At 39.9% G+C, this 144179-nt stretch overlaps 1 non-coding gene and 1 pseudogene across 1 annotated transcript; one reads left to right on the top strand and one right to left on the bottom strand.

Annotated features, from left to right (window-relative positions):
• Positions 1 to 28981: 28981 nt before the first annotated feature.
• Positions 28982 to 125513, top strand: LOC131897307 (COP9 signalosome complex subunit 5-like; annotated as a pseudogene).
• Positions 125514 to 125645: 132 nt separating this feature from the next.
• On the bottom strand, positions 125646 to 125752 carry LOC131897762 (U6 spliceosomal RNA). Its single transcript, XR_009375783.1, has one exon. It is a non-coding gene; the product is annotated as a U6 spliceosomal RNA (small nuclear RNA).
• Positions 125753 to 144179: the final 18427 nt, after the last annotated feature.

Below are 144179 nucleotides of genomic sequence, written 5' to 3'. Positions count from 1 at the left end.
GAAACCCACAGGATGGGAGATAATCTTTGCCATCCATACATCTAACACATCATTAATTAATACCCAGAATATACAAAGAACTCGAAAGAGTCAAGGAATTAAATCACCCAACTAAAAAAAATGGGCTAGGGACCTAAACAAGGAGTTCTCAATAGAAGAAATAAAAATATCTAAGAAATTCCTCAAAACAAGTTCATCATCCTTAACAATTAGATAAATGCAAATTAAAACAACTTTGAGAATTCATGTTACCCTCGTCAGAATGGCTAAGATCAATAAAATGACTGACAACAAATGTTGAGGTTGTAAAAAAAAAAAAAAAAAAAAAAAGAGGAACTCACATTCACTGTTTGTGGGATTGCAAACAGGTGCAGGTCCTGTGGAAATCAGCATGAAGAATCCTCAAACAGCTCAAACTAAATTAGCATATTATCTATCTATACCATTCCTTGGCATTGGAATAAAGGACTCACCATCCTTCTCCACAGATATTTGCTTAGCCGTGTTCATTGACACTCTACTCACAGTAGCCAGGGAAGGGAAACAACATATATGTCCTTCAACAGATGAATGGATAATGGAAATGTGGTGTGTATACACAATGGAATACTATTCAGCTGCAAAGAAAAAAAAATGAAATCATGAAAGTGTTCTATTGAATGAGGTACCCTACATCCAGAAAGACAAACACTGCATGTTCTCTCTCATCTGTGGTATCCAGCTCCAACTGTTCAGATCTAAATGTAGTTTCCACTCCTCATCAAAGAAGTTTCTCTTTCTAGAAAATGGAGACCGTCACAGAAAACCACACTGGACACAATGCAAAGATCAATGGGCCACGAGGAGCCCAGTCCCAATAGATCATTCTACATCACAGCGCCTGTATCTATGGCTCAGTGAAACTGTGGAAGAGGAGGCAGGAAGATTATAAGAGCCAGAATACCAAGAAGTTGGCTGTGAAGTCTCTCCTAGAATGGCTGCATAAACAAGATGGGAATGACAGCAGTACCAACTGACATGCTAACGTGGAAGAGGGAAACTTTCATGGAATCTCATCCCTAGACAGAAATCTGCAGGCAATTCATGACTGTTAGGAATGGGAGAATTGGCCTCACTCAGGGATGAGACCCCTTGTTGGTTATCCAATACAGAGTGGCCAGCCCTGAAATCATAGACACAAACAACAAAAAATGGACTCAGAAAGTTGTATTTATACATGTGGGCATACACATCCATGCAAATATGTGTGTAACAATTACAATAGATGAAAAGGAAGCTAACAATATGAGAGGGGTAGGTGGGACAGAGAGGAAAGGGGATGTGATATAATTTGATTTTATTTTAAAATGTATTAAAATGGTACTATTTTTACTAAATATTCAATTAAAGCAGCCATTTTGTCCTCAGTTGGCAATAATGAAAGCAAGCTGGCCTCAGATTAGCATTTAGTTGTTTCTGAGAGAAAAAGACTACCTGGCTTAGTGAAATAAATAAAGGAAAGAAGAAAGTAACAGGGTATAAAGCAATGTGTCTGAACAGGATAATGTTACTCAGTGTTTGGGAGACAGAGGGAAGTCTGTGTATTTACCAAGATGTTGGTGATTACCACTGGACAATTAGATTCCAAAGACTTTTTAATTTTCCTTTTACTACTTACACTGAAATCTCCATTTTTAATGCATGACTACCATCACTGTCGTAAACAACTGGATGTAACACTTCTTAAAAGCTATCATGGTATTGAGGATGCTGACTTCCTCCTGCACAGGAGGATAAGCCGGGCTTTTCTGGACTTAGGGTTCTGTCCATTTACTAGCTCTCCATGGGAAGCCTCTGACACCACTTTCTTAAAGCTACCAAGCCCCTCACTGTAATATTGCAACCTGTTTGTGCACCCCCCATGCAACCCCAGTATTAACTCTTCTTCTGCTCGGAAACACAGTGACAGTGGAGTCCTGCAGGCACATCATCTCAGGTGAAACTTAAATGTGCATCGTTAGCCAGTTACCAGCAAAACGTCAACATCCACATATTCCATTCCTGGTCAAAATAGAAATCTATACACACACACACACACACACACACACACACACACACACACACACAATGGAGACCTCTCCAAAATAAAATGTTCCCTCTCACTAACAATCAGATAAATGCAAATAAAAGCTACTTCAAGACGCCATCTTACTTCACCCAGAATGGCAATCAACAAATGATAAATCTTAGCAGGGATAGGGACAAAAGGAGCCCTTAAGCATTGTTGTGTGTAATGCAGCCACTTTGAAAAATCAGTGTGGAGATTTAAAACAACAACCTAAAAACATATATACCATATGAACATCTACACCACTCCACAATGTTTACTCGAAAGACTCCTGGTCAACATATCACAGAGATACTTACACATTAATCTTTATTATAGAACTATTCACAATGGTTAAGTTGTGGAAACAACCTAGGTGTCCACCAACAAAGGTGTGATTAAAGAAACTGCGAGATTATCTCTGTGTGTGTGTGTGTATACACACACATAGATGTAATACACACACACACACACACACACACACACACACATATATATATACTAGTTTTTCAGCTGTAAAGAAAAATGAAGTTATGTCATTTGCCAGAAGATGGATACAAATGGTACTGATTAGAATAAGTGAATTAAGTGTGTCTCAGAAAGATAAATATCATGTTTTCTCTCATTTGTTGGTCCTGGATATTGTAGGTATATAAAGTCATCTAGGTGCAGATGGTATCAAAGTAGAAGCCAAGCATTCTGGGAAACAAAGGCAATAATAAGAATTGGGAGGGGTAGGAGAAGGAGTAGGAGAAGGAGTGGAAATGTTCTCAAAGTGCATGATTTTTTAAAAAATAAATATCATATCTAGGATTTTTTTTCAGTTTATTCTGGAGAAGGCCAGGTTGGGTTCAGGACAAATCTACCTAGCAAGTTACTCAGCATGCCTTCTGCTGTATATACGAATAGCATCTCAAAACTAAATGTGTAGAGGCGTATTCATTTTCACCCACCACACAACCACATTCAGTTACCTTATCTTAGCACTGCAGATTGTCTGTGCTCTATTATCAAGACAATTTCTCTTCATATTGCTTAAAATTTAGAGATAGATAGATAGGTAGATAGATGATAGATAGATAGATAGATAGATAGATAGATAGATAGATAGATAAAGATTCCTTTTTTCTCATACTTTTAAATTTATCCCAATGAAAACATACCTTTTTCAGGTTTTGTACATTTGTTTACATAGTTCCAACCACTTAAAATTTCCTACTCCATAAGATTATATCCACTGACCACATTTTATGTCTTGCTTTTCCATGCATCTACATCATACCTTAATCTAATTTCTGCTTTTGCTGAAGTATAGACCATGGAAGACAATATGCTACTTCAATTCTTTCTAAACTCCAGGCTTTAAAACTTGTCTTCCCACTGGCTAGAAAAGCGATGCCTACATAATAATGCTGATACAATCATAACAAAACTCGAACTTGGGCATGTAAATTATCCTATTCAGTCAACGAGATTTCAAGTCAGAAAATGAGACTTAAGAAGGAAGAATGGGGCCAAGTGGTGGTGATGCACGCCTTTAATCCCAGCACTTGTGAGGCAGAGGCAAGCAGATCTCTGTGAGTTCGAAGCCAGCCTGGTCTACAGAGCGAGATTCAGGACAGGTACCAAAACTACACAGAGAAAAAAATCTTGAAAAAAAAAAGAATGTGCAAGTGAATTCTTCTATCTGCTTAACTACAGCACACTGGTAACATTTCCAGTGGCTGACTCCATCAATACAGCAATGACTTGCATGCCGCTTTGACAGGACAATTTTTTCCTATTTGGCAAAACAAAAGGAAAAAGCAGAGCATCATCAATCCCTTTGATTTGATTCTTTTCTCCTTTACTTTTTAGCTTATTAGATTGCATGCCTTTCTAAAAGCCATTGACATATAACTGGATTAAAAACACGGAAACATTGAAGATGAAAGCAGGTTGGGGACGGGTGACATGTGACTTTTATGTCAGGCTATTAAATTTGACGTTGCTCGTGCAGACAGAGGACTTTCCTCACAGGTATTGCAGGTAGGAGACTAATGTTATTAGATTTGTTTCCCAGATAGTAGTAACCTGGTTCAAAATGGGAAGGTGGACCACTATTGATAAAGCAGTGAGTTGCATGGCACTATGGCAACAATAAAATGATCCATGAATGAAGATATTAGTCCTGGGCAGAAGAGATTTGAAATGAAGGTGAGACATTCAATTTTGTTTTTCATAGAAAGCATGTTGCTCCCTTGACTGTAAGGAAATGCTGTCTTTATGTATTGTACAAAACTGGCTTTTAAAAGAACCTTTTTCAAAACAAACACTTATTGAGGTTTTTGGAGCTGTGTGTTTTGCATGGAGAAGCTGATGAAAACTACAGCTACACTCTAGTGCCAAAATGGGCCGTGAACACTGCAGACTGCTCGCTCCCCTGGCTCTAATCTTCCCATCTGTGAATTTGACATGACTGACAAAGGGGAGCAGAAAAGTCTGATTTAAAAAAAATGATTTTTCTGACAAAAGCAATACTGACAAAAGCACCAAAAGGATGCTCTCGAGAACAGAGGGCCAGATTCCCAGGTACGGCCAAACTGAATGCTGAGTTGCTAACAGGCCAGTGTTCCTGGGGTTTTTCTAAAATGAAGTGTTTAGAGTGCTTGTTGCTTCCTCCAAAAGCAGCTGATCACAACACAGGCTGACAAAGCACACTGTATTTTAATATTAACGTATCAGCAGTCCCATACTCAGATGCTACAAAAGGTTCAAAGTATGTACATGTTCAGAACAGGTTAGCTACCCAAATTTTCCAGCCTGGAGACTGGAAACTCCCAGGCCCTTGACTCATTCTTGTGGTGTGTGGAGGAGGTGGCTGTTGGTTTCTTGGTAATCCCCTTTCTGTACAAGTAAGAAAGACAATAAAAGCTGGGGCTGGACAGATGGCTAGGCAGTTAAGAGGCCTGGATGTTTTTCCAATGGACCCTAGTTTGATTCCCAGTGCCCACATGGGAGCTCACAACCCACCATAAATCCAGTTCCAGGAAAACCATTACCTACTTCTGGTCTCTGCCAGCACCAGGCACATAAGTGGTACATAGACACACATGTAGGCAAAATATGTGTGTGTGTGTGTGTGTGTGTGTGTGTGTGTGTGCGTTTATGTAGATACATAGATAGATAGATAGATAGATAGATAGATAGATAGATAGATAGATAGATAGATTAAAATTATTTTAAAAAATCAGAAGCTGGGCAATTGGGCATTTTAGATTTCTACCACCTATAATCATATACAAGTTGTGTTAGATAAAGTGTGATCCTTAACAGTCTCTACAAATCCTCAAACAGAAAGGGGCTGAGATTCTGTCTCCATCTGCCTTATACTCCTGCCTCCACCTCCCCATTGTGCTGGGATTAAAGGTGTGAGCCACCACTGTCTGACCTCTATGGTTAACTAGTGGCTAGCTCTGCCCTCTGACCTCCAGGTAAGCTTTATTTGTTGGAACACAAACAAAATATCACACAACAGTTAGAAACAAAAATCCAAGATCCCAGGGCTTCTGGTAGGCCATGCCTTGTGCCATGCTTTTGGATTATGGCTCTGGAGAGAATAAGATTCTTAGAACAGAGTACTCAGCTATATGATGCCCCTTGTAAAACCCTCTCTTAAATAAGAGGGCCTCATTACAAATCAAGCATGTAACATGGATAGAAGCACAGATTCTAAGGAAGACCCACACTGCTTTGTGTAAACTGTGGCACAGTGAACAAGGAGACCAAAATGACAACCATCTTGGAATGCTGGCTGAAAGTCGAGACCTACTCGGGCAAACCTATGGCTTCTACCAGATATACTCAGGACAGTCATAACCAGTACCTGAGAATGCCCAATGAAACAAAATACTTAAAGCTATTCGTTTAAAATACACTTTCAAAAAAATGTCTTAAAACTTGTGAAATTCCTGTAGGAAGATAAGTCAGTGGATCTAGAAATACATAAAGTCCAAGTTTGTATATGTCAAGAAAATTAGGGAAGACACAGTCCTACTTAACTGTTTACTAACGAGTGAAGCTGGCACATTGAATCAGTAATTTTAATAAATTACATAAATGGACTTAAAAAATCACATGATAATCTCAATATATACAGAAAAAGCCTTTGACAAAAATCTGACATGTTTTCATGATATAAGTCCTAAAGAGACTAGGGATGAAGAAAGCATACCTCAACATAATAAAAGATGTACATACATGCATACATACATACATTAAAAAAAAAACAGATAAGAGCTATTCTGGGCCTGAGCTGGGACTGTAAAAGTACTTGCCTTGGTGACATAGTTATTTAAAGAAGATGTTTGAGGCCCCTTCTGCTCAGTGGAAGAGCAAATGTTTACAGTGGTGTACATACAACCTTACAAGGAAGCAATGACTCAGATCATACCACATCCAGGCTGTAGCAACGGGACTTTGCCACTTGCAATCTTTTGTCTAAACTCTATAGGCCTCATTGACTAGAGTCAAGACAACAGTTGAAAGATAACCCAGAATAATTCATGCTACTATCACCTTTCCTCTTCATTTTCCTCCTCAAGTCAAGGCTCAATGAGTCTCCAAAGGGAACAATTAAGGCAGTGGTTGGTCCTGAAGAAGTCCGTGTTGGGAGGCATCCTACATGGTTTCCTCCTGTTCACTGCACTCAGGCCGCTTTAATTTGAGCTTCCTTCTGGTTTCAGACCATAGAGATGAACTTATGCCTGTGCCTGGAATCCAAATTACTAAAGCTGTACTTAGGTCCAGTGCTGACAGCTACGTTTTATGGATAAGTGGGTTGTACTCAAGCAGTCGCAAAGAAAATAAACTCCTTGGATTGACTTAACTTTACCATTTTGGAAAATTTATTGTAAAGATTATCTACTCGACTATCTTTTTAAAGTTGATAAAAGAAACAAACTTCTTGCTAGTCCCAATACTTCATATGAGTAAAGAAAACATCTAAATGAATTTCATGAAGATGCCATCTCATTAAAAAGTGCCAGACAGAGAGGAAAATATCACAGATAGACTTGGCAAAACAGAACCTTTGTACTCTGTAGTTTTTACTCCAATACTATGCTAAAGTGTTGTGTCTGTTTTTAAAAAATGCAACTCATGTAGGAGAATTCATGCCCACCTCCTCTTCCAATAAATTCTTGACCCTTAGGGGCCAAGGAAGGTCAGATAGAGTCAGACTTTTCTTAGATCTACTATTCCCTGGGGCACCATCAGTGTTTGGACTTCCATGTGTGTGGGAGGGAGAACACAGAGTGAAGCCTTTAGCACAATCTCAGTCACAAAATGTATTAACAGCCCGGTGGTGGTGGTGGTGGTGGTGGTGGTGGTGGTGGTGGTGGCGCACGCCTTTAATCCCAGCACTCGGGAGGCAGAGGCAGGCGGATCTTTGTGAGTTCGAGGCCAGCCTGGTCTACAGAGTGAGTTCCAGGAAAGGCGCAAAGCTGCACAGAGAAACCCTGTCTCAAAAAACTAAAAAAATAAATAAATAAATAAATAAAAAATGTATTAACAAAGAAACAGAACAATTGGTTAATCAGTTCTTAGATACAATGCCTGAGATGAAGCATCATTAAATAAACATAATGAGTGTGTTTGTCCTTTGCTCCACCATGACTTCACCTCTTAGATTTTAAACCCATCAGGATGGAATAAGAGCTTACATTCATGATTTGTTCCCATAGTTCTGATAAAAAGAAACCAGGAAAATATATGCCCATAATATTTTAAAGGTTGTTGGTTTGTGTGTGTGTGTGTGTGTGTGTGTGTGTGTGTGTGTGTGTGTGTGTGTTTGAGATGAACTCACATAGTCCCGCTTGGTCTGTACCTTTCTATGTGTTTGAAGATAGTCTTGAATTTCTGATTCTCTACCCTCCACCTCCCAAGTGCTGAAATTATAGGCATCCACCACCATACTCAGTTTATACAGTGCCAGGGATGAAACCCAGGGCTTTGCATATGCTTAGGAAAGCATTCTACCAACTGAGCTACATCTCAAGCCCCTCAAAATTTAAGACAAACGTATTCTTCCTGGACAGTCAAGAAATAAAGCTGAGGGGAAGACAGAAGGAAATAGAACTTTCTGGTACATAAATGTTCAACAAATGTTAGCTATTCTGTTGCCTCCTTGGTCTGTCATAAATACCATGGATAAATATTAGATAAGTTGGTACACAGTGGTAAAAACAAAATAAATAAAGAAGAGAAACAAATTTCCTTCACAAATGTGAAGGAAAACTTTAGAAAAATACAAGGATGAAGAAGAAAACAGAGGACAGAAATAGTCTATAATTAGGAATGTTTCATGACTTTTTCACCTACATAAATATAAATCAGTGTCACCCATTGTCCTCTGAATGATCCCAGAAAGACAGTCACCATATAAATGAGGGGATTTTTCCTTAAGGGACAGTACACAGAATTTTATAAAGTGTGTAAAGATCCATTCCGTCACTGTGAATGGACCTCTCCCTAGGTCTGTTTCTCATTTCATTCTGGGTTGTGTAGATCACATTTAAGTGCAAGACTCCCAGCACGTTGTCTCTTTACAGAGAAGGATTTCTGCGGGGACTGTGGGTGATGAGAAACAGGACCTGAGCACTTTTGATTTCTCAACACAACTCCCTTCATTTATTGTCATGAACACACAGTGCCCATTTTTCCTATGCTATTTTCACATCCATATCCACTAGCACGAACAACAGAATAAAACACTTCAAGGAAGCTCTCCTCTAAGGCTTTGGGGAAACTCAAAGCATAACGTTTTTCAAGATCAACTTGGCCTTCTCAGAGTTCATCTACAGTACTTAATATTTTTGTACATTTGTTTCTTAGATTTTTAAGCTTTTATTTAGAGGTTTTCATATATGCAGATAATGTAATATGATCACACCCACCTTTATTTCCCTCCGCCAACACTGCCCATAATCCTTCAATATGCCCCTCACTATTGGTGAAATTATTAAGGATACTCCACGTAGTTAAAAGGGAGGTTTATTTTGTGGGGTAACTTACAAGTGAAGGGATAGGCTACAGGGTCTGGGAAAGGTGTGGCTCAGACCGGCGGTGTTCTCTGGAGAACTCTGCTCGGTCTACCTCCAGCATCCAGGGTCCAGGAACCAAGAATGCCGGCACATCCAGATCTCGGGTCTTCAGCGTCTTCTCTCAGCCCCGCCTTGTAGGCGTGACCGTTACCGAAACCTCAATGGGGGTTGGAACTTCCAGGTCAAAGCTGGAATGGCTACCCACTACACCTCACCACTTCATTTTTTCTTTATTGTTTTTAATAACGCACTATATCCAGTTAGAGTTACACACACACACACACACACACACACACACACACACATACACATACATGCGTGTGGAGCCACCCACTGGAACATGGGTAACTTACCAGTGACCACGGTATCAATAAAGAAAGATTTTCCCTCCACCAGCAACTGTCCACTGCCAATAGCTCCTCAGTAACACATGGGACCTAGAGATCATCTCCTCCGTCTATACTAAGATTTTGGCTAGCTTGATCTTGTGTGTGTTACCATGGCTACTGTAAGTTCATGAGTTCAATGGTCAAGTCATGTCCAGGAGACATGTCACATCATTGTTCCCATCCTCTGACTCTTACATTCTTTCCATCTCACCTAACACAATGTTCCCTGAACCTTGGTAGTAATGTACTTAATACAGCTGTCCTCAACACTATGATCAGCTATTCATCTCTCCAGTGACTGCTGTCCACTGCAAAAATAAGTTTCTCTGACCAAGGTTGGTAACAGAATGCAATTTGACAGAATGAGCCATTAGCAGATTAAGTATCTTAGATTGAGTTTTGTTGCTGTGAGTAAACATCATGATCAAAAGTAACTTGTTGGGGAAAAAAAAAGTTTATTTGATCTTACAATTCCCTGGTCATAATCCATTATTGGGAGAAGTCAGGGAAGGAACTCAAGGCAGGAACTGTAACTAGAGTTTTCCTACCTTGCCCACAGTCAGGACAAATCTCTGTCACTCGCCAGTCCCACAGCCGCTCAGACCCAATCAAGTAAACACAGAGACTTATATTGCTTACAAACTGTATGGCCATGGCAGGCTTCTTGCTAACTGTTCTTATAGCTTAAATTAATCCATTTCCATAAATCTATACCTTGCCACGTGGCTCGTGGCTTACCGGCATCTTCACATGCTGCTTGTCCTGGTGGCGGCTGGCAGTGACTCCTTCTGCCTTCCTGTTCTTTCTTTTCTCCTCTCTGTCAGTCCCGCCTATACTTCCTGCCTGGCCACTGGCCAATCAGTGTTTTATTTATTAACCAATCAGAGCAATTTAACATACAGACCATCCCACAGCAAGGAACTGCTTACTAACTGGCTTACTAACTGGCTTCCTTTCTGGTTTGCTTAGCTAGGTTTTCTTACGTAGTTCAGAGCCACGTGCCTATTGGTAGGACCACACATAGTGGGTTGAGCCCTCTTACATCAAATAGCAATTAAGATGCCTCACAGACATGGCCACGGGCCAGTTCGATCTATATAATGGTACAGGTGAGGTTCCCTCTTCCCAGTTTTGTGCCAATTCGACAGCTGAAGCTAACCATGGCGATAACAATATCGGGTCCTATCCTAGGGCCTGTGACTTTCTCAGCCATGAGCTTTTGCCCAGGAGTAACAGGCATCCAGTGCCCTCTTGGAGAGCAGACCTCAAATCCAACCAGAAAGCAATTAGTTGCCCATAACAGCTGTGCCGTTACTACACCGGTGGGTACATATTTCCTGGTAGATTGGTATTGTAGTAAGTAGGGCCCAGTACTGGGTAAGAAAATCGATACCTTTTCTCTCCCACTGGCTGGTGCAACACCTTCCCTGGGCACCGTGAAAGCTGACCAGCAGAGAGGAAGTGTCCTTGTTTTTAAGGTTGATTTTTCTAAACTCTACAAAGTCTGAGGTGTCTTCATCAGTAGGATCTTACCTCATACTTATGATGAGTAACCAAGGGCAGAGGCAATATCCCTAGTTGTTTTAAAGACCTCCAGAACGTCCTTGACAAATTTGATTTGAGATGTATCCCACACCTTGCACTGTGTTTTTTATTTAATAACCTACATACTCTAGAAGAGTCATTGTCCACCCACGTGAGGGAACTCCCTGTGGAAATTTTAAGGTATATTTTGGAAACAGTTTACTAACTAGTGGGCTCCATAAAGCTTCTTCATACATCCTTAGTTTTAGTTAACCCACCTACTACCTCCTTCTCCTCTAGCCCCTGCCTCCAGCCTCACTTCATCCTTAAACCCCCAGTATACCCTCTCTGCTTTCACATCCAGTGTATTCTATTTTCCACCTTATTTTATTTGGGATGTGTGATAGTAGACTTCAGTATGGCTTTTCATAGCTCTTTCTTCAAGGTTAGCTCTCTCCTTTACCTCAATTTCTCCCATACTCCAGTGTATCTCCCTACTTAAGCCTTTCCATTCCCTGTATCTCTATCTTTGTTTTATCTGTAGTCTACTATTCTCCCTCTTTTAATATGCCCCCATTAATTGAAATGGCTCCTTTCAATGTCCTAGATTTCACTTGCATCTTAATATAAACATGAAAAACAAAAGACTTGAAACATTTATCAGAGAAAACATACTTCTAGGCCTGAGTTACCTCACTTCACATGTTTTTCCAGCTCAATCCATTTATCTGCAAATTCCACATTTCTTTTCAGCTGAGTAATATTGAACTGTATATATAAACTAAGCTTTTCTTATCCATTTTCTTATCCATTCATCTATTGATCTTATTCATTCATCTATGTTGATTTCATTCACTCTAATATTATCAAAAATGTATTTGTACATGTGGTTTTTGAAATCATTGAATCATTGGTTTCTTCATGTGTACAAGTATCAGACTGGCCCTCTGTTTTCCTCCATCACATGCATTTGCATGTAACAGTAAGAGTTGAACTCCTAGAGACCATAACTGCAATATACATTATGTGGGTAAATTACCATGTGCAGTATAAGCTTGTTCAAGATGGATTCTGGGAGTGAGGAAGCCCTTGCTTGACTCCTCCACAACTACGTGCCCTGGAAGGGAACCTGCAGCCATAGCCACACCAATAGCTAGCCCTTTTAGCAGAGATGAACAATCTACTCCCCATAAGTTTCATGATTGGAAAATTATAAATAAAAGTAGTGTTTATTTCAAGTCCAGCATTTGGGGGTAATTTGCTACAGAGGAAAGAACTAAAATACACACCCACACGTGATTATAATTTCATATGAAAATGCACGTCATTGACTGGAAGCAAAATTAAAAATTGGAAGTCTTATAAAAATGGGATTTTAACTAAAAATCAAGATAATTGAGGAACATATATTTGCTATAATTATCTGGGAAGATTCCTAAGTTACCATTCTCAACTATCTAAAATGTGTAGATATAGCCTTATAAATCTGACTCTGTGACCAAAATTGCTTATTATATTTAAAATTCTCACATATAGTTTATAGACTGTGGTTCTTGAATCCTTTCACTTAATTGTATCTTTTCCCTTATCTCTAGAGAAACTCAAAATAGTGCGGAAGCAACGTGATGTGAGACAGAAAGATCCCTTTCTTGTGCCTGATTCATCTGTTCCGAGATAAAAGTCAGTCTGGGTTATTAAAAGGATTTGTGTGTGCTTTACCTCTAGAGAGCTGCATTGGGACATAAAGACTTCATTATCATAAGCCCCCAGATGAACACAAATGCAGAGTGAAATTTAGCAAACTTTTAACTCTCATGAGCAATTCTTAGATTTTTCAGTATTAATGTATGTCTGCACTGGAGAAACAATGGCATTCTATCCTTTTAACCCCATGCCTTGATACTCTGCAAGAAAAACCCTGCTTTGATCATTAAAATAAATGCACATACCAAATCATTGAGTATCTAAGTGTACTTATTCTCATCTGCTGGGGAGGCATGGTGCCACACAGGGGTACCTAGCCAGGACATTTGAGGCCTAGCAATCAACAGAAGATGGGATCTGACATAAACCATGCTGATTGCAACAACTGTTCTGCCCTGTTAGACTTTCTGTTTAGCTCTGGGCAATGGAAAACATTATGGTTGTCATGTGTGGCCATAATCAATTACAAAGGCTTAGTGTTTGGGTCAGCACAATGGAAGCTGTATCTGAAGTTTGCACATCTTCTGCCATGCAATGTCAACTTCCTTATTTATCATCAGTCCTACCTTGACATAGACAATTGGACTATAAAAGGCTTTTTTCCCCATAACTAAACTGAAACCCTGCCTTATACTAGCCCACAAATGTTCCTCTTTATGTTCTTGAGTTTATTTCTAACTGAATTTTCTGCAGAATCTACGCCAACGTGTTTCACTCTGTTTTTTGTGCCTCTCCCTCCTCTAGTCCCTTGGGTTAGCTAGTTTATAACCAATCATTTTCCTCCATCAACCCAGACTCGTAGGCCCAGACATTTGAGGGTTCCCTCAGTGTGAATGCATCCCAAAATGAATTCACGATCTTCAATTCACCGTTTCCCATTTCAGTGACTGGAGATATGATCCACTGAAAGCCCATAAATCTAGTCCCTCACTTTGCACCTCAATGAGCCCTCAAATCCCGTCATGTTTGAGTTTCTCAGAAGTCCTAAAATTAGCCCTTCCTTAAAAATCTCTTTACCACAACTGTGATTCCAATGCTCATCACATCTCCTGTCAACTATTGAAAAAAGAAGCTCTTTGGACATTAAGTCATCTAAAATAATAACTGTCAACAATTATTCTGTGTCATATTTTGGACCCTTCCCAGATTTATATAGTTTAGTACATGTAATAGTTCAAAAGGGGACTTCATAATCTCCCATCTTAGAGATGCAGACATAATAGGAAGAAGACTGCATTAAGTTGCACAATGTTTCAACTAAATATGGCAGAATCAAAGTGAGAATGCAGGGAGTCTGACCTTCACTCCATGCTCCAAAGCAGCCCACTCTGACCTCTGATGGTGGTTTCCACCCATGTAAGGTGACTGCCAATCACTGACATAAAACCACACTCTCAGGAAAAGGTTGTGAGCCCTACTGCTGACGTCACTTCCTTTGTGCAGAACTACTGAGGATCCTTCCATTCTTTAACAACAACAACAACAAAGAAAACCACCACCATTCCGTAGTCTATATTCACATCTTTCGCTTGCACATTCTCCTTCTGTCCTTCTGTCCATCATTGCTCTTCCCATCTGTCATCAGCTTCCCATAGTCTTTGTTTTTTTAATTTGCTTTCTCAGAATCACTACAACTGCTCTAGTGAATACCAAACCAGACATATGGAGTAAAATTAAATCCCATGACCACTAGTTCAACCAGTTCTAACTCTGTGAACCTCAGAAGTTATTCAGCTCCTCAGTGGTAGTGAGAACCCCTGTCTATTCCCTTTTGAAGCTTGTCTACCATGGCTACCCCTTTGTTAAACACATCACAATCCCACACACTTTTGTTCTTTTTTTTTTTTTCTGAGTCAGGTGCTCATGTAGCCCAGGCTGACTTCAAACTCAATGTGTAGCTGAGGATGACACTGAACTTTGCCCATCAATTTCTGATGGATATTTTGAATATCTTACTTGATTTGGTGGTAGTTTGGTGTGTGTGTGTGTGTGTGTGTGTGTGTGTGTGTGTGTGTGTGTGTGTGTGTAATCTATCTATATATCTGTCATCCATTGATCACTTTGCTACTGGTGGTTTGGGTCTGGGAAGTGTGTTCTGAGGTTATTTGCTTCTAATTCAAAAAACTGAAAATAAGTGCTCATGCAGGTATGTAAAAGATGCAAAATAACCATATTGGATCAAAGTGATGGTACAGATGATAGAAAGAGATACTTTCAAGATTGACAGCAGTTCACATGAGTGAGAGTGCTCAAGGGCCTCAAGCTTCAGTCTGGGGTCTCTTTTTACTGAGGCTAAAGTAAGAAAGGGCCAATTATCTAGAAATGGAGTTTAGGTGGATTTTGTTGGTTTTGTTTTGTTTTGGTTTGGTTTGGTTTGGTTTGGTTTTGATTAATAGATTAGGCTATATATTCCTTTCTTCTACTGCCCCTGTTGCTTCCCACAATGCATCTTGTTTTAATCACATGCTAACCCAATTATTTGTAGACATAATATGGTAAATAAGTTACTCTCTATAAAGGGCTAGTAAGAGATAGCTTTTCCTTCCTACACACATACCCAAAATCAGTTTAGGCCATATTTTTCACACTAGGGTATGTTAGAAATACACTTAAATAGACACTACCTAAATCTGATTGCTCACAGAAGTAAGGAAATTGTATATTATTTGTCAGGGCTGTAGCATGTACTGTGTGATGCAGATAGAGGGTGAGAGGATTCTGAAGTTTCTAGATGAATTGTGTGGAGATGGGTAAGCATAGCCTATACAAGTCAAGAATCAAGGCTTCCCAAGTGCATTGTTGCAAGAGCTTGTGTGTATAACCTAAAACAAATTGAGGTCCCAGGCTACTAAATTGCTTCCTACGTTTGCCTGACTCAACTTGATATATACTCTTTCACTCAGACATGCCATATACCTAATAAACTTTCTCATTACAAACAAAAGCATGGTTATCATTCTCCAGGCTGTGCATAATAAGAGTGGTATATTCCTTTGAGATGACTGCAGACTCAGTGAATTGTTTAAGGATGGCACAAAGAACATTTGCTCCATTTAGGAACATGATGTCAAGTTTCTGCTCTAATTACCTCCTAATACTTTAGTATATGTTTTCTACAAACAAAAACATTGTCCAACATAACATCAGGACCAGCCAAATCTGAGAATTAACATGGATATATTGCTAATATACAATCCTGAGGTCCTCTAAGAATTTCCAGATGTCTCCAGAATGTGTCTTATTTAGTTGTCATGTCTCTTTAAACTCTCCTTATTCCAGGACAGTACCTCAGCTTTTCCTCGACTTATATGACACTGACATTTGAAGATTAAAGGACAGGCCTTTTATGAGGAGCCCATAAATTTCTCTCTGTTGATTCCCATAATTAGATTTCAGCTATGAGTCTTGGCAGAAATTAGACAGATGAGATGTTGGATTCTTCTCTTATGTGGTCCATGATGGGCTTGTCATTACCCATGATGCGGACTTTGATACCTGGTGAAGGTGGTGTCTGCCACCAGGCTTTTCAACTTTGAACTTAATGTATCAACCATTAATATGTATTTTGTTGGAAAAATTCTTTATTCAAAAAGCGTTTTGAAAGTAGAAATATTCTCTTTCTCACAAATGTTTCAAACTATTCATTTATATACTTCTATATGTCCTCATCATTTCTTTTGTTCCGTGGCTCATTTTTTTAAGATTCAAGTAGATCAAGATTTGGCCAATAAAAGCCAAATTGTCATTTTAATAAGCCTTGTCTTCTTTCATACTTCATTATGATACAAAAGCTGTTCCAAGCTCATGTGACTTTGTCTTGTCCCAGCTCTAGGATCAGCCATTTCTCCACAGAGACTTTGCTCCTTTTAAGTTTTTACGTGCAGAATGATATTGGAAGCTATAACTATGGGCTTTGGAAGTAGTCTTTGCTAACACAGAGTACTTATTTCAAGATCTTGTTACTATAGAGAGCTAAGAGACATATGCATATACACATAAATATGGATAGCTTTCAAAACAGTATTAGGAGTGAACCGAACAAGAAATAAGATCAACAAGTATAATAAAACTACATCATTTTCTTCTTTCTGAATAACTTAATGCTAAACCACCCAATGGGGCAAACCAAGAGCCACCCTCATGAGAACCAATTCTCTATATGAACTGAAGATTCAACATTCATGGAAAGTGCATCAATGCATGTGGAAAGTATGGTATAGGATCATAGTATGGGCTTATCCAGGATAGTGTCATACTGAGAAGTGGTTTTTTGCAGGTGTCTGAGCCCTCACAGAATGAGTAGTGTCCATTTGGAGATATTCAGCATGAGGCATAGGGACTTAGGGTGAAAAGAGAGTCACTGTGGGGCATATCAGAGCTTGAGCACAGCCAACATGGGGTATCAGAATCTGAGATGAGTAAGATGGGTAACTGTATGGTGAAGTATCCTAGAGTGGGATATGGTCATGGCATCTTCAGTGAGGAGGGGAAAGTAGTGGTAAGGGGTAATTGGCAACAAGCAGGAGGACTGGCAAAATGTGTATCAGACATATCCTTCACTGTGCTTGGGCTCCAATGTCATATGCCATCCAGTCCCTCATTTAGACGTTTCTCTAGTCCCATCCCCTGACTTTAGGACTGAATCATTCAGAGAGGTACAAAAGAAAAGAAAAAAAGCGACTCTGTTCTTCATGTTTATCTTACTCATTTTTTTCTTCCATCTACCCTAGTATTTCCTCTAAGTAAGTTATATGTCTACAAATGCCGTTTCCATTGTCTCAAACATTATTGTGTACATAACCCCTCCCATTTGCCCAAAGCTCTCATGACTCCAAAATCTCCAGCACGTTTATGACTTCCTCATTCCCAATACATAAAAAGAAAACACCACTTCAATCCTTATACTTCATCTGATTGAGATAGTTGGCAGCTTGGCCTCTGAAAATAAACTATCCCTTGGCTTCCATGGGACAACAATTATTATGTTACTCCTCCCACATCCTAGGCTGTATCTTCTCTGTCTTGTACAGCCTCCTCTTTCTCTGCCCATTTTTTGAACACAGGCACTGCCCAATGACCAGTCATGAGTTTTCTGCTTTACTCACTCTTCAAACACCCCCATCTTAACTCCAATTCCCAATTGCCTAGGCTCAGGTCCTCAACTGTTTACTACAATTTTCAAAACAATCTATCTGCATCTCTGGAAGCCTGCCTTTGAATGTCTATCCTACATTCATGCAACTCATCAATATTTACCAAGGACCTACTGTGCATTAGGCACTGTTCCATGCTCTTAGCAATTTAACGTGCTTGGGAGGCACCAAAAGCTCAGCCTACATAAGATAATATTATCATCACCCTTCCTCCACACCTCTGCATAACTCCGGCCTTCTCCATCTCAGTGAATGCCGGGTCCCTCTTCCCCACTAAAAGGGATGGGGATGTCTTTCAACTGCTCATCTTCACCGGCAACTAGTCAATATATCCCACCGATCAAGCTGCTTAAATATTTCTTAAACCTGTCCATTTGTGTGTGTTTCCACTCACAGTCTTGACCTGGCCACCACCACCTCAGCCTCCTAAATGGTCTCCCCACCTCCAGACTTCTCTTTTCAAGACATAAACTTCCAGCCTAATCTTTGCATCACAGTCAAAATATTCTTTGTAAAATGCAAACCTAGTCATGTCACTGCCCAGCTTTAAAGAAACCGTGTAGATTCTTTTTGCCCTTTGGATACAGGAGGAATCTCAATCCCTTCCATAACTCTAGCTGTCTATAATCAGTCTGCTTTGCTCTTTAGCTCATTCCTGCGATTTCTGCGCATTTAGCCCAAATCATTGAGGTATGCATTATCCTCTCCACTACCTGCCCACCTCTTGCTACCTGTACCTTAAAACTCCTCTCCTTGCTGGGCGGTGGTGGTGCACACCTTTGATCCCAGCACTTGGGAGGCAGAGCCAGGCGGATCTCTGTGAGTTCGAGGCCAGCCTGGGCTACCAAGTGAGTTCCAGGAGAGGCGCAAAGCTACACAGAGAAACCCTGTCTCGAAAAAACCAAAAAAAAAAAAAAAAGATTCCTCTCCTCATCCTCTTTACATAAGAGACTTCCCCTCATCCTTGATGCTTCCATGGGATGTTACTCCAAAAAGCCCTTCCTTATTATACATAGACATGGTTATACTAGTCGGATAGTCTGTGCTCATCATGCCATAAGTTGTGTGTACTCCCCTGAAATTATTCATCTGTAGACCTGTATTCCAAACAGACTGAGTTGTCTATAAAATCGGGGACTCTATTTTATACTATCTATGCTTCACACGGTGACAAGCACACATCAGGAACTCCATAAAAAAAAGGGGGGGGCTAAATGGTTGAATGAATTACTGCTGTTGAAATAATAAACCAGATCCTATTAAGTTTATTCTTTTTACAATCAGAAACACCATGAGCTGACTTTAATGCATTCAGTTGGTACTAATAGGTTCATACGTGATGTTACGTATGAATGTAATCACTGAGAGCTGATTTCAGAGAAAGCTCATACTTTCAAAGCCAGCCTCTCTTTGCTCACTAGGTTGGGCACTCGTAACTTTCTCTTTATCTCTTTTCCCCTATTTGCATAGGCTATGTTGGGTATTAAATAGAATACCCTGTGTAAATCACCAAGCATTGTAATATAAGCACAATATGAGAGTTATTGCTATTATTACAATATCCTCATCGAAAAAGAACTTTGCTAAGACAATCTCTCCTAGGTCACTAGGAATAGATTTGAAACATAACACATTTCTGAAAGGTGGAAAAATGGGTAACAATCCTGTAATGGTTGAACTTCACACCTATTTCACTGGATTTGGAATTCCCTAGGAAACACAACTCTGAGTGTCTTTGAGGGAGTTCCTAGAGCAGTTTAACAAAGCAAGGATTACCCACCCTAAATGTGGGTGACACTAACCCCTGTGCTGGGATTCTAGACTGAATAAAAAATGGGAAAGGAAGAAAGCCAGATCCATGCTAGCATTACATTTCTCTGTTTTCTGATCCACCAAGAGGTGAAGAGTCTCAGCCTTAGTCTCCTACAAACAGGAATTCTCCCCTGGCTCCCCTGACATGATTGAAATCTTCTCCTTCAGTTATGAGGAAAAAGAATCCCTCTTCCCAAAAGTTGTGTTTGATTGCTGCAGCCCTCATCACTTCGCAAATTGGTCACAGAAATGAGAAAATTAGCCAATACAAGATCATTTGGGGCCAAGACTCCATGACTACTAGCCTGAACTTGCAGCTGGGCATGTTACAAGCAGTGATTCCATGTGATCCCAATAGGGACTCCATAGTGTCGATCTCAAACTTACCCACCACAGAGGATAATTTATATTAATCAATCTACGAAGGGGCAACTCCAAGGCCTCTTCATGTTACATGTATGTGATTTCTACTTCATCCGTGAAACCAGAAACAGAATCAAGACTATTTGTTTTTAGTGATTAAAATAAAATGAAGGCAGGTGATGGTGGCACATGCCTTTAATCTCAGCACTCAGGAGGCAAAGGCAGGTGGATCTCTGAGTTCGAGGCCAGCCTGCTCTATAGAGAAAGTTCTAGAATGGCCTGGGCTACACAGAGAAACCCTGTCTCAAATAGATAGATACATAGATAGATAGAGAGAAGATAGAGATAGATAGATAGATAGATAGATAGATAGATAGATAGATAGATAGACAGATAGATAAAGTGTACTTTATAAACTAAAAGTAAACATTATATTTGACCCCACAGTGTGACTACACTAAATTAACAGTCAACTAGAGTTGCAAACATTCTCCCTTACTTCCGGAAGACATGAGGTTGATAAGCCTGGATGATAAATCAGACAGCAAGCCCTCTAGACCAGATCGACACAAAGTTTGTACAAGAGTATCCAAAGTGAGGCGCAAAATCAGAACCAGGCAAGATAAGCAGCAAGGAGATAATGGCTAGGAAAAGTATCACAACATGCTCCTGGGGAGAAAAGAATGCCTTCAGCCACAAACACAGATTTGACTGCCCTAAAGGTGAAGTGTGGTAACCAACTTAATGTTTTACATCTTAGTTTTCTTATCTGTAATTTGAGTTTAAAATTTTTATGCCAACGGTCTTTTGAATGTATTAGTCGGTATTTGTAAAATGCTTCCTGATGTGTAGCACACGCTAAGCCCTCGATAAATGTTAAACTATTACCACATTTCCAATTTCCACTAGACCTTAACTTACTTTCCTATGTGTGGTGGAGATGTAAGCTTGCTTGCCTTTGCATTGTGAGGGGGTAGAGTTAACAAAGCCCATAACGTGGTCCATCTTCTTCATCTACAGAGAGTAGAGCCTTCAGTGGGCAGTTTAACTCTTGATTTTTGTTTTCTTCTCTTTAACATGACATAGACCTACATTTCTGGAGTTGTTAAAAAAGAAAATAAAAGTAAATGGTTAACTGAAATAATCTGTGTGATGTGCCAAATGCACCCACACACAAAGTGACAAACACCAACAAAATTATAGGAACTAAAACAAGAGATCAGTGTTCCATGGCACTTCATTGCAACACATTAAAATAGAAATTTGAACAGAGAAATAATATTTCAATTTTATTCCAGTTCATCACACAGATGAAAATCCCCAGTGAACTGATTTTATGTTCCTATTACCAATGAATGAGAGAGTCTGGTGTGAATTATAAAATATTTTAATATTTAATAAAAAGTTTGCATTTCAGTAGCATAGAAGAGAAGCCAGGCTTGGTGTGATTTGCCATGAAACATATTTGGCAGAAGCAGTTTATTCTGTGTTAGACAATGCTTTTTGAGGTCATTAACCTGCAGAAATGATAGAAAAGTAATGCAAAAGCATCCAGGTGGTGAGAGGCACACAGAGCTTTCCTTTGCTCCTGGAAGCTACATTGATGAACGTGGCAGACAATGGTCCTCTGGGGTCCAGAAAATAAGTAATTACAGAGTGCTTGAAACAAATTCAAAAGTGTGTTAAAAGTTAAAAGCTAGGATTGGTTACACTGACCACATTGACAACGACTCCCAAAAGACCCTGAGTAACTAATACTGAGATTTGTCTACAAAAACATAAAATCTGCAGATCTTTAAGTTTGTGATGTCATAAATCATGCTTGCCTTGTTCCTAGTTGACTCTGGAGAAAATAGTTTGAGATTAAAAGAAAGAGTACTAGATGTGCATTTTAGACTCTCGGGTTCAAAATTCATCTCTTAAATTTACCACAATAGAGAAGCTGACAATTATGAACCTGTGTTCTTCCTCAGAAGATGACAATACATTGACCTTCCCATGCTGTGGTAAATGTTGAATAAGCATCTTCATCAATGATGCCTCAAGTATATTAATTTCACAGATTATTGAGTCAAACATCAGTTTTAGCAGCAAATGAATAATAACTACAGCAGCTAATGCTTATTATTTATTTACTATATACCAGATGGTAGATTACATTATTTATCTTAGTTTTTCCTTACCAAAAAAAAAATCTCTAAGGTAAGTCTATTATCTCATTTACTATTTTGAAGGGAAGTAGCCTGAAAGAGATTAAATTAATCAGCCCATGGTTCTATAAAGAATAGAAATATTCCAACTGAGAGAACACATTTTTTTATCACACCAAAACCTACATCTTTCCAAATTTTTGTTTTTTAAGTGACTTAAGAATATGACATTTTCTTTGGACAAAGTCTTTTGTGGGACCTAAATGCATAACATAGATACAGAGGAAGTGACCTGCATCCCACTGGGGATGGGCCTCACTGTCAGAATGCCCTCAGAGGACCCCTGGGGCTCAATAGAGCACAGTGCTCAGCAGAACTGAGTACTTCTAAGATGGTCACTTCTTCACATTTCCACTGTTGACAGTGTGTGACCCACTGGGAAGGTCTGGGACAAGGAATCATTCGTCAGGTTTCTTAGCCATCACCTTGAACCATGCATTACAAAACTGTGAGACATAGAATATCACGAGATGCCCCTTAAAATTTGTGGAAATAATTATAAGATGGCTTCCTTCACATAATCATCATGTTTTCTCATTATCAAGCCCTCTTTCTATTGCTGAAATATATTGCTAGATTGTACATAAATATATAAACAAAATGTATTTAAGAAAATATTGGAAGTCAGTCACTTAATTGAGGAGTCTTTGAAAAGTATAAAAATATGCACAGGTCACCCAGAATCCACACCCGGGATTTGGAAAGGATGAGGGGCTCTCCAAGAGGACACACTGGTACATATCTGAAGAATTCAGTATGTGTCATTGACACATTCCACACACGTGATTTGGAATGGATCGGAGAGGGCTCTCCAAGAGGACAAACTGGTACATATCTAAACAATTCAGTATGTGTTATTGACACATGTTTAAACCCAAAAACACATGGTTACTGAAAACTAACAGAACATGCTTTTCAATGTCTGGTAATGAGTAAGAATGATGTCAGATTATTTCATACAGGGATTCAACATTTCCAAGAGTTCCCAGATTTAGCAAATAAAAACATAAGGCAATCAGCTAAATTTGAATTTCAAATAAGCAATATTTTCTTTGTATAATGTCTACAATATTGCAAGGGGTGTGTCTATAATAAAGAAGTCTTTTCTTTATTTGTTTTAATTTATTTAAAATATTTTAGGTTTCACATGCTAGCTTAGTTAAATGGCTAATAGCAAGTAGGGAATAGTGACTACCTCAATACTACCTTCATACACAGACTTATGGAATAAATAAGTTCATAAAAATTTCAAAACACACAAGTCACAAATATCCTAACTGAATTATTAAAGATAATGACTAAATTTTTTTTAAAAATGTGGAAAGAGAAAAGAACTTGTGGGCCAGACGATACATACTGAGAAATTAGCCTTGCACAAAGAGATAGAAAATATGAAATTTTAAAACACAAAATATAGATGATAAGGTACTATGATTCATTTAATTTTAGTTCTAAATGGAGCAAATATAAATAATATAAAATTAACGTGTGAAGAGACAATAATTGGCAAGTCTTCATTTGATAAATGAAAGCTTAACTTAGAGAATCATAAAAGGGGAAGCCAAAAGAACTCACAAAATTTTATTCTAAGCATATAACATAGAAACCTAAGAACTCTTGGGATACTATAACTCATTTTTAGTAAAGAAAATATGAAGGTAGTATGCATGCTGCTAATGAAGGGAAGCAATTAATAATCATACCAAGCTATGATACGAGCAATGACCAGCATGGCAAGATATCCCTAATGATGCAATAGAGACATTTATATCTTGGGAGTAACTGATAGCTGTCAACTCAGACTGATTGCAGGCCTGCTTAACAGGAGGGAAATCATGCCTGGTACTATAACCTAGTCAACTACATGTGGCTTGCAATACCGTGGATCTTAGAGGAGAACCCAATATGGCAACCTTCTTGAACCAGTACAATTCCTAACTGCATTCTAAATTTCATCTTAATACTCACAGGTGTATAGTTCCAGTCTTCGCATGGGTTTCACCCCTTATCTTACTTATGATTTCTATTGCTCTGATAAAACACTAAGACCAAAAACAATCTGGGGAAAGAAGAGTTTACTTCACTTTACAGCCTTAAATGGAAGGAAACCAGGACAGAAACCTGGAGGCAGGAACTGGATCAGAAACCATAAAGGGATTCAGTTTACTGACTTGCTCACCATGGCTCCCTCAGCCTGCTTTCTTACATCACCCGGGATCACCTGCCCAGGGGATGGCACTGTCCTCCGTGAGCTAGGCCCTGCCATGTCAATCATTAATCAAGAAAATGCTCTACAGACAGGTAATTTGATGGAGACATTTTCCCAGTTGAGATTCCTCATCCCAGATAACTCTGGCTTTTATCAGTTTGATGGACACTAGCCAGGATACCCCTCACCAGAGCTTTTTCTTGCAGAATTCCCTGATAGTAACTGATTTCCCTGACTACTTAGAACTCTAAACAATGTGTTCAAAATTATGGTTTGCTATAAGTCAGTAGCGCAAGAGTAAAACAATTTCTACTTATCTACATACTCAACTTGTAAACATTGCAAATGTTTATTTTTCTTTTGGTTCTGAAAAGAGAGGTGAGAAGGCCTTGTTTGTTGAAAAATATTACTTTCTCTACTACCAATAAACTTTGATTCTTTGTGGCCCATAGCTTTCATTTTCCTTTCTTCCTAATAACACAGGGGCATTGATGTGTTCCCTTCATTGAATGTGAACATGGTTTCTTATCGCCATATAACTGGCATCAAAGCTTTGAAACTCATTCTGAGAGTTGGATTTTCCTCCATAGTGAAACAGACACATGCTGGAACACTGAGGAAGGTGAACACTTGTAACCACCGACATGTATTTGCTGGGCTTTGGTTATGCATACGGTTCAATGTCAAGCCCTGAAAGGCACACAGACAAAAATAACATCTGTCCTACAGTAGCAGAGCATCGGTAAATTCATGGCAATGATTTACATTGTTGGGTTCAACCTGTACCTCATAGGGATGGCGAATATTTCACTTACGGCTTCCTTTCCTCTTCACTTTACTGTTCTGGTTTTCATTTTCAGAATAACATCTTTTCCATTGTTTTATTCCACACAAGCAAATGCCTGAAAGATTTATTTCTGTTTGCTTTTTTTTTTTTTCAGCTTTGTGTGTTCATGTTTCTGTGGAGCAAAGGCCCGTGTGTTGCACAGTCCCTATGTGGAGGTCAAAGGACAACCAGATGTTCATCTTCACCTCCACTTTGTTTGAGATGGGGTCTCTTGTTCATCACTGTGTATGCCAGAGTTGGCCATGGGCTTTTAGGAACTCTGCTGTCCCTGACTCCTATCTCTATAGGGGTACTGGGATTACATATGTAGATGACCATGTCCAGCTTTGTGGGTTCTAGGAATCCAAATTCAGTTCTTCATGCTTGCACAGCAGGCTGTTTACCCACAGAGCTATCTCCTCTATCCTTGAAACAGTATACTTCCATCATTGCAATGAAAGAACATCAGGCCTGTGTTCATTCACTTATTTTCAGGACGGAGATGCAATTAACAACAGTGCTACCTGGGACTGCTCCCTTCAACAGACTAAAATAATGCTTGCTCCTAGTTCCTGACCAGCACAATAATGATACTTTTTTTTCCTAAATGGTTTGCCTTGCAGCTTTCTCAATCTCCTATTTCGGTATTCTCGATGCTAGTCAGCTGTTTGGGGAGTTAGTGATCGGCAATATCTGCCATGTCATTTGTTTTGGTCAGAGGAATAACTCTCTAATTAGTTTGAGTTGAAAATAGATTTCTTGTAGGGAAGAAAAAAGAAAAACATTACGCAGCTGCGGAACACTTCTAAACACCCCTATGTAAGATGTAATTGAATGGATGGCGACCCCATAGCCGCATACAGATGGCTTTTTATAGCAATGATGCTGCTGTTCTTCTAATGAAGCAAGCCCGTGGAAATCAGGTCAGGTCCTCAGCCACCCTTAGGCGACTAGGTAGGACTTCAAAAATGCATCATTCTGGCGCAATCATTTATGTTGTTAGTAGTGATGGGTTTTTTTGACTTGTTTTGTTTTTGTTGTTTTGTTTTGTTTTGCTTTTCCGTGGTGAAATGCTAAGAAAAACAGGTTTTAGTTAAAACTTCTACAATCGTGTTTTTTTTAAGCCCAGAGGCAGGTGATAGCCAAACACTGGTGAGTTCTGAAATCAATTTTTATCACCCACGTTTTCTTTGTAGGTTTAATGCGATGGAGGAGAAGAAAGGAGAATCGGGAAAGGATGGAAATGAATGTGTGAGGTAGATGCGGCTTCGTGAAGATTTAGACTCAATTACAGAGAACAGCCACATGCTTCATTCTTTCATTCAGTTTGTTAAATAACATTATAGACAGTTTAATGCACACACAGAGAGACAGAAACAACTAACGTCAGAGTCCTTTCTGCTTCTCCATTCCTCAAAATACCTCTCCTGTTTCAAAACCCTGCAAGATCTTATTATATCATGCAATTGGAGCCAAACTCAAGGTCAAGTTATCCAAGGGAGTTAAATCACGGGACATTTGTCCAGCTCAGTGTGGGAAGCTTATGGAACAAGGGTAGTACAGGCGTTGCTTAAAAAGAGATGGTAACGACTTATAATATCACACTATGAAAATGATTTTCCACTTATTTTGAAAAACATCTTGGCTCCTCCTTTAAACCAGGACATGGAACTGGAGAGCGGGGCACAGCGCTGGGGTGGGGGTGGGGGTACGCAGGAAGTGAGGAAATGGGGGAGGAAGAAGGAAAGAGAGGAGCAAAAGTGGGGAGAGGAGGAGGTATGGGACAAGATGGGAAGGTAGTGAGAGAAAGAGAGGAAAAGGAAGAGAAGGGAAAGGGGGAGACATAAAGGACAATAAGGGGTGGACCCGGAAGAGGAAGGGGAGCAGAGGGCTATGGGAGAGGGAGGAGAAGGGGAAGGGGAAGGAAACAGAGGAAGATGGAGACAGACAAGGTAAGGAGGATAAAGAGGAATAGGAGGGAAGGGGGAAAGATGGGGGATGGGAAAATGAGGAGAGAGCCAAGAGGGATGCACAGAAGCAACCGTTGTACAAATCTGCCACAGAGAAGTGTCAGGACTGCCAAGAAACGACATTTGAAGAAGGATGAGAGAGAGACAATTCTGGAAACAGCAAAGATGTGATTAGAGTTCTAAAACAGAATATAAAAAAAGAAAAAATCAAAGAGGCAGCCTAAAGAAAAGAACAAAGCAACTTTTAACTTTCACCCTGACTCCTTGGCTGGCAGCAGAGTCCAAATCTATTAACATGAGGTAAAGGGAAATGGCCAGGCACCCCAACACAAGAACAGAGCATCAATGCTAACTGTAGCGGGAACCCTCGGTACTTACAAGCTTGAAATCCAGTTCAGGGTGCTGAATGGTCTAAAGTGACCCTTCTACTCCAAAGAAAGTACTCACTTTGGACCTCCATGACACCAAAGCACATATGCCATCTTAGGAGCTGGCAGTTCAATGCTTGTCCCTTCCAAAAGTCCTAGATCTACTGGTGTCTTTTAGACAGCAGAAAACTCACACTTCTGCAGCTTCAGGACCAGGGGCTGCAGTGGCTACTCTTGATTCCCACCTGTCTTACCCCATGGAAAGTAGACAATGCCTCCTCCTCAGACCATGACTTTCAGATGGTAAATATTATCCTAATATTCTATTTTCTTGTGCCTGTCACTCTAAATGTGGGAAATGTCCTATCAGAACCCACAGGTCCAGAAATAGCTCCCGTAGCCAGAGGCCAAGTCATTACCTATATTTCACTGGCATAATCTAGGGATGATCCCTTGGGACTTCCTTGACATTATAGATGTTACTATACATTCCTTGTTTACCTGTTCTTTATATACCTCTGAGAGGTTGGACAGCTCTTGGCAGAGAACATGGTAACAGTGGCCACAACCCAAGCAAACATGTGCACTTGACTGGCAGTCTATGGAAGGTCCCTAAAACTTTGGAACTGCATCTACTGGCGCAAAAACCTTCACCGCCATCCAAGTTTGTTCATAGAGACCAGGAGAAGGGCGCTTTCATGTTAGTTGGCGCTAGATTATCAACAACACAATCCGTTTCCTCAACAGAGATCTGTAGGAACTTAGGGCATTTCCACCTGTGACCTGAATCTCCAGAGCCACAGCCCATAAGCCTTACCATCCCCTTTTAACCTTCGAAGTGAAGATCTAGTAGACGTCTTCTCCATATCCTGTACCTCAAAAAGCATGAATATCAATATCACTAACTCCAATGTTACCTCTACATGCCCCAGGCAGGCAAGAGAATATTTTCTACATAGCCCACTTTGGGCCACAGACGCTAGAGTCAAAAGTACTAACACTGTGCTTGTCTCTGATGAAGGTGTCATATCAGTTCTGCCAGTCTACAAAAGCAGCTAGTTGTTGCATGAGCTTCAGAGCCAACTGTCATAACTCCACAGGATGGCTGTAAAATCCTATGATTATTAGTGTCACAGACATCAGTACATATTGTCTAAGTGGGGCATAGAAAACACCTTGACCTATTCTGTGGCTCCAGAACTATGTCTGATGATGCCATAGCTTGGGAACCCCTTCAGCCACCCCAGAAGTCCTAGTTAAGATCTCTTTCACATTAGGTGAAACCATGGCTTCTGCTGACACAACCCTGAATATCACCTGTGCTTTGCATGACAGAGCTGGAAGTAGTCCTGTCAGTATTACACATCAGGGAGACGGGAAGTCACTATCATGAGTCCCAGTGGTGTGACGGTTTAACTAGTTCTGGGAAATTTGAAGACATTTTTCCCTGGAAGTCTCTGCTTACCGGAAGTCACACAACTACTTTCATGAACTGCTACTGTCTAAACTGCTGAGGTACTCATAGACACTGTTGACATTAAAGAGAAACAAATCACTTTTCTTTGAAATTCCCTCTAACAAAACCCAGAACTCCCCATCCAACTGACACCATACATCTCATGTAATGAAAAAAATAGTTTCCTCCGAAAGCTACTTCTTATAATTAGAAAGGTAAACACTATACTAGATGCACAGATATCAAAATAAGGATATAAGAAATACAAAAGGAAACATATCTCCAAAGGAGAAAAATAATTCTCCAGAAATAGATTGAAGAATACCTGACAAATAATTTGGAATAGTGAATCTCAGTTATATACAAAAGAGCATAGATAAGGGTCTGGTGATCTATCTGAGCAGTAGAGCACTTGCCAATGAACACAAGGCCCTGAGTTCATTCCTTGGTATGAATATGCATTGAACTCTGGGTCTCAACTAGGCTTCCCCCTTCATTACAGGTATACCTTAACTTAACTTCATTTTGTTCACCCATGAAATAAGCATTGTGGTTAGGTTTGCATGAAATAATGAGCATAAACCCCTCAGAGCAGTGCCTGGCACACAGGCGTTCGATTTGCGTTCATTGTTTTATCTTTGTGTCTCTTCCTGGATGCCTGTGAAGTGGCACCTGGTTCTCCTAAACTCGACCATCCCCCTGCCCATCCCCTCCACCTGTCTTTGAGGAGTAACTGGGACCTGAGAACTGAAGTCTCCTCCTCGTGTTCTTCCCTTTTATTATGTTGACTAGTTAAAGCAAAATTCAAGAAGCCAATTTACCAAGTTACTAGAAACTAGTACAAGAAATACATGGATTTCTGAATTTCATCTATCACAATCTTTTTTGCTTTTTTCTTCTCATTTTGCTTCAATACATATTGGCCACAGTTTCTCCTCCCTCCATTCTCATTCTTTCCTACCCCACATCCCCTCTCCCCTAGATCCACTCTACCTCCATTTCCTTTCAGAAAAGAACAGACCTCCCAGGAACATCCACTAGACACAGCATAACAAGATACAATAAGACTAGGCACAAACCCTCATATCAAGGCTGGGTGAGGCAACCCAGTAGGAGGAAAAGGGTCGCAAGAGCAGGCAAAAATAAGAGAGATGCCCCCACTCCCTCTGTTAGGAGTCCCACAGAAACACCAAACTAACAACCATAACATATATGCAGAGGACTTAGTGTAGACCAATGCAGGCTCCATGACTGTCCCTTCAGTCTCTGTGAGCCCCTATGAGCCCTGCTTAGTTGATTCTGTAGGCTGTATTCTTGAGGTGTCCTTGAACCCTCTGGCTCCTACAATTCTTCCTCCCCTTCTTTCACAGGGTTCCCCAAGCTCCAAGGGGAGGGATCCAATGAGATCTCCAATTTGGATTCTCTCTCTGCCTAATGTTTGGCTGTGAGTCTCTGCATCTGTTCCCATCAGCTGCCAGCACTAGACTTTTTGATGATGATTGGGCTGGGCACCAGTCTATGGGTATATAAGGGTATCATTAGGAATCATTTTAATGTCACCAACATCTTAACTGAGTCCCTTCATCAATTTGTCAATACCCTGACTAGAAGCTGTTGTATTCATGGAAATTTGTACTGCTTGTCAGCCCACTGGCTAATTGTCATGGATTTAAACCTTCATCATTTATCTTCTTGTGACCCCATGACATGCTATGTAGTATTCTGTCTTGAGAACATACTCCAGAGTCAGGGGCAAAGACCCACAAGGCCCTAAATTCAATTCCAGAACCACAAAAGAAAAAAGAGAAAGAGAAAGTACAAATGAAAAATTTTTTTTGAAACTCAGATCTTGATTTTAGTTCCCAGTTTGTCACATAGCAGCTAATGACTGAGCAAATCCCCTAACATCTGTCCACCTCAGTTTCTTCATCAATGAAATGGGGATTAACTAGATCTGCTCCATGTTCCACAGCAGCAAGATGTTCTCTGATTCTATAAGCCTGGGATTAGGAAATGTTTCTGCCTGTAGGAAACAGATGGCATCCCCAAAGAGACTAATGGATGAGAATTTAATACAAAGAATATGTGCAGGAAACCACAAGGATAGTGCAGAACCTTTTTGCTGATAATAGGGAACCTCATCTACCCATTAAGTTTCCACATCCCAGAGAGACATATGTGAAACTGGTCACCTAACAAAAGTAGCTAGACTTAGCCAGCCTGAGGAGATAGATGCTGCAGGGTGGGATCTGAGGGGCTGTTCCCCACCACCCTCCATCTCATACTCGTAACTCCTCAGTACCGAATAGTAGGAATACGCAGGACCAAAAGAGCTCACTACCACAACCTGTACAGGTCAATGCTATGGGGAATAATATAAATGGAGAAGAAGCGGGGGAGGGATTCAGAGAGGAAGTTGCAATATAACTGATGCACAGGGATGCTGACTACAGTTATGCAGAATCTGGGCTTGGAGCCTTTTTGTATTATACATGACGAGGTGTGGTGATGCAGATAAAAACATTTTCAGTGTCTTTCAGAGCTTGGTTAGTCCCCTGACATTCTGGCTAAGTGTAAATCATCGGTAGTCCCTTAAAGAAATGACACTGTTACCACCAGCTATATCAAATAAGCCACAGGTTAACAAAATACAAAAACTGTTTATGCTACTAGGGAGTCTTTTTGGAAAATAACTTATGGCAACATAAAATGTTTAATGTCACCTAATAACCTTTGCATCTTATTTTAAAAATTCTTTCTATTAGATGATCTGCACAGCATTCTTTTGAGAGCAGTCTAAATTATTATTATCCAATTCTTATGTAGATTTATAATTAATCTAACAACTATGATTTGACCATGAATATGCCTTTGCCATCTGTTATCTTTACCCTGAATTTGATCATGAATAATACATAACCATCTGACAGTTGAATCCAATCCATAACATAGCCATACAGAATGTAAAGCCATGCATAGAGTGTTCATTTGCATTCTCCATGGTTTGCGCCTAATTCCTACCCAGAGCTTTTTCATTGAGTTTGAAGCACCAGGAGAACAATCCACCTACAGACTTGGCCATATGGGATGCAGTGCATATTCTCCGGTGTCCTAGGTCTAATCCTAATTGTCACCAGCAAAGCCAAAATGTGTCACTCCAAACATGGGCAGGGAAGCTCTTGGGCATTCATAAAATGCTTAATGGCGCATTCGGGATGCTGTTGCTGACAGCATGTGTTTTAATTAGACTTCTAAGTGCACATCTCTTTTTCCCACTAGACCAGCCCTACATGTGGGTGAAAGAGACAGCATCCCCACCCCCGGCTATAGGTGTCAAACAGGAGCTAGGAAGCATGACCATCTCAACAGATGCGCAGGGTAAGTAGTTAAAAGCATAAACCAAAGAAAATTGCCCACCTGACCTTGACCTCATCACTCTGTCCTTTTCCACTGATACCCCTATACCTTTCCTCTTAGGAATTAGAACCCATCTTTTTCTTCAATTAGGCCCTTCTGATTGGTGGAGTGTTGGTATCGCTATCTGGTATGTTCCATCTCTATATATACTGTAATTCAAATGTTTATGAAATACAAAGCTTGCCAAAACGAAAAGCATTTCTGGGCCCAATTTGGCTGGCAGACTAGCAGGCTATAAACTTTGTCTTGTATGGATTATTGATATATTTCTTTCCATCAAACAAGACCCTAGGACATTATAAAAAGTGAAGCCATTCACAGCCATGATGCCCTTACTTAGCAATTGATTCCCAGAAAGGTTCTTACTATAAATTAAGACAGAGGAGGGTGGAGGGTGCTTCAGAGTGGGGAGAAATCTGAATTAAGTTTTGTAGTTATTGAATTGGAAGTGAGAGTAAAGCCACTGAACTTTATATTTGAAAATAATGCTCTCCGACATTAACAGTGAGCACAAGCATGAGTATAAATGTGAGAGAGTTTTAAATGGATAGCAATCTCTTCCTCAAGTGTGAGCAACAAAACTGGCTTCACATTTTCCCCTAATTGTGGTTCTATGAAGCATATCTTAAAATTCCACTCCAATTAAATCTCCTTATTTTAGTCTAGATCAGTGGTTCTCAACCTTCCTAATGCTGTGACTCTTTAATACAGTTCCTCATGCTGTGGTGACCCCTAACCACAGAATTATTTTCATTGCTACTTCATAACTGTAATTTTGCGACCGTTATGAATTGTAAGGTAAATATTTTTGGAGATAGAGTTTTGCCAAAGAGATCAAGACCCATAGGTTGAGAATTGCTTTCATTTTTAAACAGCTACTGCTTTGGTTGGTTCTGTAGCCCAGTTTTGCCTGTTGGGTTGGGTTTTTTGTTCATTTGTTTGTTTGTTTGCTTTTCATTTGCATAATTTCACCTACTCTGTGCTTTGGCTACATCATTTTATCCACATCTAACTGATATAGGGACAAACTAATTCAAGGTCCCGGGCAAACAACCTACAAGTCATCCAGGAGCCCACAAATCTTACTGCTTTGGACAGGGTGCCCATAAGCCAAACTGGCCAGATTCACAGTTCTAGGCACTCTGAATGTGAGATGTTGATTTTCAGCAGTTAGAGATAAGGGAAGAAGCTGAGATGCTCAGAGAAGGAACCAAATGGAAGCTAAGAGCTGACAGAGCTGTGGATCCAGTACAAAGACTAGTGGAAGCAGCTGAGACCAACAAAGGTTGAGTCACCCTATCTTAGTTAGGGTTTTATTGCTTTGAGTAGACATCGTGATCATGAAAAATCTTATAAAGAAAAACATTTAATTGGGGCTGGCTTACAGTTCAGGGGTGTAGTCCATCATTGTCATGGCAGGAAACATGGCATGGTGTCAGGCATGCAGGCAGACATGGTGCTAAAAAAGTAGCTTAGAGTTCTCCATCCAGATCCTCCAGCAGCAGGAACAGAGAGTGACATTGGTCCTGGTTTGAGCTTCTGAAACCTCAAAGCCCAGCCCCTATAACACACTTCCTCCAATAAGGCCACACCTACTCCAACAAGGCCACACCTTCAATAATGCCACTCCCTATGAATCTATGGGGTCTATTTTCATTCAAACCACCACACACCCCAAAGTGACTGGTCAGAAGGACAGCAGATAAATTCTGCTCAGTGAGACAACAAGATGGCCATGCCTAAGTTAACCCATGCCTGGATTGACTGGAACCTTGAGCTCTGGTTAAATTGCAACTTGTATACTTATATTCTATGTCTGACCCTTAACAGTATTTAAGACTGTAGTTCTGTACAAAACAACTACTTCATAATGTAATTTCGGGGGAAAAGAGTGTTAATAAGTCTTTATAAGGAATGAAGTCAATTTTTTCATTAAATTAAATGTTGTTATTGACTAAGAATTATATAGCTGTGGTTCTTGTAATTGTTTTGTTCTCACTGTCTGGAATCTACTCTTTATCCTCTGCTTGTCTACTTAGGGCTTCATATTTGGAGCACTTTTAGACTTTTGAAAAAGACAATTCTTCATGAAGGAGCTCCTGTGCTTTGCAAGGCATTTAGCATCCTTGTCCAAATGATGCCTAAAGCAACCCTCTTCCTCCTCTCCACTGTGGTATTTAAAGTTAAATCCAGTTCCTTCTATTTTCTGGCAAAAGATGCAATTTCATTTTTCTCTGTAGCTGACTAAAACTCTATTTATCTGTTGATGACACCTAGACTGATTTTATAACTTGACTATTGTGAATAGCATTGCAATAGACATGGGTGTACAGGTATATTGTGATATATTGACTTACAGTCCTTTGGCTATGTGCTCAGAATGCAGGTGTCTTAATTAGGGTTTCTATTGCTGCAACAAAACACCATGACCAAAAGGCAATTTGGAGAGGAAAGGGTTTATTTGTCTTACACTTCCACAGTACTGTTGATCTTAGAAAAAAAAAATCTAAGAACAGGAACTCAAACAAGGCACAAACCTGGAGGCAGAAGCTGATATAGAGGCCATGGAGGGTGCTGCTTACTGGCTTGCTTTTATGGTTTGCTCAGTTTACTTTCTTATAGGAGCCAGGACAGGCAGCCCAGGAATGGTACCACCCACAAGGGGCTGGGCCTCCCCCATCTATCATTAATTACGAAAATGCCTTATGGCCAGATCTTATGGAGACATCTTCTCAATTAAGGTCTCCTCCTTTCAGATAATTCTAGTTAGTATGTCAAGTTAGCATAAGACTAGCCAGCATAGTAGGTATCTGGGTCTAATGAAAATTCTAATTTTAATGTCTTAAAGAACCTCCATATTGATTTACATAGTGTCTGAAACAATAAGTCAGATGCAGAAAGACAAATCTGCCATATTTTCTCTCATTTGTGTGTCCTATATTTTATAGATGCATAAGACCATTTATTTATATATATGATAGATAGGTAGATAGGTAGGTAGATAGATAGATAGATAGATAGATAGATAGATAGATAGATAGATAGATAGGCAGACAGACAGACAGACAGACAGACAGACAGACAGACAGACAGATAGATAGATAGATAGATAGATAGATAGATAGATAGATAGATAGATAGATAGATGGTACAACATAAGAGCAGAAAGACTAGAGGAAAAAGGAGACCAGTGGGAGGATGGAAAAGTGAGAAAAAATAAAAAGAGGACCTAGGGGGTCATTAGTATGATCTAATGACATGTTGTAGCTGAAATAAGCTGTCTATATACAACACAGTACTATATACAATGAATATATACTAATTTTTTAAAAGGACACATACACAAAGATAGCCATCATCTCTATATGACCACTAGGGGGTAGTACTCATCCCAGCTAAGGACTACCCATTGTTCAAGGACCAGCTCTACTCCTGTTTAACTCTGATTATTCCAGATTACATTGATTTTTGTACCTTATTTGAGTTCAAACTGCACTTCAAGCCAATAATATACCACTGACTACATAACCACATGTTAATTTCCTCTTCTGTATTGGTTTGCCTTCTCAGCTTCAGTTTGCTCATAAATGTTTAAGAGTAGCAACATGAAGTCTATGAACTCTGTGAAGTCTCTTGTTTCACACCTCACATCTAACATAATGCTGAAGACTTAATGCATTCTAATGGGCTCTTGTCAGTCTACTGTTCATTTCATTCTTTGGCAATGCTTCCTACTACTTCTCCATCATCATTCCTGACAGGTGTCCCTCCAGCAACTAGTAAAAGCTCCCTAGAGCTCTCTAAACATACATTATTACTCCATTATTATACCTAAAATGATCCTGTATAGTTTGTATACATAACGCACTTCAGTTGACTTTCTTGTAAATAACATCCTATTTGTTCTTCAAAGTCCACCCTCACTGGTGAATTACTTCCATCTTTCTAGTATGCTTATACTTTTATTGGTGCAACTTTACTATTTACCTAATTCTTGCTTCTAAAAGAGCAAGAACTGTGTCTATGATATTTCTTTAAATTCTAGCATGGGGATCAGGTCTCAGGATACACTGAACATATACTATTTGATTACACTAATAATTTTGAAACTCAAAATTGTGAACTACACTAAGGAAAATGGAGAAAATGTCCATTATAGAGGGACAGACATTTCCTCTTCCTTCATGATATTTTCTCATTGTTGTTAAAAAAATAATCTAGGAAATATGATATACGTGGCTCACTACAAATCAGTTTGATTCTAACTTACATATTTTACAGTCTCATTAAAGAGAATGAAACCATAAAGTTTGTTTTCCTTTGTTATTTTTGTTCCACTTTGTTATTTTTGTTCCCTCTTATAGTCATGCCTATGAAATATTTGATCAGTTGTTATCAGCAAGATATTAACTCAAGCTACACACTCAGATTGGAGGCAAAAGAAAATTATAGTCTATATGCTATTAGAAGAGATTGTTTTCATTTCTATCTAGCACATCTATTAAATCCTGTGGTCCAAAGCATTGATATCCATAATAATGATGAAATAATAATTTAAAATAATAATTAAAAACATGTACGTTCCAGGCACAAGGGTGCACACTTTTATTCCTAGTACTTTTATTCCTAGTAGTTAGGCATATCTACATAACTAATTTCAGGCCAGCCAGGGCTAGACATGGAGACCCTGTCATTTAAAAACTGTATGTGGGAAAGCCTCTCAACTAATAAGAATACAAACTCTTACACATGAATTTACAGGACACTTATTTAGCAATACAGGGCTGGTAATACAGGAGCTTGGGAATCATCTGTGGCCTCTATTAGTTCCATGATGATTGATGGAGTCCTGGTTGGTAAAGGAAGTACCATATTGAATACAGATGGATCAAAGACCTAGTTCCAGCTAAGTGCTTCTGGAGATGCCAGGAAGTGAAAAGGAACTCCTTCCTCTTCAGTCAGGTCACAAGACCAAGGACTCTTGAGCTGGTGGGCATGAAGATAAACTCCTGGGTACGCTAAGAAACCAGGAAGTCACAGCCTTAGCCTAAAGAGGGACTGAATACAAAAGGAAAGGATAAAGCCACCTCCCAAGATGGACTGCTGTTCATGTCACTTCTACTGTTTCTGTATATTTCTATTTACAGAAATGAAGGTGGCATCAATCAAATCAGAGGTTGAGTGTGCCACTAACATCATAGCTGTTTCACTATATAATACCTACAAATGGCTACAAAAATGCACAGAATGGAGAAATCTACTAGAAAAGTCTACCTTTGACAACACTCTTTAGTAAAATTGTTGCCACCAGGCAGCAGTGGCACATACCTTTAATCCCAGCACAGAGAAACCCTGTCTCAAAAAACAATAAGTAAATAAACAAACAAATAATAAATAAATAAATAAATAAATAAATAAATAAATAAATAAATTGTTGCTTTTTTAAGTTAATTCTTCAAGAACTGATACAATGTATTTGATCATATTTATCCATCCTCCTAATTCTTCCCAGATCCACCTCCCCTTCCTGGCTGTCCACAATAATCCCATCATGTCTGATTTGTATTGTCCTTATACTCTTGGGTAAACATGTGACCACCCACTGGAGAGTGGTTGACCTACCAGGGACCACACTCTCAAGGAGAACTAACTCTCCCTCTCCCTGCTGCTATCAATAGCAGATAGCTCCTTAACTAAAGGGGTGGGGCTTTGTGCCCACTCGCCTTGCTATGCTGGAATTTTATCTGGTTTGAGCGTGCATAGCTCTTGTGTATACTGACCACTGTGAGTGCATAAGTGCAACTGCCCTGTTGTGTCTAGAAAACACTGTTTCGCTGTAGCCACCTACCGCCTCTGGCTCTCATCATCTTTCTGTCCCTTCTCCATGCTTCTGAGCCTTGGAAAGAAGGGGTATGACATAGATGTCCCATTCAGAGCTCCGCAGTCTGCAGTCCAGTTGTGGGTCCTCTGTGTTAACTGTCATCTACTGAAGAAAGAACCTTTTCCAGTGGGAGTTGAGAGATGTATTAATCATCTGTCATATTTTAATCTTAGCTTCTTGTGTAAACTGTTTTATATATGTGATGTGGGAAATGGTTAGGTAAGGGTTATTTTCTATTTTGAAAAGTGAAAATTATATTCCAATCCAAAGTTGTGGTATGAAATAAAAATAATAAATTGATATATCACTCCATCACAAAGATGAAAATATTTTTTAAATGGTCAGTATTATTATGTGCATCGAGAGTTAAAGGGGAGACTATCACAGCCATTTGAATCCTTTCTCCAAGATAGCATAACTAAAATTATAGGCAACTGGTCCATTTTGCCTTGGGCTCTCTTCTGCACTTAGGATCTGCACCTTTTCAGAAATTTAAGGATATAACCTACAGTTCTGGCCCCAAGCGGTATTTTCAAATGAGCTATTGCCATCCACTCACCTGGCTATTTAAAATACTCCTCCCCAGGCTAGTGAAATGGTTCAGCAGGTAAAGGAACTTGCAAAACAGGAAGAACTGATGATCCCCAAGAATTAACCAGAAGGTTTTGTGTCTGTGTGTATGCGCGTGCGTGTGCGTGTGCGTGTGCATGTGCATGTGCGTGCGTGCGTGCGTGCATGCGTGTGTGTGTGTGTGTGTGTGTGTGTGTGTGTGTAAATACAGTACTCCTAGCATGTGGGACATACATAATGGCTTTTGCTTGCAACATCTACACCAGAATGGATTGAAGGTGATAAGTTATTCACTTTGTAGCAGGGACTATTCATTGCCTATGAAATCCTTAGATATTATGTCTGTCCAATCTTTGTTTTCTTCTTTTGCAAAACGAGTTGGCGAATTGGGATATTGTATAATATCTCTATTACCTTTGTGTCCCTGTCCAATTTGTTTCCCTCCCCTGGGCTAATCACCTCTTTTACACTTCCTATTTTTGTTTTGATTGGGACTATTAACACTGAAAGAAAATTAGCTATACAGACAAATTTTCAAACTTAGCCATTCCATACATTCTTCTCTGAGATGCCTCTCATGTTAACATGTTACACAGGTATAACACACTTATCAAAATAAATAAATTGGCATGGGTTCCTTGCTATTAACAAATCTACAGGTTTTATTCAATGTGATGGTTAATTTTGTGTGCAGACTTGGTTGGTGAAGAGATGCTGAGGTAGCTGGTAAAGCCTTGGACCAGGAGACTGAGGGAAGAAGAGTAGGCATCACCCAACATCACCCAACCTAGCAGTACAAGTAGGCATCACCCAACATCACCCAACCTAGCAGTACAAGTAGGCATCACCCAACATCACCCAACCTAGCAGTACAAGTAGGCATCACCCAACATCACCCAACCTAGCAGTACAAGTAGGCATCACCTAACATTACCCAACCTAGCAGTACAAGTAGGCATCACCCAACATCACCCAACCTAGCAGTACAAGTAGGCATCACCCAACATCACCCAACCTAGCAGTATAAGTAGGCATCACCCAACATCACCCAACCTAGCAGTATGAGTAGGCATCACCCAACCTAGCAGTACGAGTAGGCATCACTCAACCTAACAGTATGAGTAGACATCACCCAACCTAGCAGTATGAGTAGGCATCGTATTACCCAACCTCCTGAGGGCCTGGATAGCACAGTATAGAAACAAGAAGTTTGCTTCTGTCTCAAATGAGACTCCTGCCTCTTCTAACTTCTTTTAGTTACCAGAAATTTATATTCGGATGAGGATCTTACACTCCCACCCCCTACATAAGGGGGATTTTTCTTATGCCATAAAGCTTGGGCTGGGAATCTACCTATCCACACCCTGGTTCTTGGACTTTCAGCATCCGAATGAATTACATTAGTTTATTCTGATCAACAGCTCATAAAATGGTAGGTTATTAGGACTTCATAGCTCCCAAAATCACATGAGCCAATTTCTATTTTAGCAATCCAAATATCATATTGATTCTGTTTTGCTAAAAAACCTTAATTAATGCATTCCGATTGGTCCATTTATTTCACCACTATAATTGTTCTGTCCAAGGATCTCATCCAGGAGATCACATAACATTTAACCATCATGGCTTCCTTCCTCTCCTCCCATCTCTGTGTGTCTCTCTGCCTTGCCTGACTTTCACAACCTTGACACTTCCGAGAAGTATGATTATGTTTTGTAGAATGTCCCTCAGTTGGGCTTTATCCCACATTTATCAAGATTTCTTTGATTAGTATTGTGGGCTTATAGGACAATCTAGTAAGACGTCTTAGGTCACTGAGGGCATCCCTCCAAGAGGACTGTAGATCCTATTCTCTCCCATTTCTCTCATTAATTTTTTTGGCTGCTGATAGTTGAGCCATTTGCTCTACCACACTTTCCTTGCTGGGATATGTTGCTGAGTTAGAGACCCCAAAACAACAACAGCCAAATGATGATAATCTGAAACCTCTAAAGCTGTGAGTCAAAATAAACCTTATCTCTTTATAAGTTTATATATATTTCGGGTATTTGTTACAGTAACAGAAAACTGCGTGACCCACGGCACCAACTATAATCTCTATAATCAAACACTAGAAGACAAAGAGAAAGCAATGTTGCAGGGTGGCTTTGTTGTTTAAGGTGACATTATGCTTCAGATAGTGTCTGATATGGAGAAACAGATATGTGTTCACAAATCCCTGCTTAACTGTTTAGTTTTCCCTCCTTGATTCACATGGAAATCAAATTTGCGAGCCGGTTATTGTTGGAAGAGACCACAAATTTCAGACAAGCCCATACAAAATGCTTATGTAGATCTTCCCTGTTGCTTTCCTCTGATTCCTGGAGTTAGGAGTTGTGTGGAGGCCTCTGAGCTCTTACACCAGAGGTGCATGAAGTACAGCCATCTGCTGCCCCTTACTGAACTATGAAATGAGTGAGAAACTAATGTCTCTCATGTCAACCTACTAATAGTGGATGTTTTGCTTATTACAACCACTAGATCCTCCTGACCAAAATAGATAGCAATTGCAAAGGGATGGAGTTGGTTGTTTGCATTAAATTGCTCATATAGGACCTAGCACAGTCCTCTGTGCAGATGGATGGAACCCAGATGACCTTGTAGGTGGAGAGAGAATGAATAAATCCTGGATGGTTACAGAGAGGACTCTGAAGGGAAAATACAGTGAAACTCTCACCGGGCTTTCTACAAAGTTGTCCTAGTTTTTGTGCCCCTCAACAAAATAGGGAAGGAAGACACATTTCCAGTGGGAAAGACAGGACAAGTAATGGGCTTGAAAATAACAGAGGCCAAGTGAAAGTTCCTCAGATGTTTCTGCCTCACAATTTTGAGCCAATATAAGGGCAATTATTTTGAGCATCCTAGAGCATGGTATACATTAGCAGCACAGAAACCCATCCGCCTCAGCTCCAGCTTTATCAGCAGAACGCTAGATGGGAAATGAAACAGAACCAAATGATGAGAAGTAAATAGGAGTACTTGACCAGGTTTCAAGAGTTTTCTAAGTAATTTCCTACCCGGTAATTGTAAAGGAATGAATTCTAACAGATCTCTCACTTCTCACAGTGCATTTCCACTGCAATATAAGCCCATAAAGAACCCCATTCTGCTGTTTTAACACTAGGAACCCAATTGAGGGGATCAGCCTTGGCACTTTATATCTCACTGAGTATATTATTTTTCTTCTTTTCACTACATACTGACATGTATTCATGGGAAATGTATTTGGGTGACATTTCACATCCAGACAACACCCAAGATTGGGCCCCACCTCTCTCTCTTCTAGTTGTCTCGGGGTTATAGAAAGCTTCTTGCTCTGGCTAGAAGATCCCATGGCCATTTTGCTTGGCAAAGGAGCCTAGTTTACAAAAAACAATAAAAATAACAAATAATAATTTATCGTTCCAGCTACAATCTCACATTTAGTATCGCCACCCCTTGCAGAGCAGACATTGGGAGACTACTTTCTTGTAGGATGGAAGAAGGGTTGACACGTTCTCTGGAGGAGTCACCTGTGGAAGTTAGCGGCTTCCTGCTGTCTCTGTTGTAGGTGATCAGGTCAGAAAGGCTCAGGTCAGTCAGTGCATTAAGTGGGCATAGCAATCTGTGTCCACAGTCCTAGCTACTCAGGAGGCTGAGACGAGAGAATCATTGGACCTCTGGAGTTTGAGCCCAGCCTGGACAGCATAGCAAAACAAACACCATCTCATAAAATGAAGAAACACCATCTTATTCAGCAGCACAGATGACTTTTAAAAATAATATAGAATGGAGAGCTACAGTTGCATAAGACTGCACCAAATGTCAAAGAAAAAAAAACCTGACTCGCTGACATTGACGGGGCTCTCTGAATTCAAGGATGTCCTTGCGGTTATATATTTATTTATTTGAGATCTTGTGTGTCCAAGGCTAACTTTGAACTTCAGATCCCCCTCCAACCTCCTCTCGAGTGCTGGGATTATAGGCACACACTACCATGCCCAGTTCTTACAGGTTTTTTTTTTTTTTAAGTAGGAAAAGGCAAAATTCAACATATATTTCATGAATAACTATTACATTTCATGACCTAAGCAAGGAAGAACCCCATGAGAGGTAATCTGATCAGCGATTCATTAATTTAATGGCTGCTGTACACTCACTCGTGTGTGACCGACCCCACGTGTGAACTCCCTACCAGCATTAACATATTGACGTTGGCAACCGGCTGACTCCAAAGAGCTGTGAACAGAATCTCATGAATTAGTTCCACTTGTGTCCTCGAACGCCTAGTATTTAAGGCTGAGTTCTATCAACACCTGGGTGGATATTAAAACAACCCAGACATGTGTGAAGTTCCCCTCAGATGTTTCTCTGAGGAAATCAGTCTTTTATCTTCTCAGCAACTGTGGCAGAGAAAGCTAATCACCACACCCTTTGGAGTATACGTTGCACAATCTAATTATGCCCCTTGTCTGTGGGCTCCGCTGTTTTCTGTTTTGTTCTTCTGTTTGTTGTGGTTTTTAACTGGTGCAAGGATTGCTCCTACTTCAGGGTAAGTCCCCCTCATTCCCATCCATACAGGAAGCCATTAGTGCGGCAGTGTAAGGACTTCAAAGTGGGTTTAGCGTCACCCAGGGATTAACTATTTGGCTGTCTATGCAGGGTGGCGACACACTTTATCTTTCCAATTGGGACACTTTTCAGTGTAGCATTATTGATTACTGCTTGACAGCATGCATAAACTTGGAACTGTCTTGGACAAACCGGAGCGTATTACACTGTTGGGAATTGAAAATGCAACTGTGTGTGACTCCGGTCTTGCAAAAATCTTCCACAAGACATTCATTTCTTTCCAGGGACTTACAGAATGGGCTCATTTACATTACACTCGCCAAAGAGAGTGTGGCCTAATGGTTGAGCACAAGGGCTCAGCCTTTCTCTATCCCCTACTCCTCGGTTTTGAATGGTGGTTTCCTATTTCCCAGCTACAGAACCAAATCTGAGAGATTTAATTCCCAAGCGTGTGAGTTTGGAGAGTTACTTAACCTTTTGTGTCTCAGCTTCCTCATCTGTAAATGATAATAGTTTTCAATGGCTCATAAGGCCATAGGATAACAGTTAACAGCTATAAACAGATTATCAGAGAGTCTGGCGCGTCACAGGCAGTGAGTTATATGTCAACCAGGCTGGCGAGACCACCCTCTTTCTCCTTGAGCAAGTCATTAGGACTTCTAGAGTCTAGTCTTGCCCTACTTGTCAATTCTTGGCCACATGGCCCATCTTGTCACACACTTTTCTGTCTAAGTAGTCTACATTTATGTGACTGGCTCCTTCGGGCTCCTGAAAATGCCTAGGCATTTGGTCTCCCCATTATTCTTCACACACTGATTTCTTTTCAGCGCTTTCAGAAGTTGCCTCCAGCCAAATACATTGAGTTCCTTTTCACTATTCAGAGTCACTTCCATGAAATAGAGTGCTAAGGAGCGTGTCAAAATGGATGTACAGCTTCACTCTTGCTGACATATTGTTCCGTCTCCATCTCTTTTAGGAGGGGGGAGTTTCATATCAGGCATTGGTTTTGACACTATTACAGCCTGAAGGTTACAAAGAGATGCATAGTTAGAATCATCATTAGTATCTTCTACTAGAGTATGCACAGTTCTCTCTGACATTTTAATAAATTTTGCACAAAAAAATATGTCATGGACCCACCTTTTTGTCAAGGGAATGATTGAGGAGAAAGGTGTCTTCCATGTCTCATAGGAAATGTGACCTTTAATCTTCCTGTATATTGTGTCCTTGCATGAGGAATATCATCCCATTTAAGCATAAGGAATGTCAGACCTAAGCTCTTAGCTGACTGAAGTTGAAGCTACTTATATTGAATCCTGATTAGAGAAAGAAAAGAAACAGGCATTCTATATCATGTTCATAAGCATGTGGTCTATTCATATTGCTTAACTGGGATAATTAGGCTTAATTCTAACACTTGGTATTTAACTTTGCATCTATACAAGGGAAGAAAGAAAAGGTGTTCTGCCACCATAGACATTCTTCTGCCCCCACCTCAGGACCATTGTCATCATCATCAACAATATCATCATCATCATCATCATCATCATCATCATCACATTAATTACCATCAACATTTACAGTTACTGAGGATATATTGTGTTCCTGATATTTTATATGCCTAATCTTGTTTAATGCTCAAAAAGAACTCAATGAGCTAGGTTCTAACAATAACACCATAGTATAGGACATAGGTATGAGGAAATAAAGGGACGTTAAAGTCAAATAAATTGGAGAGTCAGTAACCTGGGGCATAAAAACCAGGCCAAGCCACATTAACTACAATGTTAACTGCTAGGCTACACAATGTGCTTTCACACAGGATTAACTGCTTCTGGAGAAAGTAAGCAAAGCATGAGTTCCATCATGGTAAGTCTACAGAAACATCTATCCACATAATAACATGAAAATAAGCCTGCATGCCCAACTTGCCCCACCAAAGGAAGAAAGCAGTGAGCACCCAGCATGCTATTATGAGTAAGTAATCAGACTTCATTGAATTTGTGAGTAAATGAGTAGATTACCACCTGGTTTATTCTTCTGTCTAATAAAGCAGATGCTAAAGTTCTAGACCAAGAATGATTCTGCACACACAAAGAATATGCAGGTCCTTCTTTGATGAATAACTATCATTTCAGAGAGACCAATCTAGGTGAATGTTCAGTTCATTACTTTGTCTTAGTTTCTGTTAAGACTGACTGTATATGTATTGTAACCACATTGGGGATGTGTAATCTGGAAGCCTCAATCTAAGATGAATCATTAAAAGCATGATAATGGTTAACAATCAAAGCACTTGTAAGTCTTAAGCATACCCATATACTCAAATACTTTAATCTTCACAATAGTGAAATGAAATCATGGCATTTAGATCCCAGGTTACAACTAAGTGGCCTAAGGGGTAACCCCCTTAGTGATAGAAAATCCTGACCAACAACCTCAGTGCCTTTGGTGCCAAAGACAGGGTAGCACTAAGTTATTGTAAGATAATTTGTTTGTGTTCTGACAAATAAATCTTGCCTGGAGATCAGAGAGCAGAACCAACCACTAGTTAACCATAGAAGCCAGGCAGTGGTGGCACACACCTTTAATTTCAGCACTTGGGAGAAGGAAGCAGGATGATCAGGAATTCAAGACCATCCTAGGCTACACCAGATTGAATCAGTCTAAAAGAGAAACAGAGCCAAGCTGTGATGGCAGACACCTTTGATCTCAGCACTAGGGGTGTAGAGACAGGAATATGAGGTGGGTGGAGACAGGATCTGTGCCCCCATTTAGTCTGAGGCTTCGTAGGGACAGGAATCACCCATTCAGTCTGAGATTTCATAGAGGTAAAAAGTGTCTAGTGACTAGTTGCTCTGCTTCTTTGATCTTTCAGCTTTCACACTGATACCTGGCTCAGGGTTTTTATTGCTAAGACTATTAGGATCAAGCTTCACTAGGTAGCACAAGGAACATGAGCTTAAGCTGACCCACCCCTTATTTGTTGAGTATTTACTATTCTATTTCCTGGTATTACACTAAGCCCAATACAGAAATCATTGTATCTCACCCTTACTTAATTCCTTCAAGATATACATTGCTATTCCAGTCCCTCAGATATAAAGCCAAGGTTCATGAATGCTTGTTATCATACAGTGATGATTGGCACATCAGGCTTTGGACTCAGGAATATTGATCACAAAGTTTGTATATTCATCTCCATGGCATGGAGCAATTCCCTATTTAGGTAAAAGTTTCTCCTATCATTTGAATGATATTTTTTCCTTTTCATCCTGGAGACTATTTTAAATTCACTAAAACCTGTGGTCTAGTCTCCCCTTATATGTGCTTAAATGCATTAAACATAATTTACCCTTTACCCTTGCTTTAGTGGTCTCATCTAGCATGCTAATTCTTGATTATTAAAATTCTGGTGTTTTTTAGACCATTGCCTCTTCATACATTAACAAAATTAATTAACTTCTTTGTGAAAGCTTATTTCTCCTTCCATAATTAAGTGCAATGGATTGAATATATTCTCTTAAATCCAGATGTTGAAATTCTTATTACCAGAGTGATGGTATTGGGAGCATTTGGAAAGTAACCTGGTCATGAGTGTGGAGTCTTCATGAACATTATTAGTGTCCTGATGAAGGGGTACCAAAGAGTTTGCTAACTCCTTCCACTGTATAAGAATGCAACACAAGACCTCAGTAGGCTGCATTCCAGAAGAGGGTCCTCACTAGAACCTGACCATGTTAGCCCCTGGATCTGGGGCTTCCAGCCTAATTATAAGAAGTGTGCTGCTGATGAGGAGGAGTAGGGAGAAGAAGAGGAAGAGGAGAAGGAGGATGCTCATAAACCATCCAGCCAATGGTAGTTGGCAACAGAAGCCTGAAAAGACTAAGACATTGACCTTTCTTTCTGGCAGAGTATATCTCCCAGGAGTATTTCAAAGAGAATTTTGGAATAGGAAACTTTTTCTTAAAATTGTAGCTCTGACAGTGTCTTTATGAAAATGATAATTCATCTGGAAATGAAATGCTAATATCTAAATTCCTTTCTTTCAAAACTTTAAAGGCATTACCCATTGTCCCTGCTAAGAGAACTGATATAAATGTGGCATTATCTTAGGTCTTTTATTTTACCTAGAAACATCTGAATTTTCTTAGTCTCTATGCTCTTAAATTTCATTATCTATCCAGATATTCATTTTCTTATCTGTCCACTGAGTACTCAAGTTGGCATTTTATTTTGAGTTTCTCTACCTTTCTCTGACCCTTAAAACTTCTGATTAATATTTTGTTTGCTTCCATTTCACTTTCTGAGAATTCTAACTTCAAGACTGATTTTTGACACCACTACTCTTCATGGCTCAGCCCTTTTCATTGAAGATGTCTTCCTAATGTACTACTCATACCTTCAGGAAGATATTTTTTACCAGTTCCTTTATTATTTTGTACTGAAGCCGTGCATTCTGCTATTCCCACTGTCATGGTCATTGTTACAAATTTTTTAATATCAAACTTGCAGTTTCATACCACAATTTTGCATTAATTTTCTTCTTTTTACTGCTGCAGAGTTAGATTCTCTTATCTCATAAAATCATTTTACATGCATATCCTGTTTCATTGGCTCTGCTTCCACTAAAAGAGTTTGTAATTTCAGTTCTGGTTTTCAGTTTATGTTCCTCAAATATTTAATATTTTCTCCTGTGGAGCAGATCATTTATTCATTTGAAGTAATGGCCTTGGTCCTAACTGAAGTTCCTTAAGGAATGGAAGTGATGGAGAAAAATGCCAGCAGGGCTGCATATTTGGGTCCTGTGGTTTGAATTCACACTTCCGGCCCCTTACCCAACATTCCCTACTGCTCCGTATCTTTCTTATGGAGCCTATTCTCTGGACACAGCATCCAGACAGCATCTCCGTTCTTTCATGGTTGCCTACTGCAGGAGGATGGAGCAGGAACAGAGAACACAGAGACCTCCAGCTCTCCCTTCTGCTTTTGCCATCAGGCCTGGACAAGTTACCCACAAGTTCCTGGTCACATGAGCACCATGAGGCAAATTGATCAAATGTTAGATTCCCCACATTGAGCTCCAGTTTCAGGCCCTCCAAAGGCAATGGACAGGAAAAAGTAGAAACTTTTCTTACAAACAGAACCCTGAAAGTCACCAGCCCATTCTTCCTTCTGTTTCCTGCTTCTGGTAGAGCCCTCAATCAATACTGACAGCACCTCTTTCTCTCTAGGAAAGTTTCCATTTTATTGTAACTCTGAGATTCTCAATGACTCTGTCTTGGTGTCACCTCAAGTGTGGCTGGCTTAGGCAAGTTCACAGGACACCAGAGCCCACACATGGCTGAATGATCTGTTATTGCTCTCTACTTTTTGAAAATGAAACCTAGAGTTTTCATTTGTGAAAAGCCTCACAAGTTTTGTAGTTAGTGTTCAGTGTCTGTGACATCTCCAGGTTTGGTTACAGCAGTTTATGCGACTCACCAAAATATCCAAAACTAAGTGGCGATTTTAGAGAATTCATTTCTTTCCACACAATCGAGTGCTGACTCTATCTTCAACTCTAACAAAGTATCAGTAAGTTACTTGGGGGAAAATAAGAATGGTACAAAACAATATCTCATGGTTGCTATGGTAACTAAAAGAAACATTTCCTGGATACTTTGCCTCAAACAACTGAAGCATCCTGCATCTCACCCAGTGATTTTTTAGATTATTTGAGAACTCTAAACCTCAGTAAATGAAATTACATATTATGTTTTAACTTCAATAGATGCTTGCAAAATCACACACATACATCTAGATATATATGTAGAAGAAACATTTCTCTCTTGGACATAAAGCCTTTTGCTTCAACAAAACTACCAAAGGCAACCAGACTAAGAAAAAGCTAGAAGTTGCTTCTCATTGGGAGCTACAAGCAAGAACATTTAGTTTTTCACACACACACACACACACACACACACACACACACACACACACTTCCACCAGAAACTATATTTTCCCGCCCTGAAAGTGTGAATTATGAATGATCGTTGATTGTGATAAGGAACACTTGAGGTTAGAATATGTTGCATATTTCTTGGTTTCAAAGTAAGATTTCAAACGGATCTGTAAATGAAGAAATCTTGTTCAAAACGGCCCAACCCCTGTTACCTGTATCACCAGGTTTTCTTTCATGTTGCAAAACTCTTATTTGTTTTTTTAGTGTGGTTCACAGTATGGGGACAACGATAAATCTATTGTAAGAATTTTCATTTATGCAAAGTTTGGGGTGCCCTGTTCTAGATACATCTCTAAGGTAAGCAAAGGCAGTCCCCCGTCTCTTTTCTGGACTCCATAGCTGCTCCTTTTATGTTCCCTGCCCCTGACACACCACTGTCCTTCCACCTCAACATCATGAGATCCAGCCCCTATGACTGGCTGGCTGCTATCAACAATGAAAAAGCGTACAGTTTGTGGACCTCGTTTCTCTCATACACCCTGATTATCAGGGTTGACAGAAATGCACAGCGAGTAACAATCTGATACGTGCTATAACATTAGAGTCAGACCTTAAGGCAAGCTGGCAGGGGAGAGGGGTGGAGTAAACACACTCCACTAACAACAGCTGACACTTACAGTAGGTCATTTTCCTGCCAACATGACTACTTTACCAATATTTTCAAACAACTCATACCCAAAGAGTTATTATCATCATCTGCATATATAAGGAAAATGAGCACAAAAATAAATCATTTTTAACATGGTCAGAGAATTAGTTCGTGAGAAGCCAGGATTTGACTGTGAATCTTGACTCTAGAAGTGATGCTATAATATTACATTATACTTGCTCCCAGACCAGATCTTCGTGTCATCGTGTGAGCTACCATAGGTCTTGTATCTTAGTCAGCTTGGGCAGTTATAATGAGATGCTATAGGCTAACTGGATCCAGCAAATACTGATTTCTTTGAGTTCTGGATCTTGGACAGTTGAAGGTCAAGGAACTGCCGCAGTCAGCATCTGGTGATGGGTTCCTGTCTGGCTCAGAGAAAGCTGCCTCCTCCCTCTTCATATGGCATAGAAATGGAGAAAGCAAGTGTTCTCATGACTATTCTAACAAGGTCATTAGTCCCATCCATGAGGGTTCTGCTCCCAGGTAATAATCACCTGCTAAAGATCCCAATTCCCCAATACCATCACATTGGAGGGTAAAGCATTAAAATAAGAATACTGGAGTGATGGATCTTGAGCAAGAAACAAAGTCTATAGGACCCAATTAACAGAATTCACATGTGAGCATGCAGTTAGCCTATGGAAATTTATCATGGGTGAGTATTGACTTGCCCATGTATAGGGTTGCAGAAATAATGAAAATATTCTAAAAAATCCTGTGAGGGCTGCAATGCTAGATAAGTAGTTGGAAATTAGCAAGCTTGAAGGTCATGGAAGATGGATCTTTTCCTCATCATCAGCTTTGTAACCTACTCCCTGCTAGCACACTGATCTCAAGGAAGAGGAAACTGAAGAAATCATAGGAAGCAGGGCTTGGTTGAAGCCCATAAAGGAAAGGCTATTTCCTCCTGGTAGAGAATGGCTATTTTATGGACTTTTTAAAGATTTATTTTTATTTTATGTGTATGAGTGTTTTGTCTGTGCACCACCTGTGTGCCTGGTGCTTACAGAGGCCGGAAGACAGTGTTGGATTTCCCAGAAACAAAGTTACAGATGGTTGTGAGCTGCCACGTGGGTGATAAAAGTTGAAACTGGGTCTTCCAAAGGAGCAGTGATCTCTTTTAACCACTGAGCCATCTCTCCAGATCCTCCAAGTTATTTTTTGTCTTGTTTATTCTTTAATTGTTTTTATTCTGTTATGTAACATGATATTAGAGCTAAATAATAGCATCTGTGTTGTACCTTTATCCCTTGGTAGAGACATGACATTCCAAACTTCCCAAAGGATCCTAAGATTACCACCTACCACAGAGGCTTTCTGTGGAAGGAGTGAAAGCAGGCTAGTGTTCCCTTTCTTAAGAGTTATCCAAATGGGTCTTTCAACTTACAGAACAGAAAACCATCCCTCTGGAAAGCTGTCTGTTTAGAAACTTTAGGGAATAATATAAAACCCACCTCAGGATATAAATGACCACAGTGATCTCTCTGCCATTGTCCACTCTGTCTCCATGAGAGGTCTTTCCTCAGCCAATGGTCATTCATTCCCCTCCAGTATATGACCCCTACAGTGATTCTTTTGTTGTTATTCACCCTCACACTATATTTTCCCCTGCAATGGTGCCTTTGACATTGACCACTCTCATACCCTGTTACTCCATGACAAACTGCTTGTTTTTCTATACTATGTTCTGTGTATCTCATTGAAATTCAGTAAACAAAGAACACAGGACTTCAGAGTTTCGGGGAGACCAAAACAGATCCCAACATCTTTCAGTGTTCTCTCAAGTTGTCATGGGATTTTCCCTGTCTTCATTGTGTTAAGTGGTAGACTTCACTCCCTTAGGTTGAGACCATGAGACTTAGTAGTAGTATCTTTCTGTCTACTAGTCCCCATAGTGTATCTACTTCTGCTCTGGGGTACAGGATATTTCACTTTCTCATTTTCAAAAATACATGTCTCCGGCTATATCCAGAGTAAACTAAAATAGGGCTTTTTGTTGTTATTGTTTTCTAAAATTGGTGGTTATGTTAATGTAATGTGTTCTGGGTGTCCCCACTGCCATTTGATAAGGCAATACATTTTCTATGTTGGATTAATGATGTAGTACCAGACACCAAATGTTGGGTTCCTCTGTCTTTAAAAATCTTGCTTAAAAATTGTGTGTATGTGTATGTGTAAGAGAGAAGGACAGAGAGAGAGAAAGAGAGAGACAGACAGACAGACAGATTGTTGCTATTTCTCTAGTTGGTACACATACACATCTAGGTATACACCTGTGTGCACACAGATTCCACAAGAAGTCATAAGCCCCCTCAGGGTTGAAGTTATGGGCATTTTCAGGATGCTCAGGTTGTTATATAGATGCTAGGGTCTGAGTTCCAGTCCTCGTGATTGTACAGCAAGCATTCTTAGTTGCTGAGCCATCTCTCCAGCACCAACTCTAGCTGAGGCATAATTTTGCATAAATTATGCAAAGTGATACTTGGTTTTGGGATGACTTTTTGCTTGTTTGTTTGTTTGTTTTGGACTTCTTTCTGGTCTTTAGACCTAGACCCTTTTAGGAAGAAAATGTAAGCTACATCTGAGAGAGGCAATTATACACTTACAAAAATGTGATGATAAAGCTTGTTCTCTACCAAGGCAATTCTAGAATTGATCTTTATTCCCAATAAGTGTGTGGTCCTTTTTCCCTACCAGCCCATGTTCCTACCATCCAAAGCATCCCAACAATCAGGTCGATTGTGCTACTCCTGATTCCCAAGAAACTTGTGGATCTTTGCCTGACTAGGAGGACCCAGAGTCCCCACTAATAAAAGAAGTTTCAGAACCAGTCAAATATGTAATTTCCCATACACAGTCTCCTGAGTAAAAGGAATCCACACCAATCGTTCTTTTTTTTTTTTAATTTGTCTTCTTTCTAGGTGACTCTTTTGATTCCTGCCGATATACTTCCCATATATATACAAATTTGATTCTCCCCTTCCCCCACTACAAAAGCAATAAAGTTAATTTGGCCTTATAAAAACAAGATTATTTTGCAATTGAAGTTAGTATACAAGCCAGAAAGAATGACTGCTATCTGTCAATTGTTGGCCAGGGGCCTTGTTGAAACTCATTTCATTGTTGTTGTTTTGGTTTGATTTGGGTTGGGTTGGGTTTTTGTTTTTGGGTTTTTTTTTATTTGTTTATTTGTTTGTTTTTTGTTTTTGTTTGTTTTTTGTCTTTTTAAAGCCCATTGAAGTCATTCAAAAGTGCATTCTAACTGATCCTTCCTCCTCAAAAGGGAGGATAGATTTCTTATTTAATCAGCTTCTGATATCAGAAGGAAGTTACAAAAATTGTCACTGAGACTCAAGACTCCCATTGGGGGCCTATTAGATGTGGCAAATTTTTTTACTATAACAGAAAAAATAGAGGCACTAGAAGAATATAAATCTGCCAGAGAACGTACACACAAAGGACATACTGAATTCCTTGGAACCTCATGGGGTGACTGGAGATTTCCCACTCACTCCTCTGCCATATGAAATAGACTAGCAAACTAATGCTTTATATCTGGGCAGAAAAGTCATTGGAAGAAACATTGCCCAAATATTGGACATCCCCTAAAACTCATTGCCCCCAGTGCAGCCAGGTAGAGCACAAGCAGGCATACAACCATAAGAATGAAAAGGTACCAGAGTAGATTCTCAAATGTTGGCCCTGAAATGAGAAAGCCCTTGGCTCCAGCTGACTTCCACCTCAACCATCACTCCTGAGACAGAGCCATGGGTAAATCTTAAAATTGCAGGTAGGACTATAAGACTTCTCTATGTCACCAAGGAACTCAAGATCCTCCTTTCAAGTTCTTCGTCACATAAATTTAAGATATTTAAAGACGAACTCAGAGGGAAATTCTCAGACAATTTAATTAAAGTTTAAGAGGTGGAAAAAAATGAAGCAAATAAGTTGGAGGTCGTGGTGGCTGCCAGGAGGGTGGAAATGGTTGAGAGGAATAGAGAAAGCAATGATTATGAGATAAAGGTCAAATTAAACATAAAAGCAGGCAGGCTCCGTGATAGAATCCTGCATGATGGGTGCAGGTTTAGGAGAGGAAGTGAATTCATGGAGTGTCAGGGCAAGAAGGCTTGGGATTGGAACCAGTGTCCATAAAAATAGATAGAAGGAGGGGAGAGAAGGAAGTTATGCTTTCTGAGTTCTAACTCAGAAGACAGACAGTGTTAGCAGTGAGGGTATATCAGCAACTGAGCTAGAGGAGTTTCCAGATCAGAAAGCCCATATCTCATTAGGGACACATCTGTTCCTCCAATCTTTCTAACATGGCTTCTATTGTATCATGATCCTTGAGACTTCTGGAGCAGATCCTTTTTCCTGAAGGGCAATTTCCCATTCAGATGACTGACAGGCATGTTTAAAAATAACTCTTAAAGGAAGGGGCTGGAATGCATCTTGTAATCTTATCATCTTAAGGTCAGTCTAGAATGTAAGTCTCTCTACTCAGGATCAGAAGTACAGAATAGATTCAAAGGAAATAAAGAAAAAATTAAAAAAAAAAATGTCTACCAAATAGTCATGCTTTACCAGGAGAAAATAGCCTTCCGTTGACGGGGTTCAGCCAAGCCTACAACCTTATCTTCTTCTCTTTCATGTGCTGTTTTAAATCTTAAGGAGGTACAGCTGTGATGCTTCATCCCATGTAATGGTTAATTTGTATTGTCCACTTCAGGCAGTTGAGAAGACCACGGGAACAAAGCTCAGGAACAAAGCTCTGGAATGTCTGTGTGGCAGCTTTAATTGAGATGGAAGGCCTACCCTAGATGTAGTGGCGCCATCCCCTGGGCTAGGATCCTGGCTGATTGAGAAGGGGAAAGAGAGCAGAGTAGCAGGATTCACGTTCTCTGGTTCATGACTGCAGATGCGCTTCGAGCAGCTGCCTCAGGCTCCTGTCGCCCATGTCCTCCATGCCAAGAGGACCGGAGCTGCAAACTGTGACGTAAACTCTTCCTTCCTTAAAATGCTGTTATCAGGTCTTCTGTTACAGGAAAAGCAACTAAATACCTTCCACACGTTATTTTAAATCCTAATTTTTCTCTATTATTATTAAAAATTTTTCATACAATATATTTGGATATGTTTTCTCCTCCCCACCTCCCTATCCACCCAGCTTTATGTTCTCTGTCTTGAAAACACACACACACAAAAAAAAAAAGAAAACCAAAGCAAACAAAAAAAAAAACATAAAACAACAAAAATATAAGATGAAGAGGAAAACCGAAACAAAACAAAAATCCCACCAAAAACATATGCAAAGATAAATAAATAAAAGTGGAGTGCCTGTTGAGCACATCCAAAGGACTGAGGCTGGGGCAGGCTGTATGGACTAGAAGGAGAGCTATTGGTGATGGGGTCCTGTAGGTAAGTTGAGTCCCCTGAAAAAGCTTTACAGTGATTAACTATGGGGTCTGATGAGTCCGTTCCACTTTTCCAGAGGGCTGATTCTCCAACAGGAGTGAATATAAGATGTAACCCCCAGTGAATCTGTAACAGATTGAGTGACCTTGGAAATCAAAGTAGGTCTGTGACCAGACAGAGTAGTGAGGGCTCTCCGGTGATATGATGTCCAAGTTCTATGTGTCCTGAACAAAGAACTGAGCAAGAAATAGGATAGTAGTAGCGCAGTATGGGTTTGTTGTTGTTTTGTTTTGTTTTTTAAATATATATATATATATACTCCACAGGGCAGGGGTAAGCTCGAGTAAGCTTGTGGCTCGAGAGCCTCATTTTAGGGGCCAGGGTTTTGAGAGGGTTATCCCAAAAGAAAGAGAGTTCTCTGAATGCATGGACCCTTCTTGGACTCTCAGGAGTAATTTCTTTGTTTTTAGAAGCAGTTCACGTAATCCTCAGGGCAATCCATAGCATTAAAGGAGACTGTTTTTGTCAGTTGCTACATTCCAGAATTAGCCTTACCACTCAGCCACGTGTGTCTGACCCTCTCTCCCTGCCTTGGGACCATTATAACTTTGAAGAGATCTGAGGAGGTCGAATCAAGGGACAATTTCAATGGTCAGCACTGCAGTGTTACAGGGAGCGAGTTAAAAGCCTGTAACAGAGAAATTTACTGAGCAGGAGTTTGTTGAGAACACGCTCTGTCAGAAGCACAGATGGGCATGTGGATGTCTTTCCACAGTGTTAGAATTGATTGAATTACAATGAATTCACAAGCTGTGTCAGTTTCATTGGCTGAAATTGTTCCTCTGATAGATAGCCACTGACACACAGTTTCTCTTACTCCAATTCTAATTACTAACATTAGCTCACAAATAATATTACACTTCGCACAGTAAATATCTCTACTTAGGTGTGTAAGTAGATTACAAGACGACTACAAAATGGTTAAAAAAACCACAGCAGAACCCAAGGAGTTGAAAGACGTCCTACTGAAGACAGAGACAGGGGGGTGCTAACATACAGTACCGGAAGTTCTGTCAGGGATTAGCTAGTAAGGAACCTAATTGCAATTCGAGATGATCAGAGAGTTTGCAGCGCACAGCCAAGACATAGGGTCTCTGGATTGAGTTGGCTTTCACAGCTGAGTCAAGCTGCAGAGGCAAAGTACAGGACCATGTCTTGACCAAAGAATGATGGGTAGATGACAGACCGCATCTTGACAAGGATGTGTTAGCAATGAGGTCTGAGATGAACCGAGACCCAGTGGCCCCATTCACAATGCACACACCAGGTGTTCTGATGGCAAGTCAGTGTACAGAATCTCGGTGCTGGGTGTCCTGTTCTTGATTGGGTCCAGGTGAGGGTGCTATGCCTATTGTTAGTTAGTCGGATGTGCTCAGGAAGTTTTCAGATCTAGTTTTCCTGATATGGTCTAATATGTCCATATGCTCATATTATCTTTATTGCCCTTTGTCTCGTTGCCGTGAAAAAAAAAATACCAAAGAATTTTAAGGAAGTAAATGTTTACTTTGGCTCAATAAAGACCAGGATACAGCCCATCACGATAAAGTCAGGGCAGTGGGGCCTAGAGGCGCTGATCAGAGTCAGGAAGAACACTGAATGCTCATATGAGCAGCCTTTTTATTCAGTCCAGGACCCTGGTTCGTGGAAGGATGTCATCTACAATTTGGGTTTATTTTCTAACCACAATTAATGTAATCTAGAAACTCTCTCACAGATATGCCATGAGAAGTGTTTTCATGGCAGTTCTAAATCCCATCAAGATGGCAGCTGTCCTCCTTAGTTTTAACTGCCTAAGGTCACCTGAGACAGGAATGTCAATTAAAGCATACGGTCATGTCTATGGGGGAATTATCTTGATTATTAATTGATATAGGAGGGCCAGTCCCCATGTGGGCAGCAACACTCTCTGGACAGACAGTTCTGGGCCATAGAAGAAAGTTCAATAATATTACTAGGAGATACAATCTCATAGCAAACTCTCTGATCGTCTGGAATTACAATCCCTCCACTCCTGAAGAGGGGAAGATACAATGTTCCCCGCACCTTCGCAGCAGGAGTATTTTGTAGATGTATCCACTGGGACTAAGCTCCATAACTGCATTTTAATTGATTGTGGGTTTCGGTAGTGCTCTATCTGTTGCAAAGAGAATTTGAAGGATGTATGAGAGGGTTTGGAGGGAAAAAAGGGAAGAGAAATGTTATTTTATTATAATCTCAAAAATGAAGTTAAAAACAAGAAAACTAGCTAATAATTCCTTTGTCATTAGACAGAGCTTGAGAGTTTTCTTTCACTCTGTGTGTCTCATCTGTATTTATTCAACAGAATAAAGACAAACACCAAGACCAGGAACTAAGAAGAGGCCAGAGCAAGATCCCAGTAACATAATAGCTTCATGAAATACCAAGACAGAGACACTCAAGATACATCTACTCCATTCCAAACAAGCAATGCCCCTATCCCTATGTCCTTAAACTCAAGAGCCAATTTCCACCTTTGCATCGGAATTAAATATGTATTTGCTGACTAGAGCTAAGTTAAATGCAGCTTTGCACCAGTCACAGGCCTAAGTCTGAGTTTCTCTCCCTATAAAATGAAAGGCAGTTTGTACATCAGCTGTTTTTAGCCCTGGCAGGATGTGAGAGCCCTTTGAGGAGCTGGGAAACCAGGACTGAGACTGTAGCTCCCCTACAGACTCCAGCCTGACATAGGTGATGATCAGAATGGGGATATGATCACATCATAGAACAATAGCCTAGCTAATTAGCTACATTAAATGTCTCACATACCTCTAGACACATATGTTACCGTCAATTCAACAGCTCCTCTCTGCTGGAAACCCCTGATCTAATTTTCCAAACCTCTCACCACCCCCTATATCCAGGTCTCCTGAGAGGAAGGTTGATCCAGATGCTTGAACTGTGCCTCCCTTATTCCATTCCCCTTCCCTTCCTCTACTTGACAGAAGCACTGCTAGCAGCAGTGCCACTGTTGGAGAAAAGAGATTTCAAAAGGGGGAGCTTGAAGTTGAAGCAAATGAAGAAAAGTTTAATTTCTCTCTCGTTTGATTCCATACTCAGATTGGGAGATCTATAAATGTTTCCAGGTCTGTGTGCTCCAAAACACTTCTCACGGGTCATTTACATAATCCTGTCAAGAATGTTATGTGGGTAGTGGATCAAAGACATGGTCCTCTCTCCTGCAACTCTCATCATCCCATCTGGAGAAGAGCTGCCTTGGCATGTTCTGAGAGCAAGGAGACACTGTGCAGTCTCTAAACCTAAACCAGGACTGGAAATGTCTTCCTCTGTAGATTTGGGATTCTAATTCAAAGATGACGCAGCCACTTTTTCTCAGAAGCAATTTATTTGTAGGATAAGCTACCCTGTCCTGGGCTAAGCAGTTCCCTTTGCATCTGTTTTGCCAGCAAGAAGACATAAAGCAGAAGCTGGGGAGATGGCTCAGTGGTTAAGAGGACTGGCTATTCTTCCAGAGGTCCTGAGTTCAATTCCCAGCACCTATATAATGGTTTGCAACTTTCTGTAACTCCAGTTCCAGGGGATCAATCACCCTATTCTGCCTTCCACAAGCACCAGGCACACTGGTGGTATACAGGTATCCATGTGAACAAAACACCCATACACACACAGAAATAAAATAAAAATTTAAAAAGAAGATATAAAGCTTTTAAAGGACAAAAGTGTATATTTTCTAGGCCTTTCTGGTGATTTTTGACTCAGGTGGAATCCTCAGTCACTTTTCTGAAATAGTCCTTAGGGAGTTTCTTAAAATATATCCAAGAATAAACAAGTCTCATGTGGTATTCATATTTATCACACTTCTGCATTTTTGTGAGGAAATAATCAAGTACCTTGACAAAAAAGATATTTTAAAGTCTTAAATATGCAAATGCATAAATATGAACACGTTCTTCTATATACTACATGTCAAGGATCCTTCTGGCTACTGCCCTGGCCCTGGTTTTAAAGAGCTTACGGCAGAGTAGGAAGGCTGTTTGGCTGTAGCCATGGTCCAGTGGAGACAGGATGGCATCTTGGGCTACAGTTGCTATATGGAGATTTTGAAAAGCCTTTGAACTCAGGATCAATTAGGAGGATGTTACTAGGATTTCTTACAGACTGAATATGGATCCTCAAAGTAAAGGAGGAGTCAAGGATAACATCTAGATCTTAGGCCTCTTAGATCTAAGCCCCCTAGTTATGGTTTTGCCATCCTTAAGAAGACAAGGAAAAGGAGAGGGAGGAAAAGGAGGAGGAGGAGGAGGAGGAGGAGGAGGAGGAGGAGGAGGAGGAGGAAGAAGAAGAAGAAGAAGAAGAAGAAGAAGAAGAAGAAGAAGAAGAAGAAGAAGAAGAAGAAGAAGAAGGAAGAAGAAGAAGTAGCTGAATGCTGTTGCTATACACCAAGGATGACATATGAAGAGACAGAAAGGTCCCCGAGGCTACATTGATCAAATCCAGCCAAGTCATCAAGGTCCAGATTCAGTGAGAGGCTATTTCAAAACATAAGGCAGGGAGTAATTGAGAAAAACCACCTGGTATCAACCCTTGGCTTCCAGATACATGCAACACATTCACAGCATACAAAACAATATCCATAGCAATTATTGCTTCCGTTGAGTTGAATTTCAGATGGGTGGGGAAGCTAGAGCAGATTCAGTGACTGTGGCCATCCCCAGCTGTGCGCAGCCTGCTGGAAATCCCACGTGGCATTTTGACCCTCCTTTTTCTGTACTGGGAAGAAATGTGACAATAAGGATGAACGTATGAAACTTCATCCATGCATGATGGTCATCAGCTACTGTGCATGACTGATTGTTCAATTTGAAGTCAAATCAGTTTTTTCAAGACAGGGTTTCTGGAGACAGGGTTTTTCCGAGACAGGGTTTCTCTGTGTAGCCCTGGCTGTCCTGGAACTCACTCTATAGACCAGGCTGGCCTCAAACTCACAGAGATCTACCTGCCTCTGCCTCCCCGCAAGTGCTGGGATTAAAGGTATGTGCCACCACTCCCCAGCGGTCAAATCAGTCCACTAACACTTTAATAAATGAAGGTTCCCTAAATGAGTTTAATATTATCAAAATACACTAAATATAATAAGAATAAAGTTTTGAGGAAAATTAAGTTTATGTGAGTACTATATATAAATGTGTGTGACATACTGTAAAAATATCCATCTATGCATACATGCATATGTGCATTGAGTCGTGATGTGAAATGTATTTCTTACTGTGAGTCAACAATACTTAAAAGCAACAGCCTGACCATTCTGACAGCTACTAAATTCCAACTTCTGAAAAGAAGTAGAATCTAGAAATGATCTCTTCTTCCTTTTCCTGTCTGTCTGTGTCCCCATCTGTCTACTGAACATCCCACCAACTCCAAAATTCAACCTTCTTAAAACATCTACCACCTTCGCTCCTACACAGCGCCTCTCCCCAACACGACCATGTCTCAAATAATCTATCCAGATACTCATATGCAAACCTTCAGAGTTAGTCAGCTGTCAGCACACATCTATGATCCTTCTCACCCACTTTGGTTCCTATGTTGTTCATCTAAATGTTACTGCTTTAATTTATTCCAGTACTGCTGCTGCCCTGCATGAAGAACATGGACAGTGCTCTCGATAGAAACATTGACTCTTCACTGAAGAGTCTTCACTAAAGACACCCAATGAGTAGTGAAAAGCAGGGTAAGACCTTGGCCTCTCTGCCTCCATTTTGTACCTGTCTATCACTCCTGCAGTCACCTTGGATTCCAGGAACAACAGGTCTGATGGATAAACATCTTGAGACAAGAGTCCAAATTGTCTCTCTGGGGACAGCTTCTTCTATATGGCAGACAAAGCCTTGACTGACAAACCCTGAGATAACAATCACCCAGACCACAGTTCGCTGAAGATTAGTTAACTTTGCATGCCTTTTTTCTTCCCTCTATGGGTAATACTGAAGCTCATGTGAGCACCCATAAAGACAGAGTTGGGGATGTCGGTCCACTGGTATTCTGAGTAGAGCTATACAGAGTAAAGTCCTTCCTTATTTTGCACCATTAATCATTCTGTTTGTTTTGGACTGAACTTAACTGGATGGGATCCCCAGAGTTGGGCCTTGGGCTTAAAACTGTACATGGGTGCCAGGTATCCCAAATTATAATCTTCTAACCTCCACAGCTCGTATACCACAATCAACTAGATAGTCTATGCCACCATATTTATATGAGATGTACTGATCAAGTAAGTACACGCGTATATTTTCTCAAAGCATATCAAACAATGACCAAACTCAGCTTTTATTGGACGCAGAATTGTTGGTATCTAGAGCTCCCAGACCTTGTACTATGTCTCAGGGGTCACTGCTAGCAGATTTAAAAGTCTGAGAACGAATAACAAACCGAAAACACTGTTATTAAACAATCAGTGTATAAAGTGAAAATGGGGAAATTCTCTTTATGAATTAATGATCATATTAATCATTACTTCTCCCTGGGATTCAGAACTCCAAATTTTAAGATAGCCATAAAAGGTCAGATGATATTTTATTCCTAGCAACCTAAATGAATGCCAGTGAGATGGCGCAAAATACATAGCAGTGTGGCATTAAAAATGAATGAACAGATTCATTTGTACAAACAAATAAAATGACTTTTGGTCCACAACATTAGCACTATATAGATTTTCATTACATTATTTAACTTAAATCATGGTCGGTTCTAATGAAGGATGCAAAACCAGGGGTTTTATATAACCAGACAGACTAGACTAAAACAGCTGGCTTAAGCTGCATCCTCTGCATTTCTCATATATATGTCCAAATTATGAGGATATGATTGACAGGACGGCCAAATATTACTTCTACTCCCTCAGAAAAAGCACACATTAAACAATAATGGGAAAATAATCTCAGTGCGCCAAATCTCCATGAAAACTAAGCTGAAATCAAACTTGACAGCTGAGCCCCCAAATGCACATTCAATTTAACGGGAAAGAATGTCAACAGAAAATAATTACCCATTACTCTCACCCTGACTTCAGCGAAATTAACATGAAAATGTTTCAAGTAGTTGTTAGAGGAAATTCCAACACCCAGGTTAATCTTATCTTTAATTATAAAAAAGGCAGCACACACGTTCTGAACATGCACATTCAATTGAACATTAGTGTAGGAAACATTTTCCATCACGGGGGAAAATATCGGCTTTTCGGAACAATTGCACCAGGTGCTAATAAATGAAATTCTGTTTTTAGTAGGAGTTTAATTCTACTCACAAAGAAATGTGCACGACAGAAACAAAGATAAAAGTACATCAGCCTAGAAATGTACGTATGAATATTTGCATAAAAAGGATTCTAATTTTAAAAGTGAGCTTCTAAAAGGATGTTTAATGTTTACATAGCATTTTCCAGTTTGGGAAGCATTCTGAAGGCATTGCCAACTCTCTTAGTTAGAGTTTCTATTGCTATGACAAAACACTATGACCAAGAGATGCTTGGGGACAGAAGAGTTTGCTTCTGCTTACAACACTCAGGTCACACTCCGTCATTGAGGTAAGCCAGGGCAGGAACTCAAGGCAGAAACCTGAAGGCAGGAACTGATGCAGAGGCCATAGAAGGAATACTGCAGACTGGCTTGTACCCTATGGCCTGCTCAGCCTGCTTCCTATACACTCCAAGGTACCTACCTGCCCAAGGGACCACCCACAATGGGACTGGCCCTTGCAAATCAGTCACTAAGAAAATGCCTGATAGGCTTGCATACAGGGCAATCTGATGAGGGCTTTTTCTCACGGTCAAGCTGACATAAATATTATCCAGGACAACCTCATTTTCTCCCTTTTTTTTGTTTGGTTTTTCTGTTGTTGTGGTGGTGGTTGGTTGGTTGGTTGAGTATTGCTTTTGACACCTGGAAGTCTGTTTTGTTGAAGTGATATGATATTATAATGCCAGGAAACATGATTCTGTAGAAACATATTTGGGACAAATTTTAAAATAATATAAGTCATAGATGAGTTTAATATTAAATAGACTAGGAACGGCACATTAGAGTGGCATGGAACTTTCTAATTTAATCTTTCTTCTACTTCCTACCTATCTTACATAAACCCAATAACTGGGTGGACACAAGACAGTTGGAGAGGATGCTGTTATTCAATAGTAACTCCTCTGTAGGCAGATTTTTCTGTCCTGCTGGCTATCTCCCAAATAATCACACAGAGACTTCTTATTAATTATGAGAGCTGGGCCAATAGCTTAGGCTTGTTCCTAACTAGTTCTTATAATTTAAATTAACCCATATATTTTAATCTACATTCTTTTAAGTGGCTTGATTACCTTTATTCTTTACTCTCTATCCTGCTCCCTCTCCGTCTGGCTGGCGACTCTCCCTTTCTTCTTCCCAGCTTCCCCTGTGTCTGGCTGTCCCCTCTATACCTCCTGCATAGCTAATAGCCGTTTAGCTTTTTATTAAACCAATAAGAAGGCACCTTGGCAAAGACACATCTTCACAGTGTACAAAAAGATGATTCCACAGCACTCTTTTACACAGAACAAGTTCAGTAATTTCTCACCCTACTCACTGTTTACATAACCAGTCCTCAGGAGATAGCACAGTACAATGTTCGAATGTCCTGGCTAGATTCAGCCTGCAGGGGTTAAGACTTAATTCTGCTGCTTGGTAACAATGTGTCTTCAGCCACATTACTTAACCTGTCCTTATAGAAATAAGACATAGGCTAAGAACACCCCCTGCCTTTGAGGATATCTTTGAGGGCTTAATAAAATAATCCACCTAAAACATTTAGTAGCTGGCAGGTAGTACATAATCATCTTTTTTTTTTCCTTTCTACGTTCAATGTCAAATCTACTAGTGGCACCATAAACCATGACTTATAGAGCAACAAGAGTCTCTTTTTATAGCATTTTGTTCACTTGTAAGGGTCAATTACATGGGGTACGGTTGGATAACCCAGGAAGAATTCCCCATTTTAAGGTCAGTTGCCTAGAACTTTAATTTGTGTTGGCATGTAAGGGAACACAGGAACAGGTTCTGGGAACACAGACATCTGTAGCACCAGTGGAGGAAGGAGAGAGAGGAAACAGTATACTCTGCCTACTGCAAATGTACATTACTTTGTGATGAGAAAAACAATAGGTATTTATAGCTTACTCACTCGTAAAACCTTCACCTAACCAGTGACTTTGTTTTGTTCTGCAAATTTAAACAAATGGTTTTTCCTCAAGACCTTTGCTCTGATGAAAAGAAGTCACTATTAAAATAATACATTACTGACTTAGAATAAGACATCACTAAGTAATCTATATCACATTCAATAAATATGTTAACCCACAGTGACTAGGGTACAGCTGGAATCCCTGTAGGTATGGTACCCTATCACCGTATGAGCTGCTCTTGCATCTATAGTAGCACAGAGAGTAATGTGTGGGTGGCTGTACAGGTGGGCTCGTGTGAAGCATTTTTCACACTTTCACTTACGTAAGGTTTTTAATACCATGGTAGGTGAGGATTAATGTCCTGCTTAATTTAAATAGAATTTCCAGTCATTTCTCTAGTGTTATACAGCCAATTAAGTGACAGAATTTGAACTATTGGCAAAATAAAAACAAAAGCATAACAAGTGTTAGCAAATATAACAGTGTAGGCAGAAAGAACCTACACTGTCTGCGGTAATGAAAGATGGTACAGTTGGAAGGTAAAATGACGTGGGGAGGCTCCTCAAAAATTAAAAAGGGAGTTACCATGTGAAATTCTAATCCCACTTCTTGGAATTTTTAAGTCAGGATCTCTGCATTATATCTGTACTCTTGAGTTCACAGCAACTTTATTCACTATAGCTGGGAAAAATTAAAAATCTCGACATGGAAGCTGCAGTGTGACAGAGTCAAGTAGTAAAGCCCTTTGTCATGTATCTTTACTTGCAAGTGTTCATTGTGAAGAGTCATTGGTCTGCTTCAAGGCCTCTGGTTTCTATTACACTATCCGTGCTTTGTCCTCACTGGGAGTCTTCTTGGATATCCTGTTGTTGACCTGTGCGGTAGAGATCCTGCAGCTTTGGGTCTGGGGGACAGGTTCCTTCACATGCTTCAGCAGATCATAGATGGGGTGGATGTTGGGGTGGCCAAGTCATAACCCTGGTTCTGGGCCCGGGACAGCTGCAGGGTTGGTCTGCCCATCACTTCTCCCTTGTCCTTACCACCAGGGTGAGCTCTTCAGCATTATCCTGGCTAAATCACCTCTTACAGGGATGAGTGAGGGGTGTGTAGCACGAATCCCTAAAGGTCTTATAATAAGAAACCCAGAGCCAGAGTGAATTGGAGTGAATATTGGAGTGAAAATGCTGAAAGATCAGAGAGACAAAGAAACAAGTCACTAGAGAAACTTCTTACTACTACCAAATCCTTAGCCTGAATGGAAGGTGAGATCCCATCTCCACTAAAATCCTCTGAGTCCTCAGCCGTAAAAAGGGCTCTAGTCCATGTCTCCTCATGCCTTATATGCCTTTCTCTGCCCAGCCATTCACTTCCCTCCTAGTGCTGGGATTAAAGGTGCATGACTCCCAAGTACTGGGATTAAAGGTGTGTGCCACCACTGCCTGGCTCTGTTTCTCTCCTAGACTAAATCAGTCTCATGTAGTCCAGGGTGGCTTTGAACTCACAGAGTGCTAGGATTAAAGGTGTGTGCCACCACTGCCTGGCCTCTATGTTTAACACAGTGGTTGGCTCTGTCCTCTGATCCTCAGGCAAGCTTTATTTGATACACAATATATCACCACAGGGGTGGGGCCAGTTCTCCTGCTTTCACACCTCAAGTGTCTGCTCTCCCACACCTACACAAGATTTAGCATTTTTTCTATTCCATTAACAGTATAACTATTTTTTTATATTGTCCCAATGACAAATGGAAGTAGATTGGAGATTCTAAAAACTAGAAATGATTGGTAAAGGAGCCTTTAAATGAAGAAATTTTTTCAAATGAGCACCAGAAAAATTAGGGCAACGTTTTTTTAAAATGTATTTTAAAGTAATAATAAAAGCCAAGGTTCTCCTAATAGCTTTCAGTGTTTGGAACGGTTACTGTAAAATTGGGACACACTAATTTACTGGTGACATTGGAAATCGGTACACTCTAGAAAAACAGCAAATTTTCATGAGTTTTGATCCAGAAAAAAATGCTTCTCCTGGGAATTAGGATAAACAAATTATCCAAGAGTTAAAAAAAAATACATGCATAAGATATTCATCTTCAAACACCTAGAAAATCCTTAAGCATACAACAGCAAAATAATTTTATAAATTACAGAACATCAAATTGATGGAAATTGTTGCTGCCATTATAATGACAATTATAAAGTTAATACAGAAATATGAGAACTGTTTGTTTTACAGTGTACATGAAAAATAAAAAGAGCTTCATAACCTATGACTGCAACTAAAATATGCATTGGTGTAGAAATACATTGTATTTTCTAGATTCTAAAAGGTATATATTTGGTATGTCACCAGCTATGAAGTCATGATATATGTTATAATCAACGTAGCCTCAGATTTTGATTGGAAGCATTCTTTTCTTAGTGTTAAATAAAATAATGATGTATCTTAGTTCAAATTAAATGTGGCCCTAGACAGAAGAACCAAAGGTAAAACTTACACTTAAATTGAGGGATTCTGTTTCCTTTTGCCCTTGTTCAAATATCACACATCTTCTAGTAATAATGTTAAAAGGATAACAGAAGAATAGAGACAAATGCCTCTGACAGGTGATGGAAAATTCTAGAGTTCTGTGCATCTGTAAAGAATTGTTATGTTTAGTGAGCAAACCATTTTTTTTCAAGATGAGGAAGAGAGAGGAAGGATTCCAAAGAAGGGAATCTATTTTTAGCAACTCAGAGAGACTAAGCAGAGACCCCAAAATGTTTTCTAATCTACCCTGTGACTTGCAGGATACAATTTTCTTTTGTGTTTAACTTCAGAAGCATCAGGAATCCTGCATCTTGGGATAAAATTTTAAAACTGAAAATAGCTGTGACTCTGCCTTTCTTCTCTTTCAAGAAAGAGGTTCCATGTGAAGGCATAGTTGAGTTTGGCCCAAGAATTTTTAAGATATGTAGCTTTAACCTTATATAAAAATCATACCCAAACCAAGACCAACAACAACAAAGCCCATGCAGTAACTTCATATGTCGCTGGAAAAAGCTTTCGTTTTCAAAGAACAAGAGGGTTAGTCCTGCAAATTCGAGGTGGGATGCAGGTTAATATCCAGGAAGTAACAGATGGCAGCATGTTTAAATCGTGTTATAAGCACTCTGAGAATGTTTTGATGAAGTACAGAAATAAAAGAAATGAGTTACAAATGGAGTTTTTTTTTCTTTTAGGCCTTTTATAACAACTGAAAAATGAGATTTATTTTTATCTAAATAAGGTCAAGAGTAGACACAATGCACAAAGTGTATGCTAAGTAGGAAAACCATTGAAATAGGATGAAGAAAATAATTTCCTGAAGCTGTAATCCAGAAGAACTGTAAATTGTAAATAAATCCAGCATCCTGCATCCTTTACAAGAGGGTAGTGGCTCCTAGGCTAGCCTCTTCTCTCTTCCTTCTTTCTCAATAACAAGCCCCTAATTATTTTAATAAAGCATAGCACATCCAGGAGCAATCTTGATTTTTCAATGTCCTCTGCAGCCTTGTGGTGCACACAATCTGATTCTTTCTTCACACTCACACTCACTACCCAAGTGGCTTACTGCTGAATCACACCCCAACACAGCATGATCAAAATCAAAAACTTAACTATGTTTTTATCTCCCCCCGCCTGTCCCCACCCCACCCCCTGCTTAAAAAGAAGATGTGGGTACCCTATTCTAGAGGTAATGACCTGTCACCAAAGACCTGTCCCCAGCAGAGGTGATTCCTGGCTGTTAGGATTAATCCAATGAGCAAGAAAAAAAAGTAAAAATTCCAAGCCCTTGATCTGGCCTTGATTCTTCTCTGTCACCTTAGGGTATTTCACTTTTAGATGCTCAGCTTGCTGCATATGAGAGAGAATTGCCTGTTTTAAGTAGGCCCACAACTATTTCTGGTATTTGATACTTCAGTTGAATCCAATTCCCAGCTGATTTATGAAGTGGAAGTTGTTTTGTTCTTCCTTGAAGAGGAACTGTATGTCAGGGAATTTTTTTTTAACACACTTCCTAAATTAAAAACTCATTCTGTGGGTACCAATGCCCACTGGGTGCTATACCCTCTGCTCTGTCTTTTTATTGGAAATTGGAAAGGATATAGAGATTAAAGAGAGATTGGAATGGGGGGGCGGGATATAGAAATTAAAGAGAGATTGGAATGGGGGGCGGGCTGGGGGGAAGGTGAGGGGGGGCGGGAGGGGGGAGAACAAGGGAATCTGTGCCTGTATGTAGAACTTAATTGTATTGCAAAATAAAAATTTAAAAAAAAAAAAAGAAATTAAAGAGAGTGTCTTAGTTAGGTTTTTTTTTTTTTTATTGCTGTGAAGAGACTTCATGACCATGGCAACTCTTAGAAGGAAAACATTTAACTTGGGGGGGGGGCTCGCTTATAGTTTTAGAGGTTCAGTCCATTACTATCATGGTGGGGAGGATGGTGGCCTGTAGGCAGATGTGGAGCTGGAGGAGTAGCTCAGAGTCCTGTGTCTTGCAGGCAACAGGAAGTCAACTGAGATACTGAGTGGCATGCTGAGCATAGGAAACTTCAAAGCCCACCCCCACAGTGGCACACTTCCTCCAACAAGGCCACACCTCCTAAAAATGCCACTCCCTGTGAGATTGTGGAGGCCAGTTACATTCAAACCACACAGGGAGGATAGCTGAATACACAGTTTTCCCTCCCTCCACTCCTCCCAGTCACTCCTTTTTCCTCCCCCAGATCTACCCCTCTATTTCCCTTCAAAAGAGAACAGGCCTCCCAGGGATATCAACCTAACATGGCATGACAAGTTATAATAAGACTAGGCATAAACCCTCATATCAAGGCTGGATGAGGCAACCCAGTAGGAGGAAAAGGGTTCCAAGAGCAGGCAAAAGAGTCAGAGACAACTTCCACTCCCACTGTTAGGAGTCTTACAGAAACACCAAGCTACATAACCATAACATATCCTCAGAGCCATACAGGCTCTGTGGCTGTCACTTCAATCTGTTCGGTTTAGTTTGTTCTTGTTTTTGTTTGTTTGCTCGCTTGCTGACTGTGTTTTGTTTTTTTTGGGGGAGGGGCTGCTGCAGGGAAGAGGGGAGAATACAGGGGAACCAGGAGGTGAGCAGAATTGGGTTGCATGATGTGAAACTCTCAAAGAATCAATAAAGAAATTTAAAAAATGAAAAAAATAGCCCTCAAAAAAAAAAAAAAAAAAAAAAAAAAAAAAAAAAAAAAAAAAAAAAAAAAAACGCCGGGCAGTGGTGGCACACACCTTTAATCCCAGCACTCGGGAGGCAGAGCCAGACGGATCTCTGTGAGTTTGAGACCAACCTGGGCTACAGAGTGAGTTCCAGGAAAGGTGCAAAGCTACACAGAGAAACCCTGTCTCCAAAAACCAAAAAACAAAACAAAAAAAACAAAAACAAAAAACAAAAAAAAAACAAGCTATACAACCATAACATATTCAGAGGACCGAGCTCAGACCCATACAGGCTCTGATGATTATGTTACAGTCCACAGACCCAGAGAGGCTAAGTAACACAGAGGGCTCAAGCGGGGGATATTCAGTTCTCCCTGAGAATGGGAAATAGATACATCCTTAGTGATTACCAGATGTTCTCTTATAAAAGAGTAATGAACTTGGGTCTCACTTTCAACTGCTGGTTAAACTCATGTCCATCTGTAAACAACCAAATGAGTATTATGGTAGGGATTAGAAGGAACACTGTTCTCTGAGAATTGGGTGAGGTTGTTGGTGGTGATAAAAAAAAGGATAATTCAATGTAACGTGAATCAATTAACAATAACATATTCTAAACTAATAAGGATAATCCTGGTGGGCTTGTGAAAAATGCAAGCATGAACTAAAATTTTCCCCTTAGTTCCAAAGTCTTTTTGAAGAAGGAGCTATTTATGAAACATCTTTTGATAAACAGGTTTGGTTTTTGGTTTTTGAGTTTGGGGTTTTGTTTTTCCTTTTTCTTTATTTCTTTCTTTCTTTTTTATTTTGGTTTTGTTTTTCTTAGTATTGTGAGTTTGGTCTCAAATCAAGTTGATCCCTCAGAAAAGTATAACATTGTCCCATATTGTCAGCCCTTGAGATGGGGTTATGTAATGTCCCTGTCACTCATGAGGAATGAAGCTGACGTCTCACAGCTGTATGTGGTATTACTTAAGAGCATCATCTGCTGCCCTAGGGGAATTTCCATGTAAAAATTTAGCTTAAACTTTAACCAAGTGAAGCATTTGTTTCTCACCAAAATTGGTATGATTATTCTCTCTGGTTATTAAAACTTTGTCCCAGACCAATTTTGGTTTTCATGCTAGCTGCCAGGAAACATGGAGCCCTGTTTCTTGTTCATTTCTAGTAGCTGTGAAGACTCACACAATGTGACAATGTGTGGTTCTCATCTTCCTTCCTCACCCATCTTAACTTCCATCTACTAAAACTTGCAGCTTTACTCTACAGTGCATTATAGGACAAGGCAAGGAATAGATAAATAAATGTACAATAGTCCAACTTACAGAGTTGGCAAGATAACTCAGTGTGGTAGTGTAATCTTAGCAATTCATCTGAATTGCTAAATGGTCTTATTAATAAAAAAAAAAAAAAACCAGAGCCTGATATTGGAGTGAATGCTCAAAGATCAGAGAAGCAGAACAAGCCACAGCCAACCTCACCTCGCCAACTTCTCAATGGATTCTGTTTCCTCAGACTGAATGCCTCTGAGTCCTCACCACTGAGGGTCTCAGTTGAATTGCTGCTACAAAGCCTAAAAGCTTAAAAGCCTCTAGTTCCTGGTCCTCACACCTTATATGCCTTTCTGATTCCTGCCATCACTTCCTGTGATTAAAGGCATATGTCTTTCCCAAGCAAGACATGAGACCTCAAGTGCCGGGATTAAAGGTGTGTGCCACCACACCTGGCTCTGTTTCCAGTGTGGCCTTGAACTCACAGAGATCTGAATGGATCTCTGCCTCTGGAATGTTAGGATTAAAGATGTGTGTCATCATGGTCTGGCCTCTATGTGTAATCTAGTAGCTGTTCTGTTCTCTGACTCCTGATAAATTTTATTAGGGTACATTATATATTGGGGGACACAATATATCACCACAGGGTAGATAAAGGCACTTGCTGCTCAGCCTGACAAGCTGAGTTTGATATCCCAAACCCACACAGTGAAAGGGGGACTGACTTCTGCTAAGTTGTTCTCTGAATACCACACAATTGCTTCTGCATGAACATACACACACACACACACACACACACACACACACACACACACACACACAGGAGAGAGGGGGCGGGGGAGAATCCTAGTTTGCTTTCTGTTGTTGTGATAAAACACTGACTAAACCAACTTGGAGAGAAGTGAATAATTTTGTCTTCCAACTTCCAGGTCACAAAGTATCCCTGAAGGAAGGAGGAAAGGCAAGACAAGAATCTGGAGTCAGGAACAGGAGAAACCATGAAGGAACACTTCTTAAAGGTTTACTCTCATGGCTTGCTTAATGTGCTTTCTTGGACAACTCAGGAACACCTGCTGGGAATGGTACCACCCACAGTGGGCTGCTCCCCGCCCCGCATCAGTCATTAATCAAGAAAACGCCATGTAGACATGCCCATGGGGCAATCTAATAAAGGTCATCCATCAACTGAGGTTTCTTCTTCCTGAGTAACATTCTAGCTTATGTCATTTGGCAAAATCTAAGCAATACAAATAGTAGACAGACAGATAGACAGATGATAGATAGATAGATAGATAGATAGATAGATAGATAGATAGATAGATAATAAAAGATAAAAATTGTAAAAGTCCAACTTAAAAGTATTTCAGGTGAATACAGGTGGCCTTGACTGACCTGAAAACATGACTTTCAAGGCCATTTTCATCCTGTAGTCCTGATTTCCCAGCATCTTTCCAGAACCCACCCCACCAAAAGAAATCAGATCTTTTTTTTTAATTAAGACATTTTTCTATTCATTTTACATACCAACCACAGATTCCCCTGTCCCCCAGCCTTCCCCCTCAACCCACCCCCCATTCCCACCTCCTCCAAGGCAAGGTCTCCCATGGGGAGTCAGCCCAGCCTGGTACATTCAGTTGAGGCAGGTCCAAGCCCCTCCTCCCTGCACCAAGGCTGTGCAAAGTGTCTCATCATAGGCACTAGGCTCCAAAAAGCTGGCTCACTCACTAGGGACAGGTCCTGATCCCATTGCCTGGGGGCCCCCTAAACAGTTCAAGCTAAACAACTGTCTCTCTTATCCAGAGGGAGAAATCAGATCTTACACAGAAATACTTTATGGAGGGGAATAAAGAAATCTCAAATTTGGGAACACAGGTATGGGAGAGTTGATAGAGGGTAATTAGTTCGAGATATTATATGAAATTATCAAAAAATTAATAACAAAAATTATTTTAAGAAATTTAAATGAAAAAGATGTTGCTGTTAAAAATTAAATCCACAGATAAATAGAACTAAAAAAAATTTATTCTAAGTGAGGTAACCCAGGTGCTGTGTGATGTCTTTCTGTATGCTGTGAATATGTGTGGCTCCCATTGGATAATAAATAAAGCTGTTTTGGCCTATGGCAAGAAAGCTTACATCAAGGCAGGAAATCCAAGCAGAGATACAGAGAGAAGAAGGGCAGAGTATAGGGAGATGCCAGCCACCGCTGAAGGAGCAACAAGATGCCAGCAGACAGGTAATGCCATGGTCATGTGACAACATATGGATTAATAGGAATGGGTTAATTTAAGATGAAAGAGTTAGCTAGCCGTAAGCTGAAGCCATAGGCCATACAGTTTGGAATTAATATTAAGTCTCTGAGTGATTATTTCATAAGTGACTGCAGGACCATGGGTGGGAGAGATTTGTCTGGATCATGGGGCCAGGCAGGGCTGAGTAGGACTGAGAAACTTCCACTACACCTAGGTGCAGAAAGATAAATTTCGTATGTATTCACTTAGATGTGGAGAATAGCTGTTAAGTCAGTGATAACAAAGCTACAATTCAGAGAACCACAGAAAGTTGATATACAGTAAGGGGCTAGTGAGAACAGATAGTCCACCCTAGGAAAGAGAATTAGAGTAGATAGTTATAGATGGATGAAGGGGTGACTGTATTAGGAAGATCAAGTGGGAAAGGGAAAGGAAGGACAGGGAAGGGGAGAGGAGGGGAGGGGAAGAGAGGGGAGGGGAGAGGAGGAGAAGGGAGGGAAGGAAAGGGGCAAAGGAAGGAATACAGAGAGAGACCACTAAGATTAAGGGCCATTTGAGAGGTAGTATGGAAACCTAATACAGTTGAAGCTTCCTAAAAATATACATATACATAAATAAAATCACCAAATAATGGGGGATACAAAGGTGACCCAACTCAGTATCTCTTGTAACTCAATGAAGTTTCCAGTACAAGGATTGGTTTGGCCTCTAATTGAGTTGTTGTCCAGAGGGTTGCCATGGGAAACCACCAAACAACTCAGGCTGTTACCAAGATAAAGTTTGCTTTCCACAAACTGAGAGCAAAGCCTCCTTGCTGAAGACAAGACCTCCACAGCTCATTGAACATGGAGGAATTGAACTGATGTCTACACAAGACCTTCACTCCTACATTCTAATGTCTCTGGCACCGGAAGGTACTCTGCAGATTATCAAAGAAGAAACGTAAAGACCAACCCAGTCACAAACCCTTTGATCTACAATGATGTCCTGCCTACAAGATACACTGGTACAATGGTGGCACAAAGTTCGTGGAAGTAACCAATCAGTATTGATTTGACTGAAGGCCCACTCCAGGAGATGGAACCCATACCCAACATTGGACCTGAGACTAGATAGTCTAGGGACTTTGTGTAATGCCCAATACTACTGTTTTAAAATACACAACAATAGTAAAAATGTAGCAATAAAATGACTCCTAATGACATTCTGGCATACTCATAGATCAGTATCTTGCTCCGCCATCATCAGAGAAGCTTCCTCCTTCAGCAAATGGAAACAAATAAAGAGACCCATGGCCAAACATTATTCAGAAAGTGAGAAAACTTGGAACACTCCAGCCTAAACCAATCTAAGTCTCCATCAAATCCTTCCGTTCAGGGATCGTGGAGCCCTATAAGAGAGGAGACAGAAAGAGTGCTAAGTGCTGGAAGGAATGGAGGACACCAAAGAAACAAGACCTTTTAAATCAACATGATCAATGCACATATGAACTCTAAGGGACTGGGGCAGCATGCACAGGGCTTGCAAGAGTCTGAACAAGATGGAGTCCTAGAGCCAAAAGAAGTAAACACATGACCCTGTCCCTAAAACTGGAAGCTATCTCCAATTGATAACCACTTGAAAATGAATATTTAGCTTTCTCCGAAGGAGTATCACTGGGGAAACAAACTACCTTTAATGGTGGGCTGCATGCCCAGCAGTAGATGGCCAGCAGAGAACAAACTCAAAAGCATCACAGTGTCATGTCGGGGCTCTGTCTTTTCTTCTTTTTAAACTTCATCTTATTTTTTATTTTTTATTTTCATTTTATTTTATTTATCTTTTTTCTTCTCTCTTTTTAAGCTATAAGTTCTTTACGTGTGTGTGTGTGTGTGTGTGTGTGTGTGTGTGTGTGTGTGTTTTATGGCTTCCAGTTTAGAGTTTTTACAGAATTCCTGGGTATGCAAACATACGGGTCTCTGTTTCTTGTGCCTTCTCTTGGGCTCTTTTCCTTCTGTTTGTTTTGTTCAATTCTGTTGTATTCGTTTTTGTTTTATTTTATTTCATTGTTGTCCCTTAGAAACATGTTTGCTTTCTAATGAGAGACAGAAAATGGATGAATCCAGATAGAATGGGAAGGGAGGTGGGAAGGAACTTGGAGGAGGAGAGAGAGGGGGGATTGTAATCAGGATATATTATGTGAGAGGAAAAATCTATTTTTAATAAAAAGAAGCAAAATCATCCTAGTAGTAATTCAATTATTGAAATGAGAATATTTCACAATATATACTGATTTAATTTCACACAAAAGAAGGCTGCAATATTAAGGAAGGAAAGGAGGGAGGGAGAGAGGGAAGGAGAGAGAGAGAAAGAGAGAAAAAAGAGAGAGAGAATGCTGTGGTGTGTTCTATATGCTGTGAATATTTGCTCTAATTGGTTGATAAATAAAATGCTGATTGGCCAGTAGCCAGGCAGGAAGTATAGGCAGCATAAGCAGACAAGGAGAATTGTGGGAAGAGAAAGGCTGAGTCAGGAGATGCCAGCTTGTCATCCAGGAAGCAACATGTAATGGCACACAGGTAAAGCCACGGAACACGTGGCAACATATAGATTAACAGAAATGGGCTGAGTTTAAGTGTACTAGCTGGTCAGTGGTAGGCCTCAGCTAATGGCCAAGCAGTTTTAATTAATATAAGCCTCTGTGTGTTTACTTGGGACTGAGCAACCATCAGCAGGCCAGGACACAGGAAAACTTTTAGCTACAAATGGCTCCCAACGTTGAGCAAGAGTTTCTACCTAAAACCTGAGAAAGCTTAAAAAAAATAAGATTCTAAAACAAAGCTAAAAAACAGCTTTCTAGTTGTCTCTTGAAAGAGAGAGAGAAAGAGAAAGAAGGAAAGAAAGAAACAAAGAAAGAGAGAGAGAAAGGAAGAAAGAAAGAAAGAAAGAAAGAAAGAAAGAAAGAAAGAAAGAAAGAAAGAAAGAAGGAAGGAAGGAAGGAAGGAAAGAAGGAAGGAAGGAAAGAGAAAGAAAGAAAGAGAGAAAGAGAGAGAGAGAGAAAGGAAGGAAGGAAGGAAGGAAGGAAGGAAGGAAGGAAGAAAGAAAGAAAGAAAGAAAGAAAGAAAGAAAGAAAGAAAGAAAGAAAGAAAGGGTAAAGCTAGTCTCCACAGAGGAGCTGACAAATGCTGGGGGAGCTCTGTAGGGTTTCCTCAGCTCTAAATTGGAAAACTGGCCAGCAAAAGAAATCCTTTTCTTCCAAAAGAAAAGGCAGAATTGTATATAGTGAGGTTCTTTTGAGTTGTTCAGCTCTGATCTCACCAAACCATTAATATACTCTCGCTAAGACATTAACATATTCTCATTAGCATATTTTCTAGTGGCCAAAACACTAGAATACTTTTTAATCTAAGCCTACTCTAGAGCAGTTCTCACCTGGAACATATGTCTTAGATTATAACATAACTTTCTTAGTTTTATAAAAACAGCTAAAAAGCTGAGGTTTAAATCTGGATCAGTTAATAACTGACTGGTACCAATTTATCCATAACAATTTGATCATATAATAATAAGGTATCAAATATTAATTAGTTAATTAATTAATTGCTATGTATAAACTAATACATGAGACATATTATGAATGAGTTGTGAGTATGACTTTTGGGGAACTTATAACAAAATGGGAAAAATAAATATAATTCTCAAAAGGAATACTGAGATCAGGAGAACTAGTCTTCCCTTGGGAAGAGCACTCCAAATGATAGGCAGTGCGAAATGGTCTACCCTGAAAATGTACGTACAAGTAACGGACTGAGCAGGGCATAAACATGTACATGAGAGAGAGAGGAGAGAGAGAGAGAGAGAGAGAGAGAGAGAGAGAGAGAGAGAGAGAGAGAGAGGAGAGAGAGAGAGAGAGAGAGAGAGAGAGAGAGAGAGAGAGAGAGAGAGAAACAACAATTAATAAAAAAGGGCCACAGATTTGAAAAGGAACAAGGAGAGATACACAAGAGGGTTTGGAGGGAGAAAAGGGATGGAAGAAATTATGTAATTATATTATAATCTCAAAATTCAAAGAAAAATTATTTTTAAATGTTATGTAAAGAACTCATTCTTCAAATGCTATGCAAGAAGTACAGAATCCATCAAGAAGTTTAAACAGAAACAATTTTGCAATAATCCTTGCAATGATTAGTGAGCTATCAAGTCAGGTACTCTGACCAACGAGAAGTGTTCCAGTTAAAATGGAGAAAGAAGGGCCTCGATGTCTAACGTCTTGACTCAGCACTCTGTGAAATGATGGGGAATGGTTTTAGAGAAGAATATTGGCTTGGGATGATAAGGTCTGATGATATTTGAATGGTGTTAGAGAGTTTTGAAAGTTTCTACAAAACTCAGAATTAGTGGCAGAATTAGAGATTCCTTCAGAAGTCTTCTTTGGAAGAAAAGACACGAACTGGGACAGAAAGACTTCCTTGAAGGATGAGCAGGACAGTGGGCTAGGTTCTGATGTGGGAAGCATTTGGCTATTGTCTTATTGTACTGCTGGTGTTGATTTGGAATGCATCGTGTGTACTGTATACACAATGACAAGCAAAAGTAAAACTAATAACCTTGAAATGATTTACTGGTGAGGCATAGCTCTACTGATGCTCACCCACAGTTCAGAAATCTATGATTACACAATAGTTTATCTCAATCACTTCATATTTTACAGAAATCAAAGACTGTTTCCAGCAGTGTCTTTAGAGCTCTCTCTCTTTTTTTCTTTTCTTTTCTTTTTTTCTTTTTGTTTTGCTCTGGCAATCAAAGCAGCAAGGGGTTCAGTTTTCTGAGAATTATTGAATGGAAATGTTTACTTCTGAAAACGCTGACTGCTTTCAAAACTATAGATGTATTGTGTCCCTGCTAACTCACTAAGTGCCTTTCTGCCATGGCTGCACACCTGAACATCAGAAAACCTTTCACAAAGGAGGTGTCCTTCACAATCAGAACCAATCTGGAATTCATACATAAAATTAAAAAAAATTATTCCCTGGATTTTCCTAGGACACCAAAAGTCATTCTATTGAAAATAAAATTAGCTACATCGTTGTATATATCCAATTCAGTGAGCTCTTAGTTAACTTTTGGTGCCTTGCTTGAAAGTACTTTACAGATCCAAATTTACCAGAATGTGTATAAAGGGATTGTGTCTAGGTGTTATTGCCTGTTTACAGTCCTGTGCTATGCACTTTTGCCTGGTCTTAAATTATAGCCCCATAATTGTGCCAAAAACACTTTATGTTGAATTCTGCTGAAGTCATTTATGTCAGGTTGCCCCTCGTCACCTTACACACAGGGACAGAGATTCACATTCCAATGTTTTCAGTTGGTAAGTAAAGGGAATTTACTTTCTTGCTGATCTATTGAAAATGTAAAATTTCTCTCTCCTCCTCTCTTCTGTTTTCTTTCCCCTTCTCTTCTCATCCTTCCTTCCTCTCTTTCTCTCTCTCTCTTAGAAGCAATTATCACTGGTACTGTTTAACCGTCTAGTCCATTTTTATACTTGTATACATATAAATATATCCAGAGACAGTAAATTCCATTGCTCCTCTCTTGCTTTTCAATATTAAATAAATTTTACTGTTCTCACTAATGGCTTGTCTTGGGATCCATCCATTTGTGTAGAGGGCTGGATTTGTTTTCCTTTGTCCCTGGGTCTGATTTCTCTGTCTCTGTATTTTCACCATGGTGCTTATTCTTTGTGGATTTTTCCTTTTTTTTTCCATATGTACATTATTTGGAAAATTTTGCTTTCACACACAGTACTGTATAAAAAGCAACCTTGAGCTGGCCTACTTGCTCAGCTTCTTTGGAGATTTAGAAAAATAAACAAAAAAAAACCAAAACACCAATCCAGGTTTCTTTGAGGCATGCATGTAAAAGTGAGTGAGATGAGCTTCCTCAGAATGTTTGACTCTGATGGCATGCTCCCTACAGTGGCTGCATCACACACAATTTTGGTCTTTTTCTTTGTTTGCTCTATAAGTAGTTGGCATTTGTAGCTAACTTTTGTTCCATGTGTATCCCCAAGTTTACTTGTAAGGAAACCCAAGTGAAGCTTTCCCTCTGTAGCTTGCTGAGGGCCACTTTGGCCACAGATGACAGCATTCTGCCACCATTCTTGTCTTGGTAGGATCTTTGTTCTAGGGTTATGCAAACTAAATGAATGCCCATACCAGTCTCAGGTCTAGCCCTGCTTGTAAACTACCAAGATGCCTGGGTAAACTCTTCTGCTCTTGAATCATTTCCATGGGGTGAAAACCAATGCCAAAGGCGTGTTCTATATCCTGATGCCTCCATTGTTCTTGTTCTCCTCCATGCTGTTTTGATTTGGCTCTGAAATGTCTCTCAGAGGCTCACGCATTAAATCCACAGTGTGTTGGTGTTCAGAGAAGGGGCTCTCTGTGAAGGTGATAGGATTATGAGGGTTTGGCCTGATTGGTGGAACAATTCATCGGTAGATGTATGATTTGATGGCATTATTGAAAGATGAGGGAAATCTTAGGAGGTGAAGTCTGATTATAGAAAGTAGGTTCCTGCGGATATGCTCTGGACACATATTATCTTGTACCAGGCCCTGTCCATCCTAAATCTCTCCTGTCATCTGTCTTCCACATAGCAAGTCTCCTTACTAAACCAGATGCTTCTCACCGTAAAGTTTTGCTTCATCATGCACGAGCCTGGAGCAACAGAGTCAGGTGACCATGCACTCAACTCATAAGCCAAGACAAACTTTTCCTTTTAAATTGTTTTCTCGGGACTTTAATCACGATAATGGGACTAACACATATCCACTAGCTACCTAAGCTCAAGATTTGAGCTTGACCTTGTCTGACCTAGGTCTCAGTCTCCTCTCTCTCTCTCTCTCTCTCTCTCTCTCTCTCTCTCTCTCTCTCTCTCCCTCTTTCCTCTCACATGTACACACACACACACACTCACACACACACCACACACACTTATAAGCATCACCTGTCTCAGGTTGTTCCTTTCATTTCAATTAGCACATCACATGGGAGGGGAAAGAGAGAGCAAAGCTGAGCCTCAGACTCAACCACGGCCTTTTCCAGCTTCCAACTTGCTCTTTTCACTTCTTTTTGGGGGTCAGTTTCCCCATTTGCCCATCTGATTTACAGGCTCTTGCCAGGGAAAAAGAATGAACTAGAAATTGGAATGTGCCATTCCCCCATCACTCACAGAAGGTGGTATTCTGTATGTCCATGCGTTCCTCCAGGATCCAGGCTAGGTCCCTGAGAAACACACACACACACACACACACACACACACACACACACACACACACACAGAAAGACACAGATTCCACCGTGGAAATAGCATAAGAAGATAAAAACAGTGGCTCTTCCATGAAAACAACAGGGAAGGACATTATAACTTATGCAAATTATGGCCAATTAATTACAAAACCTATTAAGAGCATGACTCAAATGCCAAAATGTCCTCCCCCAAGGAAGAAGTAGTGCATGAGTAGGACCAAAACAAAAATCACAAGGGAGGGGACTGTATATACAGAGACATGAGCAGGAAATGTGGCATATTCAAGGACCATCCCGACACAGCTGAAGCAATGGCCACCTGGAAAGGAGTAGAATTGTATTACATCAGTGGGGCAAAGTAGACCAATTCTAGTCCATAATAGAAAAAAAAAAGAATACAGCCACAACTAACGGAAGTGTTTCAGAGCCACCTTCTCTGAAAGGGTATAGGTTTGTGAGAGTCATACCAGAGGGTTCAGCACCAGAGGCAGAGCGGCAATAATGCCACAAGTCCTTGGAGAGCATCCTAATAAAGAAATGTGGTCTTGGATTTGCTCTGTGTAATCACAGATTAGACCATGAGCAATTAATTCTATTCCTTGAGCCATTTCTACTAGACAGAAAGAAAGGTGAGTTCACACAGAAAAAAAACAAAAAAAACACTGAAGATTACCTTTCCCAAGAATCATAAACTGACATCCAAGAAAACATTCTTTCCATCTCTCACGGCACCTCTCAAAATGATTCGATTGCCTCATTATATCTTCAGTACTTCTAGTACCTATGATAGTACATCACTTTACTCACTAAAGGTGACTGGTAACAATTATTTCTCCCACTATTTATCAGAGAGAAACAAATATACTTCTACACAAAAATCTCCATGCAAACATGCATGCACCGTGATTGATAATTGTTAAAACCTGCCTTTTACGAAACTTCCCATTGTTTAATAAAAAGCTAATACTATTATGTTCATAAAATGATATACTACCTGGCAATCAATGGGAACAAAATATTGAGATGGGTAACAAAATCGGATAGGTCACAGGAGTGTTGTGCTATGTGAAGAGGGAAATCTGGACTTAAATCATAATGTGTATGTCTGTCTGTATGTGTGTATGACTATCTGTATATGTGTCTGTGTTTCTCTGTGTGTGTGTGTGTGTGTATTTATGTGTGTGTGATGTAGATGTCATATATATGACCTCTGAAAGGCAAATTATACCTCTGCATATGAGTCTGTTTGGGACTGACACTGAAGTAGAACAGCTGCTCTTACTGATGGAGAGGGTAGAGAATTTGTTAAGATTGGCCATGCCAAGGCGGGTGGCCATTCCATGACAAAGCATGGAGATGCTGCACAGCTGATGCTTAGTAGAAAGCAAATGGATCCAAGGCACCTGCCTTAGGAGAGAGAACCAAGCAAGTTGTAGCTTTGGCTGTGAAGAGACTCAGTATCCAACCCGACTGTAAATGAAGGCTGCTCACAGAAGTCAGAGCTGCAAGGACAATCTAAGCTGAAGGAAGGGCAGAAGATGCAGAGCTGAGGACACCCTACTGTGAGGATTTTCACATGCTGTTGACCTTTCACGCTGTACTCAAGTGAAAGCCAAAGTATGTTCTGTGGTGTCTCTGGCACAAATCAGGAAGAACATGAAATCCCCAAGGCTGTGGGTGAAGCTAGGCTATAGAAGTGTGACATCCTGCGTGGCTCTATAATCCCTGTCTCCTGACATTCATTACCAGGTAATGTAGCACACCCTTTGAGTGGAAGCATAACAATGTAGCATGAATGATGAAATGTCATGTGATAAAAGGCTCTTGCTGACCAGTGTTTTCCTTCCTTGCTGGTTTCCTAAGTATTGCTTCTTAAAAAGGCAGTGTAGTCCAGCACCTGAGTGAGCTATGAAATAATGACCCTTGTCATATTTGAGCCTCCACATGAGAACATAGCTCTGGCCAACACCTTCATGGAAACTTCACAGGAGTCCCAACTGAATCTTGGAGAGACTTTTGACCCCAAAAAATCTGTGCAATAATGAACATGTGTTTTTGCAGTTACTAAATACACCTTAATTTTGCACACAGCATAGAAAATTAATGCAGATGCACAAATTCCAGCATGTTTGAATCCTGTATGTGGAAATAGAACCATCTATAACAGGCCTAGTCCTTCAGCCCCATGACAGTATATGACTGTACCGTCTCCTTATTTTGTAGAGAAGAGATAAGAACACTGGTGGTTGAATAAATAGTTTAAAAACAGATTAGCCAACACCAATCAAAACATAAGGGATTCTAGCATTTAATCTATCCAGAAGAATTCATCAAGTAAATTAAGGAAGGCTTAAAGGGCTAAAGGACCAAGCATGAGTCCATTTTACAAGCAAGAAAGACCCCAACTACTAGTTCTTCCCTGTTTTGATTCTTCTACAGCCCAGATGAGCTGGGCTCCTGTAGCAGAGTCCTAAAGACTACAGACACCTTAACTAGAACTTTTCACTGTGGGCTACATGGGTCCTCAGTAACCAGCTTTATGGCATTATCTTCTTCAATGTTTACATTCCCACTATGTGTTCCAATGGTGCTGGTAATCATTATTGCTTCCTACTGCCATGGAGGGAGCATTTCACAGGTTGGTCTCTGACATGTGATGTCATCTAGCTTTCACACAGTCAAAAGTTCTTCAGCTCTCAGCTCGGGCAACCTTGATCTAAGCAAATCTGTTGTTCCCTCTACAACTAGACCTAATGCCCCATGGAAGCTGTTTGGAGAGCAGCAGATCTCACTGGCTTAACACTCAGCATGAATTCACAGTTCTTCAGCTGCCTATGTGACTTTGTTGAATGTGAGCTCCCTCAGGTAGTGTCTTTCTGAGCGGAGTAGGCCTGAACGATCCTGTAATGACTTGCTCTGGACTTACTAGTACTGAGACAAGGGCTTGGTACTTGATATAGCTCAATACACACACACACACACATTCAATCAATCAATCAATCAATCAATCAATCAATCAGTCAAGGCCCAAATAATAGCATTTGTTTAAAGCAATCAAAGAAAAAAGATGAGAGCTCTGACCGAAGATTCAGAAGATCTAGGTGTGAGCCAGGTTTCCACTCAGGTTGATCAAGACAGAGAGTGGACCATGTCAACCTCTGACCCTCAGTAACTCTAGTGACTTGAGAGTCCTTTTTCAAGTTCTAGAATAAATATCATTTTTATTTACATACCTACAGGATGGGGTATGATAATTTGTTACAACAATACAAAGCAGTGTAGCTAACAGTGCTTTGTCAAACATTTTTTTTTTAAACTTAGATGGGGATCATATATCCCACACTGGCTTCAAAGTTGATATATAAGCAAGGCTGACTTTGAACTCTCCATCTTTCTGCCTCTTCCTCTGAGTACTTAGAGGTGTGTACTATCATTCCCATTGTATGTGACTCTGAGCACCAAATTAGGGCCATCATGCATGCCAGTCCAGCATTCTGTCAAGTAAGCTGTGTCCCCAATCTCCTTGCAACAATTTTTAATAACATGCAATGGTTATACATTACTTATTGTATAGTAATATTTTAAAACACACAGACATGCACATGCACACAAGTGTTATAGAGTCATATTCTCTGAGCATAACAGTCATTATCTTCATTAGCTCAACTATACCCGAATATTTACAAGAGATTCGCAAGTCCAAGCTTACTGTCTGTTGATCTTCCCTCATAGAAGGAAGTGATGAACAGTATCATTGAGGCCCCATTTGAGAGTCCAGCTGTTCGATCCTGCAACTCCCATCTAGGTCTATGTGATTTTAGCTTTGGTGCGCATGGCCTCATGATCTCAGGAATTAGTATAGCATATAGTATGTAGAAAGTTAACTGAAGAGGAGTGGCGCTGTCATACAGGAGTCAGTAAGACTTTTCAGTGGTGTTGTTACTTCTGAATTACCTAAGATCCTGTAAGTAACTCCTCTCCAGTCTCTAAAAGTAAGCTCAATTAAATCATTGGTCCAACAGGTAGAGTGTGAATAGAATTGTGCTTTGGTCTGTCATTGGTTCTTTATATGGGGTGGGGAGAGATTTGTTTACATCCTTCCAACGAAAGTTAACTCAACACACCTATACATACACACACAAGAGTGCACACTGGCAAACCAGTGACTACTGTATCCCTCTTCTGGTCATTTCTTCCTGTTTGGAGGCATTAAACTCTCTCTATTAGATCAGGATGTAAAAGGTGGTTTTGAACTATAGTCACCCTACTGAGCAGGAGAAGATTAGGACTTCCTACAGCCAGCCTCAAGTCTCCGATTCACTGACAGGATCACGAACAAGCTTGATTATCTTCTTCCCTTTGCCCCTTTAAGAAGGCAATGGAGAGAAGACCTCTGAAGTCTTACTTCATTTTCTCAGACCTCAACAATTTTTTAACAACAACAACAAAAGAAAAAACCTTTTCAAAAGAACTATAGGCTATGTGTAACTCTCTTGAGAGCCCATTGGGGCCTAAAGCTAAAAGGTCATACTGTGTACAATGGCCTTCATAGTCATCTGAGAACAATAAGTAAGGTATATAAATTACAAAACTGTGGTGGCCAGCCGCTGTATCCATGGAAACAGATGTTGGCTTGGCCAAAGTGCTTTATAATGATTATGATTAATCACCCTTGAAATCACTGTTATTTATTGGTGTATAACTGATGGAAGCGTGTTGGAATGGCTGTATTGTACAGTTTTACAAATTTTCAGTTGTTAGAGCCTAGCACTCTGTCTATAAAATAGCAAAAATGTTCTTTAAAGTGTACTCATTAAATATAGGTCAAAGAGAACAGAAATATAAAAGCCATAGCTTAAAATAACAGTCAATAAAAACATTGTACCAACACAAGTCACTATGTTGAAAGTAAATTTCATTCCATCTTTCATATAAACTTAGTGCTAAAAGAATACTTAAACCTATGGGAGCCCACCCTTGTGAATTGTTTCCCAATCTTTTTCACAGGTCTTCTTCTGTGTATTTAACCCAAAGCCATGGGCCATGTAAAGGTATAAATTCACTGACAGTTGACCCTTCCCTTAACCAATCTTCCTATAACAGATACTTTTCCACCATTATGAAGTTGTGGGTACTTTTTTGTACTCTTCATATTTGTACAGTGCTGGTGATTGAACCCAGGGCTTTGTGTATGCTAGAAGACACTCTACCAGCTGAACTACATTCTCACCCTCCATCTTAATAACTTTGTATTAACACATACATTGTGCATTATGTGGTAATAGCTCACAAAATGATTTATTTTAGTTTGACCTCATATACAATTGAAGTACAACAAACTGAGGAAAAAATCTTTATTCAAATTTGTTTTAAATGAGTTTGGGGATGGGGAGTTGGAACAATTGCTCACTCAATAAATTCCTTCCCTTGCAAGCACATGGATATAAGTTGAATTCCCAGAATCCATGTACAAAAAAAAAAAAAAAAAAAAAAAAAAAAAGCCAGGCATAGCAGTGCACACTTGAAATCGACGGAGGCAGAAAGAGATAGATCACAGGGACTCCCTGGCCAGGCAGCCCGCCCCAGCTACTTAGCAACTTCCAATCCAGTAAGAGACCCTGTCTCAAAAGATGATGGGTGGCATGTGAGGAATAAAACCCAAAATTGTCTGCTGCTTGCCACATACCCATATCTGCATGTACACACACACACACACACACACACACTTTGAAGGAAGCAAGGCAAGGCTACTTTGTGGAATCAGGAGGCATCTTGCCTCTTGTCCCTCATATTCTCCTGTGACTCTCCATCCTCACCCTGATCAACAGGCCCAGTACACACCTAGAAAAGCACGCACCACCTCTGCACTTCCTCCTGCGTATAGCAATGTACGCCTGAAACAGAAATACTAAGAGATGTCCCAGCAGGTGGAATGAGCGCTGTGGGCTTGTGTGAATTCCTCAGGCATGTCACCCCAGAACATGTCCACACTTCTCAAATACATACAGCATTGTTTTCAATGACAGCAGAAGGCTGTGAGTAAGGGTGAGGCCCTTGGGTGCTGCTGGCACAAGCTTTTCCTAAGCACACCCATAAAGTGGTTGCCATATCATTCTTGATCGTGTGCCACACATAAACAGCAGCCCTTGGGCCCTGGGCTATTCTCTTCTAAGAACTCTGGGATTGTTCTGCACAATGTGCTGATTTTCTGTTGGAGTGGGTGCTGCCAATGGGCCATGGCAGCTCAGCTAGGATGTGTTCCAAGAACGATGCGTAACACCTGCTACTGATGTGCAAAAGGGCTCTAGTACATGAAAATGGTCACAGCAACTGCAAACCTCTGACCCTAATACACTCATCCATCCGGAAAATGATACAGAGTAATTTGTGAAGCTTGATGGATAAGAGAACATTTGAAAGTTGGAAACCGATAAGACACAAAAATATCTCAAAGAATGCAAGATTTGTGACTATTTCTCAGTGATCATAGCAAGAAGACTCATATGCAATGCATTATAGAAAGGCAAAATACAGCTATACTTATATCAGGAGGGCAGAGGAGAGGCTGCCTCAGGGAGAATATGGGCCTTTAAGCCAGAGAAATGAGAGCTATCTCAAAGAGAGATTTGATCTAATACTCTGAACCTTACAGAATTGAAAATCACTGGTCTGGTTTTAAATTGATTCCGATGGAAGATTCCATAATTTAATTTCAAAGCATATTCTAGACCATCATTATATAACATAGTGGAGAGAGGGGACACTTTGACACAATCACTCCCAGTGACTCTCAACTAGAGGTGTGATGATGCTCGCCCAGCAATATCTAGGAAATAGCTGGCAGTATCTGGAGATGGGTTTTCTATATCATTACAACCGGTGGAGTGAGTTTGTGCTCCTGATGTCTGATTGAAGAAGCCAAGGACAACTGCTCAGCTCCGTACAATGGAGAAGACAGCCTGGTAGAGTAAAGCATCACCCAGCCCATAATGTCAGGGCGGCCAAGGTTGAAACACACTGATCTAGACAACCAATGAAGCTTAATCATTTCTTTTTTCAAAGCCCTGGAGCAAGGGCAAGAGTGCTGCAGTTTGAATAATTGGGTTAATCATTAAAAGCATCTGTGTGTGTCATGCCTCAGTCCCAGAATAATACATTAATTTCATTGAAGGATGTTGTTGGCAATTATTCAGGGAAAATGAACAGACATGTTTAAAGTGCCTACAGTGTAAGCAGACATTACCTTTAAAGAGCTAATATTGAAGAGGTGGTCGTGAAAGCAATCAATGCATGTTTTGGAGGAAAAGACGTTCACACAGCTTGGGTATCAAGATATTGTTTACATGGAATCATGACTTTGGACTCTTACGGTAGTTGTACTTGACTTCCTAGTAATAAAACTTGGCCTTGGTTTGGAAGCATGATGGAAAGAGTCACAAACACTATGCTACACTGTTTGCATTTATCACTTCATCATGTTCTCCAGACAACCCTATGAGGTAGGAAATATTATCCTCATCTTATATATGAACCATACTTCTAGCAGAAGCCATCAGTCTCCAGAGTGAGTATGCTAATGCACCGGAACCACAGCTTTGACAGAAATGCTTCTGGTGATTTCTGTGAGTGGATAGCATCTTTCTGTCATTGGAATCACTTGTCTTCAAATCTCCCCAACACCACAATTCCTTATTCTAAGAACAGAAGGACGGGTTCTCCATAGTGTAGGCTCCACACTGTGGAGGACAAGTGGATCTTCAAATTGTATGTAAAAATAACATTCAACTGTTTTCTGAGATATTGAGTCTACAAAGCTTTGTATCTTAGCCTATACTTTCCAAATGGGGAACAAGTCAAATTGTCATTCTTATTTCTCCAAGACAAAACAAACTGCATCTTGATTGCAGATATACAGACCACACCCCACTTGTATGTCCTTCACTCATCTTAATGTGCTTCACCGGTTCTCTACTGTATGCAGAATAAGAAGCTGAATAGTCAGGATAGAGCCCTAGTCTGTTGGCCCTTAACCTCGTGAAAACACCCAACGAAAATGGAGCCTTGAGACTTAGAAATTTCCAGGTAAGTAGAGCAGACAGAGTGCTTCTTATCTTTGATTTCCATAAATTATTCACCTGAGTTTCTAATTTATACCTAATTTCACAAAACGATACTGTTTTGTTGTATCTGTATTTAAAATAGATCTACACGTAATCTGTAAAAAAGGCATGCATAAAATTGAAACAATGCTATCACCTATTTCTGAAGTATTGAAATAGCAAACAAAGCTGTAATGAACACCAATGTACTGGTAAGATCTTCTTATCTCAATGATCTTCCTGCCCCCTCAGAGATTCAGTAGGTTCTATTCCAGTGTGCATCATTGAAAATATTTTCACATATTTATATATAAAATAAAATTCATCATACTGAGAAACATTAAAAGCAGTTTTATTTTTTATAATTTTTATTTAAAATTTTTTTTCTTTCCTTTTACATACCAACCCCTGCTCCCCTTCCTTCCCTTTCTCCCACTCTCCCCTTATCCTCCATCCTACCCTCATCCCCTCCTCATAGAGGGTAAGGCCTCCCTTGGGTAGTCAACACAGGCTGGCATACCACATTGAGGCTGGACCTAGCCCCTCCCCCCTGCATCAAGGCTGAGCAGTTTCATTTTAAAGTAGTGCATCTTTTCCCATGTTCTAGTTTAGCACTCTCAGTTGGGCAGCTCTGCTATACATTGACATGTCTTTGATAAGGAAGTTGAGTCTTTTCCTTTTCAAATTCTAATCCCATCAAAACCACATCCATTCCCTTTCTGTGTTTCTTGGTATTATCCTCTGCATCGAGAATCCCCACGTCCTGTTCACCAGTGCGTGCAATACTCCCTGCACACCCCGTTTGAAATTGATCAATTTTGGTATACATGCTTATTTTTATACTTTTATCTATTCCTGGAAAGATGTGATGCAGTTTATAGTAAGGCACCTGGAAGATAATACAATAGCATCCGTTAAAAATAGAACAGGAGGAAAGAGTAAAACAAGACTGGAGATGGATGAGATGCACACAAGCGTGAGTCTAATGATGCACACACAGTGCCCCACACATACGCACAGGTGGGCCATAAAACTAGCTCTACATGATCTGGCCGCCAACGTGAGAAGCAAAGTCTTATCAGTTACATAACTCTGTTCCCATGAAACACTAACAATTTATAGTTCCTGGGGAAGTCTAATTATTCCTGGTAGTCCAACTATACAGGGACATTGTCTAGGATTCCCACAAATGGGTGATGTGATAAACAGTCACGACAGTTCCTTTATTCTTCATGTGAGATCCGTGGGCAGCTTATTAAGTTGACTATTAATACCTGCTAAGGGCACATTCACAAGCACCAGTCAGGAGAAGACGCCCTTTGGAAAAGGAAAGGGAGATAGCAGAAATGGCCAACAGAGCAGCAACAAGTGTTCCAGCCACCTCTGATCAGCTGTGCTCAGACACACCATTTAGAATAACAGAAGAAAATTAAAAAACAAACAAAAAAATCTCTCCAAATATTGTTTCAGCTAGCTTTTAATTAACATTGTGTAATGACAAGCTTGTGGGTCAATGTGACAATTACACAAAGAACAACTGTGTGCTGTGCTGTTGAGCTCATCGTTCAATGCCTAGGCAGACCCCAGAGATTGGCTAGGAGTCAAGATATTCTGCAAAAGCTAGTAAGTACAGAAAAGTACATATCTTGCCAGGCGGTGGTGGTGCATGCCTTTAATCCCAGCACTCGGGAGGCAGAGGCAGGCGGATCTCGGTGAGTTCAGGGCCAGCCTGGTCTACAAAGTGAATTCGGAGCAAAGCTACACAAAAAAACCCTGTCTTGAAAAAAACCAAAAAAAAAAAAAAATTTTTAAAGTGCATATCTAACAGACAGCTGAGCCACCACCTTACCTTACTTGAATAGAGAAAACACTGGCAAGAAGTATTAGGATGGATTTTTGTTAATTGAAAATAGTTTTTTTTCCAAATGCTATATTCTGATGATGGTACCCCCCCCCCAGCTCCTCTCAGATCCTCTCCACCTCCCCACCCACCCAAATCTACATCCTTTCTTGCTCTTACTCTTAATAGGCACATTTTCAAAGGGAAAAAATAATTAATTATTTTAAACATACATAGTCAAGGCCCCAAAACTCTACCCCATTTTTGGTATGGCAAAATAGGACTAGCCTTCACCAACAAAGGCAAGAAGTTATCTGTGGTGGCCAAAATAAAACATCAGCAGAGCACAGGCATCTTTAGGTTTGGGCAGGATAGTTCTAGTATGTATTTCAAGAGAAAATTCTAAAGGCAGGAGAAGATCTATAAATAAAGTGTTTCCTGTGAGAGTGTGAGAATCTGAGTTCAGTCATGAGTCCCCATGCAGAAATCCAGGCATGATGTGCCCACCTGCAGTTCTAGGGAGATAGAGACAGAAAGATCCTGGTGCTTGCTTGCCATATTAACCTACACATGTGAAGCCTCATATCCTAGCCAAGATCTTGTCTCAAAAAATAAAGCAGAAATCTCCAAATGCCACCCAAAGTTGACTTTTGACTTATACACACACACACATACACACACACACACACACACACACATACACACACATACATGCACGCACACACAACCAAGCACACAGCAATATATAGAACACACACGTGCACATATGTAAACACAAAATAATTGTTTTTAAAACATTGTAACATTCACATCAAGGAAATAGAAGGAAGTTTATGTGGTTGTTTGTTATTTATCAGCCAACTAAATATGAGAACATCTATGACAAACAATAACTTGTTAGGAAACAGAAAGAATAAAGACAAAAAGGATACAAGGCATATCAGTGACTTTTTTTCTTTCTTTCTTTCTTTCTTTGGACAATAATTGGCCAGCGGGTCAGAGACCTTTTAAAGCCACGCCTTATCTGAAAAATAGCGCCCATAATATTCATGTTAGAAAGAATGGTTTTGTTATTCTTCTTCTCGGTGCCAGCAGAAGGAAGGGTTGAAGTCAGCTCAACGAGATCATTAAGAGCCAAGTTTTAGAAAACAGAAAGTTACACACAATCCTTTGTAACCCCAATGGCAATAGACTGCCGTGGCAAAGGACTGTTTCAATTGGCTCTGATCCAAGCAAAATCACAACAGGGTTACTTCTGTATAAATATCTGTACCTAGGGCTCCAGTTAACTTGAGTTCACTCTTTTAAATCAGCCAAACTTTGAACAGAGGGCCAGAGATGAAGGGACTGCCCATAAATGCAGCAGCAATGTGATGTTTTACCCAGGTTTTCCTAAACGACCACAGAGGATATAAGCAAGCTGGGGTTGGAGGCAAAGGACTCTGGGTTTTCATATACAGTGTTGGCCTGTGAAATGAAGTCTATGACTTGACCACCAGAGATTGATTTTAGGGTCATTGCTCAATAAAGAAAGGCTGCAGCATGGAATAGGTGTTTGGTTTTTTTTTTCCTTTTAGAACGTAGAATAATTTATATTATTCATCCAGTGGAGTGGAGTTCTGACTGGAGTGTCAATGAGAATGGGAAATCGAGTTGGGAAGAAGGGTTTCCACAGGAGAGGGAGGGGGATGAGAGAGGGTAATGGGATTAGAAAATGACTAAAATATAAATATATGACGCTGTCAAAGAGTAAAACAAAAAATAAAATTATTAAAATGTAAGCAGTAAGAATTTGGTGAGAAGGTGTCTTTGAATGGGTTTGGATGTTCAAAGAATGTAAACTCCCACTGTCTGATACCGCAGCCTCATTCAGACTTTGACATCTCTATGTAAGGATAGCTTTTTTTGAGATAATATCAAATTTCTTAATTTTTTAATTGTATATGTTTCCAAGTGGTCCTGTAAAATGGTTTTTTTTTTTAATTTCATGTGCTACCTCGTTAACCTCACTGAAGATGTTTAGGTTTTTCTATTCTCTATGGATACATGAAGAAGAGGTAACCTCTGAGGAACTTAGTCATTGGCTGATGAGACCACCACACCCACTTGAAAAACCACTCTCAACCTGTATAAATTCTCTAGGGCAACTTGATCATCTCTGTGGGGATTCCATTTATAAATGAGGACATCTGAGATGCAGAGTGTAGGACTTCTATATATCTGTTTTTGAGGATGCAGTTCAATCCATAACACAATGTTCTCTGGCTTATTCTGCAAGGCCGAGGAAGATTCTTCAGAACAGGCTCCTAAAGCTCTAGACACTTCACCTACCCAAGATCAAGTGCCCCTAAACTAAAGAACAAGAGCAATGACCCTATGCTTCTCACCCCAACAAAGGCCAATCACTTTGTCATTCCAGTAAGCATCTGTCCCTTCTGTACAGAAAGGAGGCCCTGTGGGGCTGTGACTCATAGCACAGAGCCTGAATCAATGAGGTCTGGTTACAAACTCTAGCACCATATAAGCTGGATCATGGAGGCATCACCACTACCTATATCCTAGATCATAGGGCCAGCAAAACTATGTAACACAGTGGTTCTCGACCTTCCTAATGCTGCGACCCTTTAATACAGTTCCTCATGTTATGGTGACCCCTCAACCATAAAATGATTCTCATTGCTTCTTCATAACTGTAGTTTTACTTTAATTTTTTTTCTTTTTAAACCACTGTTGTGAATCATAATGGAAATATCTGGGTTTACCAATGGTCTCAGGCTACCCCTGTGAAAGGATTGTTCCACCCCCAAAAGTGTTGCAACCCCAGATTGAGAACCACGAACCTGACTGTTGGGTTGTAAGACTAGTACCACTGCCTAGGAGCTGGATCCTGGAGCAAGAACCACCATCTCAAGCCAGATTACGGGACCAGAACCTATGCTCTAAATCATGGAGCCAGTACAAATCCCAACACTACTCCCTGCAAGCTGTAGAATACTCAATGAGTCTTTTATCATCTCTCCAATCTTCAGTTAACTCATCTGTAAAATGAAGATTATAATGGCATTTGCTTCACAGGAGTGTTGTGGGATTTAAATGATTCAGATATGTAAATACTTATACCAGGGCTAGTACTATATTTTAAGTAAAGATTTCATTTGTAACAGTGAAAATCATGTTCCCTCTCTCAACAGGATATTGTTGGTCAGAAAGCAGGAATTTTTCCTCCCAGGTAATCCCTTAATGGCTCTTATTTCATATTTTTTCAAGCCTATTATGATTATTTTGTTTCTAATACCCTTGAGAATCATAACTAAGCAGACTTGCAGGCTACTTTCAACTCGCTCTGACCATCACCCCCCTTCACCCAGCAGGATCAGCATATCCACATTAGGAGATTACCTCATTACCAGCAACTTCATTTCAAGATAGCCTGCTTTCCCAGGTTTCCATGGGCAAATACTTCAAAGCATGAGCGATGGGTTCCATTTCTTCCACATTTTACAAAGTTTAAAGCAATGTGATACACGTGAGCAGGTGCTGGATAAATCCCAAATAATTGAAAGCTAGTTACAAACTAAACTTTGAACACTAAGAATAGGGTCTTTTGTCATACACAAATTTGCATATCTAAGGTTTATTTATTTTTCTGAACCATTGTTGTTCACAAATGTTCAAAAAACTCAAGGAAGGGCACAGAGTATAAAATCTGAGGAAGGATTATGGCAGGGAAGGATTGGCTTCGAGCCTAACATTGCTTTATCATGGTCCTGGCAAGTAATCAATAGGAAATTCTGTTGCATAGACATAAATCATAATTGAGTTTTCAGCAGGCCTGTGCCAGATCTGTGCCTGTACAAATTCCACGGTCCTGGTGCCAAGGTGCCTTATCAGCCCATATGCAAATATGTCTTTTGATGAAATCAAAGAGCAGTAGAATTCCGATGAGAATGTAGTCGTGTGCAGCCAGAGCTGGATAGACACTTAACTGTTCCACTGGCCAGTGAGGGAGGCTTCTCTCATAGATTGCTTCTCTAATGATGCGCAGGAGGATGAGCCTTGGTGGTGATCTTTCCCCAGCAAGCTATGTTCCAAGACCCTCCCCTAAATCCTTAAAAACTTTATCTAAACTGTATTCTAAGGCCATCAAGCAATTAAAGAAAAACGGTATGCACATCGTTTTTCTCCGGCAAAGGTGAGGAAAATGTCATTAAAGACCATCTTCTGGGAATGTTAGCAAAGAGGACAAAATTTTAAGGCTTTGATATTTTCCTCAAAGAAAATGCATCAGAAGTCTAGTTCTGTTCAGACTGAATAATTTAGTTCTATGCTTACTTATTCTGAGGAAGATAATTAGATTTAGATGCAGAACTCTGCTAGTAAGTTTATAAGGACCCAGACACTTAAAGTGATTTGAATATTTATTAAAATATTTTTTCAAGATCAACCACCAGAAGAGATTTTAGTCTGCTGGGGACTGGATTATTTGGAAGAAAATTTTATCTGAATAATTTTCTCAACATTTCAGGCCTCTTTTACCATACAACAGAGAGAGAGAGAGAGAGAGAGAGAGAGAGAGAGAGAGACAGAGAGACAGAGACAGAGAGACAGAGAGACAGAGAGATACAGAGAAAGAGACAGAGAGAGACAGACAGACAGAAAGAGACAGAGTGAGAAAGAGACACAGAGACAGAGACACAGAGAGACAGAGACAGAGAGACTTCAGATCAGAATGAATGTGTGTGTTGTCAAAGCCAGGTAGACATTTAACTCTCCCACTGGCCAGTGAGTGAGGAGTAACTGTAAAGGGAGGCATATCACATACACGTGAAAAAGATTTGTTTTGCCTGTGTTTTCCAATTGCAATAGTTTAGCTCGAGAGTATACTGCAAAGGGATAAATCTTGGTAGTTTGGTCTATACCAGGGTACTGTTGTAGACTGTAGGAACGTTAAGCTCTGGGGCCTCAAGAAAGAACTTTAGATAATATGAAATGCATATGTGTGTGTGTGTATGAGTGTTCGTGTGTGTGTGTGTGTGTGTGTGTGTGTGTGCATGTGTGTATATACACATGTGCTTTTGCAAGTGTGTGCATGTGCACATGTGTACAGATGCATGTGAAAACAATGATAAACCTCAGCTGTCATTCCTCGGGTGCCAGTCACTCCTTACTCACCTTGTGTTTTGAGACATGATCACTCACTCATTGGCTTGGAACTCACGGACTAACTAGGCTAGGCTGGCTGGCCAGTGAGCCTCAGGGATCTGCCTGTCTCTGTCTCCCCACCACTGAGACTACAAGCACATGCCACCTCACCAGGCTCTTTCACATGGCTTCTGAAAATCCAGTTTAAGTCCACAGACTCGCACAGCAAGCATTTTACTGACTGAGTGATTCCCCCGGCCACCGCGAGTATAGTATTAAGTGGGATTCACTTCCTCTTTATTTCTGCCACCTCTTGCCCATGACATGAGTACCTTCTTTGACCACTCCCTCCCTCCCACCATGCTGTGCCCTTTCTATAAGCTGAAAAGCAACAGCCAGCCAATCATGGACTATAACCTCCACAGCCAGGAGCCAAAATCAGTATTTCTCTTTGTAAGTTACCTCAGGTATCTGATATAGTCGAACACACCACCACACCAGATATTCTACATATGTGGCTATTTAAATTCTAATTAATCAAATATAACTAATGTTCAAAAAAAGCCTCATTTCCTCCACTGTTCTAGCTGGCTTTCCCATGTTCAATATAATACACGGCTACTGACCATAGCATCCCACGGCAGTCCACACAAGTACTAAGACAGTACCATTCCTTACACGTGTACAAGAAGCTAATCTTTGTACTGTAGAAGAATGGACTCCTTCCCTTCCACTCAACATCTTCTAGATATGCTTGATTTCACTGTGGTCACAAGTCAGCAAATAGAAAGAAATCTGTGGGTTTCCTGCTGAGCCCAAACGTATTAGAAAAGGCTTAGATTTGGTCGATAAGCTTCAAGTGGATTACAGGAGTGATACGCAAAATTTGCTGCGGGTATTTTTGTTCACACACTGACATGTTTGAAATTTCCATTTATTATAAAGCGTTGACTATTAGTGATCTGCTGTTTATAAATTATGAGTACTAAAATAAAACAAAGTTGCTTTCTGATTACTCTCCACCCTCTCTCTTTGTCTCTCTCCCACCTTCATCAACTCTGCTCCCTACAAGCCCCTTGCCCATGATCATATCTGTGTGTGTCTGTGTGTGTGTCTGTGTGTGTGTGTGTGTGTGTGTGTGTGTGTGTGTGTGTGTGTGTGTGTCCCACTGAATTTGAGTTTAGCCAGGGCAGTGCTACGGCCCTGAGTGTGGACCTAGCCACTGGAGCCTGAGGAGCTCATTAATGGGCACACAACTAAAGACCCTGACTCCTCCTCTCTCAGCATCCATCAATAACCAATAGTTGTCTAGGAAGTGGCAGGGTCACCTGAGCCCCCTCTCCACGCATGACTGACTATTGACAGCCCTGGTGCAGAGAATCACAGCTGCTGTGGAACTGATATGGTTGGTTGCCACTGGAAGAGTCGGTCTTCATTGGCATTCATTATTTTCCTGGAATTGTACTAAATATTTTTACATGTTTATCCTGGTTTCCTCTAACAAAGTTATTATTGTTATCTCTGTCTCACAGATGGGCAATGCTGGTCTAGTCACACATCTGGTACATGGCAGGCAGGACTGGACTTTGTCTGGATGATTCTCACGCCCAGGCTTTCATGCCTCCAAACTTCATCCTTGACATGCGAACCATGGAACATACCCTTAAACAGTTCATCTGATTTTTATAGTTAGTTCAATTTCCAAAATTAAGAATCTTTCATCTCCTTGATAGAGAAGTATTGGTCCATGAATAATACCAAACACCTTTAAGCACTACACCCCATAAGCAATTGTCTCCATCTCTCTACACTCGCACATCAACTTGATCTGGCCTTTTCCCAGTTGGAATATTCTATGTTCTATCCATCGAGATGGTAATTTGACTCTCTGGTCATTGAACCAGTGGTTATACCATGTTCCTAATAAATGGTATGACCTAAAATAGGTCATTTCCTAAGTATGATTGATTTATCATTAGTATTTTGTATTATTATCGTTATCATTTCTGATGGCTGCTGATACTAAAAAGGAGACAGGATATCAACAAGTGTTTTTCAAATAAACAGTTTTAGCATATTCTTTTTTAAAGCATTTATTTTTGTAACTTTTAATTACATTAGGGGAGTATGTGCACATGAGTGCAGACACTCTCAGAGGCCAGAAGAGGGCGTTGGTTCACTGGGAGCTGCAGTTTCAGGTGCCTGATAAGGGTACTGGGATGCAGGAACAGTACATGCTAGTAACTACTAAGCCATCTCTTCAGGCTTCCTACAGTGTTCTTATGTGTCAAACATATCACTCCATTAGTCATAACAGGATAAATATTTTTAAGAATTTAAGTTATCTTATTGAAAGGAGAATTCATATACCAGTTAAATAAATTAGAAAGAAAATGTTTGAGCCTTTAAGAAATAATCTTATTCAACAAAACCAAGAAATTTCAAGGGCATAGTATATAACCAATTTTTGGGAGTATCTAGTTATTGAGATTTTGAAATTTCAGCACAAAAGGAAGACTTCAATGGCAGGGGGAAAAGTGGTGATTACTGTTTCAAATACTATATTCTCTAGTTTAATAGATAATCTATAAATTCTATTTATGCATGTGTGTAGTCCTGTATCACTAATTTCTTTTTTTTTACATGGACTTAATTTAAATAGAATTTAATTTACATAGACAACACAGTCATATAGTTTGTTTTTAATTAAATTTATTCATAGGCCTTTTTCATACATGTTTATAGAATATACTGACCACTCACTTCCCCCACTCTTTCCCATCTCCCTATGATTCCTGTCCAATGTCCCTCCTCTCCACAAATCATTCTCATGCTCACATATATTTGTCTTATTTTGTGAATCACATCATTGAAGCAGGCCCATCGGTGTGACCATGAGTCTAGGTCTATCTATTGGAGCCCAGTGGACTCAGCAGTAGGTACATAAAGACAATGCTTTTTCCCTCTCCTCAAATCTATTAGTAGGTCAACAGTAAAAGGTAGAGTTTCATGAGCCTCAATCCCTTCTTGATTGATTGCTGAAACACTTTAAATGTATGGTCTTGTGTGGGCCCACTACAGATAACAGAGTTGTGAACTGATTGCAATGGTTATATCAACTCTAGACAACAGTATTACACAACATTCACCCTATCTTCTGGCTCTGACAGACTTTCTAACCCCTCTTCCTTCAGGTTCCCTGAGGCTGGGAGGAGGTAGTATAAATGTCTTGTTTAAGGTTAAGCCCACAACCATTACTTATTCTCGGTTTCTTGGGTAGTCAGGAGTCTCTGTAAGGAGAGACATCTCTGACTCAGGTTAGGAGCAGCTTTTGTCTATGGACACAAGCATAAATATTCAGAAGGCGGTTTGATGCTATGTCAATTTAGTTAATTAGCAATAATAAGCTCTTAACCCAGACCTACAACCTCTCCAGGTCTAGGTTGTCACCTGAAGGTTACAGTACCAATGAGTCTCCTGCCTTAGGGCAGGTCTAAAATCCAGTCAGAGTGTTGTTGGTTACCCTCACAAAAGTTAAGCCACTGCTGCATAGGTGGGCACAGACAATCCAATTCAAAAATGGGGTATAGAACTAAACAGAGAGTTCTCAAAAGAAGAATTACAAATGGCGAGGAAACAATTAGAACAGTGTTCAATATCCCTAGCCAATAGGAAAAGTTGACTGAAACCACTTTAAGATTCTACCTCACCCCAGTCAAAATGGCCATCATGAAGAATACCAATAAAAACAAATTGCTGGTGTGGATATGGAGAAAGGGGAACCCTTACACACTGTTGCTGTGAATGTGACCAAGTGCAGTCACTTTAGAAAACAGTCTGGCGATTTCTCAAAAGACTAAAAATGAAACTACCATATACTCCAGCTATACAACTCCTGGGTGTTTACCTAAAGGATTTTAAATCATACTACACAGATACTTACACAGCCATGTTCATTGTTGCATTATCCACAATAACTAGGGAATAGACATAACTAGATAACTAACCGACAATTGATGAATAGATACTGAACATCTAGTCCACATCCCAAGAGAATTTTATTCAACTGAAAAGAAAAACAAAATAATGGAATTTGCAGGAAAATACACAGAACTAGAAAAAAGTATACAGAGTGAGGTAATCACGGCCCAGAGGGACAAATATTGTCTCTCATTTACAGATCCTAGCTTCAAGTCTTTAGTTCTGTTTAATATAGACTACCTGTAGGATCTAGGAAAACTAGGAAGGGAGCATGGGAGAGATGACTTATCACAGAGAGATAGTAGAATGTAGGTAAAAAGAAAAGAAAGAGGGGAAATACTGTGGGCAGGAAGCTTAAATCAGGAAGAAGCCAAAGGAATTGAGAAGACGAAGGTAGTCCTGGTGGGGAGAGGTAATCAGGACAAGGAGACATAAAGAAGCCATATGGAAGGCTGCTGTCTTGTAACGCAAATTAATAAAAATAAATACAAAAGATGGAATAAAGGGAGTAGCCCTACATAGCTAGAGGGTTACTGAATGTAGTTCCCTGTAACGTGAATTGTTATGAGGTTTTATTAATAAAATCAATACCTGAAGCTAGGTATTGGGGTGAACGCTAAAAGATCAGAGAAGCAGAACAAGCCACAGCCACCTCACCTTGCCAATTCCTCAGCTGATCCGGTTTCCTCAGACTGGAAGCTTCTGAGTCCTCATCCAAATGGATCTCAGCTGAACTGCTTCTCAAAAGCCTGAAAGCTTAACCAGGCTAGTTCCTGGTCCTCACGCCTTAGACACCCTTCTGCTTTCTGTCATCACTTCCTGGGATTAAAGGTTCACTTCCTGGGATTAAAGGCATGAGTCACCATGCCTGGCTGTTTCCAGTGTGGCTTTAAACTTACAGAGATGCAGTTGGATTTCTGCCTCCCAAGTGAATCGATTAAAGGTGTGTGTGCCACCATTTTCTGGCCTCTATATCTAGTGGCTGTTCTGTTATCTGACCCCAGATAAGTTTATTAGGGTACACAATATTTTGGGGAACACAATACCACCACAGTTCCCAGTTCCAGGTGTGAGACTTTTTTCCCCACAAGAGTGGGCCACTGAAGCCCCAGTAACCCCAATACAAGACAGGCTCCTGCCAATCCTCTTGGTTTACTGCCAGATCTAGAAGATAAGACCATCTTTCAAATACCACACACCTTGGTTACAAGATACAGAGAAAGCAAGCTTGGATAAAGCTGGAAACATCTTCCCTGATGGCTAGTATTCAAGACCTCAGAGGGTACTCTGCGGGCTGCTGAAGAAGAAGAGGCATTATTGGTGTTGCTCAGCAGTGAACTCTACAAATCAGAAGGCCAACCTTCCAAGAAGGCTGGCATCACAAATTTCTATAAAACTGGGAGACGCTAAAGAGAATAGCAAATCCTTTAAAAAGCCACAAAGGGGACAGCGAGAAATACCTAGCTACTATCATGCAGTTCAAAAGATAACACTCACTAAATATTATTGACCTATTTTTGAATGATATGAGACAATAAGTGCTGGAGCAAACAAATCCTAGGATCAGTGGAGCTCAAACGCAAAGGTGAGAAGCAGCTGTTTGGTGAACAAAATACACTTTGTGTGAAAGGTCGCACTGTTCGAGCTAACTCCAAGATGTTTCATTATGAAGGATTGCGAACTAAAATGCCCACAGGGAAGAGATAGATAATTTAATGAGTGAAGATATTTATTGAGAGTACAAAACATAGCAATTCATTTGAAATGATTGGCAAGAAGAAGATCTGTGTAGGAGGATGTCTTGTATGGTTTGGCAAGCTGTTCCACCCCCTAGCTGGCATCGCACCGTTGTGAGGTTTTGGTTTTTAAAATTGGCACAATAAATAACCACCACAACTCTTGTTCTAGGATTTCATCTCCCAGGGCCAATTAAGCTTCCTAATTTATCTTGAAGTTAAGAACAACAGGGTTATCTTGATCTAGAATGGCAGCACAAGCCACACCATGACGCTCTCTTCGGTAAGATAACCGTAACTACTGGAAATAGGTCAATTGTTAAAGTAGTTCAGAGAGCACGCAGCAACTGAAGACTCCTTTATTGAGAAAATATACTAAATATCTATAAGAAAAATGAGTCTGTAATGTGTGAGCCACAGCATGTTCCTCTCCTTTACCAGACTGACTTGCTCCAAGCTCTACGCAAGGGAGATGTAGCCAAGAACTCAGGATTTCATCTCTGTCCCATTATCTCTGAGTCTAAGTCAATAGTGTCTCCTCTTAAAGATCTGGATATCAGCATTTTTATACTCCCTAGCTCTGCTGTGAATCTCTCTTGAAGGCAAGAGAAGCTGAGGTATCTGGGAATACTCAACCCCTACTCAGATGATAGTCTACTCAAGGCATGGAGTGATAAAGATGACAGTTCCTGAACGCTCTTACCTAAGTTCATTTATAGTGTAAAATTTCCATGCCAGGAGCAAAGGTGACTGTCATCCCAGTCCAACATCCCTTCTCCAAAGCAGAGGCATCATGCAGAGATCAGGCCACTGTCCTCACCTACATATCTACAGCAGTGGTGCAAACAGGGGATGGGAGCTCCTCAAGAAGAGAGAGTCATACTTATGTATACCACTAAGATAATGACTTCATTTAGAGCAGAGCACAGACAACTTCAATTCCAAAGACAATGTAAAAGCAATAGACAGTCTGGCTATTAATCTATTCAAAGAAGAATGGTATTTCTATAAAAGCAGTAAGTTAAAACATTCTATTACCTAGAAGTTTAATAGTGATAACCAGTTAAAAAGAGCCTTCCCCAAAACTGCTCTCAAAGGCTTACTCCTATAAACGGTACCAAAGTTATTGCAACGGGACTTTGGAATAATTCCAACCAGTTAGTGGTCAAACATGATAGAGCAATAAGTTGGCCATTAGTTCAATGTAGCAGTTTTTGATGGCAGTAGACACAGAAAGACAGAAACTCCATAGTATGATCAGGGAAAGAAGTCAATGAGTAGTGCAGACATTGATTTTCTTCTTCCCAAAGAGCAAAGCAATCAGACATTATACACCAAGGGATAAAGAGATTTTACTAAAATCGACTGGAAAATTCACTGTGCATGTAAAAACAACAACAATAGTAGTAGTAAATAATAATAATAATAATAAAGCCTGGAGAGGGAATAGACCCAGGATACAGAATCACCACAGTATACTACCTAAAATTTCCCATTTTCAATTTAAAAATGTGAAAACAGCGAAAAACAAAAATGTGACCCATAAAAAAGAAAATAAAATCATATAAATGCATTGCTTTTTGGAATGTAAAAATGCTGAAGCTATAATATGCTGCCTCCAAAATGTTACTTCATGTATGTTCAAAAAGTGAAAGTCACACTTAAAGAAGCAAAAAGAATTGTGTCGACAAATGCCCATCAAAATAGAACATTAATAGAAATAAAAAATGAGGTAGATAGTAAAAAAAAAAATCAAATAGAATTCTGGAGATGAAAATTATGGCCAAAATGAACATTTTATAGGTAATTTTAGATTAAAAAGCTAAATCATTCCAAAGGTAAATCAACCAAATCTAAGCAGTCTGAAAAACAGGAAAATTTTGAAGACTAATTTGTGTGATACTGCTAGGTCCATTAACATATGTGTCATATAGAATTATCAGAATATAATGATACAAATGTAATATATGACTTTTTAAGATAATAGTTGGTAAATTTAAACATCTGATATAAAATATTAATCTATATATCAAAGAACCCCAATTAATTACAAGTAAAAATTCAAGTACAAACCCAATTAATTCCAAGTATATATAATCAGACATCATGGCCTAGAGTCCAAGACAAAAAAACGATACTGAAATCAAGAGAAAAGAGAGTGACCCCATTCAAGGAACCCTCAATAAATTAAAGAGCTGACTTACTATCCGAAACTATGATAACTGAAGGACGGTTATATACTTAAAGTAGAGAAAGGACAACATTGGTCGAGAATCCAATATCTATGAAAACATTATAATTAACACCCCACTTAACCACAGACACTAAAGGCTTTCCCCTGAAGAGCAGGAGCCCATCAAGAAACAGTGCCTGCCATTGTAGATTCAGTATTAGACTAGATGACTTTATTCAAGAAAAATAATAAAACATTAATATTGGAGAGAAGTGAAACTATTTCTATTAACGAATGATATGATGTTTCTGTGGTTTGGCTATAAAACGTTTCCCAAATGCTTAGCTTTTAAAGGTTTGATCCCCATGGAGCCGGGGTTTTTGGAATGCAATTGGATCAAGGGGGCACTAATCTTATTAGTGGATGGATCTACTCAGGCAAAACATAACTGAAGAAAATCTCTCTCTCTCTCTCTCTCTCTCTCTCTCTCTCTCTCTCTCTCTCTCTCTCTCTCTCTCTCTCTCTCTCTCCTACCTCCCATCCATATCCCTCCCACCTCCTTTCATCTACTTCCTGGCTGCCAGGAAGCCAGCTGTCAACTCTCACACCTTCTCTGCCATGACGCTCAGCTTCACACAAACCCAGAATGGAGACAAATTATACACTGAGACCTCTAAACCAAATAAAAATAAATCTTTCCTCATTTTAAGATGTTTGTCTCACAGTGTTTTGTCACACAACGTTGTATACAGAAAATCCTAAGAATCCACTAAAAATGTCTTTCAACATAAAGAATAAATAAAAATAAAGTTAAAAATGTTCAGTAAGGTTCCAGGATATAACATCAATAAACAATAATCAGTTTTATTACATTTAATAGAGATGAAAGGATTTTTAAAATTAAGAACATAATCCCACTTAAAAGAACAACAAAATATAAAACAGTGAATTTAATAAAAAGAAGTACACAATTTGTACTCTAAAAAATACAAAATTGTATTTAATGAAAAAATTTTAGAAACCTAAATAATTGAGAATGCATCTCATATCCATAAATTAAAAGATTTATGATTAGAGTACAAAACCTCTTTATACTTACCTGCAGAATGATTAACACAACCAACATAATCACTATTAAAATCCTTATTTTGTAGGGGGAAAAGTCCATGTGTTACATACAAAATAATAATATATTAAAATCTATACAGGAATTTAAAACTTTGAGAACAGCCAAATGGATCTTAAAAAGTGGAGTAAACTTGAAGGATTTGTATTTCTTGATTTTAAACTTACTACAAAACTAGAGTAATAGTAAAGGTGGCACTGATGTTAGTGTAGACAGCATGGTGACATGAATGCCATGTTGATACTTTTATCCATGGCCAACTGATTTTTGATAAGAATACCAAAACAATTCAATGGATTTCTGTTTTCAAAGACAATCTAAATTTAGTTTTCTAAATTGAAGTAAGAAGTACAATATTCATATAAAAAATACCAGACCATTTCCTTATATCATGTGCAAAATAAGTGTAAAGTTGGTTGTAGTCAAGTAGAAGATTAAAAACTATGAGTTTGATGCCAGTCTGGTCAACAGATAAAGTTCCAGGATAGCCAGTCAAGGCTGTTACACAGAGAAACCCTGTCTTGAAAAACAAAAAACAAAAACAAAACAAAAAAAAACAAAAAACAAAAAAAAACCTCTTTAGGGAAGAAAACACAAGTAATTATTTTTTATTTTGAATTAGAAAATGAATTTTTGGTTCATTGTTTTGTTTTGTTTTATTGTTACTGGCTATAACCCCAAAAGCATAAACAACAAGGAAAAATAATAAATAATAGGTGTCCTAGTTAGAGTTTCTATTGCTATGATGAAACACCATGACCAACAAAGAAAGTTGGGGAGGAAAGGGTTTATTGGGCTTACACTTCCACATCACTGTTCATCATCAAAGGAAGTCAGGACAGGAACTCAAACGAGGCAGGAGCCTGGAGGCAGGAGCTGGTGCCGAGGCCACAGAGGAGTGCTGCTCACTGGCTTGCTCCCCATGGCTCATGAGTTCCACCTCTTTCTGAGGAACCATTGGCAGCTTATGGCTGCTGAGGGAAGAAGGGTCAGTTCTTTGGGTATGTGGTCCCTGAGAGGCTACCCACACTCCGGTAGATGGTCTCATACCCGTGTAGGTATGAGCAACACTAAATTGACTCTGTATGAGAGAGAGAGAGAGAGAGAGAGAGAGAGAGAGAGAGAGAGAGAGAGAGAGAGAGAGAGAGAGAACATGAAGTAGGGAGGAATAGGAGAAGAACTGGATGGGAAAGAGTGGAATGTAGATTGGATCCCAACACGTTACATTCATATATGATTATTACAGTTTGTTCACATCCAAGAAAATTTTGGGCAGCATACATTTGTCTTAGAGGGTTAAAACACATTTGGTGAGTAAAGTAATGGAATTGGGTCTGGAAAGAATTGCAGGATATGAATATGATGAAAATATATACAAAAGTCAAAGCACTCAAAGAAAGTCTTTTAAACAGGAGAAAAATCAATCTTTCCCACAGAAATAGACAAAATTTTCACCACCATTTCAGAAAAAAAGAATTATTCACTAAGTTCAATATTAAAATATTGAGTATTAAAATAAAATTGTGATTTTTTTCTTGTGTATTAAACATGTTTTGCACAGTGCATTAAAAATAATGCAATTCAAAGAAAATCTATCCTAATGATACTAGAAAATATCAGGTTATGAGCAATGCTGGGGTCGTATTAACTTTTGTAGCTTCTTTAGAGTTCTGTCTTGAGAAATAAGTCTGTTGGCACCTGGTAAGAGAGAGTTTAGAACCTACACATGTGCCATGATTTGTTTTCTCAGAAGACCAAAAAGTTACAATTTTGACACTGTCTTTGAATTTACACCACAGTCGAAGAGACACAGACAACCTGTGAGGAGGAAAAAAAAAAACGTCTACCATGTTTCTTTCGATTGTGCTGGCAGACTTATATATCAGCTTGGCCAGGATTTAGGATGCCCAGATATTTGGCTAAATGTTACTCTTGTGTGTGTGTGTATATGAGAGAGTAACACTCTGTTACTGGATGAAATTCACATTTGAATCAGCGGTCTGAAGAAAGCAGTAGATTTACAGTGGGTGAGGCCACCATTCTCCAGTGGGTTTGATGAGAGCTGAAAATCTAAAAGGAAAATTTTCACGCCTCAATTCTTGAATGAGAGCCTTGTTTTTGTTTGTTTGTTTTGTTTCATTTTACACACACACACACACACACACACACACACACACACACTGTGTCGATTACCACTCTCATCACGGCAACAACAATATCTCACAAGAGAAACTCACGGAAGGAGAGGCTTGTTTGGGCTTGTGATTCAGAGGGAACAGCTCATAGTGGCTAGGTCACCAATGGCAGGAGCTTGCCACAACTGGTTTCCACATGATGCCAACCAGAAACAAGGAGCATACCGGAAATGGACTGAGCCGTGAACCTTAAAGACCCAGCCCCATGATCCACCTCTGCTGGCCTGCACCCATCCCAAAGGTGTCGAAACCTCCCAAAACGGAGACACCAGTTGGGGACCAGGTGTTCAAACATGTGAGCCTACAGGGGGCATTTTATGTTCAAACCATAACACCCATCTTTGTACTGAGACCGACCCCACAGCTTTCCTGGATTTGCCCTCCAGATTCAGACTACAGTTACGTGCCAGCTCTCCTGCCTCTACAACAAGCTGAACTTGTACTTCTATGCCTCCTGTATTGTGCAGGCCAATTTCTCCCTAATAAATATATTTCCCTGAAGAACACTATTACTTCTGTTCCTCTGGAGAGTACTTGACTAACATAAATTTTTAATGTCTTGCTTTTCTTCCAGACTACAAAATCTACAATAATCTGTGAAGAATTATTGCTATCCATCCTTTGATTATATTAAGGGTGGTAATTATTTCATGTTACATGGTATCATATGAGTTCAAAAAATTTCTTCATTAAAATAGCGTGTGTACTATCCCTTAATTTTTATGACCCTGTTTTGGCTTCTGTGAAAGTTTTAATCTAGGAGTCTTGTATATTAGTAATGGCTCAATTTTTCCCAAGGTTTGGGAAAATCTGCTGGAAAAACCCAAACCACAAATCAGAACATTTAGCTCCCTGTTAACTATAATGCTTCTCTGATCATGGGGGGTGGGGTTTACATGCACATGTGTTCATGAACTTATGGACATCAGAAACCAGGGATCAACCTCAGATGCCCTAGGAGTCATTCCTTAAGTATCACTAACCTTAATATTTTTTGAAACAGGGTCTTTTATTGGCATAGAACTCACCAAGTAGGCCAAGCTGGTCACTGAGCCCAGGGATCATCCTCTGTTCACTTTCGAAGCACTATTGCCAATGTGAGCCACTAGTCAAGGCTTTAAAAAAAATGTGCTCTAGTACTGAGCCTGAGTCCTCATGATTGCCTAAACCAGTGCTTCTTAACCCGTGGGTCTTGACCCTTTTGGGAATCACATATCAGATATCCTGCATATCAGATATTTACATTGCAATTCACAGCAGTAGCAAAATTACAGTTATGAAGTAGCAATGAAATAATACTATGGTGAGGGGGTCACCACAACATGAGGAACTGTATTTAAAGTTCAAAGCCTTAGGAAGGTTGAGGACCACTGGCCAAAGCCATCTCCCAGTCCCTGCTTTGGTTGGTCATGAAGCCTACTTGTGCCCTGGAATCAAGTGCATTTGTGATGATTTTCCCTACCGTTCCTCACTCCCATGACTTTGATGATGATCAACTCAAACAAGGAATGCTCTCAAAAAAAAAAAAGGCACATTATAGGGATATCACTTTACTGTGTTTAAGTTGGCACATGCTATTAATATTGTAGTGTTAACTGAAATCACTCTAGTGATATTACAGAGAAAAATAAGACAGCTGATCTAAAATACATTCTACACGTCAGAATAAAATTTGAAAGTATATAAAACAAAAAAATCACTAGATCATTTTCTGCTTCTTTGAACATTACAGTATAATGTGGAATGAGAATTAAACTTGTTATATGCATACAGCAGATGGGCCATTAAATTAATTTAATGTAACCAAGCCCGATAAGAGGTAGCATCATTTATTGACATAAAAAGCCTTTCCACTCTTATAATATCATTTACAGTTGGCCCAAAACTTCAAAGCCCAGTGCTAGGACAAAGAGCCTGGTTATTATTTATAGACTGATTAGGAGAAAAAGCATTTATGTACAAATAAGAACAGTGACTATAAGAGTATGAAGGTACTGCTTTCCCTCGGTGTTTCAATACGTCGTTTGGAGCCTGAAACATAAGTCAATTGAGAACTTGGAGATGTTCCAGGGGAAAGCAGTGAAATGATTAGAGTTGGAAAATAGGCTCCATAAATCACGACTCTAGGAACTGGGAGTCACTTAACCTGAAAGGAAAAGCCACATGCATGCACTGGATGCTTGTATCTGAAACTCCCAGAGGGCAAGATTTGCTTTGACCCATCCTTAGCTGTGAAAGTGCAAAGATATCCAGAAGCCAAAAAAAAAGCAAGGATATTCTCAAAGCGTTACTGTATTTCTTTAAATATGTAACTATCTCTCATTTTGAAGGTGACCAACCGCAGCCCTGGGAAAAGCAGGGTGTGTGTCCACTCATCAAGAGACATAAAGGCAAGGCTAAGTGTGACCCTTAACCTCCAAGATTAGTCAATATGCAAACAGAAGCATGGCGTCTGTAATCAAAGAATGTGTGACATCCCCTTAGTGAATCCGAGGACAGATGGAATGCAATCAAATTTTTGGGGGCTGCGGTGGAAACCTTGGGTTTCAGCGGGTTCTTGATCCTATGAATGACCTTGCTGACAGAAGTAGACAGGACATTACCATTCTGCTTGTCTGAGAAAACAAGTACAGAGAATCCAGGCAAGAGGCAGTGAGATCAAGCAATCTCTTAGCAACTGTCACCTGCTGTGTTTTATCAGATAAACGCACTTTTTTCCATTAGACTCAAAGCTGTTATCAACAGAAAATCCATTGTATTGATTGATTTGATGTGTGTGAGGAGAGATGATGCCATCATAATCACAAGTACACACACACACACACACACACACACACACACACACACACACAACATATTCAGATGAATTCTTTGTGTATATAACAGGTTTAATTTAATCTTTGAATAAAGGATTTCGTTTTCACTTATTCTGTTACACTCCTTATAGTAAAGATGGGAGGTCCAAGCTGAAACATAGTCACTTTCAGCTTCTGTTTTATTTCAAACACATCACCGTATTCACACTACCAGGAAGTACTTTCTGTTCATCCTATCGCCTCCTCACGTATTTCCTTTGCTTGTGTTTTCTGTAGGATCGTTTCACAAGCTTTGAATCAGTCTACAAATATTTTATTAGGTCTTATATTGTTACACACAAAAGTTGGAGAGCAAAGCTGCTTGTTGGGGTCTAGGCAAATACCATGAGAAAATAGAACTAAGAGTTTTACTGGGGAAGGGGAATTGATAATTAAAGTCTTTCCCTGTCGTCCGGTGTCTCTGTGATCTGAACCTGCTTAGAAAATAACTTCTGAATTCCAGATTTTAAGAACCCGGAATGACTTGTCTTAATGTTCTGTCTCATTAACTGACTGAAATGAAGAAAAAAAATACCCCTCTTTCTCTTTTGAAGGTGAAGAGGGAAAACTTCACAGAGGATAAATATTGAGGATACGTGGGACAATTCTTCAAAGCATCATGTGATATTCCTTAGAAGGTTTTCAGGCAATCTCCCAGTTAAGGAAATTGCATTAGAAAACCTCAGACTTTCGCTATCATCTGACCACACTTTCAAAATGTTCTCCTTTTATCTTACCACATGACTGGGAATCACCTTAAGATTCAATATTCGAAGATGAATGCTCCGGGATCCACATCCCCTGTGTCCTAATTGTAATTGTATCCAATTTGTCTCGAGCAGCAAAATGACACAAAAGCTGCCCTTTTACCCTACTGGATTTTCCTCCTTCCTTTGCACAGAGCTCTCTAATAAATGAAGAGAGTGCAATTATGCCCGGGGGTTCCCATCTGCTTGTGATTACCTCTATGCACTTGCCCGCAGCAAGACACTGGGTAGTCACTGGAAGAAGGGCAATTTCTTAGCCACCCATTTAGAAGAATGTCGGCTGCCCCCACATGATTTACAACGTGAACACTGGGGACCTCAAAAAAACCACTCATCCCACCGCTCTACCCCACTCTGGAAACTTCTGAGTTATTTTTATAGAAAGAGCGCGTGCGTCTGAAAGCGAGGTTTCAGCACAGGGTCTGAACAATTCTCTGCGTGTCACGCTAACCCGAGAATGGAGAAATTCAATCCCATCATATTAGCGAACACTGATCTGTTCTGACACCACTGAGGAGAAAGTTTGAGTTCAGAGACTGGAATAAATGGCCAGGGGCATCCCACAAGCCAGTTTCTGCAGAGAAGAGCTGCCCAGGAAAAAGCTCGTCTCACCTTAAAGCTGCCAGTGTGTGTGTGTGTGTGTGTGTGTGTGTGTGTGTGTGTGTGCGCGCGTGCGCGCGCGCGCGCGTGCTAAGAGGACATTATAAACTCAAATCCCAGAGAAAATGGCCCAGGTTAAAACTGCAAAAAGTGTGTTTGATCGAGTTAGCTGAGCAAGCAGATCCTGGCGGGGAAAGGGGTCCTGGAGGAAAGAAAGATCAAGGCAAATGGGGGCATTCAGTGAGAGTCACGTCAGCAGGATTACAGATGTCCTTAGTATGTCTTATATTAAAGGCTGGATCTATTCAAAGGAATTTACCCAGGCTGGTGCACTTGTCAGAGAAGCTTCCCATAACTGTCACATGCATCACACTCTTCCCAGCTAATTTGACACTGGAGTCACTAGTGTGCATTCAAGTTTTCCCTTTTGGTCTCTCTTTATGGATAAGACCCTGGCTAAAACAAACATGAAAAATTCTTAATAAAGCTCTGGGCAAAATAAAACAGTTTTCTTCCAGCTGCAGAGTGATTGCATTCTTAAGAAATGCAGTGATTATAAAATGGTGAGAAGATTTAAAAAAAAAAAAAACTATGGATTTATCTGTGGAGTCAGAAAACTAAAGTTTATGAACACACAAGGGTACCACTCAGAGCTGAATATGTCTGGCATCTGCACCCAGCAGGACTCTGTCAGTGGGTCCAACAGTTCTGCTGCCCACTACCTGTGTGACCATGATTGCTTGGGGGATATCTATGTGACACAAATTCTTACCCCTGTATGAGATTGCTGTGTGAGGTAAAAGACAACCCTTCACTCTGTTGAACCATCTCACTTATCACAATGCATCGAGCATCCCTGGCCTCAACGAATCGCAAAAGTAGTATACCTCAATCACACTGACAACCCAAATCTCATCACAGAATGATGGACTGTCCATCTGAGAACAACCCATTCATATGTTATACCTCTGATCTCTTTATTAGTTATCATCACTATTGTTATTACACTAATAATACTTAACCTTTCCAAAAAGTTTTTTTGTAATATCTTTGTTTTCTTGTTACATTTTTGAGAATTTCATATATGATATGATATATGATTTTGGGTTTTTATGTGTTGAAATTAAAATACAGTTACATCATTTTCTCCCTTTCCTTTTCTTCTCAAGAAGTCCTTTTATGTCCCCCAACTTACTCTCTACCTCAAATTCATGGTTTTGTTTTCTTTGTTATTGTTACACACACACACACACACACACACACACACACACACACACACAAATATATGTGTAGTGAACAACTCACTACATCTGTTTAGTCTTACTTGTATGTCTACGATTCCAGGGATGACCAAATTGTACTGGATAACCAATTAGGGAACTCATCTCTGGGGAAAACTATTTCTCCCACTCTCAGTATTCCTTAGATGCCTGTAGCTCCTGAAGGATGGGGCCCTGTGTGTTTTGATTATATTTGTTCTCTCCCCCAGTTTCTCTCAGAATCACTTCCATTCCATCGCCATGCAATTTTGTGAGCTCACTCATGTTTTCAACCCACTAGACCTAATTCTTTCTGCCTATAGACTCTTGGATATGTGACCATCCACTGAAGAGTGTTCCACCTGCCAAGGACCACACCTTTAAAAAAAAGTTAACTCTCCTTCCTGATCAGCTGCCGACTACCCATAGCTGCTCAGCTAGACTTCACACCCACCTCCCCACTTTGATGCTGGTGTTTTGTCTCATTTCAGCTCCCATAGGTCTTATGCATGATGTCCCAACTATTGTGAGTTCATATGTGCAACTGCCCTACTGTTTCTGGAAAGCATGATTTTCTTGTAGTCATCCCAACATCTCCAGCCCTTACGGTCTCTCATCCCCCACTTCTACAATGATGCTTGAACCTTTGGAAGTATGTATATGATGTAGATGTCCCATTTAAGACTGAGAACTCCACAATAACTTACCCTCTACATCTTGACCATCTGTTGGTTAATGTGTTAGCCACCATCTATTGCCTAAAGAAGCAATATCAGAAAAGACATAATCTCTGATAAATGTCTGTGAAAGGCACTAATATATGGGTATAGTGAGAAGTTGTTAGGAGATGGTTAATACTATGTCTCACTAAAGAAATAATAGTAGTAAGTTCTCCCCTGGGCTATGACCTGTTTAGCCACAGGTTGATGGCCCCAATAAGTATTCAGTTGCTGTGGGATGTTCTGTATGGCAAATGTGTTGCTAATTAGTCAATAAATAAAACACTGATTGGCCATTGGCTAGGCAGGAAGTGTAGGCGGGACAAGGAAGAGAATAAAGCTGGGAAGTGGAAGGCTGAGTCAGAGAGACACTGCCAGCCGCCACGATGAGAAACAGCTTGTGAAGATGCCGGTAAGCCACGAGTCACGTGGCAAGGTATAGATTTATAGAAGTGGATTAATTTAAGCTATAAGAACAGTTAGCAAGAAGCCTGCCACGGCCATACAGTTTGAAAGCAACATAAGTCTCTGTGTTTACTTGGTCGGGTCTGAGAGGCTGTAGGACTGGCAGGTGATAGAGATTTGTCCTGACTGTGGGCCAGGCAAGAAAACTCTAGCTACATTCAGTCATGGGTTTTATCTTGTGGAGCAGCCAAAAATAAAGTAGTTGGTTACTCCCATGACACTCATGCCACTATAGTACCAGTAAGCACTCACCATGTAGGTCATTATTGTAGTTCACAGGGTTCATTAGTGTATAATATTGATGATTGCTTTTCTTCTCCAGTAGGATGCTTAGTACATGCTATCACTAAAAAAGGTACCAGTAGGGATGGCGTTTCTAGGTCAGAACCAGCTTGATTCTCCATGTTCTATTACTCAAGTGTGCAAATGTCTTTGGCATTAGAATCTTACTGTCAAGTTTGGGAGGGTAACCAAGGGCAATGGCAATAGTTAATAATACTTGAGAGTCGGGAGCACAATATAGCATCATTACTTAGATGCTGTGCATCAGTTCTGCATTACTAATTCATCTCCTCCACTCCATCTCATCTCTTTCATGGTCTACTTGTTCAAACAATGGTATTCTATGAACAGTCTGTGTGGTCTCCTTTCTCAAGAGCTGTTGCAAGATATTGGTTCTCTGCATAGAACACTTTTAGCTTTAATATCTCAAATCTCCTTTGTTCTCTTCAGACCCCTGCTCAAATGTCACTTTATCAGCATCATTCTCCAGCCACACTAAGAAAGCATTCCACATAATAGCAATACACCTTCCCCTTAATTTACCTTGCTTTCTGGATATCCTGTTTAGTTTCTAGTGAAACATAATTTATCTGTTTAATCTTCTGTATTCCCTTGAGCATTATTTGAATAATGCTCAAGACTGTTCTTGTTCTCTATTATATATACTATATATGTATGTATATGTATACATATGTATATATACATACATATATGTATATATATATACAGCATTTAAAACAGAGCCCAGTAATTTTCTGTGCAATGAATGGGCACAATTTCACACATAATAGCACATACTTAGTAACACCCCTGTTCCTGTTTACCAAGTTAATGAATGCAATAATTTCCCTTCCCCTACCCATCTCCTTATGAAATCCTTGAGTTGTACCGACCAAAGGAAAAAAATATGCAAGTCCTGTATTAGATCACTTTGACATTTATTATATGAGAAGGTGAATGTAGAGTAGTTCCAAAGTAAGTTCCCATTAACTACATTTAAAGTGGGCATTTGGTTTAGAAATCAAAACATAGAAACTGCTGTGGCATGACAGGGGTCTCTTTGTGTGTGTGTGTGTGTGTGTGTGTGTGTGTGTGTGTGTGTGTGTTATCATCAAAATATTTGTTACATAAATTTATTTTAGAACAGGACAGAGTAATCTGAAAAGGCAGCACACATACATCTCCTCTCACCTCAATCCATCTGTACATTGAATATGATCCATGATTATCAATGTTCTTTTAGCATCCTCTTGTACTGTCTACATCCCAAAGGATCACCTTTCCAGGATAAATTTTATGTAATATAATACTTAGGGATATTTTGTACATGAATTCTTGTATATTTCATCTAATGAGCTCATTGACAACTCTCTTCTCTATATTTCCTACACTTCACTCCATATCTAGCTTTAATCTCACTGTTTTAGCTTAATTTTTCTTTTTTTAATTTTTCAGTTGTACCTATTTATTATTATTAAGAGACTTTCTATTCATTTTACATGCCAACCACAGATTCCCCTGTCCTCCCTCCTCCCTCCCCTCCCCCAGCCTTCCTCCCCAACCCACCCCCCATTCCCTCCTACAAGAAGGTAAGGTCTCCCATGGGGAGTCAGCAGAGCCTGGTACATTCAGTTGAGGCAGGTCCAAGCCCCTCCTCCCTGCACCAAGGCTGTGCAAAGTGTCCCATCATAGGCACTGGGTTCCAAAAAGCTGGCTCATGCACCAGGGATAAGTCTCGATCCCGCTGCCTGGGGGAGGCTAAATAGTTCAAGCTAAACAACAGGAGTCTCTTGACTTGCATTTTTATTGTTAATCTGAGCCTCTGTGTTGAAAAATAGAGAAAATAAAAACAACATCTCAATGATATTAATCTAACAATTCAGAAACCATATTTGTCTGACTCCAAAAGTCTATGGCCATTTTACCACATGGTTAGAATGAAACAATGACATACGTTGAGCACAAAGGCAATTTCCAAGAATTTGAGCACCATTTTACTACTTGCTGTTTCTAAAGAAATATGCTGGTTGTTTTCCAAGAATATTTATTTCGTGCCATTATGGATAACATCTAGAAAACGCTGAAGAATGAAGTCAACATGTCATCAATTTTAGATAAATTATGAAGAATTTGGGCTTACCTGTGGCAAACTTTTGTTTGTTCAAAATCAGTATATTAATGAATAGCATCTACTCTGTCTTAATGAATTGTTTTGTTGATATTATTGACAGTTCATCGTCTGCCTACTTAATTACTGTGTCTTTAAAAGAATCAATCTCCTTTATCTTGCCAAGGCACAAGCAACATGATAAAACAGTCGAAGGTTTCTGCAAACCTCCCAACTCTTGCTTGTTAGAGTTTGGCAGTAGAAAGCATTGCATATTCAACCCTAGGTTAGAGCCTTAGAAGTCTAGTCAGAACACAAGTGAGCTAACATCCCTTCTAAGAGCATGTTCCTGTGGCTTTAGGCCAGCGTTTTCACCCTTATAAGCTGAAAAGATACTCATCACTCCCATGTGTACCATATTGCTTGCTGTACACATTACTATAGAATCTTCACAACATGGAGATTTTCTGTTAACTTCAATTGACAAACCAAAGGCTGAAAGCTTTGACCAAATTCTCGTATAAAGGCAGTCAACTCCAATTCAAGTCCGTATGACTTCCTTGCCCTTGACTTCTGGGGTGTGCCACAAAATAGAGATATTCCACATTGGAAAGGAAATGGTGTCAAAATTCTCAATGCCCCGTCTGGAGGCAGAACCCATAGCTAACATCTGGATAGGAGGCCAGGATCTGGATGTCCACTAAATAGCGAAACACAACCAAAATGTCCCCAGACTTGAATTAAGTGAGCCAGGATTCAGGGTAGGCTGCAGATTCTGGGCAGAAGCTGGAATAGCAAACCAAGAAACTAAAAATGAGGGCAAAAACCAAGTATAAATAAGTACAATGGGACTAAAGAATGCACGTCAGATACACAAGTTTGCTGGGCTCGTCTCAGGAACACAGTCATCAGTGATTCATCGGAGCAGTGAGCCTCCCTTAACACAACAGAGCAAAGAAGACTGACGCAGGTGCTGTATATGAGGGCCTAGGTGAAGCTAAAGGATACAGGGGAGTTTCTTGTTGTTTCAATCCAACAAAAATGATCAAGCACGTTACGGACTTCATCTATTCATTAACATTGGGAGTGCGTCCCATGCCTGTACTAGTTACTTTATCAAACTGAGACTTCTGATTTATCAGACGAATTTTAATAATGATTTTTTTCCCTTTTGCTTGTCTCTCCAGATTTCTACCTTTTTCTACCGCTATAGCTCTAACCCAAGACTTTGTAAATGATAGGCACTTCCTCTGCCCTGAGTTACACCCCAGCCTCAAATCTGCACCTCTCTGCAGCAGTTCATTTTCCTGAGGTACATTCGTCTTGAAACTTAGTTGCAAGTTTTATGAGTTTTTCTTTAAAAGAAGAGAGGGGGTGGGAAGGAAGAAATTCCAGGCAGGGAATAAGGACATGAACAAAATCTGCTTGGAGAAAGAGGAGACGCTCAAGTGGATGGAATATAAGTGGTAGGGGTTGAGGCAAGGATAAGCATAGCAAAGTTGGGGAAACTTTCAGGTGAGGGACCTGGGGGTAGGTAGGATTCTGTATTTACATTATCTCACACTCATTTGACCATTAGGTCACACTGATGAACTTACATGAGATGAAGTGTGGGAGTCCATTTTCAGGTTTCCTAGTGGCTTTACCCAGCAGGTCTGCATAGAGGGGATGATTGGACCATGGACCTGAGTGCAGGTGTCTGAGATGGTCTGCATAGGCTGTGCTGGGTGGAGGTCTTTGGCTCCACCCCTTGGCATTCCTATAAATACCCTAGGGCAGAGACAGTCAGGGCCCGATGGATTAGGTTCCAGGACCTCTCGAGGTTATCCTGTATTTTCTATCTTTATCTCCCCCCTCAATATCTTTCTATCTAATATTTCCTGCTACTCCTACTCAAGAGCACTCTGGGGAACTGTGGGGATGGTGGGTAGCCCCTCCACAATGAAGGAGAGGAGTTCCTTACCTTTACAGTCTATGTGATTGTCAGAAAGGATGTGATTTCAAATCCAATCAGTTCTACCCAAAAATCACTTCCATAGGCATGATTTTGAGGACAAAAACCTAGAAGGGTTTTGTATTAATCAGAGTTCTCTAAAGGAATAGAACTGATAAGAGTTTATTTGCTTGTTTATTTATTGGCTTATGTCAAAATAGCAATTCCTCACCTGACAGGCTGGGAATCCCATACTTGCTCAGGTCTTGAGGCTGGGTGCCTCAGTGGTCAGAGTAGCCACACAATGGCTGTCTCACACTGAAGATGCTAAGAACCTGATAGTTGCTCAGTCCGTGTGGTGAGTGTTTCAGCAGTCCCAACCAGTGCTGAAGAGCTGGAGGGTTACTAAAGAGCTGCTGGTCCTCAGTTAACAATGAAAGCCTGCAAATGCTCACTCCAACATCAACTATAGCAGCAGCAGCATGATAAATTAACTTGACAGAGAAAGGGAAGGCCAAGAGTGAAAAAGAGGGACTAATATTCTTTCTGCCATGCCCCCCCTTTTTTTAAAATCAGGGCTGCTACTATAAGGTACCACCTACATTTGGGCGGTGGGTCTTTTCACATCAGTTAAGACAATCAGGACAGTTGCTCAGTTGAGGTTCTCTGTTCAGCTGACTCTAATTTGTGGTCAGATGACATTAAGACCAACCATCACAGATTCCCATCTTCTCTCCAGTCAGAACTTCATTCACAGCTCAACTTCTTCATTCTCTTTGATGTGAATTTTCAGAAAATCAGGCATAACCAATATTCAAACAGAAGCAAAAAAAAAAAAAAAAAAAAAAACCCTCACCGAAGTTCAAATATTTTCACAATATCCTTCACTCAAGTTGGCCATGCTCTGAACTTGGCCACTCACAGACCTGTGAACCTTCTCTTTGGGGCTTTCAGCTGCTAATGTGTATGGGTTGCCTTTACATGGGGGTTTGGCTCAGGAACAAGGAAGACCTAAGCCAGGCAGCTCTACTTGTGGGACAGACAAGAGGTACTGTCGACCCCAACAGGAGTATTTTTTTTTTCTCTACATATAAACTATTCAGGCTACTAGAGGTCTTTAAAAAAAAAATGAACTAAATAGAGACAACTTTCTCCAGGAAAAATAGTTTGAGGAGGTTGGAGAGATGGCTCTGTGGTTAAAAGCTCTGGCTTGCCCTTCACAGGATCTGGGTTCATTTCCCAGCACCCAGAGTGTGGCTCACAACTATTTAACTCCAATCTTAGGGGATCGGGTGCCCTCTTCTGGCCTCCTTGGGCACTGCATACATGTGGAGCAGACATTCATGCAAACAAAACACCCATAACATAAAATGCTTATTTTAAAATTCAAAGAAAGAAAATGAATTGATTCTAAGACAATAGCAAAGTGTCATTTTATATAACATAATGCAATGCATGTATATGAGAATCCTGTGTTGTAGTGATAGTACTACAATTATTACTTTCAGGGAATCAAAAATACTTAATACAATTAACTTTCAAAGAACTATAAATTAATTGATATCTAAGTTAATGTTATTTTACCATAATTTGAAGGAATCTGATCTAAGAATACTTAAATTTCACCACAACTTTTTTTTTTTTAAAACTCCAGTGCCTATTGGAGTTTCCAAAATTTTAGCAGAACTGGGTAAAAAGATACTCCCATGTTATTATTCTTGTTAATTTTCAGGGATCTTGGGATGTTTTACAATTTCGCATAGATAAATATTCAGATCTCCCCTAGAATGAAAGACAGACTTGATCCTGGAAGTGAGTGAGCTCTGGCTGTAAGTCAAGGGGCTGAGATCTAGTCCCGTCTCCTTCCTCTATGACCTTGAACTAGTCAATTTACTGCCTCTCTCTGACCAAGAATTTCCTCACCTGTAAAATACAAGAATTGAACTAGATGATCTCTCAGATTCTTTACTCTCAAATTTTATGGCCAAGTCTACTTTTTGACAGCTAAAAAAGATGGGGCTAATTTCAATGCATATTGTCTGTCTGCATATCTAGCATATAACTGATTGCAGATGCCTAGGAGCTAAAATGAAGGGTCAGAAAGGTGCCATCTGCTTCTATTACCAATTACATTGTGAAGCTGCCTCAATTTTTTTAAACATTTAGTGAAAAACAGAAGTTGGCAGGAAATGTGTTATAAACAATATCACCCCCGCACATTCATTGAATAATTCATAGCCAGTGTTTGGTAAAGGCATAGTTTCTGAAATGACATTTTTTTCCCAAATACCTGAATGTTCCACATCAGTAACAAACGATTTAGTTAACATTACTTTGCTAATTACAGTGCTTAGAGATTGACATCTCAGATCCAAATGTATTGTATTCTTACCAATTTCTTCTGAATTAATTTCTTCCATATTAGATAGGAACAAAATATTTATCACAGTTGACTGTTCACATAATCACATTTTTTCCAGCTTTACTGAAGTATAATTAACAGATAAAATTATATACATTTGAGGTATACAATATGATGTTCTGATTTATGTACGTATTGTGGAATGATCACTATTGACCTGTTCAACACATCCATCTACCCATACATTATCATTGGGATCTGTGTGATAAGCAAACTTAAGCACTGCTGTCTCAGCAAATTTCAACTACATTACATTGTCGTTGTGTTATTAATTAAAAATATGCAAAACTTATTCATTTCAAACTTCATATGCCTTAATCAACACCCTCCCACTCTCCCCTATCACTTAGTGACCACCACTACCCTCTCTGCTTTTCTGAATTCAACCTAGAGCTCACAGGTCACTGAGACCACACATTCCCATGAGAGTTTATACTTGGTTTCTGTTGTTGTCGTCCTCTATTTAATTTATGATTTGCAGTATTCTTTGACATTTTATCTTAAGAAGTTAAACGACACACTCATAGCTAAACAGAATATATAGCTACCTAGAAGTTCTCATTACATCTTTCACACCCACATACTTATACATGCTCTTCTTCACCCTTTTCTCCTCCCTTTCTCTTTCTTCTGCCAAGTTCTTAAAAATCTCCATTCATTTTCATTTCCCATCTGTGGTGGTTTGAAAGAAAATGGCCCCCAAAGGGAGTGGTGCTGTTAGGAGGTATGTCTTTGTTGGTGTAAGTATGGTCTTGTTGGAGGAAGTGTGTCACTGTGGAGGTGGGTGTTGGGGTCTCATATATGCTCAAGATACCTCCCAGTGTCTCAGACCACTTCCTGTTGCCCATGAGTCAAGATGTAAGAACTCTCAGTTCCTTCTCTAGCACCAAGTCTGTCTGCATGCTGCTTTGATTCCCACCATGATGGACTGAACTTCTGAACTGTAAGCTAGCCCCAAATAGATGTTATCTTTAAAAGAGTTGCTGTTGTCATGGTATCTCTTCACAGCAACAGAAACTCTACTGTCCTATGCCTAATAACAAGAAACCACCTTATCAATAAGGAATGGATTACCAGAGGTAGAAAGCTCCAAATCCACTAAATCTCTAATCTGTCTTGATATAATATTTAACTAGTTGTAATGTCAGGTTCTCTGGAAAGTGAATCTGAGCTTACATTGTTTACATGTGTACATGTAAGTGAGAGGTGAATGTAGATATGAGCTATGATATTAGAAAGGAAAACACTGGTGGGGAGAAACCAGTGTTGAGCAAGTGGGCCTGGGCCAGAGCAAAATGCCATAGTGATCTTTACTACCGTTGGTGTTAATCAAATTTTAAAACAAGTTATTACTGGATTTTTGTAGGATTCCAAGTATTAATGTAGGAAATATATTCAGTATGTCAGCCACTATTAAGTTTCTCAAAGAGCCTATCTGTGCTTATAAATTTTTAGTATAAAACTAATACAAGTTTACTTTAAACACTTCAAAGTGGAATTTTTGTGACTAAAATGATGAAAACCATTCTGTTTGTTTAACGCAAAAGGACTACTTTTCAGCTTGCAGTACACAAAAAAGTGTATACTGCAAAGTCAAACAAAATCCTACGTATTTTTCTGCCAATACCTTTTATGTCCTTAACCTATCAAGATATTATTGAGTCATTCTTAAATGATGGCTTTAAGGATCACATCTCCATTATTTCTATAAACTCTAAACTCTCCACTGACTCCTTTTCAAGAAGCAATACTCATGTAATATATTCAATTACAAAGCTGTTCGTGCATCCTTTTATACCTCCTTCCTTTCTTCCTTCTTTGCTTAGGTAGGACCTCACTGTATATCCCAGCATGGCCTTGAACTCATGATCATCCTACTTCAGTATGCAGAGTACTAGGATTGCAGGCATGTGCAACCACACCCTGCAGCTACTGCCCTGCTTTTCCCTGGTCTGAATCTATATTTTGTATTCTAGCTGTATCCACAGAATGTGAAACATCTGATAATATATGATTTAAAACTCTTCCAGTGATCTAAGTCTTTGGTATTTTGATGACAAAACTGAATAACTGATCCATCTCAATATGATAGTTTTTCGTCCAGGTGTTTAGATTTCCTGTAGGTCCAACTGGAGTGCTGGAACTATAATACAGTATGAGCATTCCAAAATTCAGAACTCAGTTTGACAAACTTCTCAGCAAAATATCATAATTATCAAAATATCATAATTACCCCTTGATTTGTTATTCAACCACAGTGTCAATGAAAAGGGCATTAAGGGCACTATACTCCAGAAATGTGTAAACAACATCATACAAAACCGAAGAGCCAACCACTAAACAGTACCAGAACATCATACACACAGCTGCCAAACTTCCATAGGTAGACTCAAGTCATAGCCTGATAACCACTTTTCCCATCATAGGTGTGAGTCATTTATTAACTTCATTATACTGTCATTAGAATGAACTTGTCCATTAGGAAAATAGGATTAAAGATGGCAAAATGCTAGCGTCTATCCACAAGCAATGGAGCTGTACAGTGTCATTCAGTTCTCTGAGCTCGGCCTTGAGACCCAGATCTTTCATTTCCTGGGACTTTCAGAAATTTAGTAGCCTATTCCCTAAACTGCTCAACCTCAAGGTTCCCCTGAGCCATAAACCTTCATCTCCATAAGTCTATCTCAGAACTTCTTGGGTGGAGCTCAGGAGAGGTTCCAGGGCTAGGCAGCCTTCACCTCATAAAATCAAGATTTAAGGCCAGTAATATTTGCTGCCTTACTGTTCCTTCTGGCTTGAACTATCCCAGCATCTAATTTTGTATCACCAAATATTTTCTACTTTTAATGCCTTTCTAGTACCGTCATTTTCTTCTTAGCGTTTTAGACACCAACTTCAATATGAATTATAAACTCATTATGCTCTATGAATTTGGTTCCTCCTTTCCTGTCTCCAACAGGAAAAGCCCTAGAACCATCAACAGGTGACCAAAAACTTGAAAAACAGCACAGATTCAATGTGAATTAAAGAAAAGACATAAGCAGAGAAAACCCAGTATACTGAATGTGTCTATAGTATATTGGTTTGCTGGCGATCGACATATGTTCTGAGACAGGATATGCTTGGAATTCCTAATATTCTTGCCTCTTTTTCCCAAATGCTAGGATTGCACACATGAGCCACTTCCAAATGCATTCATTGCATATCTTTCGTCTTCCTGGGTGCTGGAGATTGTGCCCAGACAAAGTGCTCTGCCGCCCAACCTGCATGCACCCCAGGCAGTGCACCCCAACCCTGCACCTCCTACCTCCGTTCTCTCCTGGCTCATTTTCTGCCCAAGTTTAATCTACCCACAGAACCTTTCCGGATCCCCCCTCTCTCCCCAGGTTTGCTTGGTGTCCCTCCTCTGTCATCTAAAAACTCCCTGAATCTGTTCTCTGTAATCGCTCGCACCAAATCGCATTAAAAGTCTATTTTTCAGCCCTTCCCTCCTCTCAAAGACACAACTTTGACCTATCTATACTCTAGTCACTCATACACAACACCTATACATAATAGCTGCTCAAGAAAACATTTTGAGTCATGGCCGCCTTGAGAGTCTAGTGAGTGTGCACCCGTGGTCGGGGAAGGTGCCCAGTCCGCACGTGGAGGCCCAACGAAGTAAAGTTGCATCTCGGCTGTGGAGGCGACAGCTTCTCCGGTCCCTCGGCCGTGGCGGCTTCCGGGAGTGGTATGGCCCAGAAAACCTGGGAATTGGCCAACAGCACGCAGGAAGCGCAGAGTATGGATGAAATCTACAAATATGGCAAAAAAACAACAGCAAGAAATCCTGGCGGCGAAACCCTGGACTAAGGATCACCATTACTTTACTGCAAAATCTCGGCGTTGGCGCTACTGAAAATAGTGATGCATGCCGGATCAGGAGGCAACCTGGACGTGATGGGCTTGATGCTCAGGAAAGTGGATGGAGAGACCGTGATCATCACGGACAGCTTTGCTTTGCCTGTAGAGGGCACTGAAACCCGAGTAAACGCTCAGGCTGCTGTGTATGAGTATATATGGCTGCATACATAGAAAATGCCAAACAGGTTGGCCGCCTTGAAAATGCAATTGGCTGGTATCATAGCCACCCTGGTTATGGTTGCTGGCTCTCTGGGATTGACGTTAGTACACAGATGCTTAACCAGAAGTTCCAGGAACCATTTGTAGCGGTAGTGATTGACCCAACCAGAGCAATATCTGCAGGAAAAGCGAATCTTGGAGCCTTTAGGACATATCCAAAGGGCTACAAGCCTCCTGATGAAGGTCCTTCTGAGTACCAGACTATCCCACTTAATAAAATAGAAGGCTTTGGCGTGCACTGCCAACAATATTATGCCTTAGAAGTCTCATATTTCAAATCCTCTTTGGATCATAAACTACTTGAGCTTTTGTGGAATAAATACTGGGTGAATACCCTGAGTTCCTCTAGCTTGCTTACTAATGCAGACTATACCACTGGCCAGGTATTTGATTTGTCTGAAAAATTAGAGCAGTCAGAAGCCCAGCTGGGACGAGGGAGTTTCACGTTGGGTTTAGAAACACATGACCGGAAGTCAGAAGACAAACTTGCCAAAGCTACTCGAGACAGCTGTAAAACTACCATAGAAGCCATCCACGGATTGATGTCTCAGGTTATTAAGGACAAACTGTTCAATCAAATTAACGTCGCTTAGTTACCACTGAGGACTTTTTCCTGAAAGCTGACTTGTGGAAGGAACAGCAGCTCCAGTAACACTTTTAAATCAGTTACCAAAACTCAGACTAGAAGACTAAGGTGCTGTGCGTGTCTTGAGTATTAGCACTGTAATAAAACTCTATCACATGAAAAAAAAAAAAGAGAAGAAAACATTTTGAATAACTGAGTCCCAATGAGACATTCAACATTATTCTGGAAAATCTGTAAATATTTACGTGCTATAATTTAATATTATAAATGTTTTTTTTTGTTTTTTTGTTTTTTTTAAATATGGAACGCTTTACGAATTTGCGTGTCATCCTTGCGCAGGGGCCATGCTAATCTTCTCTGTATCGTTCCAATTTTAGTATATGTGCTGCCAAAGCAAGCACTATAAATTTTTTTTTAATTGTAAATGGCATCACATTTAATTCCATCAAAGATCACACAGTAAGAAAGGATCGTAATGGGCATATACATCCATGCGACAGGAATTCCAAATGCTCTGTGCCCACCATTGCTTTTCTGAGTCGTGGACATTAGAAGGAGCTCCATTCATTGCTGTTCTCAGAAATAAGCCGAAATTTGTTCTCTTCTATAAATAAGTGATGAAAAATCAGTAAGATTTGCTTGCAATCTTAGACATTGCATTTCAGAATCTAGCTAAGAGCGTATCTTTCTGCTGCTGATGTCACTTGATGTACAAGGGACAACAGCAACCTAGGAGCATCAGTCCAATGCCTAAGGGGTAATAGTCAGGAATTGTTTGGATCCTTCATCATCATAAGATGCACAACTGTGCACGGAAAGCCCTAACTTCCTTGCTGCTTATCAAGATCTGGGTTTTGTCAGCTGTTAAAGGGGCCTGGAGAGTTTGCAAAGATCTCTCTGGCCCTTGAGAACAGCATAATCATGAATTAGGAGCTGAAGATAGTCTGCACATGCATGATACATGGAGAAAACAGCACCCAGTGCATTCTCTGTAGGATTTTTTTTTCACTTGCCAGGTCCAGGAACAGAGAAGAAATCTGGAATCAGTGTACATCTGGCCACTTAAAGAAAGGGGCAGAAAAGCTGGGCTCACTCATCCCCAAATAGAAAAAAAAAAAATCAGATCAGGTTTCAGGACCGGATGTCCTTCCCAGAAGGTGGCAAAATTAACAAAAGATGATGTTGCCAAGGAGAGAACCCATCTCTGAGGGCTTGGAAGGTGACTCGAAGACACATGGTCAGAACATGGCCCTCTAGTCACTCCACTGGTCCAGCTGCATGCTTCCCAGCTGGCATAAAATTAGGAGACACCTGGAAAATTAAGGCAAAATCAAAACACATCTCTTGGTTAAGAGGAAATCAAGCATGATGTTGGCCAGGGGAGGAAGGATGTGCTGGATAGCTGCCCGGAACAGAAGTTGCTCTCATGGTGGCTGAGGTCAGACTTCACACTTTTATCCTCCGAGGTGTGTGTCAACTCAGCATATTCAGACCATTTGTTCATCATTGTTAGAAGAGACTTAACTTCATGCACTAGTGTGGATGCTTATCTCTAGAATGCTAAGTGGTAAGATGGTGTGGTCTTTTGGGGGAGTAAGCAGAAGAAGACGTCTTTCCAGATGGCGTGTAGAATTGATCCAAATAAAAGACCCCACCCCGTCCTCAGCAATTCAAACTCCAACGACAATTTTTTTGGGTGATTGGTGATGTGTGTCTAGATTTAAAACTTACTCAAGCACATTGCTTTTTGTTACTTCCCCTGAACTACTGTGAACGTTAGCTCTTGCTCTGTCGTAAGTGACCAGGAGTTGTCAATGGATAAGTAATCTATTATCCAAACTCCAGCATTTTGTTTTCTTTTGTTTGAAACTGAACCTTACTCTGTAGCCTAGGCCTTCCTGAAACTTATTGTGTTATCACACCCAAGCTTAAGCTCATAGGCAATCCTCCTGCCTCAGCTTCTCAAGTGCTGGAATTATTGCCTAACAAGTGCTCAGCCACCATACCTGACTTGACACTTGATTTTTTATCAAACAGAAAAACTCATCTATTAGTCTAATAGGAAACACACGTGTTTTCTCAATCCCTCTTCTCCCACCCCTCCCAACTCCCCCCAATGACTCTTGCTCACCAATGTTTTATAAAAGCCCAACAGGCTGAAGAAAGTAGTGTTCCGAGTTCTGATCTATCTGAAGCTTCAGACAGCGTGAGCTCCAACAGTAAAAGTAGCCCTGTGGGCACTGAGCTGGAACTGTAGGAAGACTTACCCAAAAGCTGTAAGCAAGGGCACATTCCACGAACAGCTTCCAAATTCCCTACATGCATCATGCTAAATGCTTTATGGACTGTGCAGGAAAACTTCCTCAGTTGCAAGGAACAGCAACCCAGTTTAAACTAATAGACGCAAAATCAAAGTCCATTGAAGACTTTTAAAGGATTGCCCCAAACTGAAATGAATGACTCAGCCTAGCTTTAGGAATAGCTGGGACTATAGGTTTTTCTGACCCAGCTAAGCCGCATTGTGCTGCAATCAGAAACAAGGTCTCTTTTCCTCCTTTACCCCCTCTTCTCCCTCCCCTCCTTTCCCTCCCTCCCCACCACCACTGATTTCTCATTATCTATCTGATCTTTCTAACAATAGACCTTCCTCTAGTCATAAGGTCTCAAAATAGACCAAGGTGGCCAACCATCCATCACATTTTTTGGGGGGTAGACAGTATCCCAAGCTGGCATTGAACTCATGATGTAGCCAAGAATGACCTTAAACTTCTGATCCTCTAGTCTCCACCTCCCACGTCATAGGATGACAAGGTGTGTATGATATTTGGGGACAGGGTCTTTAAATAGGTAATTGGATAAAAAAAAATGAGGTCATTGAGGTAAGTCAGGATATGATCTGACTAATGTCTCTATGAGGAGCAATCTAGACTCAGAGACAAACGGAGGGAAAACCGTATGAGGACACACGTGGGAGGTGGCCATCTACAAGCTGAGGAAAGGGCTCTGAAAGAGAGCCTCCCCATCACCCTCTGAAGAAGCTAACCCCAATGTCATTTTCTTCTGGGATTTGTAAGCTCTAAGTCAATGAGGAAGGAAGCATCCACTGCTTGAGGCCAGCAATGGGCAGTACTGCTTCCCACGGAAAGTAAAGAATCTTCTTGCACATTTCCCAGGGAGGTGATTGAGGAGACCAGTAGATATCTAAGCTCCACCTTCAGAAACCAATGTTCAAAATATCAACTCCATATGGGAGCACACAGGCAGAGGTGCATGCAGATGGAGTTTGCTCACAGCTACCACAGTTGTGGTCAGGCCATTCTGACTATGATCCCTAAGGTTTTAGAATCTCAAGTTGTCTAAAAGTTAGACAATACCATCCCAACCCTCACTACCCCCCACCCCAAGCCATCTTCACCCCACTCTGGTGAATGTTCCCCACCCCACTCAATCACTCCAGTAAATTTTTCATTCAGGGTCTGAAACCGAAACAAATTTATCCATTATAAAAGAAAGGAATTTGGCATCAGAACCTAGGGTGGAGAAATTGTTCATTGTTGCACGACAAACATATATAAATACCATTTAATATCCTTAAAAACAAAACAAAAAGACCATGACACATTCCAGAAAGTATTGAGTTACCCTTTTTAACAGTACAAGAATTAAGTTGGGGACTTGGCTAATAAGAGAAGCTTCTTCGTATGTATACTATACAAAGCTCACCAACTTTCTAAAAAAATGTAACCACTCCTCATAACCTAAAAGTTGAATGCGTTTCATTTTGCCTTCAACTTCATCTGACACTAGTGAGTCAAAGATAAAGGTTGGTGAAACTACATTTTCACAACTTCCTGTGCCATGTTAAAGGGCTGGTTTGTTTGCAGCATATCCTCTATTCCTATCTTGAAAGGAAGGGACACAGACTAAATTTCTGCCTTAGCCCACAGACCAACCCAGAAACAAATGACGTCTCTAAAGCTTCAGGGAATGTAACAAAAGTCCCTGTAATGTGGATTTAGTGCCACTTAAATAATTCCACATTAATAACATTGATTAACAGTGCAACGTTACCCAAAAATAAATCTCCAATAAAGTAAATTTCTTAGTCTAATGTAGCCAATTATTTTTTCAGAAACTTAGACAAAAATATAGGACATATGCTTTAAAATTAAAGAATCACAAAGCTGGAGTTATCCATCCCCTTAGATATGTAAGTTAAAATTTTAAATGGTATTGACTAGCAAGAAATAAAAACAGAAATCATCTATTTTTTCATGGTTAAGGTGTTTTAATTAGCATATATGCATCACTTCTGTTATCATATTCTCACACATACATATCATGGACTTTGTTGATATTCACTCTCTACTGTTTATTGTCTCCCTCACTGTCCCTTGACTTCTTTTCCGCACATAGTCCCCCTTCAAACATGTCAGGGGTGTGTGTGTGTGTGTGTGTGTGTGTGTGTGTGTGTGTGTGTGTGTGTTTAAAAATCTATATGAGGGAAAATACTGTATTTTCTGAGAAAAAGCCTCACTGTGTCCTGCTTCTTCCTATTAGAGATGCAATAATGTATATGATATTTTCAAGTGCAAAACTATTCGTGTATATTTTTTTCTTTCTGTTGTTGAGCTAGGAACTAACTGTACAGTTCAGGCTGGCCTCAAACTCAGCAGTACTTCTGCCCCAACTTACTGAGTGCTGGGATTACAGTCATGTACCACCATGCCCATCTCAAAATTCTAAAATTTCTTAAATTCAGTATCAAATTCTTGAATTTAGGACCCAAATTTAACTGAGCAACATAAGCAACAAACTAAGATCTTGAGAGCATGCAAAGCTATGTTTTACTGTATTTTTATAACAGATGTCTGTTGTATATATGTATGTGTGTGTGGAGATGCATAAAATAAGGACCATGAAGATAAACACTAAGTGCTGGCTGCTTGGTGCTAAGGAGAAGTGCTGTAAGAGGCAGGCAAAGCTGAAAGAGTCTCTTTTTATTCTATGTATTGATCAACAGCATAAAACTTTTACCAAAAGAGTTTAGTCTCAAATTAATTATAACAAGGTATTAGGGCCGGCAAGGCGGCTCAGCAGGTTAAAAGACTTATATCAAGCTTCATGATCTTTTTTTTCCCATTTTTATTTATTTATTTTTCTATTATCAGCTTGATGCAGTATAAGCTCTTATCCTAATAATGAAATGTTTGATTGAGGCTTGCCCAGTAACTGAGTAAAACCAAAACTTATTACAAGCCACAGTCATCCTAGGGTCCCCCCTACTATATAGCCTCCCTGGTTCTGTGGGTTGCAGTCTGATTGTTCTTTGCTTTATAACTAGATTCCACTTATGAGTGAGTACATACCATGTTTGTTCTTCTGGGCTTGGGTTACCTCACTCAGGATGATATTTTCTAGTTCCATCTGACAGAGAACTGATCTCCAAAGTATATAAAGAAACTCAAGAAACTAGACATCAAAATACTGAACAATCCAATTAAAAAATGGGCTATAGAGCTAAACAGAGAATTCTCAAAAGAAGAATCTCAAATGGCTGAAAGACATTTAAAGAAATGCTCAACATCCTTAATCGTCAGAGAAATGCAAATCAAAACAACTCTGAGATACCACCTTACACGTATCAGAATGGCTAAGATCAAAAACACTAATGACAGTCAATGTTGGAGAGGATGCAGAGCAAAGGGAACACTCCTTCACTGTTGGTGGGAATGCAAATTTCACTGTGGTTTGTTTAACCACTGTGAAAATCAGTATGGCGGTTTCTCAGAAAATTGGGAATCGATCGACCTCAAGACCCAGCCATATCACTCTTGGGCATATACCCAAGGAATGCTCAATCATACCACAAGGACACATGCTCAACTATGTTCATAGCAGCACTATTTATAATAGCCAGAACCTGGAAACAACCTAGATGCCCGTCAACTGAAGAATGGATTAAGAAAATGTGGTACATATACACAGTGGAATACTACTCAGCAGAGAAAAACAATGACAGCATGAAATTCGCAGGCAAATGGATGGAACTAGAAAAGCTTCATGATCTTAGTTTGATATCTGGAACCCATTTGGTAGAAGGAGAAAGCCAACCCCCGAAAGTTGCCCTATGATCTCAAACATGCCTAACACACACACACACACACACACACACACACACACACACACACACACAGAGTGAATAAATATATTAAGAAATAAAGATAATTAACTAAATATAAGTTACATCTTAAAAACTGGATTTCATCTCACATTTCAAGATAAAAATTTTTATGCCCAAATTACAGAAAAAATTAGCTGTCTCAATCAAGCCTCATCAAGAAAAGTATATTTGATCCTCAGAAGAACACTTCAAGGGGGAAGAGACTATTCAATAGAGTATATGTACAGATCATGAATTATGAAATACTTTATTATGCATGAATTTGTACAGTACTTGAAGCCCAGTCCTACGTCTGTAATTCTATAAGTTGGAAGAATCATACAAATTGGAAATTGTAGAGAAACTAAAAGTGTCTGCACAATCGAGATGCAGAGAAAGTTGAGGTTGGAAACAGCACTTTAGCTTTCTCTGAGACTAAAAAGGGACCATCTGTGAAATTTGGTGTGACTCTTTTTATTCCTTTTGGGATGCTGAGGATCAAAGCCAAGTCTGAGTGAATGCTAGGCAAGAACTCCAGCACTAAACTACAACCCGAGAGGGCATGATATTTTTATAACTACAGTGTTCATGTTCTTGGATGCCTTGACACTGTGTACATGCTGATGCCACGTGAGAATTAATACGTAATGAATATAGAAATGTAACGGATCTGGATGAGCTAATGTTTACGTGTGTGTGTCTGTTTTAACACTAGTTTTCCTTCTTTGTAATCAAAGATAATGTTACCAAGGAAACAGCCTATTAGTATATATAAAGAAGGACTTTTGACCACCTCTCTCTTTTAACAGCCATTCCTGACATTACACTACAGCAAAATATTGAGAGCTGGAATGATTCCCAGGAAAGTATATTGGAATTTACTCTATTGCCTCATTAAAGTCAGGCAACTGCAATAGACAGTGTAAATTACACTTCCATTCACATTACCTGTTTCCTCTTAACTGAGGAAGAATTCTTTTCTATTGTAATTTTCGTACATCTCTCTATAAGCCGAAAACTGAAAAGGATAGTTTTTTAAAATACTCCCAAATAAACATTAGCATGAGATTTTGGCAACATTCTAGCATTACATTTAATATTAGTTCATTTCAGCTATGATTATGTGTGATTTTTTAAGTTGTCAGCAACTTCCAATGATCTTGATTTTTTTATTTTTAACTACTTTATAAGACTATTAAATATATAAAGTTGGGCTGCATTTATAAATAGAGCATAAATATATTGAATATATTTTTTTCATTATTTCAGTTGAAAATTATATATTTTAAATGGGATGAGTATTAGCCCATCAAAATTCATACTTGTTTTCAGTATCTCAAAAATGTAAATGTAGCCGAAGATAGACTTCCTTGAAAGACATGATTATGTTAAAATGAGTCTAGTAAGGTAACTCTTAATCCAATCTGACTGATATTCTTACAATAAGAGAAAATTTGAACCCAAAAGGAAATACCAGAAACACATACACAAACACAAACATACACACACACAGAGGAATGACCTTATGCAGACACAGCTAGAAGATGACCATCCGCACATAAGTCCTGAAGAACAAGTTCAGAAGAAATCTAACCCTGTTGAAACCTTGTTCTTAACCCTCTAGCCCCCACAGATAATAAATTACTGGTGTTTCACCCATTTGTCATGACAACCAACTTAAATTAGTGCAGTCATAAATGCACAGAACATGTGGCTAGAGCTTTGCCCATGTAACAAAGTGAGTGTTACTTTCCATGACCCAACTGTGAATAGGAGTGGGGAGGCTTATTCTATATTATCTAAGTGGGCTCTAAACACTATACAAGAATCCTTATTTAAAATGGAGTTAGGCACAGATGCATAGAATGGAAGATAACATGAAGAAATGGGAGTATATACTAAAGAAATCCTAGAACTCCAGGAAGCTGAAAGAGGCAAAGTAGGGAATCTCTTTCTTCACAGTCTGGAGACAAAACAGACCTGCATACTTCCGTCCTCCAGAACTGGGACAGAATAAATGTCTATTACCCAGGGCCATGTGGCCCACAACTTCAGAAAGGTAATGCAATAGTACCCTTGGCCTAATGGAGGGATGCTCTTGTGACTCTTGGCATTTGGAGACTTCTAGTTCACTCCATGGTTGTTTGGTTTGGTTTGGTTTTGGTGTCTCTGTGTGTGTTTGGTTTACGGGGCTTTGAAACAGGGTCTCACTATGTTGAATTTGTGATCCTCTTGCCTCAGCCTCCTTAAATACTGTGATATCAGGCACACACCACCTCACTTGGCTCTTCTCCCTATTTATAATTGTACTGGAAATACTTGCTTTTGTATGATACAGCCACTGAAAATGATGTTCACTGTCCATGTTCATTCATTTAAGGTGAATTTATGTACTGTAAATTGAAAGCCAGTGTTTTCAAACTCAAAACTCTACCCAGAAGCCATCTCCAATTAACAACCACTCACAAAGGAAAAATTAGTCTCTCCAAAGGAGTCTCAATGGGTATACAAATCATACTTAAGGGCAGGTTGCAAGTCCAGCAGTATGTGGCCAATACAAAATGAACTCAAAGGTATTTTTGGACATGTTTTGTTCTCATATTGCTTTGTTTGGACATTTTTATACCTTCCTGGTCTTCTGTCTATGTGTAATGATTTCTGATTTTGAGTTTTTTATGGGTTTTGTTTGTGTGTCTGGCTGTGTGTCTCTTCATGTGTATACATTTCTCACTTTTTTTTAAGTATTTTAGGATGTTGTTGCTAGTTAATTTAGTTTGTTTGTTCATTTTATCCTTGTTTGTTTGTTTGTTTGTTTGTTTGTTTTTGTTTGTTTGCCTGTTAGTTTTCTCAAGAAAGAGAGAAAGATAGGCATGGAGTTGGAAGGGTGGGAAGGTGGTAAAGATCTGGGAGGGGATGAGGGGCAACTATAATCAAAATATATTGTACGAAAATAACTTCATTTTAAAACAAAAAGAATTAAACAAAATCAGTGTCTTGTCAGATTTCCCTCTCAATTCTTTTATTTTTTTAATTCATTAAAATAAAACCCCATACATTAAGGCTAACACCTAAATTTTATTTTAATCACTATTGGACAGAAAAAGACAAATCTTCAATGTGAACTTCGATGTGGTCTGTTCTTTTCTAACATCATATTCTTTTACTTTTCTATATACCACATTTGTACAGCTCCCAGGAACACCAAGTCAACAACTAGACCATAGTTTTATCTTGCTCTTGACCTTGAGGGCAATTCTGTATTCTTCAGTTACAGGAGCTCACATAAAGTACAGCTCCTTTCTTCCTGGCATGTTTCACAGGTGCCTCAGTCTCATGGTAGGCTCCACTTTAAGCAATGAGACTTTGTTCTTCCAAATATGAAGTACTTCGGTTCATTTTATATGCTAGAATCCAAGGCAACTGAGCACTTTTGCTAACTTCTGGTTCAAGAACTGTGAAAACAACTCTCTCTCTCTCTCTCTCTCTCTCTCTCACACACACACACACACACACACACAAAGGAAAGAGATAGTTTATACATAGGCATATACTGGTAACACATATAGATAGAGAAACAAATTTACATTTGGGCATTATTTTAATCATTAATTTCCTTCTTAATAAGTTATATTTATAATCATTTTTACTTTTAAAAAGTGTGTGTACGTGAGAGAGAGAGAGATGTGTGGTGGGGGGGGGGGTGTAAAGCCAGGAAGGACTCTAGAGACAAAATCTGTTGCTGTCCTATGGGCCTCATCATTCTATAATCCTACAACACATCTGAGGGGTCCAATGTCTCTGCCTTCACTTTGTGACTCGGGGTTATAAGGGTTTTTGTTTCAGTCTTTCTGGTAGATGTGTAAGAATACTGTGCTGTGGTTGTAACGAGCCTATCCCTAATTAGCAAATCCATGATATGTGAAATAATATGCTTATGTGTCAGCTCTTCATCCTTTCTGGGGAAGTGACTGTCCACGTTTTTGATCATGACTGAATTAGATGTTTGTTTTTCTTTAAACTGTAGAGCTACAGGAGATCTTTATACACTTTGTCCACAAGTCTTTTATGACATTTGTGGTTTGAAAATGTACAGGCTTTTCATAACTTGTAGTTTGGACTTTCATACTTCTAGCAGGGGTTTTTACAGAACAAAAGCTTTCAGTTTTGATGAGGTCTCCTTTATCATTTTTTCCTTCATAGATTGTGGTTATGCTTTTGGTGCCATGCCTAGGAACTATTTTTTTTTCAAGACAGGGTTTCTCTCTGTAGCCTTGGATGTCCTGAAACTCGTTCTGTAGACCAGGTTGACCTTGAACTCATAAAGATGTGCCTAGCTCTGCCTCCCAAGTGCTGGGATTAAAGGTGCGCACCACTACTGCCCGACTAGGAACTCCTTTTAATTAATTTTATTTTTTTTAATGTGTGTGTGTGTGTGTGTGAGTGTGTGTGTTCATCTGAGTGCAGGTGCCTGTGAGAATCAGATGCACCAGGTCTCCTGTAAACAGAGATACAGGTGGTTATGAGCTGCCTGACATGGTGCTAGGAATCAAACCTGGGTCCTCAGCAAGAGCATAGGCCTTCTTAGCCACTGAGCAGTCTTCCCAGCCCCCAAGTCTAAGGATTCTTAGCCCCAGATTCCCAGGTCCCCTAAATCATCTTATTCTTATTTGTGTTTTCTAACAATTTTATACTTTGAGTTCAATTTTGCACAAAACATGACACTGGTATATTTTTTATCAAGATATGCTAAATATAATAATTGCTTTGGAACCTTCATTAAAAAGTCAGTTGACAATATTTGTCAGGGTCTATTTTCCAAGTTCCTTATCCTCAATCAATTGACCTGAGCCTGTCAGGCCACCCATAACATGGTATTGGACTCTGTAGCCTTACTGTAAGATTTAATAGCATGTGAGTAACTCCTCCTACTTCTTTTACAAATAAGCTTAGCCCTTACAGCTCTTGCATTTGCACATAAAATCCAGTGTAAGTTTATGTATTTCATAAAAACTTTTCTGATATTTTGATATAAAGTACATTGAACGTATAGATCCATTTGTGGGGAATTGATATCTTCAGTATGTTGAATCTTCCAGTCAAGGAACGTGGTATGGAAAGGGGAGAATAATTCAATAGAATAGTTTGCTTAACATATGAACAACCATGGGTTCTGTCCCCAGCACTAAAAATTTACACACATACACACACACACACACACACACACACACACACACACACACACACAGAGTTTTTTATGTGCCATTTAGGTAAGTAGATATAGGTAAAGCAATGTAGGTACATTAGGTAAGTAGATATAGGTAGAGAAACATATTTACATTTGAGCACTATTTTAATCTTTAACTTTCTTCTTAATAATTTATTTTTATTTTTAAAAACTCTGTGTGTGTGTGTGTGTGTGTGTGTGAGTGTGAGTGTGTGTAACAAACTTGGATCTTTAGCAGGAGCAAAAGGTATTCATAATCCCTGAGCCATCTGTTGGGCCCAAGAATCAGCATTTCTCAACTATTCACTACCCAGAATGATCTGCAGATTCAAATCACCCCTACCAAAATACCAAAGGCATTCCTCACAGGGCCAGAATAAATTCCTTAAATGAACACATGCACACATACACACACACACACACACACACACACACACACACACACACACACACATTAGCACAGCAATCTTTTTTTTTTTTTTAAAGAATAAAGCAGGGAGCATTGTAACACCTGGCTTCAATGTTAACTGCAAAGCTACAGTAACTAAAACAGCATGATATTGTCACTAAAGCAGAGACACACAGCCCAACAGAACAAAATAAAACTTAAAAATAAGCCCACACATCTATACTGAACTGACTTTCCACTAAGATGTTAAGAATACGCTCTGGGGAAAGTGCAGTGTCTTCCATAAATTAAAAGCTAGAAGAAAAGGTTCTGAAGGGTCCCTCCACAAAGAAAGGGTAGATGTTTGAGGAGACAAACATGCTCACCATGTTTTAAACATGACACTACGTATACATGTACCATAACATCTTACAGTAGTCTGTTGATCTGTACAATTTCAACGTTCATGTATCATTAAAAATTAACTTAAAGTAGAGCTGGGGAGATGGCTCAGTGATTAAGAGCACTTTGCTGCTCTTGCAGAGGACCTGAGTTCAGGGTCCTATACCCACATAGTGGCTCACAATTCCCACATAGTCATAACTCTCTACAACTCTAGTCCCAGGAGATCTGACACCACTTTCTGGCCTCTGCGGGCACTGCATGGCCCCAGAGCACAGACACACATGCAGACAAAACAGTTACACACATAACAAAAATTAAACATAGAAAAGCAAAGTTAGCTTTAAAAACCTTTTAAAACACAAGACCTTTGAATGTCAAAATACATTTTCAGATATACAGATACGGGCCATGTTTAACATCTTTTATTTGATGTTTAAACAAATGATGATTCAAACTCTCTCTACCGCTTATTTATTCCACTCCTCAACATTATCCATATGTTAACCTTCCCGCTAATTAAAATAGAACTCAGAACTTTTAAAGCCTAAAGCCAAGCCTGACATCAGTTTGTTAAACCAATCATTTTCTAATCTCTTGAAGTCTTTTCCAATTTTATGTCTCAAAAAGAGGTCATTATCTAAATTCTGGATGGCACCTGGAGACAGAAGTATTGCCCCAAATGAAATGAGCTCACTGCAGAAAGTCCATTGACTACATCATGAAAGTTTTAAGCTATGTGTAACACTATTTGAAAAGCCATAATTCAAATGGTAAAAAAAAAATTAGACTGAAGATGTACCATCAACCAATTTTTAGATGGTCCTCAGTTCTGCTAGCTCAACATCTACCCTCACGTACGTGAGCTTTAAGAATTTAAAGCTCATCATAAAATATTTCATCCTGATTTTCATGGCTCTAACACTCCCTAGATATACTAAATTACTTCTTATTTGTTCCTGCTGGGGGATCAAGGGTTTTATTATTCCTAGTGAGTTTTCCTGATATGGCAACACCGTCTGAATCAATCTAGATAACACATCATGGTGCTACAGCGGCCCTCAAAACTAGACACCTAATTTTCAGGTGACTGTATTTTAATCAATTATTAGAGGTCTCTTGTTTGACCTCAGCCTCTGTGTTTCAGAGGTATTTGACATTAACAGAGCCCTGTGATGAGTCCCACTATAATTTCAACACTGGTGAATTTGTGTGTAACAAAATGTTTTCATTGTTTACATGGATTGGTTCCAGGGCACTCATGACTAACTGGAAACCCATTTCTGGGTGCCAGGCTATACCTTGACTGCGGTAACCTAAGGAAGGACAGGGGCCATGGCTCGTGTATCTCGGTATTCCTTCAGTATTCCTTCAGAAGGTCACATACACAGCAGGGAACATAGAAGATGTTCAAGGCACACCAGTGAGCAGAAGTAGCAATTTACTCTTCACCCGCAGGATCTGTGTGCCACATTTGCTGTGAGATCCTTCAGGATACCCCTCGGTTTCATCCACACCTTAGCGTACATTTGCAAACCCCCTTAAACTGCTTCACCTTGATGCCAGCCCCAGTTTTTACCCTCTCCTGTCACGGCCAGCTTGCGCTTAACAAAAATCTTCTCTGTTTTCAGTCTGATTCCTCTCCCTGTCTTGTTCTCCTCTGTCTTTATTTTCTGGCCCTCCTATGACTTTGAGGCCCCTCGTTTCCCCATGGTCCCACAAGTAGCTTGTACTCGACCCTGAGCACAAGGCTCTGGGAAGACTCATTCAGTAGTCTGTTTCTTATTCCTCTTCATTTTTCCCTTGTTTTCTTTGAGACTTTCCCTTTTAGGACTCATGTATCTCTGAGAAAAGCATCCAAGTTTCTCTTACCTGGCTCATCTGGTGCTGTTTCTCTTTAATCTAGCTCTGTGCTACATTACTTTTAGAAATTCCTTTTAATCAGTCATGTTTGAACCTGATTTTATGAGAGTATCCCCTGAGGTATGGACCTGATTGACTTTCTTTTCCATGAAACAAATTAATAAAATGCCCACTGATTTGATTTGCCTATAATATTTGATGAATCATCTTCCCTCAAATCCTGCCCCGGCCAAGATACACAGTTTCACATCACTGAGTTACCTCACAGTGAGTCTGGTTTGTTTTATTTCCGTAACAATTCCCAAAAGCATATTGGAAGAATGTTTTACTCCAAACTGAAAATTCAATTCAAACTTCAACCTGAGTCAAGCAGACCTGGTAAAAATTCAGGTCAAGTTACATACTGACTTGGAAGGCCTGATCCTGGATCCCAGAGCAGTCCATGGCCAACAGTTCAGAGGCTAATTCGGGAGCCCTAGAAGGCTGATTACAAGTTATATTAGAAGTTCAGGGGTCTGTTTTGTTCAAGCCCATGGGAGGCCTGCCCCTTTCTGGATGGAGATGGAGGAGAAGTGGATGGAGAGGCAGGTAGGTGGGAGTCAGGGGAGGGGGAACAGGAGGAGAGGAAGGAGAGGAAACTGTGGTCAGTAAGTAAAATAAATGAAAAAAATTTAATTAAATTAAATTTTAAAAATGTATAAAAAAAGAAATGCAGGGGTGAAGTCAAAAAGTGAATTCCATGTTCAGCCTCTAGAAGTAAAAAAATAAAGTTTGAGGGGCAAGCTAGCCATGGCATACAGGGATCCAGGGGTACCTGAGGATCTCTGAGACCAATATACCTGAGTCTGATATGAATGTTACAAAGGACACTATAATTATATATATATAATTTGCGGGGGCAGGGGGAGTTTCAAGACAGGGTTTCTCTGTGTAGCTTTGCACCTTTCCTGGAACTCACTCTGTAGTCCAGGCTAGCCTTGAACTCACAGAGATTCACCTGCCTCTGCCTCCAGAGTGCTGGGATTAAAGGCATGCACCACCACCACCACCACCCAGCTGTACATAATTTTTTAAGACCTGCAATAATCACCAACATCTGTGCTATAACAACATCTATCTCAAAGGGTTTGCCCTTCTTGCTTATTATTATTATGACTATTGGTTCTTTGTATTTGTTGTTTTGATGTGTGTTTGCACACTAAGAACACTTAACATAGCTTTATCCTCATTCCAGATGTTTAAGTGTCCTTGTTACCAGGGGAGCTGTCTGGACCAGGTGTCCCCAGGTTCTTGGCTTCTTGTTCAAGAAGTTGAAAAGGCACACAGAAAACAGCGAGGCACCAAGAAGTTTTATTTAAAGAGACAATACAGGATATACTGCAAGGGAGCCATGGGCCTCTTGAGCCAGAGTACCAAAGATCACCAGATTACTGTTTAGGGCTTTCTTTTATGCATCCGAGGGGTGGGGTTGATAGCTAAAGGGCAAGGCATGAGTGGTTTTCTGGTTTTGATGGACAGACATGGTTTATATTAGCCTTTGTTTACTGCATACACCCTTTCCCATGATGCATCTGGTTTTAATCATATGCACGCTCAATCATACACAGGCACGGATGGTCAATATAAGACTTTCCCTCAAAGTTCACTCAGAGGATGCGATTTGCCTGACTTACTGCCCATGCACTTAAAACTAGTTCATTCCAGATCCACCCTCTGCCTCTAGTTCCCAGATTATGTTCCCAGACGTGTCTGAATGCTGGGTGACTACAAAAGAAGAGTTACTAAAGGGTGGCTATGAGAGGCGGGATGCATTGCGTTGTTTGGGGCGGGGTGTATGTGCAGTGCCAAGAAGTGCCCAGGTGGCTAAGTGCATTGCTAGCAAAAGGATGTATAGTTCAAGCCAAGAAGAGCCCTGAATTGCTAAGCTTTCTGTAGACTTGCTTGCTTCACATCAATGGAGTTTTCTCCAACAACAGGCTTACCACTGGGTTATCATTTATCCACAAAGTTCTTGTAGAACTATGAATTTTTTGATGCTCCGTGTTTTCATATTGTTAAAGTTTAGGAATAAGGGTTTATTTGTATATATTCCTTTGTGAATTTTTATTGAACATTTTAGAAGAGGGGACCAGTAAGATGTCTGGGTGGGTAAAGTTGACTACCACCAAGCCTGACAAATTGAGTTCAATCCCAGGAACTCACAGGTGACCAGCTCTCACAACTTGTCTTTTGACTCCCACATGAGTGCTGCCCCTCACTAAATAAATAAATGTAACATTTTTTAACTTATGAATTAGCTCATCACTTCTGTGTGGTGAAGTCTTACATGAAATCATCATGATCTGATGGAATCTGATACTACAAATATTTTTAGAAACAAAAATAAATACAAAACAATTTTAGTAAAATATATATCATGATAAAATGTCTAAAATCTTTTAAACAGAATTTTAAGTTAGCATTTTGGGTTAAACAACATTTAGAAAAAGTGTGAAGGGAAATATTTGAAATTGAATAATTTAAAAATGTATCTTTTTTAGAGAACAATATATTTTACAGATAAAATTCAGAACCCAAAATCAGTACATAATTTTAAGTTTTTACATGTATGTCAAGCCAGAATTTAAACTAAAGAAGCAAGTTTTGCTGAATTTCTAAATCGTACCACAGAGATGAGCCACCGAATTAGATGCCAACAAAAGACATATATTTCATAGCGTTCCTAAACTAGCATTTATATCCCTCATTTAGGAAGTCACATTGTTATGGTTTACTTTGGTATATGAGTTCTCCATGTGATTATTATGAATGCACTCATAACAGCTTAATGAGTAAATTATGAATTCTTGTTTGTAGCTCATGGGCCTAAAGTTTGCTTCCCAGAGCATTTTGCAGGAGGAGCAGAACACCCATAAATTAAAAGTTGATTAAAGATCACCAGTCTGAGTTATGCAAATTAAAATGAGATTTCCCCATTCTGGAACATCACTGCCAGCATGCATTCTTAGTTATAAACATGTTACCTTTCCACAGTCCACACCGGTCTCCAAAACCATCCTCGGTTTTTTTTTTTTGTTTTTTTTTTTTTTCATACAAAACCAGAAGTCCATGAAAGGTGATGGTAAACAGGGTCTGGAAAACTATTCCCCCAAGCTCAGCCATGGACATCAGAGTCATGTCAACGACACTACCACCTTCCACCAAGTTGACTCAGACCTAACAGCTAATTGCCATGTCCTTTATCCACTCTATAACAACAACTACCCCCAAGCAAATCCCAGTAAACCAGGCTTACCTCAGACCTCCTTAGAGAAACTGAAGAACACAAAATGAACAAATTATCTGAACTCAAAGGAAACTACAAGGGCTGGAGAGATGGCTTGGCAGTTAAGAGCGTTTACTTGCTCTTCCAGGAGACCCCGATTCAGTTGAGTTTCTAGTGCCCACATCAGGCATCTCACAAATTCCTAGAACTCCAGTGTTCTCTTCTTCACAAGCACCTACACATGCATGATACTCATTAACTCATGCAGGCTCACACATACACTCATAAATACGTGTGCGTGTGTGTGTGCGTGTGCGTGTGTGTGTGTGTGTGTGTGTACACACATATATGTGAAAAGGAACAACAGGTTTTTTTACACCCCACCCCTCCACCCCGTCCCCCATCACGAAGATGGAAACTGGCCCAGGACGTAGTCTCCGCATATTTAATAGTGTGTTTCCTTTCCAATGCCATATGTCTTTCCCATTCAGTCCCTCGCTTACCATCACCTGTTCGTCACTAAACAGTATCCTTAGCAGTGATAGGGCACAAACTCTGGTGTCAAATGTTTCTGGGGGCACATCTGAAAGTAACTGCCAGTTCTACTCAGCCCCAATCGCAGCTCTGGTTAGAAGCATCTCTACTTTCAAAGCAGCTCCTGGCGAGTGCCATGCGACCATGCAACAGATGGGGCCTCTGTCTAAAGTCTTCTTGTTTTGAGATTGACTTCTAGGAGACATTGTTTTTAAGCAACTCACAAATTTTGGAACAGACTTGACTCACCACTCTGTGAAAAAGTTAACGGCTGAAAGTAATTTGGAGTCATTAGGTATTAAAAGGGGGGCACAGTGCATTTATTTCAGCCTGGATATCTTTGTATCCAATTGACCCTCCTTCTAGTAAGCATTTCCCCGCTATGCATAAAACAGGCATAATGAGCAAATTCTTGGGAGACAGCTTCATACAAGCCACAGTTAGGTAGGCAGTGAAAAGCAGGAAGTGCCTGTCAATTTCAATTAGCAAGAATCCACTGAGTACTGACAACTTCTCCAAACTATGCTAAACATGTTGAAGCATATAAAGATCTAAAAGATTTGTTGGCCTCCAGTTCCTTGCAATCTTGTTACAGTAGCTCATAAATCAATTGGAAAACAATACAAGGAGATAGAATGGTCCCTCTAGTCAAGAAGTTACCCCTACACACACACACACACACACACACACACACACACACACACTTTACATTTTTGGAATGTGGTGTGAAAGAATTCCAAAGCTCTAACTTCCAAAAATGGTCTCTGCTTTCACAATACACTGAACCTTCAAATTCTTAAGGAGAAAAAAAAAAAGCTTAACATTCCAAACAATCGTGTTCAGTCTTCATTCACACCATTGGGTAGGAGGCATTTGTCTTCAGATATGGAGGGGAAGGAAACAGAAAGTAGAAACAGGGTATCATAAAATTCGAGCAAAAGGACTTGGAGAGGAGAAGGAATTACCAAAGTCTAAGAAGTACGACATGA

The sequence above is a fragment of the Peromyscus eremicus genome, chromosome 22, assembly GCF_949786415.1.
Source record: "Peromyscus eremicus chromosome 22, PerEre_H2_v1, whole genome shotgun sequence".
Classification (NCBI taxonomy): domain Eukaryota; kingdom Metazoa; phylum Chordata; class Mammalia; order Rodentia; family Cricetidae; genus Peromyscus; species Peromyscus eremicus.
The sequence above is the reverse complement of the archived record's forward strand: the minus strand, read 5'-3'. Positions and strand labels throughout refer to the sequence as shown.